This window comes from Nuphar pumila, chromosome 4, assembly GCF_984573655.1.
Source record: "Nuphar pumila chromosome 4, dmNupPumi1.hap1.1, whole genome shotgun sequence".
Classification (NCBI taxonomy): Eukaryota; Viridiplantae; Streptophyta; class Magnoliopsida; order Nymphaeales; family Nymphaeaceae; genus Nuphar; species Nuphar pumila.
The window spans coordinates 114,342,094-114,486,272 of NC_143252.1; the positions used below are offsets into that span (position 1 = coordinate 114,342,094).

A 144,179-nucleotide genomic window follows, 5' to 3' on the forward strand; every position below is an offset into this window, starting at 1 on the left:
ATATAATAAAAACATGTTTTTATGTAAAATAGTATGTGTTTCTCAAGTAATTAAAACAAGTTTCTTAGACATTTGATATTTCTATTTATAGTTTTGGAGACGAGATTTGAACCAGTATGGGTCTATCGAGAATCAATGCAAACTTATGTTCGAGACAAATCAGATATTCATTTATAATATAATAAAAACATGTTTTAGAATCAATGCATTTCTCAAGTAATTGAAATGAGTTTCTTAAATATTTGATATTTCTATTTATAGTTTCCCAGATGAGTTTCAAACTAGTATATGGTACTGGTACGTCCAATCTTATCAGTATCGGTGAGTATCGGCAGAAAATTGATGCCCTTCACCCCTGAATCTGCTATGCTTTAATGAATATAAAAAAAAAACTAAAAAATATTTTTTACAATATTATTTTAATGGTTTTAACACGTGTCATGTTATGATTGACAGGTAATATTTTTGTTATTATTTTTTTGGCTGATACAGAATTTTCATTTGAGTATCGGCATGGCCGATACGGATGAATCGGTAGCCAGACAATTCAGGGCCGATACCGATATTAAGATTGGGTACGTCCGCGTTTCAAACACGCTTGGAGATGACGCTGCATCATGATTACGTGAGACTGATGTCACCATCATGAACCCAAGAAATTACTCGTGGGAATGGCCAACCAACTTTGAACAAGTTGCGTTCAGAATGGTGCCTATAAATAACCTTGCATCAAGATGGCTTAGGTCCCCGACAAGTTCTCATTTTCTTAGCACACTTGAATTTCTGAATCAGATTCAGGTGTATGTCTGGAATGGCAGAACCGGCCTCCTGTTTTGAGAAGCCAAGACACGTTGTGAAGAAGGTATTGGCGAGGGCACAACGTGAAGGAGATGGAGCTGTGGTTAGAAGAAGCATTGGAAGGTTTGTCACTGATTTTTCTCCTTGATTGAATCATATTTTTCCTTTTTTGTTTCCCCTTTTCTTTTTTGGCTTTCCTTCTGATGAATCTTTGGGGGGTTAAATTTTGATGGGTGTTGTTTTTTTCAGGATGGAGTTGAAGAGGCTGGATCCATTTCTCCTCTTGGATGAATTCTCAGGTGTTCTTTTTTTTTGTATCTTCTGGAAGTTGGTTTTCTTGTTTGATCTGAATTTTGAAGAGTTTCTGATCATTCGGTCAATTGGGTGTTGCAGTTTCTGCTCCTGCTGGATTCCCGGACCATCCGCACAGAGGTTTGAAAAAGTTCTGTTATTTCACCTGTGGCAGTGCTTTTTCTTCTTTTTCTTCTATGATAACTGATAATTTGCTTCTTGAATTGGGGTTCTGTTTTTCCAGGGTTTGAGACTGTTACATACATGACTCAGGTGTGTGAATTTTTGGATGATAATCATGTGCGGTAAACTTTTCTTTTGTGTGCATCTTTAGTGAAGAGGTTCTAAAATGGAGATTTGAATTTCAGGGAGCTATGACCCATCAAGATTTTGCAGGGCATAAGGGGACCATTAGGACTGGTGATTTGCAGGTAGGCCATAAAATGACTTATCTTCTAGACAGAGAATTTCAATTGGACAATAGAATAGTTTTTGACAACTTGGTCCTTAAACTTTGATTTTGCTGCAGTGGATGACTGCTGGTAAAGGGATCATTCACTCAGAAATGCCAGTAGGAGAAGGAGCCCAGAAAGGTTTACAGCTATGGATCAATCTCTCTGCCAAGGACAAAATGTAACGAGACAACCGATATGTTTACAAAACACACACCAATTTTCACTAACGCATGGAAAACCATAACCTTCATTTTCAATGGAATTGCAGGATCGAACCTCGATACCAGGAATTGCAGAAGGAAGATGTCAAGAAAACAGAGAAGGATGGTGTAGAAGTCCGGGTGATCGCCGGAGAGTCGTTAGGAATCAAATCTCCAGTTTATACCAGGACACCCACAATGTACCTGGATTTTACAATGAAACCTGGAGCTCAAATGCATCAGCCTATACCAGAGTCATGGAATGCCTTTGTGTATATTATGGAAGGCGAGGCCGTTCTCGGCAATGCTAGTTCCGTACCTGCAACTGCTCACCATGTTCTGGTTCTGAGCCATGGAGATGGCCTCAGTGCGTGGAACAAATCTGCAAAGCCAGTGAGGTTTGTTCTCATTGGTGGGCAGCCTCTGAATGAGCCTGTTGTGCAGTATGGTCCGTTTGTGATGAACACTCAAGCTGAGATAGACCAAACTATGGAAGACTATCACTATTGCAAGAATGGGTTTGAGAAGGGTAAACACTGGGAATCTCAGGCACTTCCATGAGGATTTGAATGAGTATGAACCATCAAAAATAAGGATGGACCACAATTGATACATCAAGTGATTGTGCAGATACAACTAGGTGGATGCTACAGTCCCATTTATATGATGTAGCCATCGTACCTCATTTGCCACTTTCATCATTTCCAGGCAATAATTTTTCATTTGTTGGTTGTGTAAGTTAGTTGGAGGTTGTGCTGGTGGCCCTTTTGTTTGAGTTGGGGACTGAATTGGTTTTGCACACAGGGCTCCTCTATGCTTTTGTACTGTATTGGCTAGAAGAATGAATATTGTTGAATTGTCACTTTTCGATTTATTTAGCTCTATCACAGAACTTTTATAGATCTCATTCTCGCAAGAATGGAATGATTACTCCATTACACTAAATGATCCAGCTTCATCAGTGCCCTTTTCTCTGCTCCAACCAAAATGGGGTCACTTTCTTCTTGTTTTCTCTTTTTTTATTTAGTTTCATCAATTCAAACTTTGCACCCATTTAATAGTTTAATCACCGAGGGATAAGGTTCCACTAAGTAATAACAACTAGAAAACCAGATTACAATTTCACATGATAGTCTTCTCCCATCATATTTTAACAAGATAACAGTTTCTTCCATTAGTAACATTCACTTAAAGATGATTAAAGATGGAATGGAATGCAAGACGCTAGGCCCCTGCAGTACGTATTTCTCTACAGAAGGGCTCAAAATCATTCTTTTCTGTCAAAAAAGATGCTGAAATGTATCGAAAAATCTTTTACTTCCCTCAAAAGCTGGATATTCATGTGTTTTTCTTTAAATTATGCATCGAGTTGTCTACAAGGACTCCTCTCATTTGATAGGGGTGACTACTAAATGTCACCAAGTTGATGGGATGTCACGAGTTCAAAACTTACGAGGGAAATTCCTTATCGCAAGTGTACTCACAGTGAGTAGGGGGTCCTCAAGTGTTTTACCAATCGGGGGCCTGCCAATGCACGGTCGGTGATGAGGGGGTTTTCTCCTTGCCTAGCCAAAAAAATATGCAACAGTTGCAATGATGGCAATGGTGATGATTATGGTAGTGGTGGTGGTGATGATGAAAATGTGACTCGAAATTTAAGTTTGCCTGATGCTCATTGCAACCAGGAACGATGGTAGGACCCATTACCATCCTTCCAGTAAAATGGTTGCATCAGAACAGAATAATTAAATGTTGAACAACCGGTTCATCAACTAGTTATTGAGTTATAACAAAGTTGAATGAGTTGTGCTTACACGGGAACCACTATCAAATAATATATGGAAGTAAAAGCAACAATGCTGACCAGAAAAGTAAACTACCAACATTCCACTCTCAGTCAGACCACAAAAGAATGTTCTTTCACATCCCTTTGCTTTCAAGGAGGATGATCTAACATACCAATGACACGAAAATTAGTTTTATTTGGCAGCAATTGCACCCAATGAATAAAAAACTCTCCTGAAAGGAAAAACAACAAAACCAAAGCAGAAAACAAAATATTAACTGACCAACCTCAGCAACCTATGAATTTGAAAACTTTTCCCAGTCTGTTCTAACAGCAGGAGAACCTGTTTGTAGTTTGCTTGGATGTAGACCCGCCATTCCCATTGTTGACAAGGCTCACACCCCTATTAACAGACAGATCAACCAAACGGGAGTCAGCGAGAGAGAACCACACGGACAAAAAATCTGGTGAGCGCTGCATGGATGCTTGCACACCCACACCTCGAATATGCACACAGTGGAAGCGCGATGTGGGCCCATAACCCAATGTTAGTATAAAATGGATCATGGAAGAGCTACTTACAGGATGTGGTCATTGATGATCCGAACGACGCTTCAGTGGATGCGGGTGGTCGGTGTTCTCTTCAACCAATTGACGCCCACAATGAGCCCAGGTTAGAATGTTGAAAGCTAAGCAGGACCCTTAAGCCCAAAGAGAGAGATCACACACAAATGTAACACTAATGTGGCACTCAACAACCACGCATGCCCTCATGGTAGTCATCATCAAGCTTTCATGGATCTCTTATTTATAGAAAGACTTGGTAGAGGTTTATAATGATTTCATGATTGGGCACTAATGGATGTCCCTAATGAGCATGAAATGAATGAACAGTTATGAGACCTCATAATTATAGTGTAACCTCTAAAACTCAAGAGCCACACCCATATATGCCCCTTGATGTGCCCATGTCAATATGGGTCACATCCACGTTGGATCTGATCTGATCCAAAATCCAATATTTATATGTAAAAAAGTGGATCTAATATAAGCTTGTAACCATATGAATCTAAATCCAAATCTGAATTTGTTTAACCAACATCCGATTAGTCAAATATATATGGTATTGGTCACATCAAATCTGAATCTGAACAGTTTACATCCTAGATGGGGGCAAGTTTGTCCGTGCTTAAAATGGCAGGTGTAAAGACTTGCCAATGTAGTGTCGCTAATTAGTAATTAGCGGACGGTTTGGCCGGTGGGTCAGGCTCTATAAAAGGAAAAAAATAGGAGATTTTAATTTACGAAATTATTGGATTTTCATAACAAGGAAAGAATGAGGGAGGTTTTAAGTTTTATGTGACCTTGTCCTTTTAAAATGTCAACGTTTGAGTCATTTTGATTTTGTGGTCATTGTGTCCACGAGTAGAAAGGATGTGTTTGGGAAGAACAAGCCCTCATTTTACCATGCTTCAACATGTCAATTGTAAAAGGCCTTTCCCCCAAAATCTCTTCCATGATCACTTTATTATGCACATCCCAACACTCACTTTTTAAAATTCAATGTTGCTAGATACCTGCATGAGTCACCTGAATGGCAGCGCCTCGAGAAAAAGTGTTGACCCCTTGTCCCAGATTCAACCCGCTTCAACCAAAAACTTCATCATCATAAAAAAAAACAATGTAAGAATCATTATGTGTAATATCCAAAAAAAATAGTAATATTTAAATAAATCATTATGAAAAAAAATTAGGTACATTTCATGACTTTTTTAGTATATAGTTGCGTTCGTATTGAAATTTTGATGAGAACGGTTTTTGTTTCGTCAAAAACGGAATTGAAAAAAGTTTGGAGCACGCCCGACAAGTTTTAGGAGAAAAATGGTTATTTCAAAAAAAAATCAGAAACAATTATGATATGAGGCTCATAGTCATCCAATCTATGTTGACTAACTTAGAGACATGCATATCATTAAGATCTGACTTAATAGCATATTGGCACAATCTTGCTTTTGGAGATTTAGGTAGAAATTTCATTGTTATAAGAGGATATCCTTAGACATAGTTATTCTAACTAAACTAAAACCTAGTTTTTAAAATTAAAACCTAACCACAAAGCAACCAAACTAAAAACCTAGTTGAATCTAAATTTGGATCCAGTCAAGACCCAACCTATATCCAATATCCAAGCCCCTACTCCCTTAAAACCTAATACATGACCACCTTAAAACTCCACACATAGCCACATTAAAACCTAATACATGGTCATCTTAACCTCACCACTTTCCTCTGCAAGCCCTCCACTTATCCTCTCCCCCACTCCTCCTCTCTTCCTACAAATACCTTCCCGCCCTTCTCAATTTTTTTAATATCTCTCTCCCTCTCACCTTCCACGACCCCTTTTCTCTTCCGGTGAGCCAAACCCTCATCGACCACCACCTTCTTCCCCACTTCTTCTTCTCTCTTTCTCTTACCCTCTGACTTGTTTTTCCACCACTTGCGAAGAAGGCCACCGCCCAGTGACCTCTCTCTTCATCTTCAATTGCGTTCTGTTGCTTGCATTGCCGCCACTTTTACTAGAGTTTCGCAGCTCACGTTGCCACCTACTCTGCCGCCTCCTAACGGGGTCTCCTCCACCACCATCATCAGATCTGCATTACGGTGCAATATTTGTCCACACTTTGATACTCATAATATGGAACCCGAGGCAAATGCTCACATCCTTGTTCGTGCTTAGATCTATAGCGCTGTCCACGTTGCATATTTTAGAGGAAAATCCTTAGAGGTATTTTGATTTTTTTTTGCTTCTCGTAAATCCACCTGCATTACGAGGTAGGTTGACATGGTAGAACATATATGTGTAGTTCTAGGTTGCATGAACAATGCCCTTTTCATGACTAAACGTATTTTTTTTTCTTATTTTCTTAAAGATAGTTCTATGTTTTTATTCATCATGAAGATCTACATTTTATTTTGATGCAAGCATGATATTTGTTGTTATTTTTTTTATAGAAAATTGAATCTGCATTTTTTTTTTGGTAAAAACTGATTTGTGGTTTATGAAACTAATTAGTATGTGTATTCACGGCTTAAATAGGGTTTTGATGTGTATTAAAATCTATAATTTTATAGAAAGTGGCTTGGAATGCTCATAATGCAGTTTTAGCAAAACTATCAAAGGTTGAAGAGAACAAGAGTCAACCCCTGCCCTCTGGGTGTCAACCACTACTGCTCCCAGGTCATTGGAAAGGCCAAGGGTCGAACCACGCATCCCATGTGTTCCTCTGTTCCTGAGAGTCGACTCTTGCACTTCACAAAGTTGACCCTTGAATGAAATAGTTGACTCTACTGCACAGAGTTGACTCTTATGACTAGAGAGTCGACCCTTCCTCCCAGAAGAGTTGACTCATGGGTAACAGAATGTGTTGTATAGTTGTTTTAAGTTTGAGGAAGGGCTGCTAAGCCTGGGATTCAAGTGAATCACCTCGAGAACAGATTATGAGACCTATTCTTGCTATGATTTTAATGAAAATGCAATGGTAAGTGCTCAGTTGTCCAACGAGGGATCTGTGTTGTGCCAAGATGCACGGGTATGCAAACATGCAATGTATGAAATTGAAAATATGCCTCACATGATATTGAAAATGTGCAATGCATGCTAGAGAACTATGTAATGAATGTAAGAAAACTATGTGAATGAACGATATGCTAATACATAATGTTGAAATGTGCATAGGAATATTGTTTGAGTATGCTTAAACTTGATAAGATAATATATGTGATATGCATGTGGATGTGTTGAAAAGATATGTGTTCAAACTCGGATGGGTGGCTCATGGCCTTGTGTATGGTTAACTGAATTGAGATATGTTACTGCTCCAAATGGGTGGCCAATAACATATTGATAGGATAACTAAAACCATATGTGCTTAAGCATGGTAGATGCTATTGAATCTGTGAAAGATTTATTATTATTTAAAAGCACGATGCCAAGAAATTTAATTAAATGATAAAGAATGTGTATGTTAATTCTTATATGGCTTACAATGAGAGAGTAAGCAGTACATAAGGTTCTGTAAGGTTTTATATAAACACAGAAGGTTGCTTTTTCTACAACAGAAATAGGGGATAGCCACCAACGATGTCGTTGGGTGGTAGTGAGATTGTTTTAGCTGTAAAGAAAATATGATATATCAGGTTGCAAGTATTGAGATTTCTCTCTCTACTGGATTGTCCCTCACCGAAGCTAGGTGAGGAGGTGCAAAGCCCAGATAATAAGATACAAATTGATTAAATATACCTTTAAACTGAGCCTCTAATCTGAGTATTGTATGTGTTGTACATACTAAGTATTGTAAAAGTGAAACAAAAGTGCATTTTACATATAGTAAAGCATGTCATGCATCATCTAAGAAAAAAATGTAAATAAAAAGAATTATAAGTTACCCATGCCTAGAATGAATGTTTCATCTGCACTAGTAAGTCATGCATAAATTAAATATTCATTGATTGTTAAAATGCTTATGCACAGATATTGTTGTTACAAAAAATATTTTGTTTCATGTTTGCCTATGACCCTCTACTAAAAACCATTTTAAGTACTGAGTAGTTGAGCCAGAGCAGTTGCGAGAAGCTGAGGTGGCATCAAATCATCTTCCTTTCCCAAGCACTAAATTTTGAGATACATATTTTGTAAAAACATTTGTGTTATTATGAATTTTGTAATTGCTCTGACTTATACAATATAATCATTTTGAGAAATGTTATCCACTTTAAATTCAATATTATTGTGATTAATCGTTTTGTAACCCGCCTGAGGTTTTGCCCAAAAGCTAAAAAGGTTTCCACTGATGATTCAAAAAGAAAAGTTTTAAATTGTACACATTTTTTGAGTTTGAAATCTTGAGGTGTTACACTGTGAATTAGCTGATTCAATTTCAATTCACTTCAAATCAAGTGTTGAATAAGTATTTATTAAATTAAAAGATAATATTGACTTATTCAACTCGATTTAATTTTAGTTTGAATTAGGGGTGTCAATGTATTGGGTTTGACCTAGACCCAACCCATACCAAACCCTATAGGGTCAGGGTTTAGTAATGAGAAGATCCATTAGAATTCGGGTCACTCGAACCAGATATGGTTTGTGAAAGTCCAAACCATGTTCTGACTAAGATCTGTAATTTTTCAATGTAAAAAAATGAAAAATATTATTTTGGCAAGTATGGTTCAAGTCCAGTTCATGTAATCCTTATAGAATCTGGGTATGGTTATGGTAAGTCCGATTGAACCAGGGTGCAAACCTGGTATCATCATCTCAAATCAAACCTAGGTTTGGTTCCACTTGAGTCTGAACCAAACCCGACCCGTCGACACCCCTAGTCTGAATCAGTCAGTTCTTTGAATCATTTTGAAAATCAATTTAGGACTAGGCCCGATTCTCACAACACTGCTAAAATCTACTTGCGATCTCATATAACTAAATACTAATATATACTAATATGGGTGTTGTCAATGTTATTGCAAAAGTATCATATTTTAGTTGCAATATTACCATGTACGTATTTTTAGTGTCTTTTTATTTTTATACTTCTAATATGATTTTTTTCTTATTATTAAGTTTTGAAAATTTTATAAAGACACGCCTAACGTTTGGCCTAATTACAAAGACCTATCTTTTGAGAATTTACAAATACACGCTTAGGTTAGTAAAATAATTCTCAAACACCCTCTTCCTTCAACTAAAGTAGGCTTACCATGGTTAGTCATGATCAAAGTACCATGTTACCCTTTCTCTTTTTCTTTTTTACATTTTTGAACAAAACTCAAAGACGAGGAGTTCTTGCCTACCGACAAAAAGAAAAAAGAGGGTTTTTTTCAGAGTTGCTAGTTGGAGAAGCAGGAGCGAAAAGCGATTCGGAAAGCAAGGCACTTTCAAAATTTTAAGAAGTGAGAAGCACAGGACTTAGAAGTGGACCAGAAATTGTCTTGAAAGTGACTTAGGAAACGAACCGGAAGTGACCTAAGAAGCGAGGGAGAAGTGAGGAGAAAGTAAAAAAATACAAAAAAATGAAAAAAGAAGGGGAAGCGAGCTTTCCCTAAATGAGAAGCACGCTTCCTAATTTTTTTTTGTGCTTCCCATCCCGTTTCGAAAGTGCCACATTTCATGCTTCCAAAATGCACTTCGGAGAAGTGCGCTTTCGGTAACCCTGCTTTTTTTCAATTTTTTGAACATGGATAATGCCACCAAAGATATATATATTAGATTGGACGAGGAAGATTGAAGGAAGGGAGAGAGGATGGATGGAGAGGAAGGTCTTATTTTAGTTTTGGTTAAATGGTATTAAAAAAAGAGAGGGTAATTTTGTAATTTAAACATGATTTTACCATTGTAAACTTACCTCAGTTGAAGGAGGCAGGTGTTTGAAAATTATTTTACTAACTCAAACTTGTATTTGTAAGTTCTCAAAACATAGGCGTGTGTTTGTAATTGGGTCAACATTAGGTTTGTTTTTTGTAATTTTTTTAAGTTTTCTATATTTTGAAGATTTTTCTTCCTTTTTTTTTATGCGTTTGCAAAGTGACTGGCGTTTTGCCGATTTAATAACACAATCTAACCCGGCTTGAGCAAGGGTTAACTAGATTTTTTCAGATTAATAGCTTATCTTGTTCGGTTAACACTGTCCAATCAACTCAATGTCTTCAGAGTTACAATTCCCTTGTCTTTCCTTGCAGTTCACTAAAGAGGCATTTCAAATAAAACTTGCATATTTTCTTGTTTATTTTACTTAGTTTCAGCGTCCACTTCCTTTGGGCCGGAGTTTTTTTTTTTTTTTTGTGAAAAGACAATCTGGGGTTAGGCAGTAACATTGGGTTTTGAACCTGCAATGTCCCAACACAAGGTGACGTGCACTAGCTGCTCCTACCATACAAGCTGAGCCCTGTTGGTGGGCCGGAGTTGTCTATGTGAGCATTGTAGAAAGTGCAAAGGCCCAACAAGGCATGACACAATTAGGCGAAGAAAAATGCCCTTTTTAGTTATTTGATGAGAAATCACCATTATGGTTTAGACATTCCATATACGGGCTGGGAGGTCCCACTTAGGGCTGGTAAAAGATCCGTGCTTGGGCTGTTCGGGCTCAGCTTGTTAAGGGAATGCTCTTGCTCGGGCTCATGTCACGAGCCCGAGCTCATTAATAATATATAAAATGCATGTATAAAACATATATAATATATAAATATGCCCTGCTTGGGCCCCTGGCATGGTGGAGGTTCCGTAGCACGTTATGAGCACCAGGCAAAGTAGGGGCGGTTGAGCAACTCAAGCAGAGCCGTACCTGTGTTTTATGGGGCCTGAGCGGAGGGAAAAAATGGGCCCCCTATTAATAGTAGGAGTTCGGGGGCAGCGCCTCCGATTTTTTTTTAAAGAATCAAAATAACAATAAAATTTACATTCACATTAAACAAATATAATATTTCAAATATTTATATTATATTAAATAAAAATATATAAAATATTTATATAAACTACCTAAACATTGTTTTAGAGGCAAAATTAGTTATCAAATCAGTTTAATCAAGTTGTTCAACATTAATTAACAAAGATTAACTAATACAAATATTTATATTATTTTTAGATTTAACTAGCAATAACATCAATTAACATAAATTAACTAACAATAATTAATAGTAATTAACTAACAAAAATTAACTGCTAACAGAAATTAGAAATCAGAAATTACAGTGAAACAAGAAAGTCCTGATAGTATCATCATTCAAATAACGATAAGATTTATATTTTTACTAAACAAATATGATATTCTAAATATTTATATTATATCAAATGGGGAGCTTGGGCCTTAAAAATGGGCCCCTAAAATTTTTTTGGGCCCAAGTGCCCTGAGGCCCAAGCCTCATTAGCCTCTTTACAGGTCCGGCTCTGAACTCAAGCTAAACTGCCCTACCTACGAGCCTATACTAGCCGAGCTGAGATGAGCTTGCCATGTTTGTGCTCGGCTCATTTACCTAAATAAGCCCACTTGCAACTCAGTTCGCCCAGCTCAATTTTGGAGCCAAGTCTAATGGCGAGCTGCTTGTCTCGTTTTCCGGCCCTAGCCACGTTAACTGTAGCCATGTTTCAGTGCCAACGGTGTAAAACTCCTCCGTGTACCCCCTCCCAGTCCACCAGGAAAGTTTCTCTATTGCTTGTCCTTATGGCAAGGGACACCTCATGTCAAAAGTACTCAAAAAAATAATTCTATCTTTGCTTGTGTGGATGCATTCATGGCAATATATAATATTACTGCTATTGCTACAGACGTGGGAGGAACAGCATTTTCCATTTTATTAAAGCAACAAGTTACAAAGGGCTAATTGTTTATTTTCCCATAAAATCTGGGAAAGGGAATAACATCTCTAGCATTGTCAAGACCAGTTGCAAAGAGCACCATTTGTTCAAACCCAAGACTGAATCCAGAGTGTTTGACAGTTCCATGTCTGCGAAGGTCTATATACCACTCATATGGCTCTCTTGGCAACCCCAACTCTTGGATTCTGCAAAAGATCAGAAAGTGAAATATCAGAAGAACGTTGACAACAAATGCCAAATAGATTTGTGCTCTCTCTCTCTCTCTCTCTCTCTCTCTCTCTCTCTCTCTCTCTCTCTCTCTCTCTCTTACATACATATACAGAGATGTTAATCTAACTTTAAATCCTTTATGTTGGCAACATTCAATTGATTGAAATGATGAAAAAACCTAAAAAAATAATGACATTTTTTAAAATATGTGGTTACTTTAAGAGTAGAGGTTTTTTTATGAAAAAGAAAAATTACTCATTTCAAAAGTAACAAAGTGCACTTTTTTAATTGTAGTTTAAAAAGTGAAAATAACTTTTTTAATCTTAAAATGCAACTTTAAATTTCGAATTGCCACTACAGGTAGTGTCTGGTTAAATCCATTAACTCATGGTTGAAATGATAGTCCCATACCATAAAACCAGTGGGTCCAACAACTATACGTGATATGCTTTATCAAAAGCCTAATATATGTATATATATGTATTCAACTTTCCAAAACTTGCATGCAATATATCCAAACGTGACAAGCAACAACGAAAGAAAAAAGAAATATTATCCCACAGCATAATGTCTGGCCAATAGAGATGATAGTATTAGCATGAGAAAAAAAAAATACTATATGAATTCTTTAAGGAGCTGCAATTCAATCCTAACTAAGGTCATGTATCCTGATTAAGAAGCATGAAAAGGATTAGGTCTATCTTACCCTTGAATCTGTCTTCATTTAACCATTTCAAAGGGTTTTTTCCATTTTCATGGGCTTAATTTTTCTTTTCCATTTAAGAATCACAAAGCACAAACCATACATAAATTGCACAATCCCTTAGAAGCTAGGGTACTATAGTGTATCAAAGAAGTAGATTCATTGTTAAGATCAGCAGTTGAAAATTATGGGTACCGTTTGTTAATTGCATCAAGCCTCTCCTCCCTTTGGCTTCCTTTAATCAAATTTTGACCCTATAAAAAAATGGATCAGCCCAAATGGTTATTACCAAGAAGAATTGCTGCTGCAAACCAAGAATTCCTTTTGCAACTAAGACTCCCTTTGTTATGATTAATAACTTGCACCCCCCCCCCCCCCACACACACACACAACAAACACATACACAGAAAAGGAAAAAAGATAGAGAATAGTTCCTTGTTTGCAGATTACCTTGGGCAGAAGAATATCAAAAGCAGCAGCTGTCGTTCCATCATCATTAATTCGCGTATGAAATTGGGTTAGTTCCTTTGGGTAATTATACAAAATGACTGGTTTTTTGCAGATTTCATCTGTTAAATATCTGAAAGAAGCATTGATGTAGAGAAAAGTTGACATGGTGAACCAATAAAATTTCCCACAATGTAAAAGTTTTAAGAACTTTTTAACAGTAATCCAGCAACAGGATCACCTTTTCACTCATCAGGAAAAAGGAAAAGAAAGAAAAGAATTACCTTTCATGTTCTTCACCTAGTTGCATACCACAATCTATGTTAAAATTGGCCTTCTTTAGAAGCTCAATTGCTTTTGTGTAAGTAATTCTTTCAAATTCACTTGATGCCACCAACCGAAGGCACTCCATGCTAGGACTCTTAGTTCTCTTTGACAAGAGCTTAACATCATCAAGGCAATTATCAAGGATCCATTGACAGAGAAACTTCGAGTAGTGTTCCGCACAGGTCATTGCTTCCTGATAGTAGAAAATTAAGTGTTCTTAATACAAACAAAAATCCTAAATGCAACAAAATAATGAAATGATTAAGTAGATAAATAATAGAGTTAAGCGAATAACATAATCATTTTAGCCATGGAATGGAAGAATCAGTCAATGGTTATTTTTGTACAATTTAAAAAAAAACTGCTATGAACTTTACAATGAAATCAATGTTTTTTTTTTGGGGATAATCCAAGGGAACCCCCCCACTCCCCCAACAAAAAACCGACCGCACATTGGCTGGCCTCTAGTTGGTAAAACCCTTGAGATCCGCCCTGCCCACCGGGAGTGCACTCAGCGATGCTCTCATGTGTTTTGAACTTGTGAAGTCCCATCAACTTGGTTACATTCACAAGCCGCCCCTACCAGATGAGTGGAACCCATGTGGCCAATAAACACCATGTTGGATTGAAAAAAATGTAACTATAAATTTGACTATTTCAAGAGAAACAAGCAGAAAAGTTTTCTTTTTCTTTCTGATGGGAGAAACAAGCAATAATAGTAGCACAGATAAGCAGCATTATGCTTACTGTGAATAATGCTGCATCAAAGATGAAGGAAGTCTATGTGACAGTAAGATTCAAAGTGTCTAGACTCTAGAATAAACAGATGCACAATAGCAAGAAAAAAACTCACCGCTAATGTTGTGAAAGCGAGTTCAGCCTGGACCATCCAAGACTCGGCCAAATGCTTTGTAGTTTGATTTTTCTCTGCCTGAAATGTCGGCCCACATGTGTAAACATTACCAAGAGCACATGCGTAGCTCTCAAGATGAAGCTGCGCAGACACAGTTAAAAATGTCTGTTGAGAAAAGAAATCTTTCGAAAAGTTAAGCTTTCCATCCTTGTATTGAATTGCAGATTCTAATTTTAGACGTGCTTCCATTTGGGAGGCTAGTTGTTTAGTCTTTTGAAGATCCAGAACTGCAACCGCCAATGTTTCTTTGTTGCTATCAGACCTCTTTAGATCTTCAATTCTATCACTTTTCTCCTTAATAGAAGCCTTTGTAGCTTCCACCTCAGTTTGGCCATCATCACTCATTGCCTTTAGCTCCATACGCTCAGCTTCACTGAAGAAAGTTGTAACCTGGAATACTTCACTGCCACCTTTGGCGTCTGAAGTAGTGATAATGGGAGTATGCACATATAGGAAACCATGATTTTGAAAGAATGCCTGAGAAGCATATACAACTGCACTGCGAACTCGGGCAACTGATGCAGCCTGAAGATGGGAAAGTGAACGTCAACATGGCGAAAACAAACATAACTTATATATTCTGCTTTCCCCACAGAAATTTTCTTCTAAATGACTAATGTTATTTTCCTCTCATAGGAAGTTGTTTTTGCATGTTTTCATTTTTTTACTAAAACTGATCTTCAGATACCTGAATGTAATGCTAGCATCTTATGTATGCTGAAAAGCGCAAGTTCTCGGTTTATCTTATGGTGCCCAATTCCCATGACAAAGTAACAGCCTAATACAAAACATCTTTGTATATAAACATGAAAAAAACCAATAGAAGTTCAAATCTTTAAATATTAAGAAGCAACTAATCAGTCACATATTAGACACCTGAGAACCAGATGTTTTTGTTCTTGCCTAAATCATGCAACTGAGCAATTTAAAGCACTATGAGTAGGACGTTACCACAGTTGTGCGAGGTCGAAGATGTGAATAGCTCCTCAGAAAATCCAGTGGCATTTTTGTCTTTGTGAAAGGATAAGTCATAGGATAGACATTTCCAACATGAAGAATCCTTTCTAATTTGAGCTCAATCTTTTGCTTTCCTGATGCAGCCACTGCCTGTAGAACTCCCTCTGCTAAAATAGAAGTTCCTCTGGATGTGACTTGGCTGAGAGGAACTACCGATGAGTCCAACACAACCTGTTGAACAACAGATAAATTAAAATTCATCCAATTTATCAATTATGATCTGAGTGCCGGATTAACGTCATAAAGAAAAATCTCTCTGGATAAGTAAAGAAAATAGAACAGAGAAAAAAATATATGGAAGTTACTATATACCGCTATACTATTTTTTTTTAATGAACTATATACCCCTATACTAGTACCTTAAGTGTCACTAGTTTAGGACTATAACAAGTCCAACATAGAACAACTCTACTGCAATGCTAGAAACACAAGGGAAGCATCTTATATTTGAAAATAAAAAATGCCCAATATGGAACAACACTGCTGCAATGCTAGAAAAAGCAGAGGAAGCATTTAATATCTAAACATTCAGCAAGTATGTTCATTGTTGGTGCCAATACAAATACCATTATTGTAATATACTAAACAACCTCGGCCTTCAAAGGTAAGGAAGTTGAATGTCAGCAACTATTTCCTCGAAGCATCAATTAGAAAAGGGAAGAAAATACTTCAAAACCTATACCCAAATTAGGACCCATTTATCTCATGAGGTTACAATTCTTTATTTTGGTTAACTTGAACTAAAACAAGCAATTGAAAAATCAGCCACTAATTCAAATAGGTTGAAGAAACCATCATAACCTACGTTTTTCAAGATTAACCAGTAACAATAATATATTATTCAATCCTACCCCGGCAACTATTGTAGCAAAATCCCATTATAATGCACATTGTCAATACTTTTGGTAATCCAAACATCAAAAAATTGTTCCACCTTTCTTAAGAAAAATCAAGAACAAACCTGAAGATTTGAAGCACAAGATCCATCATTCACTTGCAAGCGAGCAAAACCCATCAAATATTGAACATCTTCCCTCGCAATCCCATTCGATCTATCAGTAGAAACAGGCCTCTCTCCCGCAACAAACCTTATAATGGAGCGTAAACAATAAGGGATTCGGGACTGACGTATCAGATAACAAATCCCATCCCTAGCAGGGGAAGAAGGTGCGGAGGCATCCTTATGTTGCACCTTACCAGATTTCACCCATCCACCGACGACAACCCTCTGTCCGACCAGTCCCAAACCCGCATCAGTCCGACTGAGAATCGCGCGTAAAGCGACCCTGTTTGAGTATTTGCACTGATCTATTCTATGCATGTTAAGATCTTCCTCAATTTCACTGCTTCGTCCGGACGCAGCCGGATCGACCACCGAAGCAGATACAGTTCCCAATTCTTGTGCCATGTTCCTACTTCGCTAAAACCCCAAATTTCTTCTCAGAAATTAGAAAAGATAAAACAGAGAAACCACCCAAAATAACCGTCACAGATTATTTAGAGAATTCGCGATATTCAGAATGGGAAAAATCCAGGGCTATTTATTGTTGGGGAGGATGTTGAACTCCACCAATGGGGACAATCCGGGTCTAGGGTTTCTGAAATAAATCAATGCACGTAATTCTAATCTAGGGCATCAGGATTTTTCTATAGAAGCAAAGAATACAAATACTTTGGAGACGAAAATTGGAACCTAGGTTTAGCAATCGTAGAAAAATTGATATTTTTCTGAACCAAATCCAGAATTGGGTATAACAGCAATAGGAAATATTCAAAATGAAGAGAGAAGACGTCATCTGCTTTGGAGGAGAGGAGGTCTGCCGCCCTTCTTCTTGGGGAGGAAGGAAGGGATAACTCCACCGCCAAGAGGGATGGCGTGAGACAAATTCAAATTTTTTAAACGTTGCGGGAACCAACGGTCGCAAGCAGGAAACCTTGGGCAGGGGGGTCTGTCAACGGGTCGGACATTCACCGGACCTCGTGAGTCCGAAACCGGATCCAAATCTGCCCTACTGGTACCGGGTGCGGGTCTGGGTCTGACTAGTAGGGCTGGAGCCAAATAAACCCAACAGGGCATGTTCGGGCTCGGCTAATTTATTAGTGGAGTATGTTCATGACTGGCTCGTGTTCCTGTTTAGCCAAGCGGAGCTCAAGCTCTGCTCATCCCTGAATCCCTGAATGAGACTTGCCAACTGGGGATCATGTAAAAACATTTCATGTTGTTTATACCAGGAATATACATATTTTTTATATATTACACTTAAAATATATATTATACTTAATCATTACATATTTTCATGCATCTTTATTTGTGTATACATATTTTTTGTATTTTTATTTTTATATATTACACTTAAAATATATATTATACATAAAATATATATCTTTTATATATACTAGCTCTTTCCAGTTCGGGCTCCACTCATTTAAGCTAAACTAGCTGTCAGCTCGTCAACTATAATAACCGATCATGAACGAGTTTGTCACGAGCTGCTCGGATCATTTACCAGCCCTACTTATTAGACCTATCATAGACAAAAACCATATCCAATAAAGGTAACATAAACCAGACCCAGTAAAATAATAATTCTATGCAGTTTGCATTAAAATTTGTGAATCCTAATGGGAACTTGGGTTGAACATGCGTATGTATGAGATTTCATAAACCATACACAGATCCACATTCTAGTGGACCCTATGTATCCGACCTAAATAATTAATTAGACTTCTTTGTTTATTACCAGACTCAGGTCTTGCCGGATCTGGTAAAGTTTGAGATGGGGTGATATCCAAACCTTTGACACCCCTAGGCCCCGATTGATTGATGCAATTTGGTTGCTTGATTAGTAAAGAAGCAACTAAGTTACACTATTCTTACCAATTATATTACAAAAATAAGATTAATGAAAAATAATCAAATTCAAGAAAATAATAGTAACTCAATCCAACAACTGCCATTGAAAAATCCCTATAATGAATATTTAGAGAACACAAGAAACCCTAAGCCTATTTTGGATCTAGGATGGATACATTGCATTAAAAAACCAAAAACTAAATAAAATTTCAATAAAAACCCTAAAGTAGAACTATACTCAATTGGATCTTTTAGACTCATAATGCACACTGCTATGCTACTGTATCATTCTCTCCGGGTTGGAGAAGACTTGTCCTCAAGTTTGGTTCTCATTTGCACTTTATTCAGTTTTTTTTTTATAGAACTTCTTGGACATGGATATCTAGCATGCATAGATCATAGAGATCTGGTAGTAGTGGGATTCGATCCATAAAATATCCAAGCAAGTGAAGAATAGTCATTCGATCATCAAGTGGTTGGTGCAACATAGAAACAAATAGGTCTCCATAGGAGACATGGATTAAATTATGAAGATTCATTTTAAGATGAACTTGGGTCCAATTAGAAGAAAATGGACTAAAGTATTCCTTAATTGGATCTAAGCAGCCTTGGGTGGGTCCTGGGTCAAATAGATAGAATAAATTTTAAAGAAGAGGTGATTTTGAGAGTTATGGTTGGGATGGGTTTTGGTAGATCTAGAAGGGTGTAGGATGATTTGGGTTGAATGATGTAGATTGCACACTTTGAGTGTACTGCTGCACCTGACTACCCTCCACCCCTGGGATCAACTGTGAGGCCTAACAAAAAATAGAGGGCAGATCGGCTGTACTGGCATACTAAAGTATGCAATGTGATTGCACCTCATCTGTTGTCAGCTATCTTCCTCATTCAAGGTCAATTGTCAGGTTCTATAAGGAGGCTGAATCTGAAATAATAATGAACACGATAATAAACTCGATAATCACTTTTTTGTCCACCAAGAAGATTGAATATTCTATTTATATTATCATTCTTGATAAAATTATCAAAAATGATAATTGTTATCTTTTGTTATCATTTGTTAGTTATTGTTATCATATCAAAACAGTGTATATCGATATCTCAAACCTGTGTATTCAAATCATTGCAACATTGTTATGTTTATAAATAGAATACTCAATCCTCTCTGTGGACAAGAGAGCGATTATCAAGTTTATTATCGTGTTCATTATTCTTTCATAAAAGAATGATGACAAATGAAAAAACCTACTTAAGCTCACATGATTTTCATGAGTGCAGGGTTCAATATTATTAAACAAGATTAATGTTATCCAATATACAAGAGTTACAAAAAATCGATAGATACTTCTACAAATTAAGAAAAGTGTTTCCTAATTACATGATAACTAATGACTACATTAGAGAAAGTGGTTAAGGGTTGTAGCTACATTAGAGGAATCGACCAGCATAATATGAGTCGATCATGATACACAACTATTAATGGCTACATTAGGGGAACCAGCCAAAACTATCATAGGAGCCACTGATGATAACTTTGGTAACTCCAAGATTCATCCTGGAGGAATATCATTTGAAGTTATGGGTTCTTTTGAGGAGCTTATGCTTATATTATCACGCCTATGCAAGCTCAACGGGGGGGGGGCACACATTGAGCTTGTGATGAAGGTTGACAAAATGCACAAACGAAAGTGGTTTGGTTAGGCCATCTGCAAGCTAGTCATGAGAGGAAATGATCATAAACAAAGTGAAAGTCAATTTCAACGTGCTTGGTCTGAGCATGAAAAACAAGATTGGCATCAAGGTAAAGAGCTCTGATATTGTCACATCATAACATAGGTGGTGCGATAGGAGGAAATCCAAGTTCACAGAGGAGAGAGTGTAACCAAAGTAGATCGGAGGCACCGCAGGCCAAGGATTTATACTCAAGCTCTATACTCGAGCAGTCCATGATTTTTTGCTTGTGGGACGACCAAGAAATGACATTTGGTCCAAGAAAAACAGCAAAGCCGACATTAGACTTTCAATCATCAGGACAACCAGCTTAGTTCGCATTCGAGTAGGCACTAAGCTGAAGAGAAGATGATGATTGAAGGAGAAGGCCATGATGCAAAGTCTCCTTCAAGTAGGGTCAAATTCTTTTGACAGCAGACCAATGAGCATCAGTTGGTTAATGCACAAACCTTTTTTACAGCAATTGTGATGCATGAACGAGTAAGAGAGAGAGATTGCAGGCCACCAACAATGATGTGATGAAGTGTGGGATCTTAGAACAAAGGTATACCATCTTTGGATAACTTGGAGGAGGAGCCCATAAGGGTAGAAACGGGTTTAGCGTAAGTCATGCAGGCTTGCTGAAGGAGAGTAAGAGTGTAGTCATTGAGAGATAATCACACCAACGGGAGAATGTAATACCTCGATACCAAGAAAATAATTGAGTCACCCAAGATCCTTGATAGAAAAAACCACACCAAGGCGAGAGATCTCCGTAGAGAAGTTGCTAGTGATGATGTTTTGTCTGACAGTTCTCTAAAATCTAACTAATAAATATGCCAGTGTAACGAAACCGCAAGAGCAAGAACAACATGAATAGTAGTGGGTTTCATAATGAGACTAAAGGTTTCAAAAAAATTGATTCATTTTTCTTGATGAAAACCCTTAGCAAGGAGACACACCTAATTGTAGCGAGCAACCGAGCCATCATCATGTTGTTTGATTTGAAAAACTCATTTGGAATCAATGACATTATAATGAGGTTGAGGAGGAATGAGATGCCAAGTATGATTAAGTTGGAGTGCATGAAACTCATCTTGCATAGTCGTGCATCACTTGTGGTAAAGATTAGCATGTATAAAATAAAGTGGGTTCGGGTGTAAGTAAAATAGAGCTAAAGCAAGTAAGGGGGAATGGGTAGCGGGTAGTGGAGAACGCATGAGATTTAAGAGAGTTGGTCATAGTACTGGTAATCATGAAGTGGGTTTGGTCAGCTGGCCAACTAATGATAGAAGAAGAAAGATCAACATAAGAGGAGGGTGATGGCAGAGGAGAGTCAGAGGGGTCATCAGCAGGAAGGTGGGTCACAGGGGAGGATGGGACAGTCAGATAAGGAGATACGGGATTATCCGAAGGGATTGTTAGAATGGGACAAAGCTGATGAGGAGGATCAGGAGGGGTAAGACGATGGCCTAAGACATGCCCCATTTAGAAAGATCAGGTGAGAGAGGACGAGCAGAGAAAGAAATTGACCCTAAAACAGACTCGTCAAAGTAAACATGATGAGAGATATAGGTTCAGTTTTGAGAAGAATCAAAGCAAAGATAACCCTTGTGACGAGAGACATAGCCAAGAAAAATACAGGGAGTGGTTTTGGGTTAAAATTTAGAGGTATGATAGGGAGTCAAAAGCGGATAACAATGTGCACTAAAGGCACGAAGATGGTGATAGCGAGCAGATGTGTGAAAAAAAAGCTCATACGGGGCCTTACGATAAGCACTAAGGTTGGAAGATGGTTGATAATGTAGACGGTTGTGCAAAAAGCATTTACTCAAAATGAATAGGCCAAAGAGGAGGTGTGTAACAGACTAAGGCTAGTTTCAACGATGTGTTGATGTTTGCACTCAATGAGCCCATTTTGTTCTGGGGTATGCGGGCACGAAAAGTGATAAAAAATGTCATGTTCATGTAAAAAGTTTTTAAAATCATGACTGGTAAATTTGCATCCATTATCAAACTGAAAGGCATAGATGGGGAGTTGAAGTTGTTTTTCAGTGATATGCTTGAAAGACTTAAAATACTCAAACACTTGGGACATAGCATGCATAGGAAAAAGCCATAAAAAACAAAAAAAAGTCATCCACTATAAGAAGATAAAAATAAAACCCTTTGTGGGAAGAGACTAGAACGGGTCCCCAAACATTGATGCGAAGAAGTTCAAGTGGTGATGATGTAGAAGAAAAAGAGAACCAAAAGGAAGTTTGTGAGCTTTGCCAATAAGACAACTCTCACACACTTTTATTTTTTTGTTTTTATTAACAGAAATAGCATGACTGGAGTTTAAGTAAGAAACTATCTTCTTATTTGCATGGTCATGACATTGATGCTAGAGATCAAAAGATGTCACTTTTTTTGCATAAGTCCCCACTTTCATATGATTGTTAGTTTTGATTGGATAGAGTCTTGTGCTGGATTTTGGTCCCCTGAAACGGATATGGCTTGTCTGACAGCCCTTGACAAAGAACTCAAAGGGCGTAAATTAAAAAATATAATCATTATCTTCAGTAAATTGGCTCACATATAAAAGGTTCTTCGTGATATTAGGAACATTAATAATATTTTTTAAATCAAAAGAAGAACAATGAAATTTTAGAACAAAATTACCAATGTGGAAGATGAAAAGCATCTTACCATTGTCAACCATGATTTGCTCACCCCCATAGTACTGAGATTTATTAGAGAGTTGTTGATCATCTATGGTGAGATGATTCATAACCCCTGTGTCATGATACCAACATTCATTTGAGGATTGCTGAAGAGACATGGCAGAGAAGGCTTTAGAGATATCCCAGCAAGTTTTGGCAAAATATGCATGTTTTCTACAGTATTGATAGGTGACGAGCCCACAACCACCTTGGTTTTGAGGAACTAGGTTGCTATTAGGCAAGTTTTGAGAGGGATTTCTCCCTTGGCCTCTGTCATGGCCTCGATAAAAATTGTGTCCATGATCGTGACCCTTAAAGGTAGTAAAGGTAGTATGTTGAAGTTCGGGCATTTTAGTAGGCTTGGCATAGATCAAAAGCACACATTTTTCTTCATTAAGAAGTAGATCATATAGATCTATAAAGGTATACAGGGCCAGATCGGTGGTGATAGAGGTCACAAAACTTTCATATTCGAGAGGGAGATCATTCAAGGTTATTTGAACTAGTTCATCATTGTCTAAAGGGTGATTAGAGGTGGCAAGAGAATTGGCTAAAAATTTTATGCGGTCTAGATATGACAGTATATCTAAACTTTCTTTCTTGATGAAAGTTAAGCTTTTCTTGAGAATCATGAGTCCCAAAGGAAATTGAGATCCATATGTTTTTTCCAGGATAAGTCAAGCTTTACGGGTTGTTTTTGTTCTCATGATTTGGCCGAGAATAGTTTCTAAAACAGTAGCATTGATCCAGCTAATCAAAATAAATCTAAATAGGGTCATTTGGATTCTCTATTTTACCTTCATCTAATGTGGCAATAAAGTGGTCTGGTTGAGTTGAGGAGTTGTCAACGAACTTGAGGAGATTTTGACTGATCATGATCGATTTGAGCTGAGATCTCCACAGTAAGTAGTTGTCTCTATTTAGTTTTATCGAGACAAGACTAGCGATAGCATTTCACTGGGTCATAAGAAAGGAAAGTGATGACGAGAAGGCTATTGGACACTCGTTTGAACTTGATGGCTCTGATACTATGAGTGAATAATAAACATTATAACAAACTCGATAATTGCTCTCTTGTCCACCGAAAAGATTAAGTATTCTATTTATAAACATAGTAGTGTTACAATGATTTGAATACACGGTTTTGAGATATCGACATACGCAATTTTGATATGATAACAATAACTAACAAATGATAACAAAAGATGGCAATTATCATTTTTGATAATTTTATAAAAAATGATATATCGGATCTCACAATAATCTCATGATACTCCTGATCAGGTTTGACCTCTCTGAACTTCATTTGATTTATCTCTCTGAACTGCATTTGATTTATCTAAAGCACAAGAGCTGATGTGGAAGGAGTCCAAGATGGCACATTTGATTTCTGAGAGATTCTTATCTCTATGAGGTTTAACCATATTATTATTATCCTTATCAGAATCGATCCCGTTATAGAATCGATTTTGGGCTAATTCAATATGTATCGACAGATTCACATTGATATTGTTAACTTTGGTGTGGCAGTGAGGCATGTGCGAAATTAGACGGTTTGCGGCATTTGCCAAATAGCAGATCTCATATCTTTTGATATGTGTGTTTAAAATGTTTGGATCTCAAAACCAAGGAAGAACGGACCTTCCCCCAACCGTTCTCAAATTCGAGGATCTAGCCCTATTTCTCTTTTATAAGAAGGATTTCAAATTCTTGATTTAAAATCCTTTGTTTGAATAACAATGTATATTTGCACATAGGGATTAACATCAAGCCAGCTTGACACGTCGAACTTTAAGTGCAGCCTAGCCCAAACATGGCCCAACCCTTTTATTAATGTGTCGGGCTTTGGCCTGGTTCTTAATAGGCTCGAGTTTGAAGAGCAACCATGACTTGCATCATTGACCCAATGAGCCAATGTGAAGCGGGTTGGGCCAACCTGAACCCAACTAAATAATAAATAATTAACAAGTTTTCATGTACCCAATTAATTATCTTTCTAGTTTTTATAAAATCAAATGCAACTAATTAGGTAAATAATAATAGTTACCAAGATACTATGCAATTAATTAATTTTTAATTTTTTATAATTAAAAATTAGTAAATAGCTCAAACCTGTCGGGCTGGTAACTTGAGGGCCGACCCAAACCCGGCCCACATATATAACAGCCCGAGTTTCTGCTTGTTAACTAACGGGGCTGGGCCTAAAACTTTGTCCCAAACCTGGCCCATGGCGGGTAGGGTAAACTTGGCCCATCAGGTCGCCCGAACGGTTGCCTACCCCTATTTGCACAGGCCCCATGCTAGATCCTCATATTTGTGATCCATGCGCCCAAACTCAACATAAGATCCCCAAAAGGCCTTGGATCCTTGATACAAGGTTGAAGTTGGGTGTGCTCCTGGTAGGCAGGAGAGACCTCAAGGGTTTTATCAAAGAGAGATTAGCCAGTGTGTGGTCAATGATGAGAGGGGGTTTCTCTTGGACTTCTATCACAACGTCTTGTATTTCCCTGATTTCTTGCTAGAAAACTATGATTGTATGATTCTATCATCATTATTCACATGAAAAAGCAAAACTTAATTGTGCTCTCACTTTTTCATGCGTATTACTTCTTCAATGCAAAAGTTAATTGTGCTCTCACTTTTTTATGCATATCACTTTTTCAATGCAAAACATCACATGTATCATTTCTTAGGACAAAACACAAGTTCTTTAATTAATTTAATATGAATTGTATCCTAACCCAATAGGAGATTCTTTTTCATTCTATCACAATGATTATGTCAAAGGTTATAAACCTATTTTAAGACTCAGAGATATAATACAATATCTAGATATAAAACATATTCACTTGGTTATGTATTCCATTATGGGTCATGCAGAATTTGACTGTAGTGCAAATCCATATTATCAGCATACTCATTTCAATGGATTCATATGGGTCATAAAATTCACTTGAGATGTTATCATCAAGTTAAAAAATTGATCTTCATGTAAGGCTAGAAAGCTCAAGCAAAATCATGGGCTATATAAGATTTGACTATAGTCCAAATCCATTATATATATGAATCCAAAAATATTCACAATCAACTATTCAAACCCATTACATAATTTTATAACAAATTGTGAAACATTCATAAAGCTTAACCCTTAAGATATTCTTGAATCTCATTATGTTATTATGGATTTTACATATTCATATTAACTTGAGATATTATCATCAAGACATTCAAAATAGGTTTAATACAAGCAGAAAGTTAAACAATTATATGAATCCAAACTGATTATATATCAAGTTCATTCATATGCTTAATTATGATTCAACTATAGTACAAATCATAATTTACACATGCTTAGGCTCAAAACTTATCCAGTTTTACTTTATCCAGATCCACAATAAACATCTGAATTAAATTGAATTCATGTATTAATAAAATCTAAGCATAAAATACTAATAAAGCATATTCAATACAAGATGCAATGTCAATAAAACATGTAACAATCCTGTCAATATGGATCTACATCCAATTGGATACTCTATTGATTCATATAAAATTTGACCAAGGTTATTCATAGCACATAAGAAAATGAAACATTCCATAATTCTATTATGCTTATCCGGATCCATCTTCAACCTGGATCCTAAATATATTGCATGAGTTTAAGACAAATTTTAAGTTTTAATTCTCATTAGCAAACACATGAGATATTTAACCCATTTAGCCAAGATTAATTATCATTGACTTGAGCTAACCAGTATAATCAAGATTAATTATCATTGATTTAAACCAACCAATATGTATGGTTTAGAGAGATTGATTTGAACTTTGGTTGATTTAGTTTAAGCCAAGAAGTTCACTTGATCAAATTGTCCTAACTAGATTTATTCAAATCTAATCTAATTTGACTGAATCTTATCTAGTTTGTACAACCTCGAGTAATCCATTAAGGCCCAGCTGGATTGAATCATCAGAACAGGTTCATCAGGTTTGAACCAATATACTGAATCCAAGCTGATTCAGTATAAGTTGCATTACTCGAATAAGTTCGATCAGATGCTCTAAGTCCAACCATATCTCATAGATCAAACTTGGTATAAATAGATCCAAACAAGGTTTACAAGATCTAATATGATCTAACCTTAGACTAAAATAACAAAAAGAATTTGTTATGTTTAAAACTGAGTCATTAATTCTCTCAGTTTCACATAACCTGATTTAAATAGATCTAATACAATTTACCATGATTAGTGTAATCCAATTACTAATACACTCCAATGGATTTGATGATGTCTATTTTTTGGATCAATATATACAATTCAATCTATAATGCATGATCTGATCTAAAATGACTGAATCAATCTAATCCTAGTATGGCGATACAATTTTAATGGATGGCTATCCATGTTGTTCATTAGTACTAACTCAATTGCACATATGTTATTTTCATAATACATCTCATCAATACATTTTTCAAAGATAACTTAATTCATAATTGGGTATAAGCATACACTCAAAATATTGAAATATCCCATGTTGCTTTATATACAACTTAATATAAATTTGATTATAATGGATCTCAATAATTGTTTTGGGTCTAGGTAATCATATAAATGAACCCAAAACTGACCAGATCCATACGCATAACCAAAAAAAAATTAGTTTGATATGTTTGCCTTACTAAAATCATGATTATTTTGTTTGTTATTTGCCTAAACATAGAGAAATACTAGGATTAATTAAAATATTTTTGTCAGCTAGTAATTCTTAATAATATTTTCTTCAAAATAATCATTTATGCATTTTGTGTTTTTATTGTGGATCTTTAAATATGCAAAAATACACACAAAGTACTAAATTTCATGCAATTTTGACAGAGCTAGGCTTCAAAAGTTTTTTAGTAAAATATAACCTTTTTTTAATTTCAAAACAATCAAAGACCTGCTAGTTATGTAATATTCAGCAAAAACATAACATTGTCTGAAGCTTTTAGAAAAGTAAAACCACTTATTTTATGTAATAGCATAAAAATTAGAAGCCTCTATAAGGAAATAAACAGAACCAAAACATCAAAACTGCAAATTCTGAAATTTCCTGAGTTAGACAGAAGTTACAGGATCCTTTCTGTAATTATTAGAAACTAGAAAGTCTCTTTCAAGAAATAACAACTAGTAGAGACCATGTTACTGAAAATATTCTATAAGAAATGTCTATTTTTGGAATTTTTAGAAATAGAACCACTAAAATATTCAGTAATTTAGTGAGGCTCTTATATATCATAATAATATGGACTGAAATAATATAAAACAACTTATACCATTAAATAACGTTAAAAAAACAAACAAACGAAAAGGAGGGTCTCTCGACCCTTTCTCTTCTCTGATAACCGAAGAGGGTTAAACCCTCACCTATTATCAAAAACACGTTGTCGCTGCTGCAGTTTTTGGCGACGATACACCGGTGGAGTTCGCCCCAGTCAGCCGGCGATGGAGTCCAACCACTATAGGTCTCGACCGATGCCTTAGTGGGTGTTGATCGAGCCGATTCCGCTTTCACAACACGTTTGGAGTTTTTCCGGCGATGAGATGGATGATCTCCGACGATTCAAGCTGGACCTAATTCCATCGAGTGTTGCCGTCGGACTTCCTATCCCTCGAGATGTCCTGAAAAAATTGGTGAGAAGGGTATCTGATCCTGCATAAAAACAGTGAGCCAAGCCCGGAAAACACACGGCAGCCTCTGGCGACCACTAACTCTATTTTGTTTTTCCTGTTTCTTTTTTCTTTAATGTATTTAGGGGACACCCTAGAGCAGTCACCTGGATTCCTTTGTTCACCGGATTTTCGGTGACCGTCAACAGAGGGTGTCGATCATCGAAAAACAAAAACTGGCTATTATCTAAATCCCTTTCCCCTTAATATTTTTTTCTTTTTTTTGTATATATATATATATATATATATGCTGTAAAAGAAAATTTTATCTTTTTTTTTCAGTTTTCACAGGCAATGATTTTATCTGTTTTTTATTATTTACAGGGAATCAGACCTGATAAACTTGACCTGGGACGGCTACAGCTTTTCCGATGATAGTATCCTGTCACCGGACAGACAACCCTAGGTACGTAAGGATTAAATCCCTCTTCTTTTTCTTTTCGTACCCAAAAGAACCGGGTTTTCCGTAATCGGGAATTCTTGATTCCCCGTTTTCCCTAAAACAGAAGAAACTAAATGATTGACCTTTGGTCGCTAAATTTCCCTGTTTTGATTTTCTGAGATTTGCGACCATTTGTTGTTTCGAGCACCAACGAGAATGGACCAATGTAACAAATACAACACTTATGTTTTTTCCATATCTCCATGAAAACTCCAGTCAGTCCATATCTCCATGAAAGCAATAAATGAAAGGTTTAACTTGGAAAAACAAGGCCGAGCATGGTCTGGTGCCATGTGTAAAACCCTCTACATTTTTTCTTTGAAGTAATCCTTTTTCAGGAGTGGACATTGGGTACCATGCATGGTTGAAGTCAGGCTGGCCCGGCCCAATAAGCCTACACGGGAGCGAATCAGGCCTGACCCACTTAAAATATTTATGGTGTCCGATAGGACATGGCCGGATAATTGGTTGGGCCCAAAACCCGGCCCAAGCCCAATTATAACCGGGTTGGGCTGATGTTTGGCCCAGGATTGATGGGACCTGCCAGGCCCTTTTTTTTTTTGAAAGGCAAGCTGGGGTTAGTCCGATCCCTACCAGTTATACAATTATACCATTGGGTTTTTAACCTACAACATCCCAACACAGGTAATGTGTAGTAGCGGATCCTACCAGACCTGCCGGGCCTTTACAGGGCCCAATTGGTCCGGCCCAGCCCCATGTCCACTGTTAAATTTTTAGGAAAATGAAATTATTTCCTTTTACAAATGGCAGGAAAACAATGTCAGCTTGCTTTTTGGGACCTATTATTCAGTATATGTCATTACTTCAAAAGGATCCTTGACATGGAACACGTGCCAAGGGCTGAGAGCCTTAATAATAAGGCTTATGACTGGATCTGTTCAAAAGAATAGGTGCCCTGATAATGGGATAGGGATGTAAATGGTTCGACTCACATTAGATGTGACCAGTATCATATTTGACTAATCTGATGTTAATGTTAGCTAAACGGATTCGAATTTGGATGGTGGAAAGCTCATACCAGATCCCATTTCATATATATATAAGAGCTGTCAAATGTCAATGCAAGTGTTTTTCTGATGGGATGTTGCAGGTTAAAAACCCAATGGTACGTTGAATAGTAATTAGTGCGGGTCTGCCTAACTAAAAAAAAGAACGTTGACGATGTCACGTGGTATCTTAACCAGTTCTTGTCTTTATTCAAGGTGCCTTCCTGCAAAATAATATAAAGTGACTCTGCTTGTGGCCCACAAAGTATGAATTGTTGGTAGTGATGCATGCTGAGTACAGGGTGTTTTAGTCTTAGATAGAGATGAATGATATTTTAACAAACACCTGGATGGCTAGGATTGAATGTACGATGGAGCCCATTACCCATCCTACTTCAAACGATGGGATACGTGTTCTATTTTAACCCAACACACTGCCATTATTGAAGTGATAAGAAAAAGCATACGGGGACCTTATGACCCGCCTTCCTGTCAAAATTTGGCAGTAATTCGGTCCTTTTCTATAAAAGCGCCACAACTAGTTTGCCGTATAGCTGCATGGTGAAAAAATGAACTTTTAAAATGTTTACACATCATATTAAAAAACAAAAAATCAAACAGCATTATATATTGTTCATCCTCCTATTCCTCTGACTCTCTCTCTTATTCTACGATAAGCCCTGCCTTTTCCTTCCTCCATCACCCATCCCCCTTTAATGGCTACAAAACCCACCAACATTTTCTTTCTAAATTTCTGCTTCCTCCTCCTCTTATTTGCTGCTGCTATTTCAGCTTCTGCTTATTCTCTGTCAGGTGCACTCTTCATGCCCGTCTTATTTCTCATGTTATGCATCCTCATATATCACTGGATTGCTGAATCAGTATTGTTCATGTGTTCATAAAAGCATGCATATATGCAAATAGGCAAAATTTCTACAAGTGTGGTGCATTTTATGTTATGCAGCATAGTACTATTGACACTAAGATGCTTGATTGGAGGGCCAAGATGTAGCGCACATATATCATCCACAAGTTTTTTTTTTCTTTTTCTTATTTTTCAAAAACCAAAAGGGATTGATGTGTTTATTTAAGCCAATCTAAGGCATGTTATCCTCATGGTTTCTTTTTCTTTTTAAGAGTGTGTATCATCATGTATCAGTTAATATTGCTGCACAACCGGAAGCTTCTTGCTAGATGGGGAAGTTTGCTTTGAAAGAAAAACTCCTTGCTTCCCCGAAAGGAGGAGAAGCTTTGACAAACTTGATTCCTTTTAGTGGGAAGCCCGCTTCCTCCTAGTTTCCCAAATCAATTCCCTTTCACTTTCTTAACATTTTCAGTTGCTTCTTGTCACTTCATACTCGCTTCTCCCTCACTTCCTACGTTTTTCATATTAAAAAATAATATTTTTTTATAACAATCTTACGTATTGGTTTTATATCGTTTTACACATCTTCATGTTGCTTCTTTCTGTGCTTCATGCACTTGCATAATACTTTCGCAATGGTATTCTGCTTCCCGCTTCTTTCTACTTTTTAACACTCTCGCTTCCCAGCATCTGCTTTCACTTCTCGGTTCTCATATCCATTTTGTTTCCTAGTAACTGTATTGCGGCATACTATAACATGAAACAAATGCAGGCAGTGAAGATGAAGGAAGCCAACTCCCAGCAATTAATCATCCTGCTGAAGGGAATTTACAAGTGAGTATCTCAACAAGCAATTCTCATTTGTCTAATTTTTATATCAAATATTGATAGTTTTTTCATGTTATCTTTGTACAAAGGTTATACTAACATGCCTATAACGATGGTGAATTATGAAGGAAATTAATGGTGGTGCAAGGCGATTGCTGATTGGTTCTACTGCTCCTATCTGCACATACAACGAATGTAGAGGCTGTAAAAACAAATGCAGAGCAGAGCAAGTTCCCGTGAATGCCAATGATCCCATAAACAGTGCCTACCGTTACAGATGTGTGTGTCACAGTTAACAGAGGAGAAAAAGAAGAAAACAGCGAACCATTCACACACAAACAAATTTCTATCATTTGTCAACTTTAAAACAAACAGACTATTTATTTCCTGTTGCAGTTGTACCAAGAAATTCTCATGCATTTACCAGCATCTCAAAAATCACATAAAAGACAGAACAAAAGAATCGTTTTGGTAGTAATACTGCATAGGAATTTATGGTGGAGCATAGAACAGTCTAGTAGCGTGGATCATTGATAATGTAGCATGTCCTTTGGTGTTCTTAGTGGCAGTGAAGGGGTGAAAGTGTAACTTGTTATGTATGCTTGAGTTATTTTAGTGGTCTTATTTTTACAGTGGTAAAGTAATGGTTTTCTTTTTATTCATCTTGAAAATGGATTAATGGAATGAAGAATTACTATGTTAACTTGGGTGGTCTTATTTTTACAGTGGCAAAGTGAGTTTTCTTCTCATTCATCTTGAAAATGGGCTGATGGAATAATGGAATTACTTTGTGAGTCCATGGACCTTGCCACTTGCTGGTGGTTATTAGCCTATTAGTCTATTATTGGACTGTCCAATCTGAACAGCTTACTCTATAAAAGCTTATGTAATTTTTAACACAGTTTTTTTTCGATTTGTTACTCGAAGAAACCGAGTTCGAGATCTAAGACCTGGTCGCGCTGGCTCTCCTGCCAATACCTACGGTTTTTGTCTCAGAGGCGTAAAACTCCAAGGCTAGGACCCTTGTCCCCAAGGCCTATGCTGGGCGTCGGCTTTTCAAACACATCTTAATTCTTAAATGTTAAACCGGGGAGTCTGATTGGATTTATGGCGTCACCAAGGCTTTGGCTTCAACAAAGTTTTTGGCTCAAACCAATGATGGAAAGCCTCCTTTTCTACTATAGCTAGATTTCAGGTGTCCAAAAGGATAACTTTGCCAATGAAATGTTTGACAGAAACTCCAATATGACTACTCTTGGCCAATCTCCAAAAATTGGTTTCTGCTATAACTGTGGTGAAAAGGGCTTGAATAGGGTTCCCCAACCAGGCTAGTTGTGGGCAAGAAAACCATCAGAATACATTTAGTCAGATTTTGGAGGCCCAGGGTACTTATTTTATCACTAGGCTTGCTGTACACAAGAAATCGACTAAAATCTTACTACCTGGCAAAACAGCAGGGCATGTTTATTTCTGAGCTATTCAGGACAGCCAATGCTTGGTAATATCTCCAAGAATTGCAGCTTTGTTACCATCTACTCCAAGGGTGTATGTGGGTGGTTGAGTGCCCCAAGGTTAATTCATTCATGCCTAAAGTTTGATGGTGCATGTCAGTTGGTTGGTAGTACTGAGTACAGTGGTATCCTTGTTCTATAGTATCAATGCATGGGCATCTTGGTACCTCAAAGGGTGTGATTAGAAGTCATGCCAAGAGTGATCTTAATTAAAGACAAGCTTCTCTGCATGACTGATTTGATTGTGCAGGGCTTGATACATCCATGAATGACTTGAGGCTTGTCTTTCTTTCTTTCTTTTTTGTCTTGGGTATCAATTTCCTAGACAGTGTCTTGGAATCATAACATTGATGTCAGCTTATTCATAACAGTTTATCTGTGCCCTACAGCTATCATATGGGGCTTTTGAAGGGTTTTTTCATGTTTGTGTGCTTGATTTTATAAGAATCAACTCTTTGATCGTCTAATTCTAACATGTGGATATCAACTTTTTGATCGTCCAATTCCAATATGTGGATAGGTTTTTATAAGATTTGAAAAGCAACTGCCTAAATTTTAATAAATATTTAAGCCTTAAAAATCATGTTTTCTTGTTAAAAAAACATGATCTAAGCATTTTCTAGCAAATAGATCATGCCAAACACATCTGTGGGGTCAAATTGGCAAAAACCGCTCCAAAAACTTTTGTTCGCTCACTATGAACACTGATCTCAGCTAATATATATATATATATATATATATATATATATATGGAGAGAGAGAGCAATTACGTTGAGTTTGAATCTAATATCGGCGAAAAAAGGTAATGGCGTGGCCGCAATATTATCACTATGGAATCAAGGTCAGAAGTAAAAGTGGCAACTGCCAGCGTCGTGGATGCATGATGTCATCTACTTTTTTCAGAACTTGGAGCATCAGTTTAACTTTTGTCTTGTATTCATTTGTTCTTATCCACGTATTGCATTTGGCGACCACAGGCTCAAATCATATCTGCTTTTTTTTTCTTTTGTTTTTAAAGCCAAGCTAGGGTTAGGCTGACCCTATCAGATATCTCTTAAGCCCCATGTAACAAAGGGATTCGAACCTGGGCTTTCAGCTTGGCACAGGACCCCGCTTACCACATGGGATACCACCTCAGTGGTACCTTTTTTTTTTTTAACTTTTGAACCATCTGCTATCATACAACTCAGCCACCAGTGGAAGCAAAACCTGTCCCCAACTGACCAACTTGTAATCACCAGAACGATCCATAGTGATCAGAAGAGAAGATAAAACAGACAGTGATAGGGTGTCACTGTGTCAGCATCAATTCTGTCCATGTGTTAAAAGCAAAACTTGAACGGCTCTACGCCTACCCCTGTCGCTCATGTTCGGCATGACCTGATCTGCTTCCCTACCTCCTTGGTTGGACTCATACCAAGTGTACCAGTGCCTTTAATTGGTGGGCTCCGCAAAAGCTTGGGTGTCAGTAATCACACCGCTAGGATGCACAATGAGCCCAGCTAACTTGGCTCGACCTGTTTAAGCTTGGCTTGAGCTCGTTCAAAAAAAATAAATGAGCCCAGCTTAAACAATGGTTCAAACTTGGTACACTTTAAGGAGCCAAACTTGAACAACCAGTCCAGCTTGGTATATAAAGAAATTATACTTTATATATGTATTATTTTGTTCATAATATGGTTATAAAAAGGGTCTTACTTTAATGGTTTGATGGTAGGTTGTTGCTCTTTCTTAGATGTTCCATGAGTTCAAATCTTATTGTCTTCCCTTCTTTCAAATATGCTTTTAACACAAATTTCAAAACTTAAATAAAACATAAAAGTATTCAGTTTGAGCCGAGCCAATCTTTTCTTGAGCTGATCTCGGGCAAGCTCGGCTTGAGCCATCCATGAACAGCCAAAATTTCTTCTCGAGACGAGTTGAGATCGGCTCAAATACGGCTCGTGTGCATCCTTATAGGTGGGTTTACCTTACAGGGAAGCGGGTCCATTAAGTGACCCAGTTCTCGGTGAGAGTTCCTGATCTAGTGATCAGACAATACCTTTATAAACTATGTCACAAAGATACATCGATACCAAGGGACATGACATGGGTTTCACTCACAAGTTCAATTGTTTTTTTTTTTGAGAAACAAGGCATGAAGGCAAAAAAAAATTTAAATTTTAATTAAAAAAACTATATTTTGATATTTTAATAGTAAAAATGCATTTTTAATTATATAATATCAGAAATATTAAAATAATTTCTGTACATGCAGGAGTGTCCGTGTGTATCCTCTCGTATCATTAAGAACACACACCCAAAATGGGGTGTTTCTGTGACATTAGCTTGTAGAAAGGAAAATATTTCAAAAATATGGTGACACGGACAATCGTTCTTAGTGAGTTAGTGGTGACACTGATAGGGATCCAAACGGATCAGATATTGGTCGCTCCAAACTTGACCTGATACTGAATTCAAATTTTGAAAGTGGATCCGGATTCAGATCTTGATCTTACTGATCTAACAATGAAGTTCCAGATCTATTTAAAAACGAAACCATGTCATATTAGATCCAGCAAAAACAGGTTAAACCTATTGATTGTCAAAAAATAAAAGACAGGTAAAGTTAGATCCGATTACGACACAATCTTGACCATATATGCTTATCCAATTTCATCTCAGGTCTAAATTGACCCAAATATATTTGTTCTGCATCCAACCCAGATTCAGATATATGTCATATGAGGCAGATAACTTTAAGCCAAATCAGGTTTGGACTCAGGTTGAAACTTCAACCCCTTTGCTCTCTAAGGGAACCCCCCCATCACCGACCACACATTGGCTGGCCTCTGGTTGGTAAAACACTTGAGGTCCCCCTTGCCCACCAGGAAATAGACCCAGCTTCGACCTTGAATATTTTTTACGATTTTCATGGCAACTGTCCTGGTATAATGGTGTTCGAATGAGATAGCTGGATGATTAGGATGCACAATCATAATGGTTATAACACAACTATACCCAGGTTAGGGTAATTGTAATAGTCAAAATTTTTAATACGATTTTTTGTGAATAATTACATAAAAATTGCATAAGTTCAGATCTGGGAGCGATCCAGACCCGAAAAATCTGGTCTAAACTCGTAAGTGGAACAATGCAAACTCCAAATTTTTTTATCCAAACTGAAGTTGAATAGACAGGGACTCCAAAAAACCCATTTAACGAAGCGGATCATGTTCGTAGTGGGTTGGATAGTGATCCAGGGAACTCGAAGCCCAAAGAAGCAACTAGGAAGGATATTTTTGGGATCCTTGGGCAAATCGGGAATTTTGTCAATGAGGGAAAGTTTGGGAACTCTCCATGGATGTGACCTTGCGCTCCATGGAGAGCTGCCACATGGTGCCCCCCCCCCCCTCTCTTCTCTTTCTCTTTCCTCCCTCTTCCCTTTCTCTCTCTTCCTTTTATCTTTCTCTCTATTCCCCTTTCCTCTCTTTCCTTCCTCTCTCTCCTCTTGCCAACATCCTCTCTCACTTCTTACCACCTCTCCCTCCCTCTTGTCTCTTCTTTTTTCTCTCTCTCCTCTGTTTCCCCCTTTCACAAGTCCGTCGGCCACCTCTTGCCAGACCACCGCTCTTTTTGCTTCTCTCTTTCATGGAGTTGGACAGCCGACCATCATCGTCAGCCATCATCTACTGGCCTCTCTCTCCCCTGTTGACCAACCATCATTGTCGGTCATCACTTGCTCGACCAACCACCACTCACTGGCAATCGAGCCCCCCTGCCTGTCAGAGTTCCCTGCTAGTCGAACCCTGCCCGTCGGGGTTCCCTACTAGCAGAACCCTTACCCATCAGGGATCTCTACCAGCTAGTCGCCACCCCTATCAGTCGTGCCTCCCTCCACTTGGGCTTCCTTACAGCAGGGGCCACCCTCTGCCGTCCACACCCACCAATCATCGCCTCTGCCGACCAGCCAATCCACATCAGCCGACCACCACCTACCTATCAGCTGCCACCTCCTACTAACAGTCATCCCCACCATCGACCAGCGCTCCTCCCTCTTCTCTATTTCCCCCCCCCCCCCCCCCCCCCCCTCTCCTCTATCATGTTGTGAAAGAGGAAGATAGAGGCGAGGCGGGAGAAGGAAAAAGGAAGAAAGAAAAGAAAAGAGGAGGGGAGAACGAGACACAACCCTATTGTTGCCCACATGTGCATTCCCCCTCCCCCCATGTGCACCCCTACTGCTGCACATGTGCACAACCACAACTGTCGTGTCTCCAGAGCCGCTGCCACCATCTCGCCGAGTCATGTGGGTCCCACTGATGCCAGACAGTTTTGTTATTGTAGCCACACTGCACTCATGTCATTGTCATGCTATACGTATGTGTTGTCACGTACCCACGCCGCAGCCACCACAATTGTTGTTGTTATGTGCTTTTCACGTGGTCGTTACGCCACTGAAGTTTGTGTCGAGTTCAGAAAAAAATCCTCAAAGTGAAGGACGTGACTATAGAGGTAAGATTTCTCGAGTCCTTGCTGTGTCTTTAGGATAATCGTGCGAAAATAGGGCAAGCTTTGCCTTGACTTTCAGTGAGCTATGTAGACCCCAAAAAAGACATCTTGGGGTTCGTGATATATAATTTTTTTATTAAACTAACTGAAGTTGGGTAATCGACAAACAAAGGATGAAAATCATAGAACCGAGATAATCCAAAATGTTAGAAGTGTTGTATTTTGCAGGATGAATCTCAAACATTAAAAGATAAAAATTGTATATAAAATTGCATGTGTTGCATGTTAGATTTCTAAAAGTGTATATTCGATGTGTGTGTGTGCATGTGTACGAATGACATATGTATGAATGTATTTGTGTGTATATGCAATTAAGGCATATACATAGACTTACATGATGTGACATATACATATGAAATCATGACATACATATGAAAAATATATTGTTATTTGTGTATCTGTGTCAGAATGACATACAAATGAATGTTTATTTATGCGTGTACGCAATGGAGGCGTATGCATGATCATGTGCATTATGACACATACACATACAATTATAGCATACTTACCAGGATTATGTTGTGTGCATGTATCGAGGTGTATATTACGTTGCACTCATTTTCTAGAGTCGAGTCATTATCTGACTTGTTTTCTTCACAAACTAGTTCCTAGTTGGCTAATATACACTTGTGCTTGCACTCAAGTGAGCCCCTAGTACTTAATTTGGTTGGAGCATCACCATTGATCAAGCATCATATCGTTGAGAAAGTAGAGTAAACGATATTATTCATGAGGTACATGTGCTTGTGCAGTTTATATATAATTGATTGTCGATACGACACATATGTATGCAATTGAAGCATACACATAAATATTTTATGTGATGCGTGTGTATGCCAGTGTGGCATACGTACAAATAGTTGAGGTAATGTGTGTATATGCAAGTATAACATACATACTAATGTGTGTTAAAATGAGTACATATGCAATTATGCATACATATGAATAATTGTTTTATGTGAGTTGTAAGTATGCAATTATGGCATATGTATGAATGTATGTTTGATGTGAGGTATATATATATATATATATATATCCAATTAACATATGTATGAATACATGATGTATAGAATGGTTTATATGGAAATTGCTAGAATATATGAATACATACATTAAAAATTTAATTACATGGTGCATGTTTCACGCATTATAAGGTATCTGCTTATAATAGGTCATGTAGAGAAAGTGGATGATATTTGTGTGTACGTATGCAATTATGGTTGACACAATGAATGAGGATATTGGTGTGTATATATATAATATATGACATACGATACGATGAATGATGATACGTGTGTGTATACAATTGTGGCATACAAAACGATGAATGATAATATTCATTGTGAGTGTATGCAATTGGGGCATACGAAATGATAAATGATATTCTTATTTCACGTATGCACTAGTGACATACAAATGAAAGATTGTGGATATGTGATACATGTTTGAAAAATATAAAATTTTGGGTATTGACTATGTGATAGCTTTGAATGTGACGGTCTTGTTATTCATGTTGTTTCGGGTATGGTACACTTTTGAATGTGAAAGTGTTGAGCATTGACCAAGATGATTTCTCAAATGTGAGGTTTCGCTATTCGTGTTGATATTCGCAAGATTTGAGAATAATATGTGATGCATGAAGTGCATGATTTTATAGCACGATTTTATGGGTATTGACTCCAATGATTCTTTTGAATGTGAGGTTTCTCTATTCGAGATAGAAATTTGCAAGTATGACAAATGATGTGTAATGTGTGTGATGCATGTTCGAAAGTTATGAATATGTTGTGTGTTGAACCAAATGCTTCCTTCGAAAGTGAACTTTTTGTTATTCATTTTTAACTTTGCATGTTTAGCTAATGATCTGTGGTGCATTGAGAAAAAATTCTCGTAAAATAAGATAAGTTATATTAAAGGCAGTTAGATTAAATTTCAATCGTAGTCATACTAAAAGCAGTTAGATTAAATTTTTGTTGACAGTTAGATTAAATTCTCATCGTGGTGATACCTTATACGATCAGGTTAAAGCCCCATCGTAGTTGCAATATAGTTACAAATATGATTGTTACAAATGTGATATGATGTATAGTTGAATAGTACAAAATGTATGGGTATTGACCCGAGTGCAACTACTAATGTGATAATATCTAGGCGTGTGTCTTCTTTGTGAAACGACATGCATTGAGAAAAAAGTTCTCAGAAGATAAGAAAAATTGCACAATTAGTCACACTCTAAAAGGTATGAGGTGACATTAGCTCATACTATTGAGGTCAAGCAAGTGGGTCAAATGTGAACCTGCGTCAGCATCGACCTCGAAGATTTGCGAACATAGACCAAAGTCGTTCTTATCAAGGTTAGATGTGAACATTTTCCCCGACCTCGACTTTCTAAGGGGATTTGTACTCCAGATATGTGTCACAGTTTGAGCTATAGTTGTATACCTTCATAGTGTTACGAGGATTCTAGTTGAGTGATGGCATATCCTAGACTCTAGTGCAAGTCTTTTGTGCTCCCTGGAGTTAAAAACATAAATACAAGTTGGTTTAATGAAACCCCGCTTGCGAGGATTGAGTATCCATAGAATGGTCAAAAGTAGTCTCCCAGGGTAACAGAAGAAATATTCATGCATTAACACACTCTTTGCTTCTCTTTTCTCCTTATTTCCTTTCTCTTTCTTTCTCTCACTTTTCTCCCCTTTGTTCGGTAATGCAAATGAATGCTAATTGAAAGATATGATATGTGGTCATGTAGAAGGTAAGTCATGATTGCTTGTTTGAATTATAGATTGTGCATAAATGTGTGTGGAATTCAATGTGAACATGATTACATGTTTGAATCCCATAAGAGTGTAATTGTACGTTGAATTGAGTGTTATTGTAATTATATGTTTGTTTGAGATCAATTGCTTAATGGTATGCTTGACGGATTGGGCGTAAGAGTACCGCAAACTACTCATACGCATGAGTTGTTTTTGGTACACGCATTGAGGTATGTGTGTGTTGATCTATGCATAAAGATATATATACATTTGTACAAATCCATCATAAAAGTATGTGTAACTAGTGTGTAGTAGCATATATATATATATATGTGTGTGTGTGTGTGTGTGTGTGTGTGTGTGTGTGTGTGTGTGTGTGTGTGTGTGTGTGTGTATTGTGTTTTGAATCATCATAGGATGATTCATAGTTACATAGGTAACTATGTAACCTACTATGGTTTTAAGATCGTATTGTTCGGCATACATGATTGAATAGTGTGAATTGGATAAGTGTTTGACTTATAAAGTTTTGTGAGTGTATAAATTTCATGTGAGTGTGAATGTACGCTCAAATAACTTGTACGCATTAGTGAATGTGTTAGTATAGGTGTTGATGATTATATATGTTTGAATAACATGCATATAAAAGTGTGTGTGGATTGTGTGTTTAATTACACGGGTGTGTGCATAATTTGTATGCTCATATATGTATAAATGTATGCATGCATAATATGTTTGATACATGCACAAAAATGTGCATAAATGATTTGCTCTTGTATGCATAAAGGTATGCATAAAGGTATGCATACAGTGTATACATAGATTGTATATTTACATCATCACTAGATAATGTATGGGTTACGTAGGTTACATTGTAACCACTAATCTCTTGTATGTCATAGGATAACATGAGAAAATAAACATGTATAATAGGATGTACGAATTACTAGGAGAGCAAAAATATATACTTGTATAAATTATTATGCATAATTGTATGTATGTGTTATTCGTGAACCTAATGATAGGCTTGAGTGAAATGAATATATAACTGTATGCATGAATTGCATGTGAAAGAGTACACTCGAATGACTTGGGCCCATAAGTATATATAAGTACATGTATGTATAATTATATATTAAAATTTATATGCATATAAAAGTATATGTAGTGTGTAGGTTTATTTACGCATAGCGGTATGCATAAGTTGTTTGCTTGTGTGTGCATAAATAGTATGTGTTTATTGTATAGTTATCCACGTATAATAATGTGTCTCATATTTTCTTACATCATCTCTAGATGATGTAAATGTTACATAGTTATATCATAATCATCGAGTCTTTGTGTGGTATGTGTATAAGCGAGACCTGGTAAGGATCTGCATTATTGTGCTACATACTTTTACACTTTTCAAATATATATGCGTAGCTGGATGCATGTTGAGGTATATGAGGACTTCTAGATTTTAAGATGGACTGGAGTGTATTGCTATTTTGTCTTTTGAATTATAAGCTATGAATTTCATTTATAGAATGAATGAAATGATTTGGTAATATTTAAATTGTAAAGGTTTAAATAGCTTGATTCTAAACTTGTGAAGCACCCGAGTTTTTGGGCATAGTTTCAAAAAGTCTTCCATTGTGTTAAAAAAAATCTCCTTAGATTTGAAAGTCGGGGCATTACAGTAATCACTAGTTGTGTCAACGGGTCGGGTTTATCTATACCCGACCTGTACCAAACCCTATAGGGTTTAGGTATGGTGATAAATAAGAAGACCTAATTAAGACCCAGGTCTGGACCCGAAGGTCCAATTAATACACGGAGTCAGATATAGTTTGTGAGATTTTATACCAGACCCAGGCTTGACCTGAGTTCCGATTAAGACCCACAAATTTTCAATATAAAAATGATAAAAAATATTATTTTACTAGTATGACTAGGGTTTGGTTCATGTAGTTCTTATCGGGTCCAAGTATGGCTTCTCTTATGGTCGGTCCGATTAGACCCGATACCATACCCAAAAATTGTGGTCAGGTCTGGTTCCACCTGGGTCTGAACCAAACTTGACTCATTGACAGCCCTAGTAATCACTAGTTTAGGAGGTCCAAGTACGCATAGGCAAATTCACTCAAGCCTAAGCATTTAAACTCATAAATTTGGGCCACTGTCACGGATCCCACCGATGTTCCAAAAATATTATCATATTTCTTGATTTAATAAAAAAATTAAAACATATAATATTGTTATATATTTCAAATTAAATATTTTATATCATTATATATGTATATGTGTGTGTGTGAAGTATTTGTGAAGCACATTTGTATACTCAAATAAGCTCAGGTTTGGTTAGTTGTGCTCTTTGTGCACCCCTACACACAACTTAACTATGCTAATGCAATGGAATTATAAACCTAAATCAGTTAAACTGCATTAGATTTTTTAGGTTTTTTTGCAAATTAGCTGTAGAGAGCCTAAGTCTTTGATAGAAAACTCATTTTCAAACTTATTTATCAAACTTTGAACTTTAACATAAGAGTTTCTCGTAACGATAATACCATCCATATATACATGTACAAGTAAAATGATATTTTGCATCTTTTAATAAAGAGACATATCTGCGTTTGATTTAACAAAATCCAATTAAATGAGATAATTGTTTAATCTTTCAAACCAAGCTATTGAAGTTTGCTTCAATTTATACAAGGTTTGATTAAGCCTACAAACATAATTTGGATACCGCCTATTTTCAAACCTTTATGGTTGAGTCATATATGTCTCCTCCTTTAGGTGCCCATGAAGAAAAACAATATTCACATCTAATTGTTGTATAGGCTAACCAAGGACAACATGGTTCTAATAGTAATCTGTTTGACCACAAAGCTAAAAGTTTCAAAATAATCAATTTATGTTGATTGTATCCCATGGTAACAAGTTTAGCTTTGTATTTAGCAATGGACCCCTTTGCATGCCTCTTGATCTTATAAATCCATATGCATCCTACAAGGTTTTGGGTAGGTGTTGGGAGAACCAATGTCCAAGTTCCATTTATGACCAAGGCATCAAACTCTTTCTACATAGTTTTTTCTTTTCATTTTTTATGTACATTGGCTTGAGCAAAGGTTTCTGGTTCAAACTCTTGTGACAACTCACTTATCATGGCAATGCTCAAGGGATATTTGGTGGGCAAGAACAATCTAGGTTTCAAGGCTCCATCTTGTGATTGGGTAACCATGTGGTGAGTTCTGACAGGTTGTTGAACCTCTTCATGGAGGGTAATATCAACGACTATATTTATCCTTAAAGAGTAGCTTGATTCAGGACTGATGGGTTAAATTAATGTGATGTTTTCAAGGTTGAGATTTATGTTAGTAGATTTTGACACGAGCAAGGCCAGACAACTGGAAATTGGTGAATGAGAAACTTGGCCAGTAGAGATGGGGTTACAATTATTTATAACTTGAGGAATACTTTGAAGAATAACATTGAAATTGATTTTAAGGAAGTCTTGTCATGTATTAAGACTTTTGGAGACTTCTTGATATTATAACTAACTAAAGGCCTCTTTAAAGGAAAAAAAAATATTGGTACCAGCATAAAGAAATTTGGACTCATTAATTATAGCGTCTTGATATATAAATTTTATTCAATACAGGATCAAGATATAGATAGCCTTTGTAATTACTTTCATAGCCAATGAAAACAGGGGCTTTGGCATTGAGGGTCAATTTAGAAGAATTATAGGAAACAAGGTAAGGATAACAAGTACATCCAAAACCTCTTAAGAAAGAATAATTTGAAATTTGCTTCAAAACTAACTCATAGGGTGACTTGTTACCAAGTTTAGGATTGGGAAGCCTATTTGTGAGATATGCAATTGTTCTGAAGGCATCTACCCAAAACCTGGTACTCATTGAGGCATAAGATAACATACTCAACTCTATCTCCATAACACGTATGTGCTTTATTTCAACGACCCCATTTTGCTGGGCAGTGCGAGGACATGAAATTTATCACCTAATGCCATGATGGTTTAAATTTTTTTAAAAGGCCACTCATAAACTCACCACCACCATCACTATAAAAAATCTTGATTGAAAAACCAATTTATTTTTTCATAATATTTTTAAATATTTCAAAACAACTCAATGTATCTGACTTTCTCACCAAAAAAATAACCAAGAAAAACATGAACAATCATCTGCAAGCAATAAATAAAATTTGTCATTCTCTAGAAACCATGTGTGTAAGGCCCCACAAGTTAGCATGTAAATCTCAAAAGGATAAGAAGCAATAGTCTTAGACAAACCAAACAACAGTTTGTGTCTTTCCAATTAGAAATCAGATAAGTGCAGACTATTATCAAAAGATAAAAATTGTCTTGTACGAAAAATATCCTTGACACCTTGATAAGGATGTCCAAGATGCAGTGCCAGATTTTTGGTAAAATATCCATCTAAGCATAGTGTGCCTCAACTCTTCTTCTTAGCTCCTCCTCTCCTTTGCTCCAAACATATAGTTCTTCCTCACTTTGTCCCTTTAGGAGGGTAATAATGTTCTTCATATCCTTAATATTGAAGCATGTAGGGTGAAACTCAAATATATAATTATTTTTATGAGTAAAATGGGCTACTGAAAGAAGATTTTTCTTGATTTGAGGAATGAGAAAAACATGATTTAAGATAAAAGATCTATCTTTATAGTAGAGATTTATTGTATGTGTAGTGGATATGAGAAGATTAGCACAATTACCAACCATAATTGTTTCTAGACCTTGGTATTTTGTCTTTTATGTCATATCTTCTTCTTCTGCTGTCATATGATTTGTTGCTTCTGTATTTGGGTATCAATTGGAGTTTTCTACTGATGGCATGTTCATGATAGCAACAAAGGCTTTGGGAATATCCCAACATTGCCTAGCAGTATGGTTTCTTTGTTCATAAAACTGACAAATGACTCATTGCTAATTGAGGTTTTTTTTATCCTATCGACCTGTAACACTTGCAAATTTTGTTTATTTTAACTTTTAAATTTGAGCAAATTCAAGTTAAATTTGGGTTAAAATCAAGTTAAATTCAAGCAAAATTCAAGAGCTTAAGTTGAACTAGGACTCTTGTTAGATTCGTTATGAGTCGTAGATCTCGTAAGAGATCTGATTTGGTGATTTTGGAAATGGGTTGGTTCATAAAATATATTTTTCAAAATGGACCGACATCCATTTTGGGTTGTCTAACTTGGATAAGATCTAGAATTTAATTTTTCAAAATTGATCGGGTTGTATTTTGGACCCAACCGAGAGTCCTTATGAGGCTCAGAGGATCACACCCAACCCAGTGGGTACCATGTGTCAATATGGGGGCCCACAATGGTTGTGAAGGTGACCAAGGTTTTTTATGAATTTTGGATGGGTCATATTTAGATCCAAACCTTAGTATTTGGATCCAAAACATATTTGAATTTAATTAATGAATATGGACCTTTAACTTAAGTATTGGATTTGTATTTAACTAGTAATTTTTGGATCCAACCCAATTAGGATTGAATAAGCTTCATGGTTTTCAAATCCAATCTTATAGGATTGGACCCATGTGGGACCCACTTGATACCCTAGAGTCCATATGGATGAGATTCTTAACCATTTGAGAGGGTTCTAGAGAGGGTGGGACACCCTGTAAAACCCGTAAAATTTATGAAATTTTAAATGAGTAAAAGTGGAGCATTTATGTGAAATAGTAAGATTTTATGCTATGCAGTACAAGTTTTGATGACTTGAGGTTTCTAGAACGAAACCGATAACAAACTCTTAAAAGTGGTATTTGGATTCAAATCTTGGCAAGATCCGATGATCCGACCCAACTCACGGGGCCCAATAGGAAACACGATGGTCTCGGGTTAATAGCGTGAGATTCGAAATACATTTAAGGTAGGAGGGTGCAGGTTAGAAATAAACGGGAGAAAAATCCAAGTGAAAACGGAAGAAATCCACAACAAAGAAAAATGTCCCAATATGACATAAAAAAAATTTTCTTGCAAAAGTAAACACCAAGTGATGGAGGGGTGTAGTGGTAGGATGCACGGTTGTGTGGAGCCACAACCCAAGTTCAAAACTCATGGTGCGCATAGTAAAAGTGAAAAACATTATATTTTTTATGAAATCCAGAACAAAACGGATAGGGTTAAATACAATTTAATTCATACACATTGCAATGAAAAACAATGTAGCACAAGTGATGGGGTTTATTGCCCCTTTGCTGGAGAACCATAATTCAAAACCCCTGGTGCACATGGCTTTTTGCACGTGATTTGAATTTGTTTTTTTTGTTGAAAAAAAAGAGGGAAAAACGTGGGGCTAAAAGCCCCTACATTTTTGCCAACCCAAAGAGCAAGAGGTAACGTATTAGGAGGTAAAGATGCTTTTCCCAATGTTTTTCCACACTTTTAGGAAAACCCTCACCACAAGTGGAGGAAGGGTACCATCAAAAAGAAAAAAAAAACAGTTAAATAGACAAATGCTTCAAGTAGGATAGGGGCATCAAGGGAAGTGAGAAAATAACAACAAATGTGGGAGATGGGGACAATTTCATGGGTTTCAAAAATTTTAAACTAACCTACTTTGAGGGAGATAAAGTAGGGGGGTGGCTTTGAGGAAATCATGAACTCACAATTTTTGTTCCACCAGTCTCTCACTCTCTCTCTCTCTCTCTCTCTCTCTCTCTCTCTCTCTCTCTCTCTCTCTCTCTCTCTCTCTCTCTTGACGTTTTGGCCAGCCACCCTTTTCTTCCTTGCTGATCGTGGGGACTCCATTATTGAAGCTGTGTGGGTTGCTCCAACGAAGGAACGAGAGTGCAGCTGTGACGTCGAAAGACTTCAAATAGTAAGGAGTATTATATTTTTATATGCAAGTGTTCGATGTCCTGTAGCTCAACCTTGTTGCAGCACCACCAAGGTTGTTTGCGACAACACCATCGACTTATGCAGGCCATAGGATTATTAAGGCCACTCGTGTTTGGGCTGAGCCACCTATTCGTCTATATGACGACACGTAGTGGTCTTGCCCATGGTTTTCGCCATGATGGACATTGAGGAAGCTGGGTGCTACTGCTACACGCTTATACCCGAGTCAGCACTTCGAGTGGGCTTTGATTTGGTTACTTTATATGTATGGGTGTGCACATGTATGCTCGATCACTTTGATGGAGTTAAGTATTCAGCAGTATATGCAAGCTGGTTTGTATATTCTGTAATGAATACAGACCATGATGATCCTGAAACATGTTAGGTCAAATCTTACCTATGCACAACCTTATGCATGTTGAACGTTATTTAACTTCATATATAGAAAAAAAAAATAATTTAAAAACAATAACAGGCTAAAAGGAGCCGTCACATGCCATCGTGTAATCTTATTAATGCTGGTGTAAATCTGGTATACATATAATATATATAGGTATACAAGGGTACCAGGACAGAAATGCATAGATCTTCATGTTTGTAAGTTCAAAAATGTATACATTTGAAAATAGCACAAATAATTTGTTTCATCCATGTGGTATCATGTTATTGCACAGGTCAACTACAGTGATTCTTGTTTAATGAAATCTGCAATTTAGGACAGTATTAGAGAAAATCATATGTGTATGTTGTAGCATTAACTGAATGATTTCTTTTCCTTTACCTATGGCTGAACGATGGATTGTCATAAAGATGCTTGTTTTCAATCAAAGAAAAATATGTGTATAGATGTAATTCTGTAAAAGTGTGTATATTAGATCATTGTTGTAAAAGTGCATTGTTGTGATTACTTTACCATCATTTAACATGAGATGTGAAGATTGTTTTATGTTATGTATGACAACCAACATATATAGTTAAGTTGGATTGGCATCAGCCATACAACTATCCACCTTGAAGTGGTGTGATCGATGACCTTTAAATATATATATATATATATATAGAGAGAGAGAGAGAGAGAGATTTATATATATAGAGTTATCTACCTGTACCATTGTTGTTAAAGTCGGTTCTGTACATAGGTGCAGGGAGATCGGGCTGGCTCGCTTGTTCCTTGTTGGGGTGAACCCAACCCACGGTTGGGTTCAATCTGATGGTGGTTCCTACCATCGTGTGGGGATGGTAGGCTAAACTAGTAGTGTTTCAGCATTAGTGATGAAATTGGCAATGCCAAAGTAGGACTGAAATATCAATCTATTGTGACATGTTGGGCTGAATACCGATGCTTAATTTTTAACTGGTATGGGTGTGCCATAGTTAGCAGAGCCCATACCAGGTTTTGGACTGAGATCGGTTTGACTCCAGTCTGATTCGGCTCATACCATGGCTGCAAACTGAATGGACCCTGTGGTCAGTAGGCATCCGGAATATGGTTAAGTATAGTGCAGCCACAACGTCTAACTCTTCTCAAACTGGTAGTTGTAGCCTCATACCGGTGAGGGTGATAAACCAGACCAAGTGGCGCAACTCCTCTTGAACCGGTGGCGTTAAAGAGGTTGCATGTTTCGGGTCTCCTATGTCATGGTGGTAACTATAAGGCCACCTCAAGTCAATGGTTCATGGTGCTGGGGCGTGCCTATGGTTTTACCAAATCATGCAGAAGTCGTTCAAATATATATATATATATATATATATATATATATATATATATATATATATATATATATATATATATATATATATATATATATATATATATATATGGGATCAAGTAGATATGCCACATGGATGGAAAGAAAAAAAAATTGGTGGGTACGAACGCGTACGCCCTAACTCAGGAACAAATGTTTGAAAATGTGGGTTCCGAGTCGAGCCATGTTCCGAGAAATGCTACCTTGATGGTGCTTATGATACCTTGACTCAGAAATGAATACTATGTGTGTGAACCCCAAGTCGATTTTGGGATTTTGAGAATCCTCTGTGGTGCAATGACTCGCACAGGAAAATAATTGAGAAATCAAAATGCAAGTATAAACATGAGATTCATGAGGCTCTGGGTATACCTGAAAGTGGGTATACGTTACCAGACCCCTCGTAGTGCAATAGCTTGCACATGATTATAAAGAAAATGTTAAATAAAAATATAACAATAAAACCTTTGAGATTCTAGGTACACCTGCAAGATGGTGTATGTTATCAGATTCTTCGGGCTCTGGGTATACCTGAAAGACGGTATATGTTACTGGACCCATGGTCTACCTCGAAGAGGGTAGGTGGTACAAACTTCATGGACGTTCTTGTTTTGTGAGAGCTAGGCGTCTCACCGGGTCCCCAGTCCACGAAGTTAGGGGACCAGAACTACCTATGTATCCTAGGTGGTAGATCCAAGTCTTCTGCAGAAGTGTCACATGATGCATCCTAATTCTTGTTCTAGCCACTGGGGAGTTCTCTCTCGGTCACTGACCGTCTCCTTTGGATATCTGTACGGCTAGTCATACGGGTCATTAAATAATAGACCCCCGTATGGTCTCGGTCCGCTACGAGGTCTATGCTTGTGCGTACCCACAAGGTAAGAGTAAGATAAACATTAAATAAATTAAGTTAAATGAAATACTCATTCTTGAAGAATCGTGAACTGTTGATATGACTTTCATAAAACTTGTAGAATCTACAGCTTATGCTAATGTGAATAAATGTATCTTTAGTTCAGTTATCTTTTGCACTATATCATGAATTAGAAAGCATAATCTTTTTCTTAGAATGATATAAATTTTCATGCTAGTTATATCTGCAGTTGTTGCACATATTTGTACACAGGACATTGAGCACCACATATAAATATAATGCTTCTTACGCAGACAGGGGAGTTTGACCCTTCTGCTTTAAAAATTTTTCAGGAAGCAACTAAATCGAAGCATCGTGGGCGTCGCGTATGGAAGTAGTCAAGAGATCTCAGTTTTTTTCAGTGTTTTCTGTTTGAACTCTGATTAGTAGATTTACATTTTTGTTATGGGATGTACTTAATGACATTAATGCTTTAATTAATGAATGTTATGCTTTTAGTACTTCTCTGTTTTATCCTGTAATGCGCCCAACTCTTGTTTTCACACTTTCGCTATTTCAAAAAAAAAATTACTCCAAAATTTTTACTATAAAAAGTTGGGGCGTTACACACCCCCTATTGGACCCCACATGGCAATGAGTGGTTTGAAAATGTCAAAATTTGAAAGACCAAAACAAATTAAGAGTTTTAATTCAAAAGAGAAAGTTAGAAAGAGATAAAAACCAAAGAGATTGGGCTCTCTCCCAAACCATACAGTTTTGGGAAGAGAGCCCAAGTTCATTAGGAAACTAGGGAGGTGTGGGCACATATAAAACCTCCCACATGCTCCTCCCCCTTTCCCATCTCATTTAAAGTTCTCTCTCTCTTATTCCTAGTAAACCTCTCTCTCTACCATCTTCTTCTTCCTTCTTCAATCTTAGAGTTTTTTCAGCATCCATTAAAGTTGCTCCAAGGTGCTAAGATGAGAGATGAAGGTGTTAGTACATCTGAAAACTCAGTTAAGGTAGGATTCATCTCACTCATAGTTATAGATTAAATGTAAGCGCATAGATCATGTACCTTGTTAATTCTACAGGCAAGTCCATGGTGGATCAGACCTGAAACAAGTTAGAGAAGTATTTTATAATTACTTTTGAATTAATACCATGCTTTGAAACAGATTAAAAAATATGTTTTCGGTAAAACTATGCTCAAATGGCCAAACCAGGAAATTATGTAATGTAAAACACATAGTTTTATGCTCCTACATGATTTAAAGTTGGTATGTCATTGTTTTCAGCATGATCGAGTGAATATTTGGTTTCTTTCATGTGTTTAAAGTATGAATCATGTTTCAGCAAAAAAAAATTATGTATTCTATAATGATTTAGCATGCTAGCATCTTAAACTAGATATTATGTGCATAAATTATGAGTTATATGGGGAGTTTAGGATCTCATGCATATTTTATGTTCATGTGATGTTTTCTATAAACCTATGTGATGTGTAGGTATTGTGCATATGGTTGATTCATGATTGAAATTGATGCTTATATTTTTCTTATATTTAACATGTTTTATATTATGATACACATGCTATCATAATTTTTTTAACCGATTTGTTACGATATTATAATTATAGCTCTCAAACCTAATTACTTTTGGCCAAATCCTTTTATGGAGACATTCTAGACATCTGAGAGGTGTGTTAGAAAAAAATAGAGCCCCAGTGGTGGTACAAAAATGAGGGTTATGGCTGGTTCAACACCAGACAAAAATTCTATCCTATATACAGAGCAAATTTTGACAGTCAGTTTTGCAAAAATCCAATAAATCAATGGTTGATTTTGTTATATGTTATGGTTATTATGTGGATGAATTTGACAAAAATAATAGAAAAATTAGATTTATTGAATCTCAAAGTCTCACACAAGTCAGGTGAAATGCAGGATTCTGCAGAAAATCTGGATCTGAAAGTGTCACAAACAAGATTTAGTCCAAAAAATTCATAAAATTAATATGATGGAGTTTTTCTATAAAATCAGATGAATTTGAAATCTAACAACTATAGCTATCACCAAAATTTTTTTGAGGTTGAGATCTCTCTCGGATTGAGTCTGGTGACTGTTTTTTTTTTAAACAATTTTTTGTTATATTCTAACAAAACTAAAAAATAGTTTTTGGTCCATGAATTTCTATAGGTGAAATTGGTTTTCTTTGAGCTATCACTTGGACATGAGAGCTTTTGGACTGTAAATTTTTGAGAGTTTGAATATGCTCGATATAATAATTTAACATACTCGTGAACAACATAAACATTATGATGTATACAGTCCTTGGTTTGGAACATGTCATGTTTTGTGAACTTGCCTTATTTTAAATGTTATGCTTTCTTATGATATAAAATGTTAATCATGTATTTCTTAATATATGATATTTCAGGTTTATGTTGTATGCAAACATGATGATGATTTATACATGATGATACAAGACTACATGTTAGCATATGAGTTTTGAGCATAATAGATGGATCATGTAGTATGTATTGGTATATATGTGATATTTTATGTAATTCATGATTCATGCTATATTGAAATGAGTCTTATGCATCATATAGTGTGGTATGTGTCATGTGATGTGTTGTAAGTCATGTATTCACTAGGCTCGTGGGTGAGTCAAGTTCAGTAGAACCAAGTGTGCTAATGAGCATCAAGTTAAATATATTATTGACGTGCTCATACACACTTAAGCCTTGAAGAGACATTGTTGGCTCAAGGGTTTTGAATGACTATAAATGACATGTGTTGTTGTCCTCGAGGGGGGACTGTGCTAAATGAGCTTTAGTGTTGAGAGCACTTAAACAACCTTAATAAAGAACACCTAGTAATCTATTTAGACCATGACTACCTTAGAGAGAGTAGTCGGTACACACGGTCGTGAAAAGTATTGTAAATGCTTTCAGTGAGCAAAGGCGTCTCCATGGGTTTCTCATCCTTGGACGTAGCGTACCCGAGCTGCCAAAAAGGCCTAGGTAGGTAGTCCAGTGCTTTGCAGAGTAGGAAACAAGATTCAGCATAATTCACTGTAGGTTCTCATGGTCATGGGCTACCCCAGTGAAAGTTCACACTCTTCAGATCTTTGGGGTAATTAAAATACATAGAATAATAAACCCCCCCAAATGATTGTTGAGTGGGTGTTAAGTATCGGGAGTGTACCCCCCGAGAATGAAAAGAAAAACAATGCATTAAAATGTTCACAAGTACAACAATGCCATATGTTATATGTATGTTTATATGTTTCATGCATAATTTTATGAATTACATGCATAGGTATTGAATATTGGCATACATAGTTGTGTATTTGCCTATGATATGGATTTATAACATTTGTAGTTGCAAGTGCTCTTATTGGTAAGTAAAATTTGTTAATTATGAATGCCTGTGTGCATATTGCTTATTGTGAAATCTTGATCCTTGTTATGAAAGTTTGTATGCCATGAAATTATGAATGTTTTGGATTATGGAAAGATGTATGAAATATGTATTGTATTTTTTTTATGTCTATAATTTGTTATGTTTCCTAATGAGGTTGTTGTTAATGCCCCTACTTTTAACATTTTCAGGTAGCGAGTAAGATAGCCGGTAATGACATGAAGCTCGGGATGGTACCAAGAGAGTTACATTTATTTTAGGCTTACTTGATTTATTTTTATGATTTGATTATTTCATTGAACTTGTAAACTCTGATTAAGTGAGACTAGTGCTTTAAGTTATTTCAATTCAATTGATAATTTGATTTAGTTAATTCTAGTATTACACGTGTGAGTTGAGAATTGTAACCTGCTAAAGGCTTGAACCGTATTTAAAAGAGTTTTTTTTATTTCTTGAAAATCATATAAATGGATTTAAAAAATAAATCCCCTAAATTTTTGGTTTAAAAAATTAGGGTGTTACACTACCATTGCCTTTCTGTTGGTTATTTCAAGCAGAAAATCCACGTCCACGATCACCAAAAAATTCAAATTTCTTACCTCATCTTCTACCACCACTTCTTCCACCTGAGAACCCTTGACCACAACCTCTTCTTTGCTGAGAAAAGAAGACAGTGGCATAGGTGTCTTGAGAGGATCAATAATTTACCAATTGGATAATATTTTCATGATTTAACAACATATCATACAACTAATAGAATGAAGGGAGCTTCTCGAAAGTAGTCATGGTGGTAACAAAACTTTCATATTCATGGGCATTCAATATATAATCTATGTTACATGGACACTCCATTTTCCCCTTCGTGTTGGCATGCATGTCCCCGTGACAATACACATCGACACCTGGACACGCCATTTTACCCTCCATACATAAAAGTTTGTATTCAATTTACAAATTATAATGATATTTTTAATATATAACATATACTTTAAATATAACATATATATATTTAGATTATATTCAAATTATTTTTATTTATATGATATTTAATATATATATATATATATATATATATAATTGTGTCCCCGTACCTACATTTTTTGAAATTGTCGTGTTGTACCCTTCATATTCGTACCTATACCCGCACCCATACTCGTACCCATGTGACATAGCGTATAATGCATTAAATCAACAACATAAAGTTTTTATTTATATCACTTAGAGAATTAGCAAGATATTTAATATGATTCAAATATTTTGTTATGGTTTTGTCTCCTTTGCTAATATCCTCAACATCTTTTTCATTTGCATGATTCTAAAGCTTGATTGAGAAGCAAATGCTTTCTCAAGAGCAACCCATGCTTTCTTAGCATTAAGGATCTTAATGATTTGACTAAGCATAACTTGAGTCATTGTGACCTTAATCAAGCTTATGGACAATTGATCAGATCTTTTTTACACAAGATATTCAAGGTTTATAAAACGAGTTTCACCTTCTTTGGCCACACTAAAATATTGATTGGGAGCAAGACACATCACATCAATAAACTTGATTAAACCCCTGCTAAACATAACTGATTCGATCTATGATCATCATAATAAGTAATTGTTACAATAAAATTTTATCGAGACCAAGCTCAAAAAGGTGTTTCATTGGATCACTGCATTAGGAACCAAGGATGCAGACGATAAACTCATTATGAATAGATCACACACACCAGCACTAAAGCAAACATAACAAAGTTCAAAAAACACTTAACTGGCCCCTACTTCAAAGCATACAAATATATGCACTAACACCACATTAATGTAGACACCTCCACACAACACTCACACTGGTTTTAAGGCCCCAAATACTAAACTTGCATGCATAAAATATCAACAGAACACACAGGAAGATCAACGAAGCTTACCCCATGATTCCTAATTAAAGCACTCACTGATTCTTCACATTGAATCAAAACACAACTAGCTTGGATGACTCTCTATAATATTAGTCGATCATGACTCTGATACCATGAAAATAAACTAGATCTAATGTTGGAATAGATCTAGTTAAAAACAAGAAACTCGATAACGAGGAATACAAGGGACACAAGATTTTACGTGATTTAGTTGGGGCTGTGCCTACATCCACGGTAATCTCTTTCTCTCTTTTCAACAATTTTGAGATAGAGCCAAAAGAAGATCAACATTACCACTCATGAAGATCAACAAAATGTTGAACCCATGAACCGAACAATAGAGAAAACAAAACAAAAACATAAAAAAATAAAAAGCTAAAGAAAAAGAAAGTACAGACAGATAACAACAGACAACAAAGCCAAGCTCAATCAGGATCCGCTGGATTAGAAGAAACCATCGATGAGTGAACATTGTTCAGAGAGAATGAGAGGTCTCTAAGATGCATACGTAGGATCGCATAAATATCAACCAAGATTTTATGGACAAGATTATTAAGGACGACCGGAATTTGATGAAAAGTAGCATCATTTTGTGTCATCCAAACAAAGCGCCAAGTAGTAAGCAACCACGTCTTCCAAATCAGTCTCCACCGCTTGCATCGTCTAATTCCAATAGGGCCCAGAAGCAGATCAAGCGCAAAAGACTCCTCTTTGACAATTACGTCCGGAAATCTCCACGTCCGGAAATCTCCACGTCCTAATTTTGAGATAGAGAGAGGTTTGTATTTATAACTTCTCAATAAGTTCCAATAGAAAATAGGGATCTTGAGTTTCCCTATTCCAAGACTTCTCAATGGAAGGTTTATCAATCATACAATGTTATCCAATCACAAGGTTTTCTATTATATTTGGTTGTCTTCATCCCAAGATTACAATCTTTATTTTCTGTGAGAGTTTTTAACAGATTAGAACTTCTTTCCAAGCTTGAACTCTTCATAATGTGTTGGATCAAGACTCTTAAAGACATGTCTTGGACCAGGAGGACTCTCCAAAACATGTGGATCATCAACACCTCTCTCTATAGTTGCTGATTCAAATGAATAAAGGGATGTCAATGGGTCAGATGTAGCCCAGAATCCGAAACCGATTTGGTCCGGCTTGATAGCAAAATTCATGTCCAATTAATAACCAGTTTCAGGTTCAGATTGTTTGACGATAACCGTTATTAGTGATAAAAATTAAAAAATAGAAAAATATTAGCAGCCAAAAACTCATGAAAAATAGTTTTTTTATGAAAATCTTGCATTTTGGCAAAATCTTGATAATAAAAATAAATTAAATATATAAATTATTTTTTTTATAAGAAATACAAATAAAAATCACATGTTTTTCATGATAAATAGCTGATAAAAACATAAATATCACATTAAAATGCAATATTTATGTTTTTTTATGAAAAACTAGTGAAAAATTGCTATTTTTAACTTTTAGATCATTTTTCATGATATTTTGGCAAAATTTTCATAAATCTCGGGAGATTTGTCACCGTGTTGTTAAGAGCATGAAAATTGATGGTTCTATCCCTATGGATGACCATCAAAACTGGAAAAAGTAACTCGCTTCCCTCATTCAAAGATCCTTTTGCAAAAACCAAGAAAGAGGCTGCTTTGCAAAAAAAAGCGAGTAAAAATAACCACTTTGCCCTTATTCAAGCTAAAAATTGTGAAAAAAAACACCCTAGGGCATTACTTGGTTTTCAACATGTAAAATTTTTCAAAATTTCAAGCTTTAAGGGCACCTTTGGAAGAAAAAAAAACTTTCATAAGAAAAAAAAAAGTTTTGTCTATGATATGAGAAGTTTTCCAAAAGAAAGTTTTTTGCTTGTTTGTGTAGCATGAGAAAAACAAAGTGAAAAAATATGAAAATATGAGAGGAGGAGGGTGGCGGTAATGGTGGTGGTGATGGTGATGGTGATGGGTGGTGGTGATGGTGTGGTGAGATGGGTGGTGAGAAGTGTAAAAAAAAAAAAAAAAATGGTAGGACCTCCTCGTGGAGGAATGTTTTCTATCAAAAAGTGTACTTTTTAAGAAAACTCTCTCAACAAAAATGTCTCTCTCGTTTAGAAGGGTCAGAAAATCCATACGGATTTTTCATTTTGCATAACTTTTCCTACATCTTTCATGCTTCCAAACAAGCAAAAAACTCTCATAGGAAAAAAAGGATACGAGAAGTTCGCCAAAAGAAAGTTTTTCGCTTGTTTGTGAAGCATGAGAAAAATAGTGGGAAAATATGAAAAAATGAGAGAGAGGAGAAGGAGGGTGGTGGTGGTGGAGAGAGAGGAAACCAATGAAACTCCACATGGCGAAGGCATTGAAAGACAGAAAACAACGTTATTGATGATGGTAATGATGACGGCGACGATTGAAAGACAATTTGGAATTGGTAAACTGATTAACACCGAAAATGAACAAAAAGAGCATAAATACAATAAAATAAATCCAAAGGAAAGTTTCTTATCAAAATTTTGTGGTCTCCCTCTCTCTCTTTCTCCACCACCATCTACCATCATCCACCATCCATCTCACCACAACCACCACCCACCATCTATTAGCGTCCTTGTTCCTTCACGTCATGCTATTTTTCTCTATTTTTCTTCCCCATTTTCTGCATATATTACCTGCATTCTCTTAGTTTTCAATGGTGATCCAAGCTCTGTTTGATAGGCTTTACCAACTCTCATTTTTTAGTTTTTTTAGGTTGTAGCCATCTTCTCTGGTTCGATGTGCTTTTTCTTGTATTGTACTCATTTTTGCTTTACTTGGTCGCAATTTTAACATTTTTTGGGTATTTTTTTTTACTTCGGATTTTAGAATATTAATTTGTAGGTTTTTGCGAGAACACGGTATTTTATGCTAGTTGGTTCAAGATTTTGTACTACCGTCGTTCACCTGAATCCGAATCTAACTTTGAATCAAATTAGACAATATCCAAACAGATTGGATTAAGTATAGGTTACATCTGAACCAAATCTAACCCGTTTACATCCTAGGGTTGAGGATCATAGTCACAAATATCGGCCAACTTTTGAAAATCTTGTGACATTTTTAGTCTCATAAACCACTTAATCTTGAAAAAAACGATATTTTCAAAAATATAGTCTATTTTTTAAGCTATTATGCTTTTATAATCTGCCACATAGACATGCCATTTTTGGCAGTGCGTCCCTTGGTGACATGAGCGGACATGTTCGGACACGTGGACATGGATGCTAACACGTACAAACAATATTTTAATGCTATTTTTAATATTTTCATTGTTTTAAAGTTTTATTTCAATAAAATATTTTTTAATATTAAAATAGAAAAAATAGTTATTTATTAATTAAAAATTAAAAAATTACATGTCTTTGTTTAGGCTGATAAATGAACAGAGCGGCTTTTTACTCGACTTGGTTAGGCTCATCACTAACTCATTAGTGATCTGGCAAGTGGGGCCATGAGCGGTTCATTCAGCTTAACCAAATACGAGATCTTCAGCTGGGAAGAGCTCATATATATTAAAGTGTAATATATAAAAAATAATGCATAAAATATATAACGATGCATGAAAAATATATAAATGATAAGAATTATTAAGTGTATTATATAAAATAATATATTTAAAGTATAATATATAACATATATATATATATATATATTCTAAGTATAAATAACATGAAATATTTTTACACAAAGTAGCTCGTGTCAACCTTGTCTCATTTAAAGAGGAGCTGAGATTAAGCTAGACTAGTCTAAACACGAACATGAGCCGAGTCATGAGCTCAATCCACTAATAAACAATCCCTGTTCGGTTCGTTCTTGTGTCCTATTTTCCAAAAAATAAAAAATGAACTTGTGAAATAGGTTTTTATCATGCTATTAATACAATATTTATAACATTCATATTTTTAAATCTGCCGATATTTGCCGGAGGGAAAAACGTTTAATTTATCGCGATATTTTCCTTTTCCGATAAAATCTCGATAAGGAAGAGGGTCGGGGACGTTTTACTGTCTGCAGTTGGAAGACCGAAGCAAGACTTCGTCCGAGCGTCGATCGTTTCCCCTTCCCCTCCTCTCCGCCGCATCGACGTCTGGAATCTGCCGTCTCTCGATCGGTATGAACAGATAATCTTTCTTTTTCTCGGTTCTGCGTTGCGTTTTTTTCGATGAATTTGGTGGGTTTCTTTCTTTTTCCGTCGCGATCTCTATTCTGTTCGAGGGATTCATATCTTGATGGTGGAAGGAGCCAGACGCCAATGAAAATTATTGGAGTAATTCGTTCTTTCTGTTGTTCCAGTGCCGAATTTGATATTTCCGAACGAATTCTGATCGTTCTTCGCTTTTGGCATTGTTTGCTTTTGGATCGATTGGTTGGGGAAAGTTTTTACCCTATTCTTGGTGTTTGTAGTTCGATCGTTTATTGCTAATTGAACATAATTTCTTCTTTTTTCTTTTTTATTTACGTTGCTTAGTATCTAGTTTGGAAGAGATATGGCGGTCGCGGATGAACTGGGTGCTTCCGAAAAGAAGTCGAGGTGTAGACAGGACGACGTGCCGAACTTTAGTGCAGAGAATCTGCAGAACAATATGAAGATTATCTATTACAGGTTCTCGTTTGAACAACTGCTTTCTTTGTTTCAATGCCCTTTCTTTTGCCCTGCTGTTTTTTTAATCTTGACTACTCTGGTCAAGTGAATGCTTGATGGTTAGATTGTTAAATAAGTATCTCATGAGGTCCAGAACCAAATTTCTTGATGCCTGCATATCAAGAAATAGGAACAGTTCTTAATGTCTTCACAAGCATAAAAAAGTTTGCTCTTTTTTATGTATGTTGATTATATGTATGCATGTCTTATTTTTCTTTCACAAAAATTGGAAGAGTTTTTTATGAAATATATAGTAATGGATGTGGACAAAGTCATAGCCCTTGGACAATGTTTACAATGATAAAGGATGCTGATGATACTCCATCAAACATTCCTCATGTTGGATACAATGATAGTAATCCTCTCTTGGAAGTCCAGATAGATGTACAAATATTGCAAAGAGTTTGATGTTGGAAAGGATCCTTGCTTATGGCTCTAGGATCATACTTGCCTGTTGAACCTTCCAGAAGACGGTGAATCTACATGCATCTGTTAAAGAACCACTCATATGGTTAAATATAGCGTTTTCCTCTTCCTTTTTTCCTCTATCTCTATTTATAGGCAAGATAGGGGGATAGCTATCTGGGCCATTCTTTCTAGGCCTCATCTGTGATATTAAAGCCATCAGAAAGCCACCTAGTCGGAGTTATAGCTTTCAGGAGCATGACCTGGAGTGACTCTTGGGACCTCTAGGTTTGTCATTTTTGTGTAGGATCACCTGAAAAATGCATAAGAGGAGGAGCATGGTTCACAACAGCAGGACAATCCAGTGACTATGAATGGAATATCTGAATGCCTATGCTGTTTAGAGTCTCCTTATGCTTTTCAACTGGTTTTAGCACTAGGAGACATTGACCGAGTAACTACATTACCTAAATTTTCAATAGATTCTCCAAGAAAGAGAAGCTTTGATGGAGAGGCTGCACCTAATGGAACACTTAGAGGGATCCTGTCAGCCTCTTCCATTCCTCTTATTGGGCCATTTGAAGCACTCATATTTAGTGTTTTAAGTTAATTATCCTAATGATTGTGGTACTTCACAAGTCACATTAGTTTTGTGAATTTTGCTATCTCATCCTTGAGTGAATAATAATTGTTAGGCATGTCTTAAGGGAAAAAGCTACAGCTAACACCCGACCAATTATTTGAGTGATATGTCCTAGATTTTCTCCCTTGAACATCAAAACCTCAATACGAGTAGTAGGATTGATTCTGATAAACAAATATTTGTCATGGTCTGTAATTCATGAAGTAAGAGTGTAATATGCATAACTTGTGCCCGTAGTGGGTGGGGGAGGAACAAGTAGTGGAGGTGATCTGTGAACTTGATAGTTGGTACAGTCTCGTATATTGGGAGACCTATGCATTTCTTCATTTTCATTGTAAAATAATGAAACTGAAATTGGTGGTGCTGGATTAGAACATTACCACTCTAGGAAGACATCATGCATAGCTATAAATGGAGATGGGCTCATTGATTGGTTGACTTATTTACTTAAGCACACTCTGCCTATAGCGAAGAATATCTTTTGTTTAATATGGTGTCTGAGTAAGTCTCATAATTTGACAATGCTCGCGAAATGTTGCGTGTTTGATCTCGTGTGTATGTCGACACATGATGTTAAGTGTCCATGTATATCAATAGTGAACAAAACACATTGATGTTTATATATATATGGTGCTATTGAAGGCATGAATCTATTGAGTATAAATCACTCTTTTTTTCTTTCTTTTTTTTTGGATTTTTGTTTTGTACATCTGACCTTATGAATGTGATCTAGAAGGTTTGTTTGGTAGAAAATGAGTTTTAATTCATGTGATTCTGACATGTAAGCAGGTTTTTTAAGGGCTTCAAAAATCAATGGCCCACAATGCACTAAAAACTCAAAAAATTATAGTTTTTATATTGAAATAACACGATCCAAGGTTTGATCCTTAGCAAACAAACCATGCTGAACACATCTATGTGGTTAGATTGAGTCGATAAAGCTTGAAATTATGTTTTCCAGTTCAATAGTTTTGTGCCTTCAATAGCACAAGTGTTGTGAAAGCGTTGAGGCATAGTGAGGCACTCCACCAAAAATTGAGGCGAGGCGTAAAGCGTAAGCCTCAATTTTTTTTTTGAAAACTTACAAAAATCATAAAAATATATCTAAAAATACAAATAAATAAAGAAATGCTTTATTGATGAATTAACAACTAATAAGAAATAGAAAATCTCAAATCAGTACTAAAAAATATAAGATTAACATATAAAAGTAACTAAAAAACTGATTACATAACTGGAAAACTAATTATATAATTGAAAAATATAATGTCCTATAAAGCAACAACAACCAATAAGCAATAGAAAATCTCAAATAAGTACTAAAAGATATGAGATTAACATATAAAAAGCAAAATAAACTAATTAAAAACCAATTAAAAGCTTACTAATTAAAAATAAAAATAAAATAATCTAATTAATTCAAAGTAACTAAGGAACTGATTACATAAATTGAAAATTAATTATATAATTGAAAAATATAATGTCCTATAAAGCAAGCAACAACCAATAAGCAATAGAAAATCTCAAATAAGTACTAAAAAATATGAGATTAACATATAAAAAGCAAAATAAACTAATTAAAAGCTTACTAATTAAAAGTAAAAGTAAAATAATCTAATTAATTCAAAGTAACTAAGAAACTGATTACATAACTGGAAAACTAATTATAAGTACTAAAAAATATGAGAGATTAACATTCTTCTTCTTCTTCTTTGAATAGCACCAAACATCAATCATGTATACATATATGTGTGTGTGTGTGTGTGTGTGTGTGTGTGTGTGTGTGTGTGTGTGTGTGTGTGTGTGTGTGTGTGTGTGTGTGTGTGTGTGTGTTCGATCTTCTCCCCTTCTCCCTTAATTATATATATTACTGAGACTGAATACTGACTAGCCTATATTTACATCAAAGCAGCCTTAACCATCTTGATTCAAAATTTAAATGATCGGTTCCATTACTTAGTATGTATCACCATAGCAATTGATTAATATGTTGATCTCATGTCTAATTCACTTGATATGGTGAGACTCCAGTTTAGTTTCTTTGTCTTTTTGAGGAAGTTAATGAGGGATGAATATTTAACCTATTCATTCTCATCCTTGCTAGGCTGGTAAAAAGTGTCAAAGAAGCTGAGCTTGGGCTATACAAGATCTGTCCATTTATGCTGAAGTGTATCTTGATCTTGGCCTTTGGCTCATGGTGAGCTGTATTGATCCCGAGCTCATGACGTGCAGGCCACTCCTTGTTCATGCTTGTCCCAATGACCTATATGAGATGGGCCATGCTGAGCCTATTTTGCGAGTTGAACTAGCCAAGTCATAAGCTGCAGCATTTCCCAGGCCTACTTGTTATTCCCACAATAATGTTCATTAATTGTACCATGATCTATCACCATAAGCGCATTCAATTCTTTTTGTCCTTTTCTAAGGAATTTCTTGTGGTGTGCCGCAATACTGATTCTTGTGTGCAGTTACCAAGAATTTCCTCCGTTGCTTTTCACCTCGAAACATGTGACTCATTTCTTTCTAGCATACAATAAAATTTGAACGACTCAAAGAAGATTATTATTGCCCCTCCACAAGGATGACATGCACAAATCAAGAAATAGTCCATATTTTTTTCTTATCAAAAAAATAAAAAAGATCTGGGTTAGCCATGTTAGATTTAGCAGAGTTGAGCCCTCAGGTCACAAGTGAGGGAGAGAATGAGAGAGAGAAAAAGGATATGGGAAAGCGCTAGGGGACGACCCTTTGAATTCATTGATTTGGAGGATGTCCCTAGGCATGTATTTATATATGAATAAATCAATCATAGATTGTGTTACATCAGGATTACTTTATAAGACTTTGAGTTGGACTACATCTTATCCAGTCCTATCCAGAGTTTACCAGAAGCTTCTTAGATAGGTGGGAAGACCGCTTTCCAAAAACTCGCTTTAGAAGCGTGATAATTCTCGCTTCTGAAACTTGATGGGAATCTCGATTCTCCTACGCTTCTCTTATGCTTTCCACACACTTCATCTATTCTTCTTATATGTTTTTCACTCTACTTTTCATGTTTTTTATGTATTTCCTCTCACGCTATACGCTATTCACTCACTTCCATGTGCTTTCTCTAAATTGGCAGGCATCATTTTTAGATTTTGTTAAAAGTTTAATTCTTATTCTAAAAAATCATGAAATTTAAGATTAGTCACTTTTATTTTAATTTTTATTTGTGTTCCATTTCTATTCTCATTCAATTCTTATATTGTTTTTTTATTCCTCTCTTCCCGCTTCCTATACATTTTAAAAAGCATCGTTTCTCGCTTCTGCTTCCCGTATTGTTTCTCGCTTTCACTTCCTAGTTTGACAACCTTGATCTTATCCTCAGGTAGGTTTCTCTTATAATTAGGATTCCTATTATAACACTTTATGACTCATTATAAGTAGGACATCACCTACTACACGTCACCCTCATGACACGTGTCTTAGTGTCATATCACCTAGCCTTTACACTCCCCCTCACACTGTGCATGGTTTACAACCATAGAAAGTTTGTCCTTAAGCATCCAATGATGAAGAAAGGGTAACAATTTGGTGAAAATATCAGCCACTTAATGCTCTCCATAAATAAATTGTAGCTGTACTTTTTTATCTTCTACTCGCTCGCCAACAAAGTGTTGTTCAACTCAACATGCTTTATTTTCCCTTGTTGGACTTGATTAGTTGCAACTGCCACTGCACTTAGATTGTCACAATCAATGTTGTGAAAAGCGTTGAGGGCGTGGCGTAGCGTAGTGCTTCACCAAAAACTAAAGTGAGGCGTAAGCCTCCCGGCGTAAAGCATAAGCCTCAATTTTTTTAAAAAAATCCTTTAAAAATATCTAAAAATACAAATAAATAAAAAATGCTTTATTGATGAAGCAACAACCAATATGAAATAGAAAATCTCAAATAAATATCGACAAATATGAGATCAAATACCGAAGTTTAGATCTATGGAGAAGAGAAGATGTAACTTGTTCAAATTCGGGCTGAAACCCATATAAAAATTGAAAAAAGTGTTTTTTTTTTCATTTATTCGCTTCTTAGCTCCACATCTTCACTAGCAACCCATTTGGGTTCAAGAAGTGTCAACTTATCCCATAGAGGGCCAAGTGCACTAAAATAATTGCCGACACTCATGTTTCCTTGTTTAATGATTCATATTTTATCTTGCAAGAAAAATTATTTTGCAAGGTCTTTTTTAGTATACATACCTTTATAAAGAACCATGCCTCATTGGCTTTACGAAATTTTGCAATGTTGGCACATATTTTGACCTCAACATTATTCATAAACCATGCAAGAATTTTCGCATGGTTACTTTTTCAATCTTGTACCTTAGATTGATGATCTTGAATAGCTTTTATTGAAGCATCTCCTTCTAAAGCTTTTTCTTGATCTCCTTCTAGTTTGGTGAGTTTGAGTTGAGGTCAGTGCCCATCATATATCCCCAACGCTTCTTTCCTTTGAGGTTATTTTCCATTGCGGATGCCCACAACATGTAGTTGGAGCCATTTAGCTTGAAGGATAGATCATTTTTTTGTTCATGCTCCATTTTGAGTGATAGAAGAGAGAAAGAGAAGAATGTGAAAGAACTCGCTCACTTGAGTCATCACATGCACCACAAACACTTGATGATGTTTTTCCACAATCACGAACACTCTATGGCCACTTTCTACAAGACCAAGAGCACTACGACTTTGATACCATGTAATGCGATATGCAGAATTACAAAAGCAAAGTACAAAATCACAGACACATGTCCAAGAATGGACAATACAAAGGCACAAAGACACAATACAAGCACAAAAGTGCATACAAAGACTTTAAAGAGTCTTAGAACAAGAACAAAAGTAAAAAATATAGGCTTTATTGGATGAACATGCTTAAGAAAGCATTCGAATACAAGCGAGGGGTTCACCCCTATTTATAGGGGAGAGAGAGAGTCATTGGGAGCCCCCAACGGTCGCAAATGTAACCAAAGACTATGGCAGTTTACCATAGAGCCCCTCAATCCAAAAAGAATTACAAATATAAGAAAGAAAAAAATAAAACTAACTTGTCCCTATAGATGAAAAAACCAAAATGCCCCTATTGGGCTTTACTTATTACAATAAAGCAATATATATATATATATATTATATTGAGAATATATATATATATATATATATATTATATTGAGAATATATATATATATATATATATAGAGAGAGAGAGAGAGAGAGAAATTGGTAGCCGCTCACACATTAGGTGCGAAATGATACGTGCTAAATGGGGTTTTCTGCCCTTTTGGTGTTTTTTCGCAGTTCTGACCTCATAAATGTGCCAGGCATGGTCGATTTACGAGGAATCCACACCTGGATCATGTGTTTTCGATGAAAAAATGATATTTGGAGCTTAAAAAATTGACAAAGAATTTGGACCGTTGATTTTTTGAACCTTATAAAAACCCACCCATGTGTCGGAATCGAACACTTCAAGAGTTGATCCCTATAAAATCAAGTACATAGATCGCATCTGTACGATCCAAATTTAAAAATAAAATGAAAAAGGCTGAAAAACCCATTTAGCATGTTCATTTCGCACCTAACATGTGAGTAGCTACCAATCACTCTATATATATACATTAACACCTCTCTTCAAACTTACGATGTAAACACTAAAAATTTGTTAAGAAGAAAGATGAAACCAGGTGTGAAAAGCAGTTTAGTGAAGAAGTTTGCAAGCTGGTACTCAGATGTAACATATGGTAGCTCGATAACTCCTCTCAGATATTCATCCTGCCCATAATGGTTGTCCATGTATGTGCTTAGTGCGCTCATGGAAGGTATGGTTGCTGGCAATTTAAATAACATTTTTGTTGTCTCAACACATCTTCAAAAGTTTAAAGATGACTATTCCCATATCTCTGAGTAGATTCCTTAGCCATACAAGTTTCATGGTTGTCATAGTCATAACCCTATATTCAACTTCAGTAGATGACAGTGATACTTGTTGCTTATTATACCTCCATGAAATCAAAGAGTCTCGTAGAAAAACACAAAAAACGGTGGCTGCGACCCTATCATTGGGATTTCTTCCCAATCGACATCAGTATAAGCAAATAAATCTAAAGATGAGGATAAGGATAAAAAAAACTCTTTATTTATGAAATTCTTTATATATCTCACAATCCGTAACGCAACACTCATGCGTACAGTGGTTTTATCCAGAGTTACCGAAAACGCCTAGGTAAGTGGGGAAGCGTGCTTCCCCAAAGTGCATTTTGGAAGCGCGAAATGTCGTGCTTTAAAATATGCTGGGAAGCACACTGTTTTTGGGAAGCGTGCTTCCCTTTTATGGGAAGCGTGCTTCCCCCTCGCTTCTCTCATTTTTTTCATTTTTTTCATTTTTTATATTTTTATTTTATTTTATTTTTGCTTCTCCCTCGCTTCCTAGGTCGCTTCCTGATTCGCTCCTAAGTCATCCTACGCTTCTCGCTTCCTAAAATTTTGAAAGTGCCTCGCTTCCCGCTCCCGCTTCCTCGACTGGCAACCATGGTTTTATCTTATTGAAACTGACTGGCAGAGTGAACAACAAGAACTAGATCTTGTAGAAGTGTCCCATCTTTAAGCCTTAGTTTTGCATTGACAACTTTAGGAGTTTCTGTAATAAAATGGTGGTCTTCAACAAATGCACAAATAACTCACAAACAAGTGTCTATTGGAGACACTACAAGCATGACCCTTGAAAGGGTATAAAGGGAAGAACACTTGAAAAATAAATAATACTTTATTCATGAACAAAATGCTTAAGAAGCATTGTACATTACATTGAAGGGGTTCACCCCTATATATACAAAAAAATGGGAGAGAGAGGAGAGCTCATTTTGAGCTCTCCAAAAAGAGACGTTGGATTCCAACGTCTCTTAATATAGCTGTTGGACTACAGTCCAACAACATTTATTATTATAGCTGTTGGACTATAGTCCAACAGCATTTATTATAGTTGTACAGTCCAACAACTACTTGCACAGTCAAGTTCCAACAGGAACTTGACTGGATCAAAATATCTAGTTTCTATTGAACTAGATGCTAAAAAAGAAAATAAAAAATAGAAAAATAAAATAATAAAAGAAAATATAATAATATTAAATAATATATATATATATATATATATATTGCAGTTTACATTTTAACACTCCCCTTCAAACTTACGGTACAATGAGCGAAAGTTTGTCTAAGAGGAAGTGAAATCTGGGAGCAGCGAGAGGCTTGGTGAAGAAGTCTGCTAATTGATATTCTGATGTAACATATGGCAGATCAATGGTTCCATGTAAGTATTCCTCTCTGACATAGTGACAGTCCATCTCAATGTGTTTAGTGCGCTCATGGAATGTCCGGTTGCTTGCAATGTAGATCGCACTTTTGTTGTCACAACACATCTTTGAAGTTTGCGTTGCTTTAGCTCCCATATCCGCTAGCAATCGTCTGAGCCAAACAACTTCCATAGTGGTGGTTGCCATGGCTCTGTATTCAGCTTCGGTGGAGGAAAGAGAGACTTTCTGCTGCTTCTTGCACCTCCACGAAATTAAGGTTTCACCTAGGAACACACAAAAACCAGTAGTTGAGTGTCTATTATTGGGATCACCTCCCCAGTCAGCATCAGTATATGCAATTAAATTTAATGAAGATGAAGCAGACAAGAAGAGTCCTCGTGAAAGAGAGGATTTTAAGTATCTAATAATACGCAAAATCGCTCCCATGTGCACGGAGGTGGGAGCATGCTGAAACTGACTGACTGTATGAACCGCATGAGTTATATCTGGCCTAGTAATGGAAAGATAAGAAAGAGCTCCAACAAGTTGTCTATAAGGAGTAGGATCATTAAGAAGTTCTCCATCATCAATTTTCATTTTAACATTGACAACTTCTGGAGTGTCTACTTTCTTATCATCTGTAATTCTAGACCTGGAAACGATATCAAGAGCAAATTTAGATTGAGATATCAAATACCCCCGAGGGGAATAAGCAACTTCAATGCCTAAAAAATATCTTAATAAACCTAAGTCAGTCATTTCAAAGTGAGTTTTAAGAAGAGATTTGATATTTGCAACTCCCTGTTTGTCGCCTCCGGTGATGATCATATCGTCCACATAGAGAAGAAGAATAATAATGCCTGCATCAGATTTCTTAACAAACAAAGCAGTGTCAGTTAAACAAGGTTGAAAACCAATATCAAGCATAACATGACTAAATCGGTCATACCAGGCTTTTGGAGCCTGTTTAAGACCATAAAGAGTTTTTTCTAGACGAAGAGCTTTACCCTTAGGGATACTAATACCAGGTGGGGCTTCCATGTATATTTCTTCAACGAGATTCCCATTCAGGAAAGCATTTTTGACATCTAATTGAAAGATAGGCCATGTTCTAATGGAGGCCAAGGCTATTAAAGTTCTAACAGTGGTCATACGGGCCACAGGAGCAAATGTTTCTTCATAATCGATGCCATACTCTTGAGCATATCCTTTTGCTACTAAACGGGCCTTATATCTTTTCAGGGTCCCATCACTTTTGGTTTTGACTTTGTATACCCACCTACAACCTATAGGTTTCTTACCCGGAGGAATATCTTGTATCGTCCAAGTATTGGCCTTTTCTAGTGCATCCAATTCTATTTTCATGGCTTCTATCCATTCTATATGATTTTTTGCTTGAGAATAGGATGATGGTTCAACATATGATTGTATTAATGTAATGGCGGCCCTATACGTGGGTGAAAAAGATTCATAAGACACAAATTTTTCTGGAGGTTTAGAGATTCTAGACGTTCTTCTAGGTGAGACTTCAGAGTATTTTTGTAATGCACATGGAAGATTTTGCTCTCTACGTCTTGAATATTGTAGACTAACATCCCTATGGATTTGCTCTTCATTATCATCATTTTCAACAACAATAGGACTTTGATCATTGTCAAGGTCACATCCAACATCACATTCATTGGATTTTGAAGTTGGATCAATTAAAAACGAGTATTCAGTGACATCCTTGGATTTTTCAAATTCAAAGAAGCTTTCTTTTTCCAAAAAAGATACATTTCTTGACACATATAATTTGTCATTTTGAAAATCGAAACACCTGTAGCCTTTTTTATTATCAGCATATCCTAAAAAGGCACATGGGATTGCACGAGGAGAGAGTTTATCATTTCTGTTGGTGAAAACAAAACATTTGCATCCAAAGACTCTTAATCTAGAATAATCTGGAGTTAAATTAACAAGCTTTTCTATTGGAGTTGTATTCTTTAATGAGGAAGATGGCATCCTATTAATGAGGTAGGTGGCAGTTAGGACCGCTTCAGCCCAAAAACTTTTTGGAACTTGATTTGCAATTAGCAATGTCCTAGTAGTTTCCATAATGTGCCGATGTTTGCGTTCGGCTAGGTCATTCTGTTGTGGAGTGTGTGGACATGATCTTTGATGTGTAATACCATGTAAATTGAGATAGTCTTTGAATTCGTTGGACATAAATTCTCCCCCTGAATCAGTGCGAAAAACAGAAATATCATTTTGAAACTTATTTTTAACCATTTTATGAAATATTTGGAAGTTAGCAAAGACATCAGATTTATGTTTAAGAAAATAAATCCAAGTATGTCTAGAAAAGTCATCAACAAAAATGACATAATATGTATAACCACCTTTGGAAATAACTGGTGTGGGGCCCCAAACATCCGAATGTATTAACTCAAGTGGTCGTGAGGAAACAAAAGTTCTACTAAGAAATGGTAACCTTTTCATTTTGCCAAGAATGCAGTCTTTACAAGAAAAATTTTCAGAATTACAAAATTTTTCCAAACTTGGAAAATATTGAATTTTAGACATATGAGGATGGCTAAGCCTTTTGTGCCATAAATCCAATTCTAATTTCTGAATATTATAACAAAATGCATTCTTGGGTAATTCCAAAAAGTCCATGTAATAAAGTCCTCCTTCTCTATGGCCTTCCCCAATCAGCTTCCCTGACTGGCGATCCTGTACCCAACAACCATGAGAAGAGAAGGAGATATTACATCCATAATCAGATATTTGCGAGACAGATAAGAGATTCAAATTAAGTTTAGGGATATATCTAACTTCTGGGATAAAAAATCTTTTGGATTTTTGAAGATTTTCAAAACATCCTATTCCTTTTACTTCGAGAGATGTGCCATCGGCTGTAAAAACCTTTGACACACTTGAGTTATTTTTAAGACATTCGGATAGACTATTAACATTTGGGGTCATATGAAAAGAAGCACCAGAATCTAAAAGCCAAGGAAAGTTACCTGGACCGGAGAAAGATGCAACTGCCGCTCCAGTTGAGGCTTCGGTTGAGGAGGATACCCCTTTGAGAAGAGGTTGAAGGATTTCCATCAGTTGAGCCATAGACACAGGTGCATCTTGATCTTTTGACTCAGATTCAACGGATGCAACTCTTTTTTCTTCTCTTCTTTTTAACTTTGGACATTGAGGCCTATAGTGCCCCGGTTCATGACAATGATGACAAATAACTTTTCTTATATCAAAGTCGGCGTTTTGCCTTCCAAAATGAGGCGGCTTGTAAGTACGAGTATGATTCCCCGGTCTAGATACAGCTAAAACGGAGTCATCATCAAATTTTGGAGTACTTTTTCTAAGTCTATTTTCCTCCATAGTGAGCTCTTCTATAGTATCAACAATAGAAGGAATTTTTCCACGATGTAAAAGGGCTGATTTGGTGGATTCAAACTCCGGCCTTAGACCATTCACAAATTGATAGAAATGTTTCATATCGAGTTGCTTTTGGCGAAGCTCGATGTCTTCGGCACAATGCCATTTGGGCTCAAGAAGAGCCAACTCTTCCCAATGTTCGGACAACTCATTATAATATTCTCGAATAGTTTTATCTTTTTGAGTCATTGTCCGAACTTTATCTTGTAAATTGCATACATGTGCAATATCTTTAAGGGAATACATGTTTTTGAGGTATTCCCAAGCCTTATCGGCATGCTCAAACTTAGCTAGACTAGAGCATTTTTTAATGTCAATGCTATTGATGAGCCATGACATAATTTTTGCATGCCCTATCCTCCATTCTTTCCATTTCTTTTCATAAGTGGCTAACGTCTTACTCTTCTCTTCTTCCGTTAGAGGAACCTCTTTATCACCCTCTTTCTTGGTAAGAGATAGTTTAGGTTCCAAATCGGAACCATCCACTATACCCCATAAACCTTTTCCCCAAATGTGGTGCTTCATAATCGAAGCCCACATTACATAGTTAGTATCATTTAGCTTCATAGGAATGATGGTGATCTTATCATTGTCATCCATCTTTTACAAGGGTAAGAGAGGAATAAATAGGAGGAGAGAGAGAGAAAAATAAAAAGAAAAGAAAAAGAGTAGACAAAGGAATAAGAGAGGATACAAAACCAAATTTTTTTGTAGCACAAGTTCGCCTTTCTTCAAACAAATCTTCTTGAGCCAAAAACAAGGTGATGAAACACCTTTTGTAAATGTGGCACGGAAATCGAGACGGAAGCACTTCAAGATCTAAGGATTTCATAGCTTTGATACCATGTAATAAAATGGTGGTCTTCAACAAATGCACAAATAACTCACAAACAAGTGTCTATTGGAGACACTACAAGCATGACCCTTGAAAGGGTATAAAGGGAAGAACACTTGAAAAATAAATAATACTTTATTCATGAACAAAATGCTTAAGAAGCATTGTACATTACATTGAAGGGGTTCACCCCTATATATACAAAAAAATGGGAGAGAGAGGAGAGCTCATTTTGAGCTCTCCAAAAAGAGACGTTGGATTCCAACGTCTCTTAATATAGCTGTTGGACTACAGTCCAACAACATTTATTATTATAGCTGTTGGACTATAGTCCAACAACATTTATTATAGATGTTGGACTACAGTCCAACAACTACTTGCACAGTCAAGTTCCAACAGGAACTTGACTGGATCAAAATATCTAGTTTCTATTGAACTAGATGCTAAAAAAGAAAATAAAAAATAGAAAAATAAAATAATAAAAGAAAATATAATAATATTAAATTTTATATATATATATATATATATATATATATATATATATATATATATATATATTGCAGTTTACATTTTAACAGTTTCCACTTTCTTGTCATTTATAATCTCTAACTTATCAAAAATATCAGCAAAATGCTTCATTTGAAAGAGGATATAGCCCCTGAGAGAGTAGGCAACTTCAATACTTAAAAAATATCTTAAAAATCTCAAATCAAACATATCAAAATTTTTGTCAGTATAACAAGAATGAAAACTCAAATGAGTCATAACATTGCTAAATTGATCATACCAAGCTTTAGAAGCCTGTTTGAGACCTTGTAAGGCCTTTCTAAGTCTAAAGACTTTTCCTTTATCAATACCAAAGCTCGACGGAGGGTCCATATAAACTTCGTCATTTAATTCTCCATTGAGAAATGCATTCCTGACGTCAAGTTGATAGATAGGCCATTTTTGTATGAAAGCAACTACTACGAGGGTACTAACACTAGTCATCCTAACTACAGGTGCAGATGTTTCTTTGTAGTCAATCCTGTATTTTTTAGAATAACCTTTGGCTACTAACCTTGCCTTATATCTCGTTAAAGTTCCATCACTTTTGGTTTTAACCTTGAATACCCATCTACAACCTATGATTTTCTTTCTTAGAGGTAAATTAGTTATATTTCATGTCTTGGCTCTCTTAAGGGTATCTAATTCTAAATTCATGGCCTCAATTCAATGAAAAATAATCTCAATACAATGGGACAAGGTGTCATACAACACAAACCTATTGGGTGAAATTGAAGTACGACTAGATCTTTTAAGACTAGATTCTTCTAAAGGGGAATCATGATCAATCTCTAAATTACTATCCAAGGTCTTCTTCGAGATAAGAATACTTTTCTAATGCATTTTTTGAGGGTTTCTTTGCTCACACCGGGCATAAACATGTATATCTTTAGTAGGTCTTTCATCTACTATATCACTCTCTTTAGTTAAACTATCACAAGGTTCTATACTTTCATAACTAGGATGATTTTCATTAACATCTTCATTATTCAAGTACTTATCACAATTAGAATCATCATTTCTTGGAGAGAGATCAAATAAAAAAAGTATAGTCTACTTCCTCTTTTCTATTACTTTTATCAAAACCATTTTTATTTTCTAAGAAAGTCATATCTTTAGAGAAATAAATTTTGTTATTTTTTAGATCAAAACATCTATAGCCCTTTTGTTTTTCCCCATATCCAATGAAAATACATTCAAGATAATTTATCTCCTTTGTGTAGGAGTACAAAACATTTACAACAAAAAATTCATAATCTTTTGAAGTCGGGTGTTATCTTAAACCAGAGTTGCCAGTTAAGGAAGCGAGAGCGAGAAGCGAAAGTGGGAAGCGAGACACTTTCAAAATTTTAGGAAGCTTGAAGCATGAGATGACTTAGAAGCGAACCAAGAATCGTCTCGAAAGCGACTTAGGAAGCAAACCGGAAGCGACCTAGGAAGCGAAGGGAAAGCAAAAAAAGAGAAAAAAACTAAAACTAAAAATAAAAATACAAAGAAAAAAAGAAAAAAGGGGAAAGCGTGCTTCCCATTTTTTTTGTGCGCTTCCCAAGATGTTTCGGAAGCGCGACGTTTCGCACTTTCGAAATGCATTTCGGAGAAGCGTGCTTCCCCACTCCCTATGGCGCTTTCGGTAACTCCGTCTTAAACACTTTTTTACAAGGAGAAATATTTTGTAAAGATGATGATGGCAAATAAGTTGAAGTCAAGACGGCCTCGGCCCAAAAAGAATTTAGAATATCTTTAGAAATAAGAAGGGTCTTAGTGGTTTCCATAATATGTCTATGTTTTCTTTTCGTTAACCCATTTTGTTGAGTTCTAGGACAAGATCTTTGATGGCAAATTCGATTTTGTTTTAAATAAATTTTAAATTCATTTGATAAATATTCTTCACCCGAATTGAATCTAAGTATGAAAATGTTGCTTTGAAATTGATTTTTGAGTATCATGTGAAATTCTTTAAAGAAAGAAAACATATTTGTTTTTAAATTGAGTAAGTAGACCCATACATATCTAGTAAAATCATCAATAAATATAACATAATATGAATAACTTCCTTTTGATATAACTAGAGAAGGATCCCAAACATCCAAATGCACTAACTCAAAGGGTCTTTTAGAAATGAAAGTTTTATTTTGAAAATGAATAGATTTCAATTTGCCAAGTATACAATCTTTGAACGCATCTTTTTCATTATAAAATTTTTTCTTAAAAAGAAAAAGATACATGTTAGAATAGCTTGGATGCCCGAGTCTTTTATGCCAAGTTTAAATATCATTATCTTGGATATAATTACAAAAAGATTTTGAAGAAAGAGATAAATAATTCATTAAATAAAGATCTTCCCTCCTATGAGCTTGCCCAATATGTTTTTTGGACTAGAGATCTTGCACAAAGCAACATTTAGATGAAAAAGAGATTTCACATCCATGGTCGAAAATTTGAGAGATAAAGAAAAGATTCAAATTTAACTTAGGAACAACTCTACTTTTTGGAACAATTTTTTTTTGAGTTTTTAGAATCTAAATTTTCAATACTTTTTAATTTTTAAAGATGTTTCATCGACGGTATAAACACATGATAAATTTGGGTTAGTGCATATATTAAACAAGGCATTCTCGTGTGGGGTCATATGAAAGGAAGCTCCCGAGTCAAGAATCCATGAGTACTCACTGGGATAAGAAGAGGAAGCAATGGCGACACCCGATTTAGAGGATGATGATTTGAGCATTTGTTGTAGTTTCACAGTTAGTTGACAAAGAGTGTCTTTTAGTCGACTTTCACTTTTGCCTTCTTCCTCCTCCTTTGGTGTGGATTCTTTTACGAAAGCCACCTTGTTTCTAAGCTTTGAACAATCCAGTCTAATATAACGCGACTCATTACAAAAATTACAAACAACTCTTTTTTATCCTCTATAGTTGTTGTTGCACAAGCCATTTTGCCTCCCAAATTGTAGAGGTCTATATGCTCTTATATTGTTGCCAGGCTTAGATACGGCCAATACTTTATCTCATCTTTTAACCATGTCAAGACGAGTTTTTTCTTGGCATACTTCGGGAACCACAACTTCCAAAGAAAGTGAAGATGTTCTATGAAGGAGAGAAGATCTTGTTCAAAGTCCAGGCGTAATCCATACAAAAATTAAAAAAATTGCTCTCTTTTCATTTATTCCTGCGTAAGTTTTCACATCTTTAGTGGCCACCCACTTAGGCTCCAAAAGTATCAATTCATCCCATAGAGGGAATAATGCACTAAAAAAAATTACGGACATTCATGTCCCCTTGCTTAGTTGTTTTAATTTTTTCTTGCAAGTAATATTGTTTTGCCAGATTTTTTTTTAGTGTACATGTCTTTCTTGAACAACCAAGCTTTATTTGCTTTTCTAAATTGGATAATATTAACACAAATTTTTATTTCAACATTATTTATAAACCATGCAAGAATCTTTGCATGGTTATTCTCCCAATCTTCTACTTTTGATTGATGATCTTCAATAGCCTTAGTTCGAGCATCTCCTTCCAGAGTTTTTTCTTGACCACCTTCTAGTTTGGTGAGCTTGAGTTGAAGCTTGGGAATCGTGTCCATCACTATCCCCAAAGCTTCTTTCCCTTGAGGTTGTTCTCCATAGCAGATAGTTGGTACTATTGAGTTTGAATGAAAGATCAATTTTGTAGTCATACTCCATTTGGAATGAGAAAGAGGAAAAAAGAGAAGTGTGAAAAAATATGTCCACTTGCAAGCACCACGAACACATGAACACTTTTGGGTGCTTTCTCACAAGCATGAACACTTTATGGCCACTATTCACAAGATCAAGAGCACTCTAATATCATGTAATGAAATGAGCGGAAGATAAACACGAGCCAACTAAGGGCATACAAAAGCCCAATCACAAGTCCACTAGGGACAATACAAAAAGCCTATAAGGGCTTACAACAAATATAAAAAATATAGAATTTATTGATAATATGCTTAGGAAAAAGCATAACATGAATGGGGACAATGTATCCCTATTTATACACAAAATCATGAGAGACAAAAGGCTTTGGGAGCTCCCATAGAGTCGTTGGGAGCTCCCAAGGGCTATATTTATAGCCAACGTATAGCCGTTGGAAGCTATCCCAATGATTCTATGGCAGTTTACCATAGAGCCTTTCAATCCAAAAAGAATTACAAATATAAAAAAGAAAAAAATAAAACTAACTTGTCCCTGTAGGACAAACCTAGTTACAAGAAGTGAAATGATTAAAATGCCCTTGTTGGGCTTTACTTATTATATATATTCTTTACATTGAGAATATTTATAGACATACTTTAACAATAAATTCAGCTGGCTGAATATGGTGCTAACAGCATCATGATTTTAATACGAGACAACTGATGCAGGATACAAAGGTGGTGTTGTAGAAGGTGATGGAGGCCTTGAACCTCCAAAAAGGACTCCAGAAAGAGCGCGAAAATGAGCTGAATAGGGACTGTTGGTGGACGATATGTGGGCACGTACCTCTAGTAACAGTCTGAGCTGGTGTGTTCGCGTTTGCCATACATCTGACATGTGACATTGTCGTTTGGACGTGGCCCACCACCAGGAGTCGGTAAAAGTCCTGCAACTCTACCAAATAAGTTGGCTCTGCCACGTCCTTTGCCTCTTCCACCGGGACCAAGCCTAGAATATGAGCCTGTGAACAAAACCTCATAACAAGAGGTGTGGTCCATATTCTTCTTTGCTGAGGAGGTACCAAGGTCAAACATGCCTTCATGTTCTAAGAGCATCGAACACAACTAATTGAAGGAGGGCCGCAGTCTCTAACCCGAGTACATAGTGACACACATGTTAAATTCTGACCTCAATCCTCGAATGGTTTGCATGCATATATCTTCATCAGCAACATGGGCATCTATTGCTGGAAGTTGATCGATGATAGACTTTATTTTGCTCAGATAATCTATCGCACTAGAATCCCATCTGGATATCCTTCCAAATTCTCCTTTCAGATGATAAATCTTAGGTTTAGATATTTGTTCAAACCAATGATGTAAGATCTGCCAGGGATCGCAAGCATTAACGCCTGTGGGAATATGGAGCAAGACTTCCTGTGATAAAGTAGCCCTAACATAGGGCACGATTGCTTGGTCATTTTTAGATCATATAGAAAAGTCCGGATTTGAGACAAGTTTTCGGTCTGCTTGCCATTCTTTGATTCAGACTATAGGATAAACTCTGCAGGAACAAGTGGAGTCCGGTCGAGATGCCCAATCAAACCATGATTGCTGATAAATTGAATAATCTGCTTTTTCTAAGTAACCACGATTGCTTGGTCATTTTTAGATCATATAGAAAAGTCCGGATTTGAGACAAGTTTTCGGTCTGCTTGCCATTCTTTGATTCAGACTATAGGATAAACTCTGCAGGAACAAGTGGAGTCCGGTCGAGATGCCCAATCAAACCATGATTGCTGATAAATTGAATAATCTGCTTTTTCTAAGTAACAAAGTTGGAGTCTAACTTGTTGGAGACAAGTTGACTAAGGAAGGAGGAATTAATTGGAGAACTTGAATGTAAGGTAGCCATAGCAAATAACAAAGGAGAGAGGGATATAAGGAGCAAGTAACACCAGCATTTTTTTTTGCTGGTCGGTAACAGCAGCTGCAGGCCCCCTTTTTTTTGAAGGAAAAATATAAGGTTTCAAGAAAGAGGGAAAGAATCAAGAAAAGAATCAAAAGAAGCAAGAAAGGGATCAAGAAAAAGGTCTTTCAAGAACGAGAAAGAAATAAATAGTTTCAAGAAACAATAAAGAAAAATATTTAAGGATGAAGGATATGTTCCACCTTTTTGAAGAACGCTGTGGGAATCTGAAACTATTCAGATCTGAATTCCCTCTTTTCCTTTTTTATGGAGGGCATGATTTTTTGGAGGACGTGCTTTTAAAAGAAATGAAAGAAGCAAGAAAGGAGATAAAAGAAGAAGAAAGAAACAAGAAGAGGAAGCTCAAGAAAGCAAGAAGGAATAAAAAAGATCAAACCTTTTTCAACAGCCTCTGATTGATTGAGACTTATTCTCGCCCTGCTTCCATACCATGTTAGATTTAGCAGAGTTGAGCCCTCAGGTCAGAAGTGAGAGAGAGAGAGAGAGAGAAAATGATATGAGAAAGCACTAAGGGATGACCCTCTGTATTCATTGATTTGGGGGACGTCCCTAGGCATGTATTTATATATGAATAAATTAATCATAGTTTGTGTTACATCAGGATTACTTTACAATACTTTGAGTTGGACTACATCTTATCCAGTCCTATCCTCAGGTAGGTTCCTATTATAATTAGGATTCCTATTATGACACTTTATGACTCATTATAATTAGGACATCACCTATGATACGTCACCCTCATGACACGTGTCCTAGTGTCACATCACCTATCCTTTTCAAGCCAGAGGCTAGACAACTTGTATCCATTGCCAAGTGCTTTAAATGGTGCTTTCTGTTCATAACTAACTTGCATAGAGGCTCTCATCTCTCTTTGGCATATATCTAGTCAATCAATGTGTTTGTAACATGAGATAAATCACATATTTACCAATTTTCTACTTATGGTGACATGTACGAAGAAAGTTTGGAATATACATATAGCATTTGATGAAAGCAGGCATGTTGCACCCACGGTTTATATTGAGGAGTTTGCTTTCACCAAGTATCCAGTTAATTAGGATGTCACTGTGCCTAGAACAAGGATCTTGAACATTTTAATGTTTGGCCATGTTTCTCTTAGTTTTTCCTTTTCCTTTTCTGTTGAAAGAACATTTGGTTTGATTTGCTTTCAGGATTTTTTTTATCACCTAGGCTTCTACTGTCTTGCTCAATTTAGAGAAAGCTTCTTTCATTTTTATTGCACGAAGTTGTATAAGTGATACTGTATTTTCTTCCTTTTCTGCAGCCGCACATTTTTGTCAATCATTGGGGGTGTGGTTGCTGGAATTTTGGGGTTTACTGGTTTGATGGGCTTAGTCTTTTATTTCCTGATCATGGCAGTAACTTCTTTGGGAGTTGCAGCAAAGGCAAAGTTTTCTATTCATGACTACTTTGATTCTTGGAACCGGGTTCTACTTGATGGCCTCTTTGGTGGGCTTATGGTATGTTACCACCTCTATCATCAGATGTTGCTTGTTGCATAGCCAACTGTGTGTGTGTGTGTGTGGATGTCACCAAACTCCATTTTCTCACAGTAACCTACAGTAGATGGAATTCTGCAGAACCATGGAAAAGTTATGCTTGCACTGGTGTTGGCCATATATGTTGGCTGAGGCAATACAGGAATCTGCCTTGTGGTAACATCAGTTTTTTTATTGCATTTCTGTGGATCTGATATCAGAATATCATTACAATCATAAACACAGGGTTAAGAAAAATATTGATATGTAACAGAATGCCTTTCTGATCATTGAGACAATCGTTACTGGAAATTCAGGCATAGCCCATGTGTTTTAGCCTATCCCAGTTCTGTGGCATTGTTAGAAAGCCTAGAGTTGCAGTGCTTGTTTCAGGGTATTGTCCAATATTCTATTTTCCCTATCTTACCTTTATTTCACTAACATTATATTGGATGTGGAATGAATTATCCTTGGGGAATTCTTGGGGATCCAAGCCAGCTAAGTCAATTCGATCATAGGGTGGTCTTTGCTTATTCTGTGCACATAATTAGCATACATTGCTATAAAAAGATACCATTCTTTCTTTTGTGCTGACCTAAGCCATGGAACATTTCTGAGGTACTTGCATGCATGTGTGCATGTGTGTGTGTCTGTGTGTGTGTGTTCATTGTGATGATGGCTACTTGTTGTAGATTAAAATGCTTAAGCACTTTGCCATCTGTTTATGTTATAACTTTGTCCTATATGCAGTTATCTATTTAACTAACATTAGTCTTTCTTGTTTGCAGTCGTTTGTGCTCTTCTGGACGTATCCTTATTACACTTTTTTGGTCCTTGATCCTCGTAACTACAAACATCTTTAAACTGTTTGTCTCGTTGTGTGTAGTAATGAAAGCATGCTAAATGAAACATGCCAAATGGGTTTTTTGAGTTTTTTGTTTTATTTTAAATTTTTTACCGTGCAGATGTGAACTACACATTCTATAGGTATCAGATCTTGGAGCATTCGATTCATGAGGTTTAAAAAATCGACGGCCCAAAATCTTTGTAAATTTTCAAGCCTCCAAATATCATTTTTTTTCATCGAAAAAGCATGATACATGTGTTGATTCCTTGTAAAATTATCATTTCAAACACATCGATGAGGTCATAATTGCAAAAAAATACTGGAAAACCCGAAAAACCCATTTAGCATGTTTCATTTTTCATGCTTTCATCGGTGTGTGTATATATATATATATATATACACGAAATCTACTAAATGAAACATGTTATTGGATTTCCATAAATTTCTGGTGTTTTTTCGAAATTCTGACTGTATAAATGTGATCTATATGCTTGTTTTTATAGGAATCACTTCTTGAAGCATTTGATTTGGATGCATGGATAGGTTTTTATATGGTTTAAAAAAATCAATGGACTACAATTTTCATAATTTTTGAGGCTCCAAATACCATTTTTTCCATCCAAAATGCATGATCCAAGTGGCAATTTCTAGTAGATCAATCATGCTGAACACATCTATGGGGTCAGAATTTCGAAAAAAACACCTGAAATCTATGTTTAGTAGGTTCTATTTCCCTATACACACACACTGGATTCCTGGGAACTGTTTCTTTAACACCCTCAGATTTGCATACGATATTGTGCACATATTTTGAGTGCTGACAACAGTGTCTTGGCGTGGAAGAGCTTTGGAAGACATCAGACCTTGCAGAATCCAACGAGGAATTGGTTCTTGTAAAGATTTTGAAGTTTGAACGGATTATTTGGTTTTGAAGTTTATTTTATAATTTCTTGTCTGTTCTCTTATGCTGAAGGAGAGATCTGTGCCTCGGTAGAGGCTGAAGTAGGTTGTAGAGTTTGTGATGATTGTGGCATCAGATTAGATTATTTTTGACCAATTGGATCCAAACGTGTTAGTTTCTTGAGCTGCTGCCTGGTCACTTTGTTAGGAACCTGTTTAAATGAAGTCCCGAGCATGCTTAAGATTTAAAGTACTATTCAAGAGCAGCTTGGACAGGGAGAAAGGTATATCTTGATTCGACTTCTTGTGCAGGGCCTTTTCCCATGTTTATTCATGATATTTTTACGATGCCCTGTGATTCTTCGATTTTCTCAGCATCCTGTGATTGCAAATCACAATCACAGCACTCTCTCTCTCTCTCTCTCTCTCTTGAGAAGAATCACAGCACGTTCTCAAGTTCAGTGAAACAGAAAGTGCAAATTGTGATTGTTTTTCACTTGAGAATCCTGTGAAAGTTGGTCACAAGACTGATTTTGTGACCAACAATCACAGCTTTTTGGATTCTCAGCCGACTGTTCATCCTACCTGTGACCAAAGCAAACATGTCAGTTTCACTCGGGGAATTCTCAGGCTCTAGTTTTCTCCACACCAAATGAAAATGGGCTTGTTAATGGGATTTACAATTATTGTATGAGTAGATGATATTGTGTTTCGTCTGGCTTTTTCTTTAATCTTCATGTTTTATTCTCAGTAATTTTGTGAGAGCATTCCCTCACTAAAGAGTCCCTGCAATCCAAACCCTTAACTGCCCGAGCAAAATATAAAGTTTTTTCTTGTCGAGAGAAATGATTTTCTCTCCTCCATCCACTCTGTTTAATCCAAAAAGTTAACCATTGTTTCTGCAAATTGCAGTGTGGCATAATGGAACTATTGGGCTCTACGGAGGATCAACGTATCACTGATGTAATCTGTAGTTGAATAGGTTTAACATTTGACGACATTTTGCATTAAGGAAAAAATGCCCCGTGATTGGTTTTAGGCCCTTAGGGCTGTATTGTCCACAAGGGCTCCACTCATCTGGTAGGGTCAACTTGTGAATGTCACCAAGCTGACGGGACATCACAAGATTGAAACCCCCGATAGGTAGGGGGGACCTGAAGAGTTTTACCAATTGGAGACCAGCCAATGTGGGGTTGGTGATGGTTTTCTTTTGGAAAAAACAAATGCCTTTGGGCCTGTATTAATGGGCCAGGATTGTTCAAACGATTTCCCCATGGATTTTATGAGACCTTAAACTGGATCCACAAGCATGCTCAAAATGCTCTCTGACTCGTTGGTGAGAAATAATTTTTTATTATAGACCAATACATGCGAAATATGGTGGACCCAAGATCATAAACATGACCAAGTGTCATTGTGCAAAATTAAAAAGAAAAAAAAATCGGAAAGACAGATGAGGGTCACCTAGAAGCAACTCAATCTGCCTTAGCAGGACAAAACCTGTTAGGGGACAAAGCAGTCCCTGTGGTGGGCTGTCCTGCATTTGATACATGCCCTACCTGGGGACAAAACTGTTCCCACAGGGCCACATTGTCCCCAAGATTTGAGAGGACAAAAGCCAACAGGCAGCTTTTGTCCAGCGCGTCAAACATGCCTCACATTTGACTCGTTGATGTTTACACATGCCTCACAGGATCTTGTTTCAAGTGGGTACGAGCTATTACAGATTAAGTTGTATACAAGGTTGCAGAAACAGCAATTTACATGCAAAGAATGTTACAAAGAAACCGCCGGAAGATGCCATTGCCTCTTACAATTTTCACAAGAATGAAAGAAGAAAGAAACAGCAACAGAATGTCACAGATACCCAGACCCTATATGGTTTGGTATTTGTCACCATACCCGGACCCTATATGATTTGGTCCAGGTCGGGTCCAGGTAAACCCAACCCATTGACAGCCCTACTCACTCTTGACTTGTAAAAGAACTTGTCCAAACTTAAAAAATTCGGCAAGCTGGATATGAACAATATGTACTCAGCTCGACTTGACTTTATAATTTTAGAAATATATTTTACATATATTCTTTTGTAATATAATTTCTTCTAAATATGAAATAAACAAGTCAGCTTGAACTCGACTTGTTTAACTTGCACTGATGATAAGCTAGAACTCGGCCTGACTCGCCACAAGGATGGGTCAAGCTTGAATACTTCAAGCTCGTCTACCAGCCCTAATTATGGCCTTTTAGGTAACTTTTGGCTAGCTAGTTATGGGTTGTTGGACTCAAGAATTTGCTCAAAACTTGTAAAATAGGCTCAGCAACATGAACAATGGGTGCTCATGCGAGCACGTTTAGTAATAAAAAATACATCTTAGAAATACTTTACATCATATATTATATGGAAAACATATGTTTAAATTATTTGTTTTGCAAAAATTAAATTTAACCACTAAATCTTATTACTTCTAGTTCTGAAATAATTTATTTATTTTTGTAATATTATTTCTTCGAGCTTTAAAACAATGTATTTTGTTTGTAAACAAGCCAACCTGAGCTTGGCTAGTTTAACTATGGTTCATTGTGAGCTCAAACTCAACTTGGCTCGCTGAGTTGAACACTTCAAGCATAGCACTTTAGGCTCGTTTACCAGCCCTATCTACTTGACCTAATTACTATGGCCCATTTCAGTTGCATGGAGATTTAAAATGAGCCAGGGCACCCATATATATTAATGGGCTAGGTCTGGGCTTAGGCGATTAAAAACTCACATGGGGCTGTCAACAGGCTGGGGTTGTGTCGGTACGTGACCTGACCAGAAACAAAAACTTGGGGTTGTGGAGATGAAAACTTTTGACTCAAATATTGTTTAGGTCAACCTAGCAATATTGCGAGTCGGGTTTGAGATACATAGCAGTATGCAAGTCGGGTTTGGGGTACATAACAATATGGCCGTTGGGTTTGGGATATAATTTTGTATGGGCACCTGTTTTAATTTGTTGACAATATTTTATATGAAAAAATAGAAAATAATTGTATTGTAGAACAAAAATGATGTATTTCTTAAAAATTCCTACAGTTTTCGAAAATCTACATGATGTGCAAAACTGTAAATGTCTGACATTAAAAGCTTCATTTTAACCTTCACATGAGCTAATTTTTTCTAGATATGTGAATTTTCTTTCAAATATGTGCTCAAGTATTGCATCCAAGATTTGTGATAGGTTTTACCACTGATTTTTTACTTAAAAAATAAATAATTTTGAAAAACACATAAAAGAACAAAAAAATTAGACCAAAATACATTTCCAACGATACTTGATTCGCTAGAAAATGACGAACGAACACTGAGATACAACCTTTACAACATTCATAAAACAGACACAGTTGCACCAATCCCGATTATCTATATTATTTTCTGGCCACCTATGTCAAAAATTTGAAAAACAATAAAAAAGATAGAGACAGATCGAGCATTAGCTTTATAACGCCACTAAGATCACCTTCATCTAATGAACGGTTGTGAAGAAATGTGTTTTCTAAGATAGACTGTATTATTGTTTTAGTCAGCAGAGCGTATTTATATTTCGGTTTTAGAATTTTGAAACGAGAATCTTAGAGTGGTTTTCGGTTTTAGCTCAAAATAAGAAAGTTACAAGCCTCTGTCTTAGCTTTTCAATGACTATAAAAATACAAGTTTAAACGTTGGATCGAAGAGATACAAATGTGAGAATATAAATTATTTTGCAAAAAAATATGTGAATTTCCTTCTAAATATGTGAATTTCCTCTTAAATATGTGTTTTCCCTCTTAAATATACAAGTTTTTTCCTAAATATATGATTTTTCAATCAACTGTATGAATTTTCTGCTAAATATAATAATTTTCTCTTTGATATGCAAATTTTTTTTTAAATATGTGCCCAAGTATTGCATCTAAAATCTTTGACAAACTTTGTTATTTGCTCAAATCAAAACCTACAGACGTGTTTATCATGATTAGTTTTATTAAGAAAAAACACCCGGAATCAACTTCATAAAAGTCAAGAGTTTTTTAATTAGTAAGTGCCGGAGTGGAACGAGTCTTTGATGGGAAACTAACTAAAACGTATAAAAAAAGAACCACGCCGTCTGTGGGAATCGAACCCACGACCACATGGTTAAAAGCCATGCGCTCTACCAGCTGAGCTAAGACGGCTGGTTAAGAATCCTTAACAAAAATTTTATATTATTTATTTAAAGTTGGCCACATTGGCCCACATATATTTATCGGTGGATCATTATAAATCGGTTCTGTAGAACCCAACCCAAGACAGACCCCTTAACAGTGTATTTGAAAATGGGTCAGACTCTAAATGCACCATGGCTGACACAAGTAAAGACCAGACAGTTGGTGAAAGTGGGTAAACATCCATATCTTTGTCTCTATTCAAGAAGCGTTGGAATTATGATTCGATACAGATAGACAAGAGGTCACAAATTATACCCGACCATTAACCTATATGGGTCAGACCCAAACCCGAACATGGTCACAAATATCAGCTACTTTTTGAAAATCTCCTGTTTTTAATATTTTGAAATTATTGGCCATTTTGAAAATATCATGCTATTATCACATTAACGATGTGATATTTATGTTTGTTACATTGTTAATGTTTATTCTCATATTGTTACATATTTGGTATAATATTTTTAAATTTTAAATATACCAATATTTCTTCAAGAATTTCTCAAGAAACACAGTTTTTTAATTTATCGTGAGATTTTCCTTTACCGAGCAAATCCCCAAAACGAGATTCGTGACTAACAATCTGAACCCAAATCAAATAGGCTTATTAAAAATGGAGTATATCTGACACATGAACCATTTATACATGATTTTTTTATTTATAACCCACGCAAGTTTGTAATTTCAGTCGTACCCAGACCAAGAATCAAATTCGAAGCAAATCGGGTAGGCTTATGGGTCAAATTGTTAGAATATTCAAATTATTGAACTCATTGAATTTTAAATTGATAAGCAAATACAAATTCAAATGTTATGCCCAAAAAAGTAACACCCCAATTTCAGAATATAGCCAAGACTAGAACCAATTAGGGCATTTAATGAAAGCACTATACACATTTTGAATAAGGTCTTCACCTACCAATCTGCTCCATCTTTTTCTTTTCTGAATTAAACTAAAGCCAAGGTTCATATCCTTTGACTTGAAAAGCTTATTTAGCTAGAAGTAAGAAGGGCAACTTCTAGCCACACAGTAAATAAAACAGTCAAAATGAATGGTAAACTATATAGTCATGACTCGTGCTAATCCATGAGACTTCCTATTCTTAGTATTTCATCAAACGGTTGAAATGAAACTTCCCATTCTTCAGAAACCCACAAAGAAAACTTTGAATAAAAAAAAACTTTCAAAAAAGAAGCCCACAAAGAAAACTTTCCAAAAAAAAAAACTTTCAAAAAAGAAACCCACAAAGGAGAATCACAACAGCCAAAGAATTTTCGTCCCATATTCTTAATTTTAGTCCAATCATCAACCATGGCAGTACGGGATATTACAATTCTTTTGATCATTCTAACACTTAGTAAGTTACTCAAACAAACAACGAAATTGCTTCGGCTTGGCCTTGTATCAGAGATAGGCGGTGTTTGTAAAATCTAAAAACCCAGCTGTGTATTTGTAAATAGATAAAAAATCAGGCAGTTTTTTGTATTTTTTTTTTCGTAAAAGGAAGCCCAAAAGCATCACCAGCAGAAGATGATAGCTACAGTGGGCAACCAGTGCCGTTCAAAGAATCCCGTGACTGAAAACATGATGTTGGTAGTTACCCGTTACCTGACCAGGCAAGTCCAAAACTTGACCGCTACCGGTTGTCGGGAGGCGGGCCCGTTTTAGTTTATATTACTACTTTTAAAAACGGGCCCACCTAGGCCGTCTTTGAGAGCGGACACAAGGCCCAAGTGGGCCGCGTCGCCGGTCCCACTTTTCATTAATTCCAACAAACAAAACGGAAAACCACCAGGACGCGCACCAAACCAACGTACACAACGGGAAGGCGGAAATTTTGCGTCGGAAACAGAGCACCACCAACACAGAAAATACCCACAAACATCACGCTAATTACACCGTTGCCACCCAACCGGCATGCAGTTCAGGTGGTAAAAATCAGACAGATTCTCTGTCGACGCAACCCACGAAATCGCATCTCATACGGAACATGGATATGAGAGAGAAAGAGATTGAGGGTTCAGAAGAAGCCACGCGTCCATAAAGATCATTCGATGTTCGGGAGCCCGCGGACGGACTGCCATGAAAATTTACATCCCCAAAACCAGAAACAGCAGTTAAAACCGACGAGAGAGCAATTTCCCGGCGACCGGGAAATTTTCCAGGCGATGCGGAATAAAAAAGCCTACCCTTCCAAAAAAAGTCAGATTTCAATTTTCTTTCCTTATAACTGCAAAAAAAGAGAAGGGGGACGCACTGACGAAGTCAGGAGAGGGGAAGCCCTCTAGGCCTGGACATCGGCTTCGACGGCAAACCGATGGCCCAAACGAAGCCGAATGGGTCCTTCACCTTTGTCCAGCATCCGCTGCAGCACGGGCTGAGTCCGGCGCCCTCCTCAGCAACCGCTCCCGCCTTCACGGCCTTCGCCATCGCTCCCTCGACGTCCTCCGTTTCTAGGCACAGCACGAACGGCGTCCCGCCGAGCGTGGCCGCGGATTTCACCCTAGTTTTATTCACAACCAGCAAAGCACGAAAAAAGCTTTTTCAGAAAAGGTTCCTCAGACATGCATTTCACATAAAAGTTTAAATGACGAGTGAGTTCGTGGATACATAGAGAGCGCCCCTTGGGGACACGATCGTCATTTTCTAATCTCAAGCGAAGCTTCATGATCATTCATCTAGTCACAACGATCCATTCAGAAAACGAAGCTTGAATCTCTACAGGATGTTTCGGAATAGTTTTCCATGAAATAAAATGTATTTGATGATGAAAAAGGAAACTCTGGATTTAAAACAAAAGCAAGTGAGACAACTAACGAACACGAATGGTCTCTTAAGAAGGAAAGCAAAGAAAAACCTGAAAAAATGTAGAACCGCTTCAAGGATAACGATCATAGACGATGCAGATGATGACAAGATCACGAAATCGATCGGGAGTGAGGAATAGTAGACATACTCGAAATGGAAAGAAAGCCTTACGGCGAGAATAGAGAATATAAAACGTGGCTTTCTACGAAATTTCCTCTACTAGGGAAAGAAAAGCGAAGAAGTAGAAAACTCACAAGACGGCAAGCGATCTTCGTGTAAGATCAAAACCTTCACATCAACGGAGACGATGCTAAAAAGCGTAAAAAAATTCTCGGCATTCTCCATATAGGAGACTTTTTTCCTTTCGGTCAACCATAAACAAGTTTTGAGATGCACTTCCGTCGGAAATAGAAGGAAAAAACACAAACAAAATGAACGAACTACGTAAATACAAATAAAGAAAGGAAACCTGTACAGAGAGAGAGAGAGATGATGATGATGACGCAGAAACAGAAACAAGAAAAACCAGCACAAAAAGGGCGATAAGGAGAGAGAAGTAGCGAGAAGGCAAGGGAGAAGAGAGGTCTAACCCGGCGCCGGACTCATCGGTTTCGTCGGAGACGAAGAGCTCAACGGCACCGAAGCGGAGGTGAGAGTAAAGGATGAGAGGGAGCTCTTGATCTGCCTTCCTCTTGGGGTGGTTGGAGCGCTCCACCTCCTCGGCGCCGAATGCCGCCTTGTAGAAGACGACGGCGTCGGCCGCCCTGGGCGCCTGAACCACGAGCTTCGGCTTGAGCGACGAGAACTCCACGGCCTTGGAGCTCCAGTCCTGGTAGTCCGGATCATTCTGAGCCATTTTCGCCACAGCCAGAAAGAAAGAAAGAGAGGAGAAACCAAACCCTAGTGGGGAAGAAGGAGAGGAGGAGAGAGGTAAACGAAGGCACAGAAAAATGAGCAGGGAGGAGCAGGCGCACCAGTACTTAAAGAACCGTTGCGGGCAGATCGGACGGTGCAGATTTCTGGGAAATAATTTATTGCTTCTTGGGAATTTTCTTTCTTCTCTTTATTATTTTAAAAATAAAATAATAAATAGCCGACGAGAACACGAGTACCTCCCGATCCGGTTTTTTTATCTACTTTTGATTTTTCATTCTCAGAAAAATAACCTTACGTAAGCATCATATAACAGCATTGTTTTGAGTCGAAAACTAAGTATGAAATTAGATTTTTATAGGTTTTTTTGCAAATAGATGAATTTTTTGTGGTTCATTGGCTTGGAATAGACCATTGGATCATCATAATTGGATCGATAAATATGATTTTATATGCTTGAATATTTACAAAAAACTCCGATCGATTGATTTTCCCATGATGAAGCCTGGGACTCCCTAGAGGCAAAGGGTGCACCATGAGTTTATACCATCATAAAGCTGGCTGGCTGAGCCAGCACCACTAGGTCTCTGATCCCGAGGGTGCATTCCCCGTTCATGAAAAAAAAATGGGCAATGCCTGGTCCCTACTCATTTGGTTTACGGCCTTTGGGCCCTTACCCAGATCCATATACTTGGAACGGGTTGGATCCATATTGAGATATGTATGCCCTTAAGTTTCCTGAGGAGAATTACTAATTGTTCATATGATCAGTCAAGCACCACTGCAAAGAACAAAATGTTTGAAATGAGCCATCCGTTTTTTGTGTGTATTACATAAAGAAATGGACGGCGGATGAGTGGACTAGCTGTGGTGGTCACGCACAACGGCACAAAACCTTGAGGCCGCTCCTCTTGCTAGGGAGGATCAGGTGCAATGTCATTGCTAGCAGGGGAGGCTCAAGAGAAGTTGAGGCCCTAGGCATATTTCATTGGAGGCCCTCTGCATGAGGCCCTGAGTATGTGCCATGTTTCATTAGAGACCCTGCATTATATATTTTTTTTCATTTGAAGCCCTAAGCGGTCTCAAATCTCAAAGAGGCCAGCCGGTCCTGATTTTCCTTTGGTGTGCTGCGACACCTGATCACCTTTCATCTTTGAAATACAGCCTGTCAGCAGTGGAGCCCAAGCAATGATGGAGACTGATCGAGTGCAGCAGCACACTAAAAGTGTGCAATTACATTGCACCTGATCCTCCCTCCATTATTGCGCACCAGGAAGCCTGCTACTTTGGTCATTCAGCAAGGGAAGCACGCTCTGGGTATCAAACTCTGTACATCCTTCTGTTTGAAGTACGCCTTAAACCAACCCATCTAGCCAGGTGTGCAAAGCCCTTATGAACCCATCTCTCACGGGACTTTTCTGTATAACCAACAGGGGGGACATTGGGTTGGGTCCAACCCAACACTGCCACTCTTTCCGATCATATTTGAGAAACCTGATAAGCCATCGGATCGAGCCTAAGTCCTACCCATCCAAGCTTGTTGAAGATCTGGCTTGCCTGTGGCCCTGGGCCTACACCCAGGTATGATCGAGTCCAAATTCAACGTCCAACCAGAAAAACAGGATAAGTTGGGCTATTTCTTTCTTGTATAGAGTGCAATATCTCAGTTCATCCCGTTTGCGTACATCAAAAGGGGCATTGGGTTTTCAAATACACTTTATATTAATGGTACTTATCAATAAATCATGTATCCTAAGGGACTGGTAAGTTAACTACTGAAACAATTCCACAAGAGAGCTGCTTTTACACCACAATGGCTCTTCCCTCCATTAAAAATCAATCGAGTGCCGTGCTCTTTGGTAAGCCTGGTAAATGAACTAAGTCACTCATGATTTAACCCAGTTTGGTTCAGCAGTGAGCTTATTTGGGTTCATAAAAAAGATGTATTCAACTGCGGCATATTAGAGTATCCATGTGACAGTGTTAAGCATCCTTCCAATAATTTCATCATGAATAGTATGCCCTTCATTACTCAACAAAAAAAAAAGGCAATCTTTGTCCACATCATGGAACCCGCTTACCCTCCCCACAAGTGCACAATTTCGTAGCGTGGGAGAAGTTTTAAGAGGGTTCCTTACGACTGGATCCTGCCAAGTGATGGTATGTGGAAGGGAAATGGCATAAAAACCGATAAGTAGCAAAGCAAAAGGCACGTAGGAAAACTACACATTACCAACTCTGGTGAACTGCACATGAATTCTCCGTGAGAGGCCATTGCAGTATCACCAATCACGAGTGAATTCATGATATCATCATTAAAATGCATAAAACCTTGGTAGGTGGACCACTTGAATGCCCATATGAGCCGCATCAACCTTACATCCCTAAAGGCAGAGATGGAGACTCTCTCTCTCTCTCTCTCTCTCTCTCTCTCTCTCTCTCTCTCTCAACACACACAAGCATACACACACACACATTCCTTAAAGATTCATGCATGCCATCAATAGCTATCCACACTTTCATTCCCTTTGTTGCTACTTGGTAATACAAATCAAGGTATGATGTGAAAGATGTAACGGAAAAATCAAAGAATCAATAACACGCAAAATAAATATAAAAATGGGCTTCAAAAAATGAGAGTTCTGCAAGCTAGATCCCAGAGTTTTAAGGTGGGGTGAAAATAGAAGATGGAGAACAAAGATCAAGTTTCAATCTACTTACAAGTCATGAGAATGTTCTCCCGACCCACAATCCCTTTCTAACTCCAGCAAACATCAGCTGTGGAGGTGTACCAAAATTCCAACGTGTTTTTTTTGTCAGTCTGAAGAGACACTACCCACATTGCCTACATGCATCTCGTGCATCTTAAGTGCACTCAACTTCCATGCGCTCTTGCCTCGGAGCATATTCTTTGAAAGCACTGCCTTCATGTGCTGGTAAAAGGAAAAAAGTGAATTAATGCACAAAATAAATAGATAAGCAAAATAGGAACCCTATGTAGAAAAATACAATAATCAAGAACATAACACAACAAATACCCAGTGATCCGGAACCATTACAAGGAACCTAGAGACTACTATTGCATAGTTCTGTAGGTCCTATAAACTAGGTACAAAACATTTCAAGATAGCATGGTTTAAATCCATGCACACTACACAGCGTCAATAAGTTCAACAACAGATCAAATTGGTTAGCTCGAGTCTATTATAGTCTCTCATTTTCCCAAGCAAACAAGAGCACACATCTTCAAAAGTTTGAACAAGCAAAGGGGATGCAAATTGCTTGCAAATGTAAAGCATGTTTGTCAGCCATTTAAGAAGATTGAAATTGCTCACCTGTAGAATGAAGGCGTTTATTTCCTCTTCCGTCAAGGCTTCATCACCTCCAGCACCTTCATCCCAACCCAAACGACGTAAAAATGCAGCCTCTTCCTCTTCTGAGCCCACCTTCACACAAAACGGTACACTCTCACATCTGCTACTAACTGTAGAAGCACTTGTCTCCACTGCAATACTGTTAAAACCTACGTTGTTCTCTTCCGCTTCTGAGCTCACCTTCACAAAAAACGGCTCACTCTCACATCTGCTACTGACTGCAGAAGCACTTGTGTCCTCTACAGTACCGTTAAAACCTACTTTGTCCTCTTCCTCCTCTGAGATCACCTTCACACAAAACGGCTCACTCTCACATCTGCTACTGACTGCAGAAGCATTTGTCTCCACTACAATACTGTTAAAACCTACTTTGTCCTTTTCCTCCTCTGAGCTAACTTTCACACAAAACGGCTCTCCCTCACATCTGCTACTGACAGCAGAAGCACTTGTCTCCACCACAATACTGCTAAAACCTACGTTGTTATCCTGACTATTTACAGTTCCCCCAAACACTATATCATCTAAAACTTCATCCTTATCACATTGAATAGTTGAATTGTCATCCCATTCGTCCAGCTTTGTTGAAGGGGTCCCAGAAACCGGCACAGAACCGTTCAGAGATGTAATCCCAATTGCCCCTTTTTGTCTAAGTGAATTGAAAAAATCATTTCTTTCTTTTATAATTCGCCTGGCAGGCCTCTTCTGTTCAGCACATAAATGGAGAGAATCCTTACGTCCAGCTGCTTCTAACGTTGAAGATGAGAAGGGATTCATTGCTCTTCCAGAAGTTTTTTGCATAGATTCCCTACTAGCGCTTGCAGTATCAATATGATTATCAGCCATAACAATGTTGCTGGATTTGAAACCACTTAGAGTTTTCAGTTTGTCAGTATTTAGTGGTCTATCTGTAGCAACAGGAAGATCCTTGGCTGTCTTAAGAACGAGTAATTTTCCGCCTCCCCAGATTGATGTAGGAGAATTTAGCACATTGGAGTGGCAAGGCTTTGCAGCTTGAGTAGCATTCATCGTATTTACAAGCAATGATGGTTTCCCTTTTGCTCGATCAGAAAAGCCAAGTCCATGCTGCAAAATCCATGTAAAACATTAAGGTAGATAGACTAAGCAATTTCTGCATCTATAGTGTATGACACACATGAACAAGGCCATGGCTGATATTAACACAAAATGATGCACTATATTCAGAATAAAGCCGACCAAGGATACTATAATAGTTCATAACTCAAAACTTGCACATTAATCAAGTAGCAGTGCAAAACTTCAAGATGTGAAACAAATCAATTCATCAAAATAATTGTAAGTCAAGGTTTCTATAATAGTTCATAACTCAAAACCTGCACATAAATCAAGTAGCAGAGCAAAATTTCCAGACGTGAAACAAATCAATTGATCAAAATACTCGTATGCCAAGGTTTCTCTTATTTTCTGATGAGACCATGACTGTTTTGCAATTTTAACAGCTTGATCTTCACAAGTCATAGATACCATAAGCATATATCATGCAACAACAATCACATGTTCACCTAGCCACTAATATATGAAGCTCCATAGATGCATAAACGTATATCATGCAACACCAATGACTATTGAATTAGATGATGAATAGTTTTATGAAAAAAGGAAATATAAATAATCTTACGCATTACTCAAATTCAGTTACAAATTACATGATGAAAAGTTGCATGAGAAAAGCAAACCACAATCTTATGTACTACTATTCAGACCCAAAGAAGTAAGAAAACTTAAAAGAATGACACAATAAGAAAATCTTAAATATATGCAGCAACAAATGGATGTAGATTAGCAATCCTGTCATACTTGTGAGTTGTGACCCCTTAGCATAACAAGTGAACAGAATTCATGCTTAGTTTATCTCGGTTAATAAACATTGCATTGGAACATCGGTTGTTATTTAACTCGAAAGAAGCACCACATCGAGGGGCATGTCCCTTGCCACAAGGCTGAAGCCTATGTGAAACTATCTCTAGTGGCAGGAGAGGAGGAGGGGTTAGTGGGGTGAATTTTTACACCACGGGCACTGAAACAGGGACAGTTAGCCCATGAGGAGAGGTCCAAATCAAAGACTGATTTCTCTCACTATAAGAAAAAAACACATCCCTTATCTGTTGGAAAAAGTTTCTACAAGGTTGCCACACACATTCAACCTAGTTTTCCCAAAAAACAAGCACAACAATAACAAAACTGAAAATGAACAGTAAGAACGAAAATGTCGAGACAACATCAGAGATCAAAGTTACATCCAACTTGTGTCTGCATCTTGGAGAAGGATGAGTAACCACAGTAATTTACATCCATCATCCATGTTATATGTGAGTGATGTTCCATTCTAATTGGCTCAAATATACTTTCAATTGGAAGATGCTATATTTATGAAAGGAAAATCATTTGCTTACATTCAATGTTATCCTTGTAATGTTTCCAGGATATCAGGTATGGCTGACATTAGCTTTTCAAAAGACAAGATGGATCATGCATGTGCACCACAAATGGATTATGTTTTACATGCATGTCTACGTCCAAATGGATTGTGTATTACATGTGTGCTTCTTGCCATATTGCAGGCTGTATGATTGTTAGCCATGAAACAAATACATCAAATACCTGTTAGTCAAGAAATAAGCCCATGACAAGTCGAGACATGAGTCACTGGATTTTGCAGATAAATCTGCATATCTTGTGACAAAATTGCAACACACTATCAATGTTCTGCTTTATGATGGGTATTGGTTCAAGGCAGAAGAAAGCATAAGCATTTCTAAAAACCATGCTTGATAATATTGAGCCTGCTAAATCATTGTCATCCTCAAACAAACAAAAAATTTATGCCGGTCAGGCACTTTTATTGGAGCTACTTTTAGATCACTATAATGTACTTGTTCTTTTGCCATGTCGTTACATTTCCTGTTCACAACAGCTGAAACAACACCAAAATCCAAGCTTACTCCCAGATCAATTTTGAGTGGACATCTTTAAGAGGGCATATGGATGACATACAAAATGCCATCTAGATGGCACTTCAAGTGTTTGCAGGTGTTGCGGACACCAACTCTACCTCCCCCAAAAAACAAAACCTAGGATTGAGGGGAGGCTTCATTTTCTTAAGAGATAAACACCTTTTAGAGGTCGACCCTACCACATCCCCTTTATCCTCTGTCCTCATATGTGACCTAATCAGATGACCTCTATCCAGCTAACATATGGCCAAACAAATGATCAGGAATAAATCAGACAGCATCTTCCAACATGGACAGTGTCATCTCAACTATTTTCCCACTGGTGGATTTACTGATCGTCCTGGACATGCCATGGGAAAATGTGTACAGAAAGTGAAAAAGGGCAACAACTGCTCGTGAGATAAAAAAGGAATGACAACACTAGGCAATGGAGGTGGTGATTATGGTGAGAGAAGAAAATGCATCCTTGAGTCATATTACTGACAAAAAGAGAAGAGGTACATACAAATCTGCATATTATCTTACATGTGGCACAATTAGCAATTAATATTTTTATCATTTGTTATGTTTAGTCATTTATCATCACCTTTCTCTACTGAAATTTATTTCATTTATCCTATTCCATAATAGCAGTAAAGATGGAGTACAGTGGTGTGACATCAGTTGGGTCCATAATTTGAGAATTCTGCTGATCCCAAGTACTCCATCTCCATCATTGCATACAATAGATAAAAAAAATGCAATCATGGGACACACAAGTATATCCAATGAAAAGAGTCCGACAAACTGACCCGGACAACACCTAAATGTCAAATTCCATCTTTTCAATGCTTCCTGTATAGTATAGTTTATTTTCACATTCTATTTACTGTCTTTTTGCCTTTGTTATTGAAAAATTAAAAAATCATGTTCCCTTCACCCTCTTAGATTTTCTTGCTTTTCCCCTATAGCTGAAACTTTCCCAAGAAATACAATTATTTTTAAAAAATTTGCCAAGAAAGTGCTGGTACCGGATATTGGTGACTATGAATGTGATCTGCTTTCTCACAAAATATAGATTCAAAAAAGATACCTAAGTACCAAAATGTCGCTTTGAATCTTGCAAGTTACATGGGACCACCAATGATTGGCTTTGATCTTCTAAATGTTAAACACAAGTTTATATTTTATAGGCAATGAAGCAGTAATTTAATCAAATGAGATTAGGGCTGTTGAGTTGAAGGCCCCGGATCAAACCCCGCTGGTGCATGGGTGTCCGTAGCTTTCAGAGGTGGGCCACATAAGGCAGGGTGGTTGTGGGTCAACCCAGATCCACCCAATATAAACAGTGACAGAGTATGGGTTTGGGTATTTTGCCGAGTGGGTTATTAAAAAATCATCCCTGACCAAATAATCCTTTCAAGTTCCCAGACCTGGACCTGAGTTGCCTACTAATGGGTAGGATCAGTGTCAAGTCAAGTAGAGTTGTTGGAATGTGGTTTGAGAAAGTGTAGAAATAAATTTTTTTCTCTTTGTTACATGCAAACGTGTTGGCTGTACTGGCTAGCTTTTGTGTGTTTAAAGAGTTGGTTGGGGTTTGAATCTTGTGAACAACAATAACACTTTTTCATGCATAACATAGTACTATTCGGATTGGATACCCAGTTGGATGGTTCTTTCACTGGATTGGGTATATGACCTGATGCTCCAAAGCTGGCACCCATAACTGGACCAGAACCTTGTCGGATTCTAAAAGACAAATCCAAACCTGGTACTTTTCTTACAGGTCTCTTTTTCAAACCTGTCAATATAGGTTCAGGTTGGGATGGGTCGGGTATCTGAGATAACCCGACACATTGACATCCCTAAATGAGATAAAGATGAGAAATGGTGATGAAAAGGCTGATAAAGTAGCACTATAATGACAGTAACCGTATTTGATCAAAACAAGCATTCAAGCATTGACCTAGCACTTCTCAATGTTAATATTTGTTCATGTAATTTGGTGCTCCCTTATGTATTATCCAATAAATACGTCAATGTAGCTGTACTTAAAATCCTTCTAAAATCAAACATTTCCCAGTTTCTCTAACAATTGCCACCAGATATACAGTAATTGGAAAAAGTGCATATGTAACTTGTGATGGTAGTTTTAAGGCTCAGATTTTGAAAAGACAATGAAAAGCACCATGAAGAATTAATGAGTCTTCTGAATCCTCTCCTTTACTGTTCCTAATTTTTATATTGATCCAGAAAGACACAACTTGGTACAATTCTTTATAGATAAAACCAAAGTCCATCAACACATTTAGCATTTAGCACTTATCAGTTCTTCCCCATCTATTCGATGTCTAATTAAGTTTCACAAGTGTTTGTGACCTAAATGCTTTCTTTATTGACTAAAAAAAGGTTTATAAAAAATGATTGATTTATTGTGTCTGAAAGAATGTTGCCCAGATCATCAACCAAACCATGCTTTGCCATATACCTGGAGAGCATGGGACTGGAAGGTTAAGATTTTCATGTCTGAGCATGCATGCATAAATGTGCATGTGGGTTGTACAAATTTAGTCCAATATCACTTTATTCTACAGCATAGATTATTAACTAACAAATCTATACATGTATGTGCATGTTTATGTCAAGAAGCAAGACATGTGCTTGCCAATTATACGGAGAACTAACCTCATAGACTGATGATCTAGGATATGCATTATGAATTACAGCTCAACGGTAATACTAGATGTAGGGAACAACTCGACACTATGTGGAGTCCTAAAACTCAATGGGCCTCCTTTTTCCCCAATAAGCAAAGGGGGCTTTTGTTGGACCCCTCCCAGTTTACTGCTGCAAGAAAGATATATGATGAAGTAAAGCAATAATATAGCAGTAGAGGGAGAGGAAAGAAAGGGCACAGTATAAGGTGAGAAAATGAACAAAAGTGGATATTAGGTCCAGAGTTACTAAAGGAGCATGCATTTTTGAGGAACTTAATTAGATCCTAAGTTGCTGACCAGTAAAATAACAAGTTGGGCACCCAGTCTTCATGCAATGCTTTGCGGTTTGGCAACAGAGATCCATTTGTTAGCTTTTGTAGTCAGTAAGCATACATCCAAAAAAAATAATCAATTAAATATCTATATTTCGCATTGCAACAAATCATGCAACATCCATTACCACATGATCAAACAGGTTTTACCAAATTCTTATTAAGCTGTACAAAGATTTTTCCTTATCATTTTACATATTTCCCTCCACAATACATTTCTAAATTCCTTTTTTCAATTTCCCAAACATTTTTCTATTCAAAATTTGGACCATTTAACTGAAGAATGAAAGCATCCAGGAAGTGACAAAAAATCATTTGATATTGATTTCTCAAGTTAGGGGTGATCATTTAAGTATAAGGTTTCAGATGGGAAAGCAGCAAAGTTGGCAGTAGTGCTCATCTTTTAGGTAGCCTTTTGATTTACTTATGATTTTATCTTGTCTTTTCAACTATGGCAGATACGACAGAAAATGCATGTGTGGCTTATGGTTGTGAAACTTGATGAAAGTCATGACAAAAGTCAAGGGTTGAATGATTGCAGGTAATGGGTTACCAAGGCCCTAAGACTCTATATGCTAGGGTAGAATCAGTTGAGCAAAAAAGGTCCAGGCGCACTAGGAATAATGGTCACTAACTGCCCAAAGTAGAGAGCCTGGTATTCATGGAAAGTGCATCAAAATGATATACTGGTAAAGGACTTTCCTTATTTGCATGCATTCATTGTGTGTGTGTGTGTGGTGTGTGTGAAAGTGTGCAGATGTGTTTGAAAGCAAGCACATGTGGCAAGAAATAAGTAATGCCGCACTCTAAGACAAAGATATTGAGAAACATAATTTTGTACCAGTTCTTTAGGCATTGAAGGAGTAGCTGGAATTAGCTGTCTAGGCTGCTTTAGAGCCATTTCTTCGGCTTGTGACTGCACAGAAAGAATACATGCTTATGAAAAAGGAACTAAAGAAATGGAGAATGAAGATATAATAGACTCTTAGTCGGGCACAATCCTAACCTGAGGACTCCCCTCCCAATAAGTCTTCTGGATCAAAACCCCAAGCATATCAGAGGAAGCATTTTGTGTAGAACCATTGCGATTGAACTGGGTTTGTGCTGGAGCAACTGAGGCAAAAGACGGAGGTTCTGCCAAAGCGGATTTCCAATCACACCTTATGCTAGAAGATCCATCGCATTGGGAATAAGAACATGGAGATGCCATGATGCTGTCTTCTGTGCCAGCAATACCTTTCCCTGAACATAGTTTTGACATGGCGTACAAATGGCTACCTCTTGGACTCAAATCAACAGTTCCATTTTTCACATCAGCTCCCAACAAAGGAAAATCTTTATCAAATGAAGCCCTCTGCATTTTGTTCGGCAAAACACTGCGATTTGTATGGTTAGCACCAGAGTTCCTGTTGTCAGTCCAAGGTTTTTCAGAGCCATCCTCTGATCCAGATTCTGAAGCAAAAGATCTCGAACGCCTTAAAAATGAATTGTTTTGAGTCCTATTTCCAAGGGGGGAAGCGGATAATCTCCGAGAAATGTCATTGTGGGTCTTATTGTCACTAGAATTAAGATTCATCTGAGCACCTGGCATTCTATCCTGGTAAAGTGCATTCGGATCACTCCCATGTTTCAGCTCATTGTCCTTGGCACCAGCATCACGGGCCCGTGCTGAAGAGCTTCGGTGAAAGCTACCATAGTCTTGTGAATTAGAAAATCCATCCTGTTCACAAAGACCATGATGGTTTCCAGCATTACTAAGACTTCCCCTACAAGATGTGTTTGCAAACAGCCTTTCAGTTGGCTTTTTCAGAAAATCATCAGCTGGAGTGTTTAAAAAAGTAGTCTGTGATTGGCCATATCTATTACGCAGAGATAAACCACCACCACCAACCTCTGCAACATGGAATAATGCGGAATCAATCTTAAAACGAAAAAGAAAAGCACTATGGATGGTGCAAAATCAAAACCAGAGGCCATGCATTATGAAAATCTCAATGACATGTAATACTAAATCATGACGCCACAGGACCACAACTCCAAAAGGTTGATGGATGCTAACAAATGAAAATATTCATAGCCAAAAAAATATGCAACAACCAAACTTAAAAAAGTATATGGTGGAGTAAAATAAAAAGTAGAAATATCTGAAAATCTCCATGAGACATATTACACAAAAAATGAGAATGCCACATTTCGATACAAAAAGTGGAAATTACTTGCATATCCGTCTTACCTCTGTTAGTTCGAGAAGCAAAAAGATCACTATGAGATGATGAGCTATTCCTGCTTGTGCCACCAGTTCCTTTAAGCCACTCTGGAAGAAACATAGGTTCACTCCCATCCATTGTAGTTAGAAGACATGATACCCTATCCGCATTTGGAACTGGTTAATAGAACCAAGACACGTACTCAAAAGTCAAAACATCTCTAAATCAATCAATGAGAGGAACTGAATAATGCACCCAAGAAGCAGCCAGCCAATCCAGTCAGTCAACTGAAAAACCTCGAGCTGAAGAAGCTGGCAAGATCGCACAATGGTTTCTTCCCTACAACTTCATCTAAATCACATCAAATTACTTCCGGATTAAGAAAACCAATTCATCCCCAAATGGACCGCCGAATCTCAATAGTTCATAGAATTATCCGTTGTCCTAAAATTTCCTCTGGAAACCAGCAGATGACTCAAATTCTATATAACATCGAAAGCGAAGTTGAAGCCAAACATTATTCCCACAATCAAGAAAACCCCAAAAAATTTGAGTTCCCCATCCCAGGACGGTTCCCAGTCCACAGCAATGCTTCAAAACTCTTCGGCGATTCCTGAAAACGTCCCAACCCTTCGGAGATCCAGAAACCGAAAAAACTGCCTGGTTACACCTAAAACCACGCCAAATAACACTCATTGATTCAAAACGCAATAAACAAAAATAAAACAAACTACAAACAAAGTCATCAATCAAAATAACTAACAGAGAACGATCGAAAACACTAACAGAGAGAAGGGACGAACCCTAAAGCTATATTTCATCACAAAGAAAACCCTAAAAACCCACCAAAACATTCCCCCACCAGAAGAAGAAGAAGAAAGGCAACCCCATCCACCTTCCTTCCTCCTGCGGCATTCCGAATACCCAAAAACCCTAATCCCCCAATGCCCAAACACCAAAAAATCCGCCCACAAAACAACGCCTCGAACACATACAAGGAAAAACCCCAACAACTAAAAAACCAAAACCAAACAAAGAACATAAGAAAAACTCAAACAAAAACAGAAACACTACAAATAAACAAACGGAAGAACAAGAAAGAAGAACAGAAAGAAAACCCGCGTTCTAATTCAATTACACGAGCGAAAGAAAAAACCCTAACATAAAGGGACCGAGAAAAAGACGCCACGAAGAATAAGAAAAACGAAAGAAGAAGAAGAACTCACAGAGAAAGGCAACCCAGGAAACGGAGTCTCGCCCGTAAACCAAACGCCGGAAAAGGAAAAGAATCTCAGATAAGAGAAGAAGCCCTAGACTGCCTCTCTCTCTCTCTCTCTAACGAACGAGCGAGCGAACGGAAATAAGGAACAAAAATTATACTGCGATATTTTTAAGCGGAAGAAAAATATTAAAAAAACAAATTAAAAAGGAGAGAGATAACGAATCACGTCGCCACGGAAGAGTCCCATCTCGACAGGGAAACTGGACTCCGTTCCGTTTACATTTATCTCGACCCGATCCGAAAAACCGACGCCGCTTTTCAACTGCCGCTCCCTTTTTCGCGGATCGGGGCGGGCCCCGCAACCGGTCACTAAAAGTCTCGACTCGGTGAGTGCATCATCCACATTGATTCTGGCGGAACATCCTGATAACCGTCGGATATTAAAATCAACGGTACTTAAGGCGATTCTAAATCATTTGGTGGGTCCCGGGAAGTGTCTGGCGTTCAGATGGGGGGCATCATGCCAAGATATGTGAGGGACATATTCACGTAATTGTTACTCAATGGGAACTTAAATTCTATCCCTCGCTTTTATCCTTTTCTGTGTTATGAAATAAAAGAATAGAAATTTAATGACACGTGTAATCAATGGCGAGTTTATGATGGTGGGGCCCAATTCTGACTCGTGCTGAAATTCTCCCACCCGTGCAGGATTTGACGTGAAAGAATTCCGATAATATACGAATGATCCCTATCCAAAAAGATCAGGTCCATTATGATTGCACTTGCACACGATCACCCTTCATCTTAGAGATTGGACCTGTCTGGTGTTTACAATTTTTGTGACCTGATCCGGACTCATTCAGATAAGCGTATGTCATATGCAAAAATAACCTGTTGGAGATCTCCTTTTTTTTCTGAAAAAAAAAGAATTGGGTCCAGTGATACAGTGCCCTACGGCAATTCAGAACTGGGTCCAGTCCATACCTATTGGAAGTAGGGGTAGGCATCAGGCTGGCCTAAGTTCATTTAGAGTTCGGCCTGGCCAGGCCATGGACCGGCCCATTTATTAATGGGCTGGGTTTTTGCCTGGTTATTAAGATGCTCGAGTTTGAAGAGCAGCCCAAGACCCGGCCCATTGGCGCAATGGGTCAATGTTCTGCCTAAACTCATTTGTAGGTTATTTTTAGATGAAAGCAGTGAAGGAAATGAAAGATTAATGTATTCATCTAATTATCTTTCAAAACTACTAAAAAATTAATTAGGTAGCTGGACCTGAGCTGGGTCCATGTATATAACGGGCCAGGTTTCAGCCCGGTAGCTAGCGAATCAGAGCGAGCCTAAAACCTTGTGCATCAAACGCTAAGTTGGCTCCCGTTAGCCAAACTGGGAGCGGATCCAGTGTTTGGGGCAGAACACTCATAAGTGTATTCTGGCCAACTAGGGGGAGCCACGTAGTGGCTGCCCTGTAAAAAAGATAGAGTTGCTTAGGCCCTGGTGTACTGGCCCCCCTCACACTAGTGTTCGGCCATGAACACACAACCACGCCTCTCCCCACCCAACCTAGTAATATAGATACAGGTGTCAATGGGTCGGGTTTGACTTGGACCTGACCGTGCCAAACCTTATAGGGTCAGGGTTCGGTGATAAATAAGAAGGTTCAAATGGAATCTGGATATGGAGCTGGGTATATATGGTTGGTGAACTTTCATAACAGACCTGGGCCCGACCCGAGTTCAGACTAAGATTCACAATTTTTTAATGTAAAAATGATAATAAAATATAAATAACCAGGTATGGTCCGGGTCTGGTTCATGTGATCTTTATAGGATCTGGGTATGGTTTTCTTATGGTGAATTTGATTGGACCCGGATCCAAACCTGGTACCAGCATCTCAAATCAGGTCCGGGTCTGAACCAAACCTGACCCGTTGACAACCCTAAATATAGACCATCCAATACATGGGATATAAACCATAAGGTGTTCTCAAAGTTCATGTTTTTGTTTAATTTTCCAAAAAAAAAAAAAGGCAGTGATACGTTGCCCCTAGAAAATGTGCAAACATCAAGTCAAAAAAGTTGCAAAAATCATGTTTGATTTTTCATTTTATTTCCCTTCAAGTATTTTATTATGTTCATAACCCATTTACTGTAACAAGTTTCTCTTAAACCTGTTCTACCTTTCATATCATACATATATCATGATCTCTCGCATAAACAATTATAACGTTGGAATGTAATCCATCGTCATACTAAGTAAACATCATGCCAACACTTCATACATTTCCTTCATCAGATAGAAACCTCATGATAGTGTTGAGGGTTTTTTATCGGAGATGTGTGCGTAAGGGAGAAGAACCAGAGAGAGAATGGGAGATTGGGAAACAGCCTCCGTCAAGGGAGATCGACTTTTTGATAGTGTCTTGTACATATGAGCAAGGATTTATTTATAGTCTCCCTTGGTGTAGTTGTTTTCATCCCTAAATTTATTATGTTTTAATTCATACATTTTTGGGTTTCTTGTAACTTATGAGCTCACTATTTTACGGCTTTTGGATTTTCACATGTGAAACCCTATGGCCACACAATCGATCCATTACATGGATCCAACATCTCTCATTTGGCTATATGAAGCGAACAAGCATATTATATCTCAAATGGTGCATCATGTACATCACTTCATGACAAAACATGCATCGAATAAACCTGCACAATTCCTTGGGTTATATTAGTCTTTAAGTATGGAGTTTTTTTCACATGCTATGAGTTATTTCTCATAGTCATGTGGGTTTTTTCATTATTCATTTTTAAGTATGAGATCTTTGTACATATTATAGGTAGTTTTTCATATAGTCATGTGAATTTTTTCATTATTCAATTTTTAAATATAAGATTTTCATACATGCTATAGGTTATTTTCTACGTAGCTATGTACATTTTCTTCATTTTCAAGTATGATAGTTTTCACACATGCTATAGTTATTTCTTACATAGTCATGCAGTCTTTTTATAATCATATAAACCATGATTCTTTTAACATATAGTATGGATTTAGCCATGGCATTATCTTTTCAAACACTCATTTCACATAACTATGTGTTTCTTATTATGTTATAATTTAAAACATAATCCTTAATGTGGAATACCATATTTAAACAAATACATCATATTGTGGGTCTCGCTTTCTTAATTAGTCATAGGTTTCTTATGGCTCTTTCATTATCATATCATAATACATCATTATGTGCTAACAACCTTGCATAAAGTCCACATGCACACTAGTGGAGCACTATGGATTTGGACATCATGTATTCATGATAAAATATGATTTGTCAAACATTACAAATACTTTCACTTCTCAAAATTTTTACCATGATCAATACTTCCACGATCAATGTACATCATCATCACATGCAACATGCTTTGACTCTTATTAGGTTAACCACCACCTGATCATTTTGGATCGATATATCCAAATCCAAACAGTTATAAATATAATTAAAAATGTGAATACCATCATATTACATACCATGAATAAAGATTCTAAAGCATGAAAAAACTTCATGTTGCATACCATGCATAAAACATCTAAAGTATGAAAAAATATTCATCCATGCATTCATACAAGCAAACTATAGAGAGCATGATTTATGATGATTATTTATTGTTATATGCAAATAAATATTCACAATGCATGTACAAATAATAATTCAACTACTACTTTTCTAATGTATTGCATTTAAGCAATGGGTGCATAAAGACATCATAAATTAGAAGCTTCTTTCAAAATCAACTTTAAAAAGAGTTCTTTAAAAAAAAAGATATCACAAATTAAAAACAATATGCATTAATAATAAAACTTTAGTCCTTATATCCAGATTCAATTTTGATATGCATCAGATCCATAGTCAATAAGAGTTATCTTTTCTTATGCCATTACCATTTGGTTATGCCAAACATTATAAGGCCATTCATTTTTCAAAGTTTTAATCCTATCAAATATGATAATAAGAAATCAAAGCCCAAGCATGTCAACATATAGTATCCATTAATGGATCCAAACAAAAAAAATATCCAAATCCATTGGATTTATATTAATCTATATCCAAAACCAACTTAAGATGTTATTATCAAGTTCAACACAATTCATATTAAAAAATAGATTTTGATGCAAGCTTAGATAGCTCAAGCAAGACCATGGGTCACATATAATCCAACTATTTAGACCCATCTCATAACCTTGGATCAAATGTAAATCAATTGGCTCTAAAACCTGGACCATCATGGGTCTATTGTTTATTTAGATCTATGCAATTTTAGGAGATCAAATTAATTATATATCAAGTTCATTCATATGTCTAATCATGAATCACTAAGATTTGGCTATAGTCTAAACCTATATCCTTAGATTTAAAATTTAAATGGATCCATACAATATTATGTTATTTGGTCCAAAACATATCATGCATTACAATATCCAGATCTATCATAAAATATATATATATATATCAATACAATAAGAGATTTCAAAGCACATTTTCATACATACATAGTCCAATTATGCCAAATTAAATAATTTTGAATCCCATTATACTAATTTTGGATCCACACTTGCCCATATATAATAAAATCAAACAAGGGCTATCCATAAACACATGCAATAAAAATATATGCAATCCTATAAAACATTCTTAGATCTCATAGTGCCAATATGGATCCAACTCACCTGTATCATATAGGTCCAATAGGTTCAATTGAATCCAATGGTATTGCCTAATTTAATTGGATCTATTCAAGTTCAACCAGATGCAATATGTTTAATGAATCCAACCAGGTATATTAGAATTTGACCTCCTCAATTTGATCAAACTTGCTCCCATATCAGTTTTATTGATCCAAGCATCAGATCTAATAGTATTTGATCTAATCCAACTTGATCCACTATAAAAATTAGACCAATACTAAGATATACTAGATCCATATATTAATAGGATTAGAACATGAACAAAATATAAAGCATATAAAAAACAATATCAATCACACAAAGCATTTTGGGATCCAATATAGATATATGCTAAAAAATCCAAACTCTCCCATATCAGGGTAGAGATCCAATCGAGATTACAAGATCCAAACTTGTCTGAATAAAGCACTGAGAAGCACTCAACAAACCATAAATACTTTTCTGTAAAATAAAAAAAATTAAAGAACTGTTCTGAAAAAGAACAACAAACCAGAGCATTGAATCAAACTATCAAGAACTTGCTAAGTTAAACAAAAAAGTTTGAGTGATTTCCAAAAATTTCATAAAGTTTGGGGGTTGTTCTGAAAAAATTAAAGACATCAATCCTGCCTTGGATATTTTCTAGAGAAGAGGTATGTTTCTAGAATTACCCAAAAATAGAGCCATTGTTTTAAAAAATTAGAGGCCTTCAACAAGAATATCAAATTTTTTTATGGACCAACTAAGTAAAATATATTAAACAAATGAAAAAACAAAATGAAAGGGGAGGAACCTAAAGGGTTCTCAACCCTTAAAAAACCCTAACTCCCCCTTTTTCCCTTTTATTTTTTTTCTCTGCAGCTTCTTCCACCGTCACACTCTGGCATCAAGGGCAGTCGATCACGACTGTCCAATGGAGAAGTATCCTCTACCTCCTAATGGTTTTCCTTCTCTCTGATTTCCCCCCTTTTACACCACCCGCCTCTCACCAATAGTCTCTCTCTAGTAGCCACCAGACACATGGCTCTTCTCTCCACCGATTGTGCGGTGAAAGGCTCCTTTCTATGACAACCTCTCTCCTCAGGCATCACCATAAAATATAGCTAATATTTCCTCGATTTTTTAGCATGTGAAACATTAGCCAGGAATGGTCGTCTGCCGAGGATAGCCTCCGACGAAGGACCCCTCTCCTCTGCAGTTGATTTCCTCAGGCAACATTGCCAGATAAAGTCGAGGGTTCTTGGGTTTTTCAACGAAAGGGTGCCTTGTGAAGGGGTTTTCTATTTTTTTTTCTTTTTTAGGATGTTGTATCGACCTTCCCTGAACTTGTTGAATTTCGACGATGGCCTCCTTCTTCCTCTGTTCTTTCCCCTCCTTAAAGGGTTGCAAACAAAATTGAACAATGGATTTTGCTTGCATACTCGAACGATAGTCTAAGTTTCACTGACCTACTTGAACGATGGATTCTGCCAGCCAAAAAACATGTATGTGAATATTTTTGTTTTTTTTTGTATCGAGAAACAACTAGTGCATTTTTTATGACCAAGTGGCCAGATTTTCAGCAACTAAGTGGTCAAATATCCGACGACTATCCCCAAATAGAAAAGGGAAAACATTAACTTGTTTTTTGCTTTTTCTATTTTTTTTTATGGTAGTTGAATCCATGCATTTGGCGACTTTGGCTCGAGTGGAGGCCAAGTCTTTGTGCACATCGATAACAAAGCTCTGATAGCAGTGTTGGGTTTTTTTTATCGGAGATATGTGCAATGAGGGAGGAGCACCAATGACACAAAACAAAAAGGAAATGAGAGATTGGGAAATTACCTTCGTCAAAATGGATCAACTTTTTTACCATGTCTTGTACATATGAATGTGGATTTATTTATAGCCTCCCTTGGTGTAGTTGTTTTCATCCCTAAATTTTATTATGTTTTAATTCATACATTTTTGGGTTTCTCATAAGTTATGAGCACAACATTTTGTGGCTTTTAGATTTTCACATGTGAGACCCTATGGCCACACAATGAATCTATCACCTAGATCCAACAATACACAAATAGAAGGATTTTCATCACAAGTTTTTTTTAGATGCCATTTAAGTAAAGAAAAAAATCATTTAACTTGAAAAGAAAAATAATTGACAAACTTGAGACTAGATGTGGCTACTCAAGCAGTTGCATTTGTTTGAAACCTTGAACTGACCAAGCAACTATAGGGAATCTAACTAACCATGAATGTCTCTGCCACGACTTATCAGATGACTATAACTGCTAAGTGACATACTAGGAAAAGAAACCCAAGTTATTTCACATAAATTTCTATATTATAAACATAAAAAAGGAAATTTGAAGGTTTTGACAACCAATGTTTTAAACTTCTAAATTTGGTAGAAGAATTAGTCACTCTAAAGTTCTTCCTTTCTACTATTAAGTATCCAAATACAAAAGAAAACACTGGACATAAAAAAAGCTAATCATAAACATGCTATATGAAAATGATGAATATCAACATGATTTTCCTACATTTCAAGCTTTAGTACACAATGTTGATCAATAGATCAACTTAACAAAAATTATGTGAAAATAGTGTATGCTAACAAAATTACAAATGAAGTTATTTAAAACCAATCTGTAACATATACATGTTTAAAATTGTAATACTAAATGCCAACATGACTAGAGACAACACTATGTTGATTCCAACTGCTGGCTGACTATTGGAGTGTGCAGATTTTGTTGGGGCAGGTGACAAAGAATTATCAGGCACAATTGATGCTGGTGGTAGTGGTGGCTCGGTGATGTCAGCAACGTTGAGAATTGGAGCTGGTGCTTCAGCAGGTGGCAAGGAATCTGGTGGAGCTAGAGAACCCGGCCCAATAGGTAAAATGGTGTATCTTGTATCCTTGTTAGGTTTGTAACATGAACTTCCTACACAAGGTATACATAATAGTAAGAAGGTCATAGAATTATAACATTCCTGATCCATATGAACAGAAAGGAACAATTGTCTACATGTGCAAATCACAACACTTGATCACACACCCACACACACTCACACATACACAGGAATCATTTGATCAATATATCACAATTTTAAGCATGGAAGGCATACCAAACAAGAACATATATGTGCTTGGCACTTACTCAGGTAATTGCTTGCAGTTGCAGGAAATTCAGTTACAAGACCTTCAACTTTCAGTGCTTGAACAAAAGTCGCTATCTCGATCAATGGATCAGAAAAGAAATCAAAGGCTAAAGTGATGAACTCGTTTCGGAGCACAGATACATAAACTGAGATGTTCTTTGCATGCATCTTGTCTACAACATTAGTAAAGCTTGTGATAAAGAAGCCCGAGTTTGTCATTGTGGAAGATTTGCCAACATTAACCACATCTGCGAACTGCTTGATATCATCTATGCTTGATGGACTAGCACTGCTGATTACCTCATCAATGGTGTATACTCTATTGTAACTTTTTTCTTGTTTAAATTTGGAAAGTACAGCACTGTCATCTGATTGTATCATAACTTTTTGAGTTGTTTGCTTGTCATAGCTTGCATTATGCAAGGCATTGATAACTGCATCTGTTATACTAAGTCCCTTTTTGGATGCTAGGTAAAAAGCATTCTGTACATGAGATTCTAAATTAGTAAAAAACAAAACACTATTAGAATGATCTAAAAATGCATGATAACATATTTTAAGACTATTAACCATTATCTTGCAAAAGAAGGTAAAATTTTATTATATCAGGAATATATGAAGTAATTAGGATTTGCCTTTTAGAATACATTAAATTAAATGCATCAAATTAAATAGGATTTCATAATTCAAACATGAAAAATCAGGTTGAGTTGCTCAAATTCGTTGACAACTTGTCAATAAATAGGTTATCAAAACTTTATACACTGAGATTAGCTTCTGCTATACCTAACCAAGAATTTACTGACAACCTTTAAATTGCAAACAAGTTTGTCAGGCCTGCCAAGTGGGTTTATTTCATCCTTTATCTTAATTCTTTTGAAAGAAATTTGTATTCATGTTTAACCTTTTTTTTTATTATATATACATTGCAATTTTCTCCTTAGATAAGTTTCACTTCCAAAGGCTATTATGAGTAAAAAAAGACTTGACATACACCAAATACATTCACCTGAATGTTAATCAAAACACCTGAAACTGACTTCTCTTTTGCAAAGGCCAGAAAATCAGCTAGTGTCATAAACTTTCCTTCATTTCTACATGCAGGATTTCTTTTTAAGCCTGCTTGTGATGCATATGGGCTAGTCAACTCAGCTGCAAAATGAAAAGCACCAACTGTCAATGTAAGTAATCTCTTTGATCTGGTTCACTTAATAGAAAGAACAATAAATTTTTCATATAACATGAAAGTTTATCAAGGTTTTGAGGCCTAGATCTATAGAAGAACACATTTATCTGAACATAAATCTTATTAAAAATAATCATCATATACACATGAGCATATTCAAATGAACATCAAAGGTTTATAAGTACATTTTAGAACTATTAAGTTAATTAGCCAAGAAAATTTAAATGACCACAATTTTAATTTTGATAATAAATATGAGTAAAATGTGAAAGCATTTAGCATAATTGTTAAGCTAGTGAGAGAATGTAGGTGATGATCAAGAACTCGTTGTCCATGAAGCGACAAATTTTTTTTATACACAAATAGTTAACTTCAATAGGATATAATCATAGACATTGATAGAACTTTCTTTGTAACATAAACAATGTCAAACTCATAAAATATCTCCAGGAGCTTGAAAGTAACTTGAAAAATAAATTAGGCAATGCAATTTAAAGGCACTTCAAAGTAGTGGTAAGCCTTTTATAGAATCAATCAAACATATCAAATGCAACTTACTTTACGATCATTCCCCTCAAACAAATGAAATATTTTCAGTTAGGAGGAATTTCAAGCACTTGCTGCCAATGAAATTTCTTCTTGGTTTTAGCATAAGCACCAAGATGCAAAAAATAACACATTTGTCGATAGTATTTTTAAATTTTTTTAAGACCACCAGAATTAGAAACAAAAACTCAGATTTTTTTTTAAAAAAAAAACGATGGTGAAACAAAGTGTACGTGATTAAAGAATGAGTTCTCTACTTGCAAATAGTTCTTCTTTATATAATTCGAGTTAAGACTCTTTGTGAAAGTCATTGTTAAAAATAGAATTGTAAGATACATACGTGATAAGCTTTGTATCTCATTCCATGTGAGATCAAAAGAGAAGATGCCACTCTTTTCTTGGATCTCTGGAACCACGTTAGAACGGGGCATGTATGAACTCATTGCTGTTGTACCAACCATGAGGTCCACACTACTCAAGCAAATGGGAACACCATCTTTTGTCATTTGAACAGAGCAATCAATGATATCAGCACCATCATCTACAGCTCGTTGATAAGCAAGATTTGTACAGCCAGCAAACACTCCACTTGCACCATTATGTGTTATAACCAAAGGTTTTCCTGAAAACAATGCACATTTATTAAGCTAAGGCTATATATTAGTATTTTTCTTTGAAAATAAAGTTCTTTCTTAGTATTTTATAGTAGACATGCTTGCAAATACACATCCACGCACACAATACACAAAATATAGATGCCATGTAAAATACAACTCACCATCGTTAGGTGTTGTGCTATTAGTGACCATGCAACCTACAAAGATAAAAAAAGCAAGCAACTTAAACTCAACCTCACAAAAAAAAAAACTTAAAAGGACATGATAAACAAAAAAGAATGTTGTCATTGGTAGCATAAAATGATCATAGGTATAAATTATCGTGGCTTTTGATATTTCTTGAGTAAATTGTAAATAACTACTTGTGGTATATAAAATTCATATTTGTATTAGTAAAGAGTGTTTTACCTTATTTATTGGTTCTTAATCAAATGTGTTTCATTTTTTTCATAACCAAACATGTTCCCTTTTTGATAAAATGTAAGTGCATGGTTACAATTCTCAATTAAGAATTTATACTTGCATGCTACATAAATTGTGAGATATTCTATAATACTGAAAGGTAAAGCCATTAAGAACATTTCAAATAAAGATAGTAGAAAATTGTAGCAATATTTAAAAAGTGTGTTCTGTTATTTATAGGAATGATCATGTCCAATAAAAAAGATAAAGTTGGTATGTATGAATAGTGAGCTTAACACATTTCTAGAATTCCTAAAATCTTATTGGAAGTTAATAATTAAGTGTTCTTAAAAAAAATCCATATTGAATAATAAAAGCAAAAACTAGAAAAAGAACACTAGTTTTAAGTTGTTTTATATACTCATTCCATGCCATATTAGACAACCAATTTATAAAGTGCAAAGAATAAGATAAAGTTGAGAATTCTCACCAATTGCCTCTGAAGCAGTCGAGGGGAAGTCAGTAAGCATGCCATCAACAGAGAAGTCAGAATTATCTATGAACTGCAAATACTCAGTTACAGGATCATAGCTGTAATTATAGCTAGCTGGGATATCATTTGCAAAAGTAGCTGCATAAACTTGCAATCCGAGTTTGTGAGCATCATTTACAAGGGTAGTTGCATGCTGCAAATACCCCTTAGTGTCAACTGGCCATATGTACTCCTTAGGAACAAGAATCCCAGATGCAAATGTTTTGATGAATGAAAGCTTAGCTACCATTGAACCATATGTGCTATTTGTCGTAGGCTCCATAGTATCTGCTTCTAAAAATTTAAATATAAACTTTGTTTTTGGTCCCATTTTTCCTTGCATACTTTGGAGAAAGGCAACTTCTGGTGAGGAGATATAATCAATACTCATACTCTTTGTCGCAGATATAATATATGATGCCATGTCTAGAATGTGTTGCTTGAAGAACAAGTCATACTGCAATAAGAACAAGAGGAAATTTTCTAAGAACATAAAGAATTGCATATCTCATACAAGAAAAATGATGAGAAAATTTGGCTTTTAGTCTTGCAAAGGTAAGCAGTGACTAGGGCTGGTAAACAAGCCGAACAAACCAAACACATGTTGTCCGCTTGTTTACAACCAGGTTTCGTTCGGGCTTGGGTTGTCTAGCTTATACGAGCCAAGTTGCTTGGTTCACCGAGCTTATTTGGCGAGTTTGAATGAGCTTTTGGTGATTTGAACTTAGTGAAGCCATGAGCTGCTCGGTTGGTTTACCAGCCTTAGCAATGACATGAAACTATAAGAAACAATGCACACCAATATAGGTGTAACACACCTGCACATTCACCCAGAGATGAGGTGCTCTAAGTCCTCCAACATCGTCAAGAGTAGTGATTGGTGCTTGATTATCAAAGATGCTTGGTCGAGAATAAATATTTTGGATCACTGTTTAGGCATAACAAGAAAGAAAATTGTGGTTAGGTTCCAAACAGAGTATAAGAACAACTAGCTATTTACATGGTCATTGTTGCATGAAATGAAATATGATAACAAAACAAATAATGAGAACTTGGAAAATGTTAGTTCATGATTAGAAATAACCAACCGACTAAAATAGCAATTAATTGATTATGTGTTTATTGGCTCCTACTTGGCTAATAGAAAAGACACCAAGACATCATTCACTTATTGTGAAAAGGCACAGAATTTAGTCCACCAGCAAAGCTGTCTTGAAACATAGACGCAATGCACATGCCTTCATCAAACAAAAACTGATGTTTTCACAACAAAGAGAGACATCATCTTAATCATGATTGGCAGTCTTGGAACTCAGCCTCGGTTTGGCCACATGTGACCCAGTGACTCAGGTGAGTTAACTCGGCGGCTCACTATCTCTCTAGGGATGGCAGTGGACCGGGGAGAAATGGGGCCCCGCCCTGCCTCGCCCCGTTTGGACAAGGGATGGAGGACATGAAACGGGGATGGAGGTTAAAATCAAAACCCATGCGGAGATGAACTTACACTTTCCCCCACCCCACCCCGTCCCACCCCGCCTTGCCCTGCCCCGTCCCCAATCCTTCTTTAGTGATGGCAATGGACCAAAGGGAAAGAGGGCCCTACTCTGCCTCGCCCCGTTTGGACCGGAGATGGATAACATGAAACATGGATGGAGGTTAAAATCAAAACCCGTGCGGGGATGGAGGGCAGGTTTTTGAGACGGTGTCTCCACCCCCACCCCGGTCCACTGCCATCCCTATATCTCTCAGTGTGAACCCCACCTAGCCAAGTGTGCAGAGCCCGTGCGAGCTTTGCGATAAAAATTTAGCATCTTGAAGATACAAATAAGTAAAGAGATCAAGTTTGATGAAACAAGAGATAGAATTCTAATTTACATGTGACATTGGTGAATAGTTGCCTTGATGTAAAATCAATTGCAAACCACCCTCTGACTGGTTTCCCATTGACATTGTAAGTGTTAGAACCCTTGGGGTAAACCATTGCAATATTTGTAGAGTTATCCAGCCTCAAATCACTTCGACATATGCCATTGCCATCCTTTGTGAGTTGCAGGTCACAGTAAATAGCATATCCAGGTAAGCTGATAGAACCAACAGAATCATATGCAAGATTACTGGATTCCGGGAACAGCCCCGAATACCCACCCCGTGCTACGATCATTGGTGCATCACCTGTATTATGAACATATGAAATGTCATTTTAATAGTGGCTATTATGAGCATACGAAATGTAACAAATATCTCATTCAGTCATCAATATATACATGATTTATGAAACCATAGCAACGACAGTGTTGTAAGGAATGAGAGAGTGGTTTTGAAAAATGTTTGTGATGTGACTGCATGCGGGGTGGTTTTTGAGGATGCTGAGATGAAGGCACCGGATCAAACCCCACTAGCGCATTGGGTGTGTGCATAGATTTCAGAGGTGGGCCACGTAAGGCAGGGTGATCGTGTGGCCCCACTTGGGGTTTTCCTCGCTTTGGCAAGGTTTTCTCATCATAAAAATAAATAAATTGCTTGTGATGTGGGCATTTTTTATCACGATATGTCTATCTATTAGATGTACAATTTGGCCCTTTTGCCACACATGGAGCCAAATTCAGAAATTAAGTCCATGATTGTGAATTTAGACATCCTTTCTTTAATAATTTTAGCTAAGCATGAAGCTAAATCACAAAACTGTTGTGCTAACAATACCAAACAAAATTTCAATCTTAAAATGGAATTACAAAACATAAAAAGATAGAAAACCAAGATAAGCTATGCAACTCGTACCGCTCAACGTCTTCCATTTCTGCGGCGACTTCTGAGCTAGCGCAACATGGAACATCAAAAGAAACAAGATCATACCTCGTCCCATTTTCTTGATACCTATGCGTCGATCCTGGAAACACTCTAAACTCCCATCAAATTAAAAGAAAAAAACAAAAGGCTTAGAACTAAAAGCATCTTTCAATCCAACAGTAGCGCCCATGGAGCAAAAAATGGAAAAAGAGAGGCAAAAAACACAAAAAAAAGATCCTTAGATTCTTATCTTTGAGACCAAAAAAAAATGTTAAAGAAAGAACAAGATGATTAATTACAAGAATTATCAGGATTTAAAGCGACGTTTCTTCAAAAGAAAGGAATATTGAATTAAAAGGAACAAAATTAAATGAAAATTTGTTAGGGGGAGAAGCAAGATTTCACCTTCGCATCCCATGCAAAATTGTGAGGGGAGCTCATGTTAATATTTCTTAAATAACAAACAAATGAATTAAATAGTAAAATAAGAAAATAGTAATAGATACTTAATTAATTTTAAAAAATTTATGAGAGAATAAAATAAAAAATAAAACGCTCCTCCTTAAACGGCCGGCCTGAAACGGCTCCTTCTTAAACGGCCACCCTTTTCTTTAAGTTTTTTTTTAACAATATCCAGCCAACGGATTCTCGCCACGTCATCATAAGGACACGTGTCGAAGAGAGAGTGGCTCGATTTATTTATTTATTTTAATTTTTGGTGGATGAGGATTGTTGGAACGGTATTTTTTGTCGTTACTCGGTTCCCGACACCCCGACAGTGTCGGGAACAAAGGAGTGCCACCCGACAATCCAAAGGTTGCGGGGATTCTGTCGGTTTAGGAAGGTATTGCCACGTCATGATCCGAGGTTGAGTTGGAATTTGGAAGTTGACCACTACATCCCTTTCCTTAGAGGTCCTCCACTTTGTCGTAAATGACTAACGTATCCTATGTCAATGGGTTGTATGTTATCCAACATCCAGCCCAAATCCAAAACTAATTTTGGATTGGATCGCCAAAGTCGGATCCGATTAATAATCAGATCCCGGCTCGGTTTCAAGCTTCTAATCCAAATCTAACTAAGGTCCCAGTCTGACTAAAATCAGAATCCAAATATGTGTAAATGTTGGATTTTAAGCTAGTCAGATCTGGATCCGTTTTAGCCGATCCCATTCAACTCAGAATTTGAATCTCGATCCGATTAGGTTAGATCCAATTAGGTCAGATTCTGTAATGCATAGATCCAACCTGAGCCAGACCCCTTTACATCCTTTCATCCATCATGTCAGTGGAACCGAATCGAGGTCCAGTGCCCCCCGCACCCACTGATCTGTTTCACTAAACACCTTCCAATACTGAATATTTCTAAACCGGTCTGAGATTTCCATAACCAATTCACAAGAAATGGAAGCCCTATCATTATCTGAATCCATTTATGTGTTAATCAATGTCAGTTAGGGTAAAAATCTATCTGGAACCAGATATGGTAATGCCTTTTCCAAACCACATTCAAACCAAATTCGGAACTTCTGTATCCGTAATTGTTAGAATAATGGGTTATGGTGCAACATATAAAGGGGTTGTACTGGTTTCCCTCTGACTTCTAGGCAGAGCTGAATCTTATCTTGCATTATCAGGTCTGGATATGGATTGGCATGTTTGGACTTAGATCCAAGAGACCATTTATAGCATCAGATTTCTGATGAGTTTTCATTCCTTGCAGGTCGGGTTGGAATTCCTAAATGGTTCAGATTTCAATGTATCCTCTTTTATGATCAAGAATCCAATGTGCAATTTGGGTGAGATAAAGTGATTGTTCACAATCCGGAATTGAGTCCTCTTGCCCTGATGAATAGTATAAAATAGACATCTAATTAGATCCTGCTCCTTGCCTCCCTCTCTTTGTAGATTTGAATCACAATCTATTCAAATCACAATAAATTTGAATATGAATCTATAATCCAAATCCAGATTCGAACTAATTCCAACATATTAGAGTTTAATCAAGACCCGAAATTTATATGGTAATGCTAAATTCAGGAAAAAAGGCTGTAAGCAAGAATTTTAGATGCAGAAATCGCAAATGGATCAGATTAGATCTGAATCCAAACATAAATATTCAGAAAAGACCACTTTGCCCTGGAATAAAAATACAATAATATAATCCAAAACGCAATCACGATACACGTTTAAGTCTTACTTTAAGATCCATATCACAAAACAAATTATCAGATTTGGACCAGATGTCCCATACAGTCCAGTCCATTTGCACACCCTGCCGCTGTGCAACCTAGCCAAGAGCCGTCCATTGCCAGGATGGACAGCGTGGATCTTTTCCTATCACATACAATGGGATAACATATGACTCAATCCAAACGAAGAGGGGTTTCAAACAGATCAAAGTTCTGATCTGGATCTGACTCAGATCCAGAACAAATATATTAAGATTTATTTTGGATCTGGTTCTGACCTACATAAAAATCAATGATTTGGTTCAGGTCAGAATCAAGTTTAAACTGACATGTTTTTATTTCACGTAAAAATCAGTAGATTTTAACCCATTTTTATCAGACTGTCCCATTGTATCAGAGTCGCATCACAACTGGATTCAGAACTTTATGGTGTGATCTGACTTAGAGATCCAGATCCAGTGTTGGGTAAAGCCTGACCGGAGTCAGATCTTGACCCGTTTAGATGCCCAGTTGCATCTTCTCAAAATTTGTGATACAATATGGTGCGATATGACTCAGATTTTAAAAAACTTTTGGAATTTTAACATATTCTGTCATATTTGAAATCCTCATATAATGGCACTGGATCTGCTAGGCATTCACCAGATTCAATGAAATGGATCCGGTCTGGATGTGTTAGAGGATCAGATTCAGGTCCACCAAATCCAGACCCATGGATCAGATCCACTTCAACTGATGTGTCAAATGAAAAGAAGATCAGAGGCCAAGGGAGTCGACACGTTGGAAGAGTCCAGAATTGGTGAGGCATCAAATGGAAAGGAGATCAAGAAAGTCCACACGTACGTATGGAAGAGTCCAAGATTAATGCATAAAGAAAGTTTTCATCTTGTAACAAGATGATTAAATTGAGGACTCCCTCTTGTAACAGGTTACAAAAGACCTATGAATTGGCTCATACATTGAGTAGGTCTCTAATCAAACATGTAAACTATAAATAAACATTAAGTGAAACACCCACACATCATTTTCATCGATCACCAACCTCATTCAATCTTTAATATTTTCTGTTTAAGAAGCTAACCTCAGAGAACTATTTGCTCTTGGAATACTAGTTCTTCTCATTCTAAACTCATATGAGTAAATGGGATTCGTGAATGACTTCAAGCCATGTCTACAAAAAATTATAAAATTCAGGCCCCAGGAACTTAATCATGAATATGTCTTATGGCAAAGACACGATCAACTTAATTTTATTGACTAGGCTGATTTCATCATTGACAAAAATCCATACATAGCCAAATAGTGGTCTTCAAACCTCTTTTGAAGTTTGGAATACCATGAAGCAGTCTTATGCTGCTCATTTGCACTCTTTAATTGTTCAATTGAATTGAAAAGCCATCTTCAAAACCTGAAAAGCGTTGAAAAATATAAATGAATACTTTTTAGGCTAGAAAAATCGTCTACTAGCTTGCAATGGCTGATAAGCCTACAGATAACGATGATTTAGTCATGCAAATTCTTAAGGGTCAATGAAAATCCTTCCATTAATCTAGCATAATGTCAAGAAAATCAGGGCAGAAACTTTTATCGAAAGAGAGAAAATCGTGGTGGAGGAAGATATCAAAGATATCAAAATCATGGGCAAGGTCATGGCTATGGCAGAAATCAAGGTGGTCGTGGTCAATACCAAAACATACCTGACTTTTCTCAAAACTGTACAAAATCTGGTCCAACGAACAGACAAGACTGTGTGTCAAATCTGCAATGCACTTGGGCGCTCGACTAAGAAATGTCGATAATTCTCCCACTCTAGTCTGCCTCAAGCATATAGTGTAGGCACCATATTGTATAAAGATGATAGTTGGTTCCCATATTTAGGAGCCACCCACGATGGCCAATCCATCCATTCAATTTGAATATCATGGACTTGATTCAATACAAGTTTGTAATGACCCAGGTTTGAATATAAAACACATTGGATTCTCTTATATATTTGGTTATGATTCTTCTCTTATGCTAGTGAAAATTTGCATGTGCCTCATGTAAAGGAAAATCTCATTTCAGTGAATAAGTTTACCAATGATAATAAGATATTTTTTAGAATTTCATCATGATTGTTCATAAGGATCAAATATCGGGAAAGATCCTCATCAAAGACAAGTAAAAATGAATTCTATCAAATTCCCATGGAAAGAAGCAAGCATGCAATGGTTGGAGAGAGAACTTCGTTGGAAAGATGACATCAACGATTGGGACATTCGTCCTTGAGAGTATAACAAATAGTCAATAAGTTTAGGTTACCCTTTTATAAAAGTATTTTGAGTAAAGTTTGTGAAGCTTGTGAACTTGGGAATAGTCACAATCTTCTATTTTTTTTGCTTCTATTATTGTTTTTGGACCATCAGATATAGTTTATTATGATATTTGGGGTCCTGTACCTATTATTTTTTTATGAATATTCATTTTATTGATGCATATTCAAAATACACTTGGATATATATTCTAAAAAATAAATATGATGCCTTGGTTACTTTTCAAAAGTTTAAAGTATATGTTGAGAATGTGATAGACAGACAAATCAAGTTCTTTCACAATGACTCAGGCAGAGAGTATAGAGTCATATCTCAATATCTTAACTCATGTGGCATAGGACACTGAATTTCATGTCCATACATACATGAGAAAAATGAGAATTTAGAGAAAAAACATCATCATATTATTGACACTACACTCAATCAGGTGTTAGTCAAAATTATTGGCCATATACTATGCATAATGCATTTTATTTGATCAATCAGCTCCTATCACCAACTACAAGTAAAAAGAGTTATCTTGAGGTTTTATTGAAGAAGCCACATGATTACAATTTTCTTAAGATTTTCATAAGCTCGATTTCAAATCTACTATGCACATTTTATTGGGATATAGCAATCAACATAAAGGATATTACTACCTTGATAAAAAACTAAGAAAATTATAATTTATGGGCATGTAGTGTTTGAAGAGTCATACTTCCCATGCAAACAACCACTTCATCAAGTTACCTCTCCTAAGCCAACCAATTGCCCATGGTTCTCATTCCCTTAAGTGGATCCGTTTTCCTTCCCCCACTAACCTATCCTCTTTGCAAGACAACCTGCGTTCAATCCTGCTATAATGAGTCCCCCACTGAGCTACACATGCCCTCCCCTATACCACTGTTACCTACTATTGAGCTCAGTAGTCCTACTCTAAACCCTTCTCCTACCCCTATTGTCTCTTCCCACCTGCACTCATCATATGACACACATAAATGCTATTCCTCTACCAAATACCCTCTCTCATAGGCACTCCTGATTGAACTCTATGTTAAACCTGAACCTACCACATTTGATATAACTTATAAAGACCATAGGTGGCACAATGCAATGATGGAAGAATAGGCTAGGCTGCTCTCTTAAAGAATTACATGTGGTCTTTTTTTCTCCACATCCTTCCCATAATGTGATTGGATGGAAATAGATTTATAGAATTAAAAAGAAGGCAAACGACTCACTTGAATGCTACAAAGCTTGCCACTTTGCTAAGGGCTTTCATCAGAAGGAGGATATTGACTACTTAGAGACCTTCAACCTTGTCATCAAACTCGCTACCATTGGATTGGTCTTTTCTATAGTTGTCAATTTTGAGTGAAAAGTTTGTCAATTTGATGTACATAATGCCTTCTTAAATGGGCCGCTTGATGAAAAAATTTATATGATCTAGCCTCCCAGATTTCAGAATTGTCATCTACACAAGGCTTTGTATGACCTTAAACAGGCTTCACGTGCTTTGTTCTAAAAAGCTTAGCTCTTGCCTTGTCACTATAACTTTGGAGAGCTCAAGGCGAACTCATCCCTTTTTATATTTAATAATGACTCTCTCACCATCTTTGTTCTTATTTATGTTGATGATATTCTTATTACGAGAAATTTCTTTCAACAAATTTGTTCTTTGGTTGACTGCTTAAATAAAGCTTTTTGCTCTAAAAGATATGGGCTTCTTACATTTTTTTTAGCTGTTAAGCTTCCTTAAACCCCAATGGTTTAATGCTTACTCAGATGAAATATACTTTGGACCTTCTCTTTCACACAAATATGGTGCACAAATATGATGGGTGACAAACCAGTGTTTACACTCATAGCAGTCAACTCATGCCTCTCTGCACTAACGGGTGACGCCTTTGAAGATCCTACTTTGTTTCACAGTGTAGTAAGAGTGCTCTCTAATATTTGACTCTAACCCATCCTATTTTGGCTTTTGTTGTGTATAAAATATGTCAATATATTCATCACCCAACTCAGGATCATTAGATTGTTGCGGACTGTACAATATATAAAGGGTCTCCTCAGTCTCGTTTTACTTCACTTGTTTAAACTAATGTTGATTGGGCTGGGTGTCCTGATGGTGCCTATATAGTTTTCATTGGGTTTAATTTCCTGAAGCTCTCGAAAGCAAGCACGAAAGCTGAATATTGTGCTCTTGCTAATGTTGCTGCTGAAATTACATAGATTAGTTATCTCATGCGTGAACTGGGCTATCCGTCGCCCATGCCTCCAACTATTTAATTGGTGCAACAACATTAGTGCAACATATCTTTCAGTGAACCCCGTCTTGCACTCTCAAAGCAAACACATCAAACTAGATGTTTATTTTATACGTGACAAAGCAGCTAAAGGAGAACTTCGTGTTCGTTATCTTCTTACCGAAGAACAAATTGTTGATCTCCTCATAATTAAAGCCACTCACTTTCGTTTGATTTGCTCACCTACGGTCCAAGATCACCATTCAACAGAGCCCATTGAGCTTGTGAGGAGATGTAATTAGAGGATCAGATTCAAGTCCACCAAATCCAGACCCCATGGATCAGATCCACTTCAGCTGACGTGTCAAACAAAAAGAAGATCAAGGAAGCACACACTTTGGAAGAGTCCAGAATTGATGAGGCCAAGGGAGTCCACATGTTGAAAGAGTCCAGAATTGGTGATGCATCAAATGGAAAGGAGATCAAGGAAGTCCACACTGTGGAAGATCGAGGCCAAAATTAATGTAGAAAGAAAGTCTCCCTTTTGTAACAAGATGATTAAACTGAGGACTCCCTCTTGTAACAGGTTACAAAAGACCTATGAATTGGCTGGCTCATACATTGAGTAGGTCTCTAATCAAACATGTAAACTATAAATAAACATCAAAGGAAATACCCACACGATTTTTCTGTGTGGAGTGATCAACATCGTGAACCTAAAGTCTATGGACAACAGATCCACGTTAAATCGTGCATTTTTGTTCTCTATTAGAGTGCATGACACATTTTCACCATTGACATCGATCCAAGTTGTTCATGAACACCTGGTTGTGTCCAAGCATTTAAAGGAAACATAAAATTATTTTTTATAAGAACATATTAATAAAAATTATTTAAAAATAAAAAATACACGATTTTTTTGGTGATAAATAGCCGTTTAAAACATTTAAATCATGGTATTTATGTTTTTTTCATAAATCTCATGATATTTTGAAAATCTCTCGAGAAATTGCTGTTTTAAACTTTAAGGCAATTTCTCGGATATCATAGCAAGCTTTTAGTAAATCTCGCGATATTTGTCACGCTGCTGTGAGCCCCCATACAATTCTGACACTTAGCCGCTCCTTTGATCTCAACTCATCCCAGCCTTGATGGACGGCTCTTAGAAGAAATCTGGTTCAACACTATCCGTTGTTGACCATATTGCTAAGGCTCACTAGACTTAGCTTACTTAAGTGAGCCCGTTTCTCGACCAAGTCTCAAATACTTGGTCAATGGCTACCTATGTTGGATACCAACTTACTAAATTTAAAACTCTATCATAATGAGAATTCTTACAGCTTTCCTTTTGTAAGACAGTTGCCTTTTCCTTTGCTGCTTTCTTTTAAAGCTTCTAATCGAGATCGAGAGAGAGAGAGAGAGAGAGAGAGAGATGTCTATCAAAGTTGATTGTTGTATTATGGAGCCAAGATGTGCTAGGAGGAGCAGCAGCAGCAGGAGGAGATCATCTCCACGAGTCAGGGTTCACCTTGACTTCTACCTGACTCACTCAGTAGGCTCAGGCTCAGCACCGACGGCTCAAACCTATGTTCACAGGGTCCACAACTTGGGTCTCAAAAGGTTTCAGACTAGAGGTGAAGCCATCTTCTTGGTGTCTAATATCTTAACAAATATGACCGTGGATTCTGCTTTTGTGAATGCAATAAGCTCAGGCATCGGTAAAGAGATCCATAAGTTGGTCCACCAATCATCGTCGTCGATGCAGCTTGGCCTGAACATAGTCAGAATAGTCACTACCATTGACCAAGCCATGGAAGCATCACCCACGCAACTGGAAGAGTCGGTGCAAGCCCCTGATCAAGACATCACAAGGTTGATGGAAGCATCTTTCCATGATCAGGAGATGAGGCCGTCGCCTGCGTTGAGATCTACGGTTGAAGCGTTGAGGAAGGTAAAGATCGACGGAGGGCTCGGCGAAGGAGAGGTTTGTGTCATTTGCCTGAGCCAGTTTAGGGCAGGGGTGGGTGCAACCGTGATGCCTTGTTCTCATATGTACCATAACGAGTGCATAGTCAACTGGCTTAAGCAGCATCATTCATGTCCTCTGTGCCGGTTCGATTTGCCTATGGATGTGGAGGACTGCTGAGTTAACAAGCTTTGCCACAGGGATCCTTCAACATACGCTCGTGTCATGTCCCCTTATACAATATGAAATTGAACAAAAAAAAAACAGCTGTCTCGTGTCCTTTTGGACGTGTCTATGTGATGTAGTTCTTTAGCGGGTTTTATAAGAATTAAAGTTCTATTTTAGTCTGCTATAGATTGTTTATTTGATATGATATAGCAGTTTTAAAATGGGTGTGTACATTATTTTTTTGGGGAAATTTTCAACTTCTCACCAAAGTTTTTGTCAGGGAACCAAGGCAGTTACCTCTAGGGGTGGGCATCGGCCTGGCCTAGCCTGTTTGTTTACTAACCAGCTGAATTTTGGCCCGGTTCTTAATGGACTCGGGTTTGAAGAGCAACCCATGACCTGTTCCAATGGACCAATGTAAAGTGGGCTGTCCTGACCCAAATCCATTTGAAAATAGTAATAATTAACAAGTTTCCATCTTCCCATGTACCCCACTAATTATTTTCTAGCTTTCATAAAATTAATGCAACTAATTAGGTAAATAGTAATAGTTAACAAGTTACTACACAGTAGTTAATTTTTAAAAAATTTATATTATAAAAAAACTAATAAATAACTCAGGCCCATCGAGCTAGTCCGGGTCCGGCCCATGTATATAACGGGCCAGGTTTTGGCCCAGTACCTAATGAGCCCGGGCCTAAAATCTTGGCCCAAATCCGGCCTATGGCGGGCCGGGTCGGCTTGGTTCATCAGGCCGCCCGGCCCTTTGCCCACCCCTAGTTACCTCTAATAACTTCTGTTAGTTATCAATTAGAATGACTGTTTTATCTATACACCTTTCCCAAATTAAAGAACTTATTATTAGGAAACTAGCCCTTCCTTATTAGCTCTCTCTCTCTCTCTCTCAAAACAGATTGAGCATGGATTGGGATGTTGGGTGAAGCTTGATATAGCAGTGAACCTAATTTTTGAAGGAGATCCTATTGTTGGATCTGGTTAACCATATTCAAATATATCTTATCTATGGTTTGGTCATCATACGAGTCAATCTATTATTGAATTAATCGAAATTAATATGTAAAATATATCAACTTCTATGTCAGATTAGATCAAGCTCAACTAGGATCCAATCACATCTGTTTACCAGATTCTGACCCAAATTCAACCAAGCCCAACCTCATTTGAAAATGGGCTGGATAAGAGTCAGGTCAGGATAGACCTGATATTGGTTTCAACTTTTGAAGGATGGGTTAGGTTTCAGATCTGAATCCAACAAATTTTTTTATGGCGAGAAAGTCTCATCGAGAACCAGGTCACTTAATGGGGCCGGCCCCCAGCAAAGAAAACCCCGGGTGGGGTCATCAACCCCCAAGTGGAGCCCACCAGTTAAAGGCACCTGCAGACCCAGTGGGAGTCGAAGCTGAGATGAAGGGATCCACACCTTCACCCCAGGCCCGCTACCACTCAGCGACCTAGGCGGGTGTCATCTTAATCTAACTTGAATTGTACAATAAAGTTCAGTATCCAGTTCAAAAATTGGATCCTATATTATTGTATCCAGGAAGACACTGTTTTTTAAGGGAAAATATAAATGGGTCAGGTTTGAACCCATTATGGATCGGAACCATCCACATATCCATATCTGATTGACTTTATCTATTCCAGATCTAAACTAGATTCAGATATACACTATCTGGATCAGTTAATGTGAGTTGAATCCAGTTTAGACCTGGGTTAAAAACATCGACCCATTTTCATCCTAAGTATTCTTGATTTGATTATGATGATCAAACAATCGATTCCTAGCAAATGGACCACGCCAAATGCATCTGTAGGGTTAGATTTGAAAAAAAAAAAAAAAAAACTATGAAAACCTCAATTCATACCAGCAAACATATTTGGTTAGTAAACATATTCTAGTTTCTCTCTCTCTATATATATATGTATGTTTGCTGATATGAATCAAGTTTTTCATAGTTTTTTTGCAAATCTAACCCTAAAGAAGATAAAAATGAAATAATTAGTAAACATGTACAATAAATTGTTTCTTATAGAAATATTTTCCTTCCATGATTAAATGCAAACTTTCTCTCTGTTGGGAATGTTGACTGGGCCCAAGACCCAATCACCATCTGTTTAATGGATCTAGTTCTTTAACTTGCCTTATGTTCGGACCATATCTTATATCCACCAGGGTCTTGCCAAAATCTGACCGAGGATGCCATCTAGCCCAAGTGGCAACGGTCCTAGGGAAAAGGTGGTTATTCCTTTATCTCAGCTTTTACTGTGCGGGTGACTTTAACTGGTGGGCTCTGTAAATATTTGGGTGTGCATCATCTTTCTCTTGGGTCTGGTGGTTCCTATGCCGCCCCGTTTCCTGGTTCTTTTCTTTTAGTGCTTTGACCCGAAGAAAACGCTTCTGTGTTTTGGCCAAGACCCAAAAAAATATGACAAACATAGCTTATTCACAACTCAAAATATGACAAACCTGGCTGATTGATTTTTTCTTGACCGTTTTACCTTTTTGTCACATAAAAAAATTAGACGTCTTGTTCAATCTACTTGTCTAAGTTGTGGCCTAAAAAAATTATGTGACATAATTGGGACCCAAAAAAAAAGAAGAGAAAAACTGTCAAGAAAAAAGTAACTTGGCCAAGTTTGGTATATTTTCTGGTTCATGGTCAGTTATGGTATTGCGCTAAAAATGAGTGTCATCTATATCATTGTCAGATTATTTCACTTCAAGTATTTATTTTAAGTCATACCTAAGAAGGGCCACAATGTACATTTGAGTCATGCATCAAGAATCCACGTACTATACCAGCTGGTGCAATTCCAAAAGCTTGAAGGCTCAAGTCTTCATCCAAAGCTTTTGAAGTGTATTTTACCATATTCATCATATTTGGCCTTGACACACACACACACATATATATATATATATATATATATATATATATATATATATGATTCCTCATATGCATAATATACTTTAATTTATATATGATTTGAATACGGTTTTATGTGAAGGCATAAATTTTAATCTTAGTGATGAATTGGGCAGTCTAGTAAGGTTGTTCCATGTGGATATGGGTTAATCAAATCCTCAACCCAAGGCACACCAGTTAACCAAAATGCATAATGGAAGTAGAGAACTAACTACTAACTTAATTAACACCATTACATGTGTTTTTCGACAAGGCAAAAGAACACTTAACACTCAGTAGACTAGACTAACAAAGATTACACTCTATGACAAACATTAGTAAGCAGTACTATAATCCTGAAAAAAAAACTAAACTTCAAATGAACAACAAAACACTAGCTCTATCACTCAACTAAGTCAGCCTAAAAGAGGCCACAAACTACAGCTTGATTGGTTGATGCAAGCCTCCGACAGCATGGTTCTGCAATAAAAAAATCCATGGATCAGTTAGTTGAACCATATATACTTCAGAATTGACCAACTTGATATAGGCTTGTCCTTGACTTGAGTTGGCTCAATTGGATCTTTTCAGATTCAAGGCTTGAAGAATCCCATGTCAAATTCATAAACACAAGATGAAGAAAACAAATTCTTGAAAACAAGAGGGAAAACATAGACTGTATTTTTTTTTTGGACTTATAACCCCGGAGAGAGCACACCTGGCATGCAGAGACATGCTCGCCATCCCAGTGGCATAAAACTCCGAGGCTAGAACCCTCCCCCCCAGGGTCTATGCTGGGCATGACTTACACAAGGGTAGTTCCTATGGGAATCGAAACCCCGACGGCCCGTAAGACAGCCGAGGCCCGCTCCCACTACACTAACCCCTTTTTGGGCAAACATAACACGAAAAACTTAAAACAAACTCATGAAAAACATGGAATCATGCATAAAATATACCTACTTGGAAAGTTTAACATGGGTATGGCAGGGTCACTCCACACTTCTTGGGAAGCTCCATAGCAAGCTGAGGGTTGATCCCCAAAGCAGGCAAGATCCTAGAGTTCTTGTAGGAGCAAAGGCAAGGCATGTCAGCTCCAGCTAGAGCTGTGCAACAAACTGCAGAAGGCACTGGGGGGCGATGCCAGACCGGTGCTAGTGACCGCAGACTTGCAAGCTGCAAACCTCTCGTTAGTCAAGCTGCACAAGCCCTGGGTTCGAGCTGCGGTGCATGTGCTCAGCACCACAGACAACATGGTTACAGCCACAGCCATCACCCTGAGCTTAATCTCCATTTCTCCCCTGCTTAATTGCCACTTAGCTCACTATGTTCAATGTTGTGCATCCCATATGGCCTTAAATAGCCTTGGGGGAGGCTTAAGGCCCGTGACACCAAATTGGACTCATTCTTACCTTGCTCACGGGGGTAGACACTAACCATGTGGGTTAGGAATAATTTGATCTTAACTTGAAAAGATATGAGCCCTTGGTTTATTTAGTAATAGAATATAGTATGGATATGCTAAAATATGTGGTTAATATGTTGATAGTTCAGCTATAATCAATATAAAATGATCTAAACTTATTACCACAAATTGCCTGTGTTTGTCCTTTAACAGGAGCAGCATGATACTTGTGCCTCTCAAGACGGGTTACAAATTTGTTCAAATTTTACAAGATGCAAATGTTAGATGTGATAATCAATTTAAAAATGATCATGCATCTTTCTAGTTTTTTAAAGTATTAATGATGTAGTTGCCAATAGTATGTAAGTTGTATAATTGCAGAAAGCAGTATATATATCCGTAAAAATTATGGCCAATATTGTTTGTTCATGTTGATCATATTCATTCCTTGAAATTATTTTTTATCAAAGAAATTAGATTTGAATTTTTGCTTCTATGAGAAGTTAGAAGCATAAGTACATGATGGGAGTTAATAATAATATATTCCAATTAACTTTTAATCATTTCATGCATGGACTCCTTGTAATAAAAAAAAATGCAATTTTGAGCTGATTAGTAGGTTAAGCAGGATAAGCCTCCAAATTAAAGTGGCTTCTTTCCCCTCTTTAGTTAGCTTCTTTTCCTTCTTTTCTTTTTGTGTGAAAGGAAAGAAAAGAAAAGATAATTAGCCATTTTATTAATGGAGATGTAATTGAGCAGAAAACCTAAATTTCAAAACCCATAATGGATTCAGTTGCCACATTTGGGATTGATTTTTGAGGATGTCTTTAGTACTGCATACTTTCGGCTGTAAATTTACATTTTTCATGATAAATTGCGGACTATAACAAGACAACCCTAAGCTAGATGCGGTAGCTAAACCGTACCCCTGGTTCAAATGAAACAGAAGGATTTTCAATTGTTCAAAATCACTTCATACCCAAAGTGCACTCAGGGCTGTAAATGGGTTGGGTATCTGTTCCAGCAAGGTGCACCTGAATCTGCCCAAATGACAAGTCTCCAGTTTAAGAATGTCAATAAATCAGATTTTATCAGATATCAGACCGAATTCGATTCCATTTAGGCTCTGTTACCCGTGTTGAAGGATTTGCAAGGAGTCGGAGAAAGTACAACTAATGGACTTCAAGGGAAATGGATTTCAAAGGAGATGTAGACTCTTTCTGTTGTTTGGAAGTATAACAACTCCTTAAAAGATTCAGACTTTCAACTACTGATTCCTTGTCATGTTTGGAATATGTAGCATGGTATTTGAGTAGCAAAGAATGTAGAGAAATGTTATATCAGATTTAATTGCATTTAAATTAAACATAAATATTAATTATGGATGTTATTTGATTTCAAAGTTTTTACTGCTGCATGGAGATTATCTGTTCTCAAAGTCTTTGTACTTCAATTTTGGAGAGTATTTTTACATGTACGCATTGGTCTATTTTTGCTGTTGTTAGTGAAGATGAATCATGTATTATTAAAATTTGCTCTGCCATGTGCACCTTGATATCTTCACCAATGTTGTCAATTGCATTTTCTGTTCATAAGGGAAATGTTGATCTTGAAAGCATAATTGTGTTAAGAGGGGTACGTGTATGTGTGCTTGTGTGTGGTTCTGTTTTGTTGTACAATTAAGCATCATCTGCATCATCTTCTATATCTATGGTGCCAATTTTAAGTACCCAATCGCTGAACTTACAGTTGGCACCATATAATCTTGAAATGGCGCCTCTAACATTCTCACATTTTGAGTTGGAGCAACCTGTTGCTTCAACAGGTTCAGATAACATTTCAGCGCTGACTAATTGTGGTTCTAGATGGTTACAGAATGGTACTGAGGCAAAGAAAGTCTATGCTGATACCATGCATTCTACCATTCCAATTGAGTCTTTTCTTAGCATTGAAATCTGAATCCTGTGGGTAAATTAGTGAATCTATATAAAGTTGTCCTTTATAAATAGCAAAAATGAATTCTTTATTCCTTTGTATCATGCTGTGGAAAATGAAATCAATGCCCAAAAAAAAGAACTGCAGGCAACCAAACTCAGTTGTCACCATCCTCTGTATTGGTCTTCCACAACCGACCAAGGTGAATCCGATGACTTCTTTAGCGCAAGCCTTTTGAAGAAGAAAAAATAGAAAGCAGGGATGCTTTGGCAATCACATGAACATCTTACAAGTTAAAAAATATTCAGCAGCATGTCAAGATCTATGTCGATGCCTTGAGTTTCAAACAGTTTCCATCTCTCTCTCTCTTTCTCCATTATTTTGATGAAACATAAACTTATACAGGACTCTACACATCTCTGCAGCTTTGAGATTGCAGATGGAGGTATAGAAGCGACTCCATGTTGGTGATGACCATGGTCCCAAATATCACCCCAAAAAAATCAATATCAAGGAAACAAAACCAGGTAACAAGCAGATTCTAACCATAAACGCACAAATAAACACTCAAAAAACAAAGAAAATTTAAAGGAGAAAAAAAACAAGAATAACCTATTGTTTTACCTCTTGAGATTGAGAACCAGAGAAAAACAACATTGGAGCAATTTTCAGTGAGCCACATGGAGGAGCGTCAACACATATATAGATAAAAGGGGATTCACTGAAGTAAATGCAGTAAAAAAATGTTCAAAAAGGGGTTTACTGATGTAAACGCAGTAAAAAAGTGTACATTATCAGAATTTCAGGGAGCCATCGGATTCCCTGTGATCCCAAATACTGTTAGGTGTAAGAAGGATGGTAGAGATAATTCAAAGGAGAAACTGGGTTGTTTTGAAAGAAGTGGTCTTGATAAGGTGGAATAGTCCCACATTGCTTGTGCTTGAGTTTTCTATGGGATTTATAAGCCACTTGAGAACTCATACACTTGTTCTTGAGAACAATAGAGTGGGATGACCACCACACACACGCGCGCGCACCCGCCCGCCGTGCCGTGCCGTGCCGGTTCGGGTTCGGGTAATTGGCCCTTTAGGGCCATATCCAATCAAGACAAGTATCTTTTTACCCAAAGTTTTTTTGGATTTGGATTCGGTAACGGGTTATGAGAATGGATAACGGATCACGACTCCTCGTATTCCGTGCCCGTTATGACGCTTCGGATTCCGTAACGGGTCTCGATCTTTCGAAGACCGTTAACGGATCACGTCCCCTCGGATTCCGTAACGGGCTCCTTCCACGTTTCATAACCGTTCGTGGGTTATAAAAGCGTGGTCAGGGGTGGGGTTACGGGGAGACTGAGACAGACGATTTCTGAAGAAGCATTCTGCGATTTCCCATCTCTCTCTCTTTTTCCTGTGAGTTATCCCGAAAGGGGTTGTTCTGCAACTGTGGTTCGAATAGGCTGTTTTCGAAGGATGATCCGCCGGAGTGCACCGTTCGGTTCGTCGTGGCTATTGTATCCTAAGGGAAGGACGCCGGACCCTGATCTGCACAGTATGTGGGGGCGAATCTTCTCTAAGGGGAGTACTTTCGTACGCCTTAGCTTGCTGCATATTCTAAACATGTGCATGTTGTTTTCTTTATGTTCTGTGCCTGTGTTTGTTTATATGCTTACGTCTGGATTTTGGTCTGATGCGGAAAATGCCATGCTTGCTCCCTGTTACTGTTTCGGTCGTCTGTTAATCATGTTATTTACACTGTTGTATTTCTTGATTTATTTCGTGTTTTATATCATGATGACGATTGTGAAACTGTGTGATCTGAAATATGATCCAACAGTCTTAGAGAAGATTCTAAGCATGTCGACTTCTTCTGCGTTTGTACCAAAAGTGGACATGTCCGGTATGCCGGAAAAGTTTGCCGGGCAGAATTTCAAGCGTTGGCAGCAACGCATGAAGATCTGGTTCACTACGATAGGGCTGTTGAATGTTCTGGAAATCGACTGCCCTTCGGTGTCTGATACGAACCCTGACCCTGCTGCAGTCACTGCGGCTGTAGAGTGGAAAGAAAAGGACAGTATATGCCGTGGTTGCATACTGTTGGCTCTGTCCAACACATTGTTCGATGTGTATTGTTCTTCGTCTACCACTGCTAAGGGTTTGTGGGATCAACTTGACAAGAAGTACAATACCGAAGACCAAGGTCTTGAAAAGTACTCAGTTGCCAAGTTTCTGAAATATCAGATGGTAGAAGGCAAGTCGGTCACTGAGCAGGCACACGAGTTTCTGCTACTGCTCCATAGTTTGGCTGAGGCTGAAATGAAACTTTCTGAGAAGTTTCAGGTTATGACCATCGTAGAGAAATTTCCTAAGTCTTGGGTAGACTTCTGTATGTCTCTTAAGCACCGTAGAGGAAAAATTTCTCTAGATGATCTTATGGTAGCCATTGCCATTGAAGAGGAGCATAGGAGCCAGAAACAGATCGTAATGCCAACTGAACCGCCTAAGGTGAACATGATGACCGGAGCTTTTAAAAGCAAGGGACAAAAACCAAAATCTGCAATGAAAACCCAGTTTAAACCTAAGGCCAAAATCCAGAAAAAGGCAAAGAACAAACCTTGCTGGAACTGTGGGCAGGTTGGGCACTGGGCTAAGGAATGTCCTTCCAAGAAAGCCAAAGCTCATGGGACCACAGAAGGAACGCCTCAAGTCAACATGGTGACTGAGGTCGTTGGGACCAGTACTGGGTATGTTTCTATTAACCCACAAATCTATCACGTTTATGAGCCAACTGAGTGGCTGGTTGACACTGGGGCTAATGTGCACGTCTGTGCTGATAAGTCTGTCTTTGTCTCATACCAGGCTGCTGCAGGCAGATCCGTGACTATGGGCAATTCAACGGCTGCAAAGGTGTTAGGGATTGGACGCGTGGATCTGAAGTTTCCTTCAGGACGAGTTCTATCTTTACATAGAGTGCATCATGTGCCTGTAGTTAGAAGGAACATTCTAAGTGGTTCATGTCTTGTTAGAGAGGGTTATGAATTTAACTTTAAATGTAATAAAGTTGTTATTTTACATTCTGGAACTTTTATTGGCAAGGGGTATTTAGATGATGGTTTATTCAAACTTCGTGTTGAACATGTTTGCAGTGATAAATTAGAAAATGATGTTTCTTTTGATTCATTGTCTAATGTTGCTTATAACATAGAATCATCTGATTTATGGCATAACAGATTAGGTCATGTGAATTTCAATTCTGTGAAACGCATGATGAACTTGAAAATGATTCCTGAGCATTCCATTGATAAAACTAAAAAATGTGAAATTTGTGTGCAAGCAAAACAATGTAGGAAACCATTCCATACGATTGTTAGAGATTCTGAAATATTGGATCTGGTGCATACAGATATCTGTGAGTTTAATGGAGTGTTAACTAGAAATCATAAAAAGTATTTTATCACTTTTATAGATGATTGCACTAAATACTATTACGTGTATCTGCTAAAATCAAAAGATGAAGCTTTTGATAAGTTTCTTAACTTTAAGAATGAAGCAGAAACACAAACTGGTAGAAAACTTAAAAGATTGAGGTCTGATAGAGGAGGAGAATATACCTCTAATAAACTCGATGAATATTGCAAATCTGTTGGAATAGTTCATGAGTTTACTGCTCCATATTCTCCTCAATCCAATGGGATTGCAGAAAGAAAGAATAGAACCCTAACTGACATGATAAATACTCTACTTGGGAGTTCTGGATTACCTACCTATATGTGGGGGGATGCTCTGAATACGGCTTGCCATATTCTGAATAGAGTACCTCAAAAGCATAAGGATAGTAGCCCTTTCGAACTCTGGAGAAATAGGAAAGCTAGCTTAAAATACCTTAAAGTGTGAGGGTGCCTTGCTAAGGTACTTGTCCCAGAGCACAATAGGAAGAAGCTGGGTCCTAAAACAGTAGATGCTGTCTTTTTGGGTTATGTAGAGAACAGCTATGCCTACAAGTTCTTAGTAATTAAGTCTGAGATATCTGGCATAGATGTTAACTCTATTGTAGAGCTTCGGGAAGCTACATTCTTTGAGGATGTATTTCCCATGAAAGTTGGTGTACCTCAGAATCTGTCTTCTGTAGATATACCTTCAACTTCTGGTTCCATTCCCGAACATGTGGAAAGGATGACAGATGTGGGGGTAGAACCATCTTGTTCCCATCCTAGACCCGATGAGTCTGAGGAAGTGGTTGAACCTAGAAGGAGCAAGAGACCAAGGATTACCAAGGATTTGGGAAGTGACTTTATCACTTACCTTATCGAAGATGATCCTCCCACTTTCCGAGATGCAATGGCTTCACCTGAAGCAAAGCATTGGAAAGATGCCATCAAGAGTGAAATGGATTCCATTATCTCTAATGGTACTTGGGAACTGGTTGACCTCCCTCGTGGTAGTTCCACAATTGGGTGCAAATGGATCTTTAAGAAGAAGTTGAAACCAGATGGATCCATTGACAAGTACAAGGCGAGACTGGTTGCCAAGGGGTTCAAACAAAAGGAGGGAATAGACTATTTCGATACCTATTCTCCGGTTACCCGGATGACCACTATTAGAGTGCTTATTGCACTGGCTTCCATTTATGATCTCTCGGTCCATCAAATGGACGTGAAGACTGCTTTCTTGCATGGCGATCTTGAAGAAGAGATCTATATGGATCAACCTGAGGGTTATGTGGCTCCTGGTAATGAAGATAAAGTTTATAGACTTGTTAAGTCATTATATGGACTGAAACAAGCCCCTAAACAATGGCATGAGAAGTTTGATAATATTATATTATCATTTGGCTTTGTTGTCAATGAATCTGATAAGTGTGTTTATTGTAAAGTCAAAAGTGATGGTTGTATTATTTTATGCCTGTATGTAGATGATATTCTATTGTTTGGTTCCAATATGGGAATTGTTAATGAGATAAAGTCGTTTCTTAGTAGTAAGTTTGATATGAAGGATATGGGTGTTGCAAGCGTGATCTTAGGCTTAAAGCTGACTCGTTCAGCTGAAGAGTTAACCATTTCACAATCTCACTTTTTCGAGAAAGTACTTGTGAAATTTGGATATAACCAAGGGAGATCTGTAGCAACTCCATATGACCCTTCTATTCCTCTTCATAAGAATACGACTGGTGTTCCTGTGTCTCAATTGAGGTATTCCCAGATTATTGGAAGTTTGATGTATCTTGCAAATTGCACGAGACCGGATATTTCGTTCTCCGTGACAAAATTAAGTAGATACACAAGTTGTCCAAATCGCACTCATTGGAAGGCATTGGACAGGGTACTTAGATACCTGAAAGGAACTATTTTCTTGAGTTTGCATTACAAGAGATTCCCTGCAGTTCTTGAGGGATATAGTGATGCAAGCTGGATAGCCATGAACTCTGGCAGTTATGGCGTGACAGGGTATGTATTTACCTTGGGTGGCGGCGCAGTCGCCTGGAGATCAGTAAAGCAGACCATCTTGTCTCGGTCTACTTTTGAGGCTGAACTCTATGCTTTAGATGTCACTGGATTGGAAGCTGAATGGTTAAAGGGACTTCTTGAAGAACTTCCTTTAATGTGCAAGCCAATTCCTGCGATATCTGTGCATTGTGACAATATGGCCACAATTGCAAAGATTAAAATCACAAAATATAACCAAAAGCAGAGGAGACACATCCAAGTCAGAATAAAATCTGTAAGGGAACTGGTGTCTCAGTTAGTGGTTGCTGTGGACTATGTTGGATCCAAAGAGAACACAACTGATCCATTAACGAAAGGACTAGATAAGTCTTTAGTCCTAAAATCCAGAGAGGGGATAGGACTGAAACCCATCAGTAGTTCATCTACAGTAGCAACCCAACCTATCTGAGTGGAGATCCCACAAAGTAGGTTCAATGTGGTAATAACAAGCTGTAGGGTGAACTGGATAGCACCTTATTAAATATGATACTTTGTATCTGTGTCTGTTCCTCTGTTTACTCTGGAAAGGTGCTGTAGCTGCAAGTTAAGGAAGAGTTAAAACTCTGAATGGGTTCAAAGCTTTTAAGGCGAGATGTTAGCAGTGCATCTTTGGAGAAGCTCACCTATGTGAGTGTGACTGTGTGGCCGCAGTTCAAGGAATTGGGTTATTCCTGAAGTCACTCATGAAACAGGATTCGGGCGCATGGCCATTAACGCGCCGCCCCTAAAGATTACAACCAGAACCTTTATCGTGTTGTTGCTAATAGACACTCCTACACCAAAGGTTCAAGTTCAAGACTTCAGTTCACTTCGTTCCTGTGGGGGTAAAGTTAGTCAACTAAGGTAGTGGTTCAAACCGGAAGGTACCATTGCTGAAAGCATGATATGTCCTGTTGCAGATTGTCTCATCTTGCATCTTGGTTTCCTCCCATTTCATTCTTTGAATTTGTGGGGGAATGTTAGGTGTAAGAAGGATGGTAGAGAGAATTCAAAGGAGAAACTGGGTTGTTTTGAAAGAAGTGGTCTTGATAAGGTGGAATAGTCCCACATTGCTTGTGCTTGAGTTTTCTATGGGATTTATAAGCCACTTGAGAACTCATACACTTGTTCTTGAGAACAATAGAGTGGGATGACCACCACACACACGCGCGCGCGCCCGCCCGCCGTGCCGTGCCGTGCCGTGCCGTGCCGAGCCGGGCCGGGCCAGGCTCGGGTTCGGGTTCGGGTAATTGGCCCTTTAGGGCCATATCCAATCAAGACAAGTATCTTTTTACCCAAAGTTTCTTTGGATTTGGATTCGGTAACGGGTTATGGGAATGGATAACGGATCACGACTCCTCGTATTCCGTGCCCGTTATGACGCTTCGGATTCCGTAACGGGTCTCGATCTTTCTAAGACCGTTAACGGATCACGTCCCCTCGGATTCCGTAACGGGCTCCTTCCACGTTTCATAACCGTTCGTGGGTTATAAAAGCGTGGTCAGGGGTGGGGTTACGGGGAGACTGAGACAGACGATTTCTGAAGAAGCATTCTGCGATTTCCCATCTCTCTCTCTTTTTCCTGTGAGTTATCCCGAAAGGGGTTGTTCTGCAACTGTGGTTCAAAGAGGCTGTTTTCGAAGGACGATCCGCCGGAGTGCACCGTTCGGTTCGTCGTGGCTATTGTATCCTGGGGGAAGGACGCCGGACCCTGATCTGCACAGTATGTGGGGGCGAATCTTCTCTAAGGGGAGTACTTTCGTACGCCTTAGCCTGCTGCATATTCTAAACATGTGCATGTTGTTTTCTTTATGTTCTGTGCCTGTGTTTGTTTATATGCTTACGTCTGGATTTTGGTCTGATGCGGAAAATGCCATGCTTGCTCCCTGTTACTGTTTCGGTCGTCTGTTAATCATGTTATTTACACTGTTGTATTTCTTGATTTATTTCGTGTTTTATATCATGATGACGATTGTGAAACTGTGTGATCTGAAATATGATCCAACAGTCTTAGAGAAGATTCTAAGCATGTCGACTTCTTCTGCGTTTGTACCAAAAGTGGACATGTCCGGTATGCCGGAAAAGTTTGCCGGGCAGAATTTCAAGCGTTGACAGCAACGCATGAAGATCTGGTTCACTACGATAGGGCTGTTGAATGTTCTGGAAATCGACTGCCCTTCGGTGTCTGATACGAACCCTGACCCTGCTGCAGTCACTGCGGCTGTAGAGTGGAAAGAAAAGGACAGTATATGCCGTGGTTGCATACTGTTGGCTCTATACAACACATTGTTCGATGTGTATTGTTCTTCGTCTACCACTGCTAAGGGTTTGTGGGATCAACTTGACAAGAAGAACAATACCGAAGACCAAGGTCTTGAAAAGTACTCAGTTGCCAAGTTTCTGAAATATCAGATGGTAGAAGGCAAGTCGGTCACTGAGCAGGCACACGAGTTTCTGCTACTGCTCCATAGTTTGGCTGAGGCTGAAATGAAACTTTCTGAGAAGTTTCAGGTTATGACCATCGTAGAGAAATTTCCTAAGTCTTGGGTAGACTTCGGTATGTCTCTTAAGCACCGTAGAGGAAAAATTTCTCTAGATGATCTTATGGTAGCCATTGCCATTGAAGAGGAGCATAGGAGCCAGAAACAGATCGTAATGCCAACTGAACCGCCTAAGGTGAACATGATGATCGGAGCTTTTAAGGGCAAGGGACAAAAACCAAAATCTGCAATGAAAACCCAGTTTAAACCTAAGGCCAAAATCCAGAAAAAGGCAAAGAACAAACCTTGCTGGAACTGTGGGCAGGTTGGGCACTGGGCTAAGGAATGTCCTTCCAAGAAAGCCAAAGCTCATGGGACCACAGAAGGAACGCCTCAAGTCAACATGGTGACTGAGGTCGTTGGGACCAGTACTGGGTATGTTTCTATTAACCCACAAATCTATCACGTTTATGAGCCAACTGAGTGGCTGGTTGACACTGGGGCTAATGTGCACGTATGTGCTGATAAGTCTGTCTTTGTCTTATACCAGGCTGCTGCAGGCAGATCCGTGACTATGGGCAATTCAACGGCTGCAAAGGTGTTAGGGATTGGACGCGTGGATCTGAAGTTTCCTTCAGGACGAGTTCTATCTTTACACAGAGTGCATCATGTGCCTGTAGTTAGAAGGAACATTCTAAGTGGTTCATGTCTTGTTAGAGAGGGTTATGAATTTAACTTTAAATGTAATAAAGTTGTTATTTTACATTCTGGAACTTTTATTGGCAAGGGGTATTTAGATGATGGTTTATTCAAACTTCGTGTTGAACATGTTTGCAGTGATAAATTAGAAAATGATGTTTCTTTTTATTCATTGTCTAATGTTGCTTATAACATAGAATCATCTGATTTATGGCATAACAGATTAGGTCATGTGAATTTCAATTCTGTGAAACGCATGATGAACTTGAAAATGATTCCTGAGCATTCCATTGATAAAACTAAAAAATGAGAAATTTGTGTGCAAGCAAAACAATGTAGGAAACCATTCCATACGATTGTTAGAGATTCTGAAATATTGGATCTGGTGCATACAGATATCTGTGAGTTTAATGGAGTGTTAACTAGAAATCATAAAAAGTATTTTATCACTTTTATAGATGATTGCACTAAATACTATTACGTGTATCTTCTAAAATCAAAAGATGAAGCTTTTGATAAGTTTCTTAACTTTAAGAATGAAGCAGAAACACAAACTGGTAGAAAACTTAAAAGATTGAGGTCTGATAGAGGAGGAGAATATACCTCTAATAAACTCGATGAATATTGCAAATCTGTTGGAATAGTTCATGAGTTTACTGCTCCATATTCTCCTCAATCCAATGGGATTGCAGAAAGAAAGAATAGAACCCTAACTGACATGATAAATACTCTACTTGGGAGTTCTGGATAACCTACCTATATGTGGGGGGATGCTCTGAATACGGCTTGCCATATTCTGAATAGAGTACCTCAAAAGCATAAGGATAGTAGCCCTTTCGAACTCTGGAGAAATAGGAAAGCTAGCTTAAAATACCTTAAAGTGTGGGGGTGCCTTGCTAAGGTACTTGTCCCAGAGCATAATAGGAAGAAGCTGGGTCCTAAAACAGTAGATGCTGTCTTTTTGGGTTATGTAGAGAACAACTATGCCTACAAGTTCTTAGTAATTAAGTCTGAGATATCTGGCATAGATGTTAACTCTATTGTAGAGCTTCGGGAAGCTACATTCTTTGAGGATGTATTTCCCATGAAAGTTGGTGTACCTCAGAATCTGTCTTCTGTAGATATACCTTCAACTTCTGGTTCCATTCCCGAACATGTGGAAAGGATGACAGATGTGGGGGTAGAACCATCTTGTTCCCATCCTAGACCCGATGAGTCTGAGGAAGTGGTTGAACCTAGAAGGAGCAAGAGACCAAGGATTACCAAGGATTTGGGAAGTGACTTTATCACTTACCTTATCGAAGATGATCCTCCCACTTTCCGAGATGCAATGGCTTCACCTGAAGCAAAGCATTGGAAAGATGCCATCAAGAGTGAAATGGATTCCATTATCTCTAATGGTACTTGGGAACTGGTTGACCTCCCTCGTGGTAGTTCCACAATTGGGTGCAAATGGATCTTTAAGAAGAAGTTGAAACCAGATGGATCCATTGACAAGTACAAGGCGAGACTGGTTGCCAAGGGGTTCAAACAAAAGGAGGGAATAGACTATTTCGATACCTATTCTCCGGTTACCCGGATGACCACTATTAGAGTGCTTATTGCACTGGCTTCCATTTATGATCTCTCGGTCCATCAAATGGACGTGAAGACTGCTTTCTTGCATGGCGATCTTGAAGAAGAGATCTATATGGATCAACCTGAGGGTTATGTGGCTCCTGGTAATGAAGATAAAGTTTGTAGACTTGTTAAGTCATTATATGGACTGAAACAAGCCCCTAAACAATGGCATGAGAAGTTTGATAATATTATATTATCATTTGGCTTTGTTGTCAATGAATCTGATAAGTGTGTTTATTGTAAAGTCAAAAGTGATGGTTGTATTATTTTATGCCTGTATGTAGATGATATTCTATTGTTTGGTTCCAATATGGGAATTGTTAATGAGACAAAGTCGTTTCTTAGTAGTAAGTTTGATATGAAGGATATGGGTGTTGCAAGCGTGATCTTAGGCTTAAAGCTGACTCGTTCAGCTGAAGAGTTAACCATTTCACAATCTCACTTTTTCGAGAAAGTACTTGTGAAATTTGGATATAACCAAGGGAGATCTGTAGCAACTCCATATGACCCTTCTATTCCTCTTCATAAGAATACGACTGGTGTTCCTGTGTCTCAATTGAGGTATTCCCAGATTATTGGAAGTTTGATGTATCTTGCAAATTGCACGAGACCAGATATTTCGTTCTCCGTGACAAAATTAAGTAGATACACAAGTTGTCCAAATCGCACTCATTGGAAGGCATTGGACAGGGTACTTAGATACCTGAAAGGAACTATTTTCTTGAGTTTGCATTACAAGAGATTCCCTGCAGTTCTCGAGGGATATAGTGATGCAAGCTGGATAGCCATGAACTCTGGCAGTTATGGCGTGACAGGGTATGTATTTACCTTGGGTGGCGGCGCAGTCGCCTGGAGATCAGTAAAGCAGACCATCTTGTCTCGGTCTACTTTTGAGGCTGAACTCTATGCTTTAGATGTCACTGGATTGGAAGCTGAATGGTTAAAGGGACTTCTTGAAGAACTTCCTTTAATGTGCAAGCCAATTCCTGCGATATCTGTGCATTGTGACAATATGGACACAATTGCAAAGATTAAAAGCACAAAATATAACCAAAAGCAGAGGAGACACATCCAAGTCAGAATAAAATCTGTAAGGGAACTGGTGTCTCAGTTAGTGGTTGCTGTGGACTATGTTGGATCCAAAGAGAACACAGCTGATCCATTAACGAAAGGACTAGATAAGTCTTTAGTCCTAAAATCCAGAGAGGGGATGGGACTGAAACCCATCAGTAGTTCATCTACAGTAGCAACCCAACCTATCTGAGTGGAGATCCCACAAAGTAGGTTCAATGTGGTAATAACAAGCTGTAGGGTGAACTGGATAGCACCTTATTAAATATGATACTTTGTATCTGTGTCTGTTCCTCTGTTTACTCTGGAAAGGTGCTGTAGCTGCAAGTTAAGGAAGAGTTAAAACTCTGAATGGGTTCAAAGCTTTCAAGGCGAGATGTTAGCAGTGCATCTTTGGAGAAGCCCACCTATGTGAGTGTGACTTTGTGGCCGCAGTTCAAGGAATTGGGTTATTTCTGAAGTCACTCATGAAACAGGATTCGGGCGCATGGCCATTAACGCGCCGCCCCTAAAGATTACAACCAGAACCTTTATCGTGTTGTTGCTAATGGACACTCCTACACCAAAGGTTCAAGTTCAAGACTTCAGTTCACTTCGTTCCTGTGGGGGTAAAGTTAGTCAACTAAGGTAGTGGTTCAAACCGGAAGGTACCATTGCTGAAAGCATGATATGTCCTGTTGCAGATTGTCTCATCTTGCATCTTGGTTTCCTCCCATTTCATTCTTTGAATTTGTGGGGGAATGTTAGGTGTAAGAAGGATGGTAGAGAGAATTCAAAGGAGAAACTGGGTTGTTTTGAAAGAAGTGGTCTTGATAAGGTGGAATAGTTCCACATTGCTTGTGCTTGAGTTTTCTATGGGATTTATAAGCCACTTGAGAACTCATACACTTGTTCTTGAGAACAATAGAGTGGGATGACCACCACACACACACGCGCGCGCCCGCCCGCCGTGCCGTGCCGAGCCGAGCCGGGCCGGGCCGGGCCGGGCCGGGCCGGGCCGGGCCGGGCCGGGCCGG

General features: G+C 37.3%; 7 protein-coding genes, 3 long non-coding RNA genes and 2 other non-coding genes across 12 annotated transcripts; 7 read left to right on the forward strand and 5 right to left on the reverse strand.

Annotated features, from left to right (window-relative positions):
- The first annotated feature begins 746 nt into the window (after positions 1-746).
- LOC149840676 (pirin-like protein) lies at positions 747-2,618 on the forward strand. The gene is made up of 7 exons (XM_090003252.1): positions 747-921; positions 1,048-1,097; positions 1,192-1,230; positions 1,334-1,362; positions 1,458-1,520; positions 1,619-1,722; positions 1,813-2,618. Exons 1-7 carry the CDS (start codon positions 803-805, stop codon positions 2,303-2,305), a joined length of 897 nt encoding a protein of 298 aa, XP_089859378.1. The 5' UTR covers positions 747-802; the 3' UTR covers positions 2,306-2,618.
- Positions 2,619-11,899: 9,281 nt separating this feature from the next.
- On the reverse strand, positions 11,900-16,923 carry LOC149840677 (asparagine--tRNA ligase, cytoplasmic 1-like). Its single transcript, XM_090005115.1, has 7 exons — positions 16,477-16,923; positions 15,450-15,686; positions 14,439-15,023; positions 13,543-13,778; positions 13,262-13,391; positions 13,007-13,065; positions 11,900-12,083 (listed from the first exon to the last, which is right to left on the reverse strand). Exons 1-7 carry the CDS (start codon positions 16,921-16,923, stop codon positions 11,900-11,902), a joined length of 1,878 nt encoding a protein of 625 aa, XP_089861241.1.
- Positions 16,924-28,423: 11,500 nt separating this feature from the next.
- On the forward strand, positions 28,424-31,833 carry LOC149840678 (uncharacterized). Its single transcript, XR_016431579.1, has 3 exons — positions 28,424-28,898; positions 31,579-31,640; positions 31,763-31,833. It is a non-coding gene; the product is annotated as an uncharacterized LOC149840678 (long non-coding RNA).
- A 27,478-nt stretch (positions 31,834-59,311) lies between these two features.
- On the forward strand, positions 59,312-82,215 carry LOC149840679 (uncharacterized). The gene is made up of 5 exons (XM_090004523.1): positions 59,312-59,428; positions 59,786-59,920; positions 80,071-80,266; positions 81,073-81,092; positions 81,915-82,215. Exons 2-5 carry the CDS (start codon positions 59,805-59,807, stop codon positions 81,943-81,945), a joined length of 363 nt encoding a protein of 120 aa, XP_089860649.1. The 5' UTR covers positions 59,312-59,428; positions 59,786-59,804; the 3' UTR covers positions 81,946-82,215.
- On the forward strand, positions 63,519-63,624 carry LOC149840680 (U6 spliceosomal RNA). Its single transcript, XR_016431782.1, has one exon. It is a non-coding gene; the product is annotated as a U6 spliceosomal RNA (small nuclear RNA).
- A 3,940-nt stretch (positions 82,216-86,155) lies between the features above and the next one.
- On the reverse strand, positions 86,156-86,228 carry TRNAK-UUU (transfer RNA lysine (anticodon UUU)). The gene has a single exon. It is a non-coding gene; the product is annotated as a tRNA-Lys (tRNA).
- A 2,188-nt stretch (positions 86,229-88,416) lies between these two features.
- Positions 88,417-89,923, reverse strand: LOC149840682 (uncharacterized protein At5g48480-like). The gene is made up of 2 exons (XM_090005116.1): positions 89,658-89,923; positions 88,417-88,762 (listed from the first exon to the last, which is right to left on the reverse strand). Exons 1-2 carry the CDS (start codon positions 89,921-89,923, stop codon positions 88,525-88,527), a joined length of 504 nt encoding a protein of 167 aa, XP_089861242.1. The 3' UTR covers positions 88,417-88,524.
- A 2,525-nt stretch (positions 89,924-92,448) lies between these two features.
- On the reverse strand, positions 92,449-102,891 carry LOC149840683 (uncharacterized). The gene is made up of 6 exons (XM_090004522.1): positions 102,769-102,891; positions 101,569-102,212; positions 100,342-101,228; positions 100,177-100,251; positions 93,276-94,397; positions 92,449-92,873 (listed from the first exon to the last, which is right to left on the reverse strand). The coding sequence occupies exons 2-6, from the start codon at positions 101,678-101,680 to the stop codon at positions 92,757-92,759; spliced, it is 2,313 nt and encodes a 770-aa protein (XP_089860648.1). The 5' UTR covers positions 101,681-102,212; positions 102,769-102,891; the 3' UTR covers positions 92,449-92,756.
- Positions 102,892-110,099: 7,208 nt separating this feature from the next.
- LOC149840684 (glycerophosphodiester phosphodiesterase GDPDL6-like) lies at positions 110,100-116,776 on the reverse strand. The gene is made up of 9 exons (XM_090005117.1): positions 116,692-116,776; positions 115,789-116,085; positions 114,732-114,841; positions 113,872-114,370; positions 113,141-113,176; positions 112,703-112,984; positions 111,640-111,782; positions 110,630-111,113; positions 110,100-110,413 (listed from the first exon to the last, which is right to left on the reverse strand). Exons 1-9 carry the CDS (start codon positions 116,774-116,776, stop codon positions 110,100-110,102), a joined length of 2,250 nt encoding a protein of 749 aa, XP_089861243.1.
- Positions 116,777-125,106: 8,330 nt separating this feature from the next.
- LOC149840685 (uncharacterized) lies at positions 125,107-125,580 on the forward strand. Its single transcript, XM_090005118.1, has one exon. The coding sequence runs from the start codon at positions 125,107-125,109 to the stop codon at positions 125,578-125,580; it is 474 nt and encodes a 157-aa protein (XP_089861244.1).
- Positions 125,581-134,414: 8,834 nt separating this feature from the next.
- On the forward strand, positions 134,415-135,010 carry LOC149840686 (uncharacterized). The gene is made up of 2 exons (XR_016431580.1): positions 134,415-134,575; positions 134,691-135,010. It is a non-coding gene; the product is annotated as an uncharacterized LOC149840686 (long non-coding RNA).
- A 5,031-nt stretch (positions 135,011-140,041) lies between these two features.
- Positions 140,042-140,637, forward strand: LOC149840687 (uncharacterized). The gene is made up of 2 exons (XR_016431581.1): positions 140,042-140,208; positions 140,324-140,637. It is a non-coding gene; the product is annotated as an uncharacterized LOC149840687 (long non-coding RNA).
- The last annotated feature ends 3,542 nt before the right edge of the window (positions 140,638-144,179 follow it).

Coding starts and splice junctions, on each gene's coding strand:
- LOC149840676 (XM_090003252.1), top strand. CDS start 803: ATGTCTGGAATGGCAGAACCGGCCTCCTGTTTTGAGAAGCCAAGACAC. Junction 1,231..1,333: donor CCCGGACCATCCGCACAGAG/GTTTGAAAAAGT, acceptor CTGTTTTTCCAG/GGTTTGAGACTGTTACATAC. Junction 1,723..1,812: donor CTCTCTGCCAAGGACAAAAT/GTAACGAGACAA, acceptor ATGGAATTGCAG/GATCGAACCTCGATACCAGG.
- LOC149840677 (XM_090005115.1), bottom strand. CDS start 16,923: ATGGCACAAGAATTGGGAACTGTATCTGCTTCGGTGGTCGATCCGGCT. Junction 15,687..16,476: donor CTTGTGCTTCAAATCTTCAG/GTTTGTTCTTGA, acceptor GTTGTTCAACAG/GTTGTGTTGGACTCATCGGT. Junction 15,024..15,449: donor TTCGACCTCGCACAACTGTG/GTAACGTCCTAC, acceptor TCCCATCTTCAG/GCTGCATCAGTTGCCCGAGT.
- LOC149840679 (XM_090004523.1), top strand. CDS start 59,805: ATGGCGGTCGCGGATGAACTGGGTGCTTCCGAAAAGAAGTCGAGGTGT. Junction 80,267..81,072: donor GCCTCTTTGGTGGGCTTATG/GTATGTTACCAC, acceptor TCTTGTTTGCAG/TCGTTTGTGCTCTTCTGGAC. Junction 81,093..81,914: donor TCGTTTGTGCTCTTCTGGAC/GTATCCTTATTA, acceptor TAACACCCTCAG/ATTTGCATACGATATTGTGC.
- LOC149840682 (XM_090005116.1), bottom strand. CDS start 89,923: ATGGCTCAGAATGATCCGGACTACCAGGACTGGAGCTCCAAGGCCGTG. Junction 88,763..89,657: donor ACCGATGAGTCCGGCGCCGG/GTTAGACCTCTC, acceptor GAATAAAACTAG/GGTGAAATCCGCGGCCACGC.
- LOC149840683 (XM_090004522.1), bottom strand. CDS start 101,680: ATGGATGGGAGTGAACCTATGTTTCTTCCAGAGTGGCTTAAAGGAACT. Junction 94,398..100,176: donor CTTCAATGCCTAAAGAACTG/GTACAAAATTAT, acceptor TGGATTTTGCAG/CATGGACTTGGCTTTTCTGA. Junction 92,874..93,275: donor TAAACGCCTTCATTCTACAG/GTGAGCAATTTC, acceptor TCCTTTTACCAG/CACATGAAGGCAGTGCTTTC.
- LOC149840684 (XM_090005117.1), bottom strand. CDS start 116,776: ATGGGACGAGGTATGATCTTGTTTCTTTTGATGTTCCATGTTGCGCTA. Junction 114,842..115,788: donor ACTATTCACCAATGTCACAT/GTAAATTAGAAT, acceptor ATGCCTAAACAG/TGATCCAAAATATTTATTCT. Junction 113,177..113,871: donor GACTGCTTCAGAGGCAATTG/GTGAGAATTCTC, acceptor TTATCTTTGTAG/GTTGCATGGTCACTAATAGC.
- LOC149840685 (XM_090005118.1), top strand. CDS start 125,107: ATGACCGTGGATTCTGCTTTTGTGAATGCAATAAGCTCAGGCATCGGT.